At 42.7% G+C, this 139,153-nt stretch overlaps 2 protein-coding genes across 4 annotated transcripts; one reads left to right on the forward strand and one right to left on the reverse strand.

The window, feature by feature from the left end:
• Positions 1–19,114: 19,114 nt before the first annotated feature.
• Positions 19,115–38,681, forward strand: LOC145357990 (serine/threonine-protein kinase Sgk1). 2 transcript variants are annotated; one of them, XM_080211643.1, is made up of 13 exons: positions 19,115–19,229; positions 22,732–22,807; positions 23,975–24,050; positions 24,140–24,183; positions 24,867–24,924; positions 25,105–25,188; positions 25,627–25,758; positions 27,066–27,178; positions 29,018–29,141; positions 29,815–29,910; positions 31,610–31,765; positions 33,681–33,770; positions 37,236–38,681. In XM_080211643.1, exons 1-13 carry the CDS (start codon positions 19,118–19,120, stop codon positions 37,404–37,406), a joined length of 1,332 nt encoding a protein of 443 aa, XP_080067769.1. In that variant the 5' UTR covers positions 19,115–19,117; the 3' UTR covers positions 37,407–38,681. The 2 variants fall into 2 exon arrangements, with proteins under 2 accessions (XP_080067769.1, XP_080067770.1); XM_080211644.1 differs by lacking the exon at positions 19,115–19,229 and adding an exon at positions 22,047–22,252.
• A 19,329-nt stretch (positions 38,682–58,010) lies between these two features.
• LOC145358016 (protein phosphatase EYA3-like) lies at positions 58,011–117,307 on the reverse strand. Of its 2 annotated transcripts, XM_080211703.1 has the most exons (19): positions 117,062–117,307; positions 94,668–94,775; positions 93,748–93,797; positions 91,987–92,102; positions 91,210–91,287; positions 83,152–83,218; positions 80,657–80,793; positions 79,926–80,048; positions 79,153–79,247; positions 78,842–79,022; positions 76,012–76,151; positions 70,696–70,779; positions 69,400–69,489; positions 68,717–68,775; positions 67,280–67,440; positions 67,059–67,173; positions 66,346–66,467; positions 62,424–62,524; positions 58,011–58,560 (listed from the first exon to the last, which is right to left on the reverse strand). In XM_080211703.1, the coding sequence occupies exons 2-19, from the start codon at positions 94,698–94,700 to the stop codon at positions 58,480–58,482; spliced, it is 1,833 nt and encodes a 610-aa protein (XP_080067829.1). In that variant the 5' UTR covers positions 94,701–94,775; positions 117,062–117,307; the 3' UTR covers positions 58,011–58,479. The 2 variants fall into 2 exon arrangements, with proteins under 2 accessions (XP_080067829.1, XP_080067830.1); XM_080211704.1 differs by lacking the exon at positions 91,210–91,287.
• Between the last annotated feature and the right edge of the window lie 21,846 nt (positions 117,308–139,153).

Below are 139,153 nucleotides of genomic sequence, written 5' to 3' on the forward strand. Positions count from 1 at the left end.
CAGTGTGATCTATTATTAGCTCCTGTGACCGTCTCATTTCCCAAACCCTCCTCAACATCAGTCGGCTTATCCTCATTCTCAGAGCGTTCACTGATTTTCCTGTACTTGGGTGTGATGTGAACACTTCAGAGGTAATTTAACTGGTCAGTGTGCTACTGTGTTTATTAGCAAACACTTACTGAAAATCCCATGTTTACTGTCTGGAAATGCAGTTGAATTTGGAAACATGCACTGTTGGGTGATGAGGCTCCCTGCCCGGAGGAGAGAATCGTTAAACTCCTTTCAAACAAATCAAAATCTGTAAATGGCTTTTAAAAAATCTCAAGCTGCAAACTTTAGGATTGCACATTTATCACATGATTGCTTTAAGACTGGCATGCGAGAAAGAGCAAGTAAAAACAGAGTTGTATGACTCACAATCTGCCCCTCTACCTCAGGAGAAAACATGCACAGAGCTGCAATACTTTAATTGTATTCAGAGCATAGGGAGAACGTTCGACAGTCACAAGAATAAGATTATAAAGTGTTCCAGTGCTTGCCTGAACCCTGTTTAAACTCAAGTTCCACAAGTAAATGGTAAAGACTGGGTGGCATGGACAAATTGGGCCAAAGGGCCTGTTCCCATGCTATATAGAATCATTGAATCCCTACAGTGCAGAAGGAGGCCATTCGGCCCATCGAGTCTGCACCGACCACAATCTCACCCAGGCCCCATTCCCATGACCCCACGCATTTAGCCTAGGTAGTGCCCCTGACATTAAGGCGCAATTTAACATGGCCAATCCACCTACCCCGCGCATCTTTGGACAGTGGGGCGAAACCGGAGCACCTGAAGGAAACCCACACAGACACGGGGAGAATGTGCAAACTCCTCACCCAAGCCAGGAATCGAACCTGGTCCCTGGATGCTAATCACTGTGCTACCATGCTGCCCATCCTCTAAACCTCTATGACTCTATGGGCCTGATTTTATTATTGTATTGTGCCCGTTTTCGGGCACGAAAATGTGGTAAAGTTGGGTGTGAGGCCATGAGCGTGATCCGCGCCCGCGTCCATGCAGATGGCCACTTCACTGAGACCCGGGAATGGCTGCAATGCAATTCACGCCTAAACAGGGTCAACGGTGATTTAGATGTATTTGCACGCATTTCAATTGAATTAATGAACTGCCAGCCCAAATTTATCAGCGTTTCCCCCTTTACCACATCGTTCACCAATCTGGAATTGCGCCGTAATGGAGTTGCTGAATGAAGGTCTGTTTCGGGCGCCCCAACTGCTGAAGAGGTGAGTTCAGATCTTGCAACAGGCTCTCTGACTCACATCGGTGGTGGGGGGGGGGGGAGGTGGGTGCAGGGAGGGAGGCGGGTCAGATCATTCTCTGGGGTGGGCGGGGGGAGGAGGGAAGTGGGTAAGATGGATCACTGGTGGTGGGGGGGAGGGGGGAGGGAGGATCGCTCACTGGTGGGATGGGGAGGAGGTGGGGGGGGGGGGTGCCAGATGGATCTCTGGTTGGGGGAGGGAGGAGGGAGGGGGTCCGCTGCCACTCTGCAGGTGATCAGTTGATGGGGGGGGAGCGCAGGGTGTCACGATTGATCTGGGCAATGTGTAAGGGTGGGTGGATAAGGTGGACAGTGATGTCTGTGGGGGTGAGCGATGTCTGTGGGGACCATTTTCCCGTTTTTCATTCCCGGGCCGCTTTATCCGCTTTCTGCGGCTTGGGAGCAATCTGACATGGACGCGCTTTTTCAAGTTTTTTTTCCTTACTGCGCACGCGCAGTTCAGAGCTCCCATCGTTTCGGGTGCGCTAAGCCCCGTTCCACAGCACAATTCAGAGTCGGTTTTTTTCAGGCTGAGTGCATACGGTAGCGCCTGAGAACAGATTTCCAAGTTAGATTTGAATTGTGCCGAGATTCAGCGCTTAGAATGAAAATGGTAAAATCAGCGCCTATGAGCGAACTGTAATACACCACTAGCCTAGTAACAACTGTCACAATCTGAGATATTGCTAGTGGTGTACAGATGGCAGCTGATTTGTGCACAGCAAGCTCCCACTACCTGGGTAAAATCCAAAGCGTGATAACATTTGCAACACAGTGTCAGTAACTCATTCAACTCTGCAAAAACAAACATGTTATAAATGAATAAGAGATGTACTAAAAAAACTGCACTTTGCTTCCAATGAAGTGAGAACTATAAAAGCAGAGTTGGTCACAGTTTATGATGATAATTGACTGAGCATTCACACTGCTCATTGCAAAGTAGAGTTTAAAGTTTATTTATTAGTCACACGTAAGGCTTATATTAACACTGCAATGAAGTTACTGTGAAATTCCCATAGTCGTCACACTCTGGCGCCTGTTCGGGGTCAATGCACCTAACCAAATGTCTAGAAGATGCACAATCTCAGGATCTGCCAACACTTTGTCAGATAAAATCTGTGAGGTTCTTTTTTTCTCCTCTTTAGGTTCCCCGTTTAAAGGTGTAGTCCCCTTTGGACTGTACCTTTTCAGAAATCATCACCCGTGTAAATGTTACTTCAGCCTTTACCAATGCTTCATTAGTCTCGCAAAGCAGCGATAAGACAGGAAGCTTGTCGGTTAATAGATATCAGTTTAAGTTACAGCAGCAAGAGTCTGGTAAATGTTCTATCCTTGGTTGCTGCTAATTGAAAAGTGAGGAGGCTGCCAGTGTGATCTATTATTAGCTCCTGTGACCGTCTCATTTCCCAAACCCTCCTCAACAACAGTCGGCTTATCCTTATTCTCAGAGCGTTCACTGATTTTCCTGTACTTGGGTGTGAACCAACAAGGGTTGGTTCAATGTCCCACTTCAAAGGTGGCACCTCTGACAGTGCAGCATACCCTCAGTTCCGCACTGGGATGCCACGTCAGATTTCGAACACACCTGGAGGGGAAATGTCGGGTGGAATTCTCCGGCCTCCTGCCAGTGGGAGGTGGCACATTGTTTGCTAGCAGCAGGATTCCCTGGTCCCGCCATTGTCAATGGGGATTTCCGTTGACGTCACCCCAGCGGGCACTGCCAGCAGGACCAGAGAATCCTGCTTGCGTGAACGGCCGGAGAAGTCTGGCCATTATCTTTGGAAATCCAGCTAGGATATGGCCCTTGAGTTACACTGCTACTTTAACATTGCTGTGCACTCAAAATCTCATCATGCCAAAGTGTTTGTGCTGGCAGACGTAATTGTTTACATAGCATCTTTTGGAGGAAGTCTTGTGACGCAGTGGGTGGTATCCCTGGCTCTGAGGAGCTTTAGTTTCAAGACCCAACCCCAGGACCTGATGGCCAAGGAAAGTGTGCTTATAATGGGTTGAGAATTCATCTGCAAATCCTTCTAACACACCCCAGTGGGAGAAATGGGTAAGAATGGGGGAAATTCCTGGAAAGAATGTTGGAGCCTCCACCAACATTATCCATAGCTCCAGACTACAACATCCTTGGAAAAGTACATATTACCACAGCCACCTGCGCTCCCCGAGTGAACTGTAATTCACCTGTACCGTAGTATCACCTGTCACAATCTGAAATAGAGTCTTGAGTCAGAGAGGTTTACAGTATGGAAACAGGCCCTTCAGCCCAACTTGTCCATGCTGCCCTTTTTTTTTACTGCTAAGCTAGTCCCAATTGCCCTCTGTTTGGCCCACATTCCTCAATATCCATCTTTCCCATGTAATTGTTGCCTAAGGTGTACAGGTGGCCATTGATTTGTGCACAGCAAGCTCCCACAATCAGCAGTGTGTTTCTTTTAGTGATACTGGTTGAGGGATAAGCATTGGCCAGGACACGGAGGAGAACTCGGCAGCACAGTGACCTGGGATCACCTACGTCCGCCTGAGAAATCGAGGGTTGGTTCAATATCCCACTTCAAAGGTAGCACCTCTGGCAGTGCAGCATTCCCTCAGTTCCGCGCTGGGATGCCATGTCAGATTTTGAACACACCTCTTTGGAAAATGATAAGATTACATGCGAGAGAGTAACAATTGGCAGAACTAGCTTAAAATGCTCAAACCGCTTCTAGACTAAATTAAACCCTGTCTTGGAATGAAAAGAAATGGTGTGTAGAATTTTGACTTTGTTCATTACTGGATTAGGAAGGAGCTCAGTGGAATTGTCAAGGGCTCCAGGCTGGCCTCACCATGGGGCTACACCATAATAGTACAGCGTCTCAACACTGTTATTGTGGGTGGATGGGAAAAGAAACTGAATCAAAAATAACAGAACGAGTTCAAATGTCAGTTTAAGTTTTTAGATTTGAAATGCAAGGCCTGTAACTGGGTCAAACTATTTTCTCGATGCCTGCACACAGGAATCTCTAATTTATGGATTGAAATTCACCTTTATAATATTTTTACAAAATAGCTAACATGCTTGAATAAAATGTTTCATTTTACTATTTAACCAAAGGTTATGCCACTGAGTTAATGAGTGTTAAAATAGCCGACAGAGGAACCTCAGCTGAGAACGTATACCGTCTTAGTAAAGCTAAAGGAACTTTTAATCCCAAATGTATTGTGATTCCTTGATGTAGTTTTGGCACGGTGGCACAGCAGTTAGCACTGTTACCTCACAGTGAAAGGGACCCGGGTGTAATTCTGGCCTCAGGTGACTGTGTGGAGTTTGCACATTCTCCCCGTGTCTGCATGGGTTTCCTCCAGATGCTCCGCTTTCCTCCCACAGTCAAAGATGCACGGATTAGGTGGATTGGCCATGCTAAATTGACCCTTTGTGTCAGGGATACTAGCAGGGTTAATGTGTGGGGTTATGGGGGATAGGGCCTGGGTGGGATTGTTGTCTGTGCAGATTCGATGGGCCAAATGGCCTCCTTCTGCCCTGTAGAGATTCTATGATTTTATTTGTTTGCATTTATCATTTCTTGTTTAAATCCTGTTCAGTTCAAACCTCAGCATGTCTACTTATGTGTGCAGATACAGGGATATAAATAGGTATCTGGCAGTGAGTGAAGGGCAGTGAATTTGTTCCAGGGCTCCGTTAACATTTTGCAGTTCACAATTTCCCCCGAAACTTTGAAAGCAGCTTTCCATTTATTGCAAAATGTTTCTTCAGAATCTGTCTGATTCTACTTGGAGAGTGAGAGAGGGGAGAAAAGAACTTGCATTTATAGGCTGCTGTTCAAAGATTTTTACAATGAAGGTAGTACTTGTGTAATGTCAGAGACACAGCAGCCAATTGAAACTGTGAGGATAATTTTGGTTTGCTATGACTGTGTAAAGGGGGTAATATTGAATCTGCTGCTTGTTATATATCTTTTGGGATTTTCAATACCATTGAGGTTTTACCCCAATCAATAATGCTTAAAGTCAAAATTCCCCACCCATAAAAACCCTACAGTGCAGAAGAAGGCCATTCGGCCCATTGAGTCTGCACCGATCCCATCCCAGGCCCTATCCCTACACATTTACCCACTAATCCCTCGAACCTAGGCATCCCAGGACACTAAGGGGCAATATAGCATGGCCAATCAACTATACCTGCACATCTTTGGAGCGTGGGAGGAAACCCATGCTGACACGGGGAGAATATGCAAACTCCACACAGACAGTGACCCAAGCCAGGAACCGAACCCAACTCCCTGGAGCTGTGAGGAAGCCATGCTAACCTCCGTGCCAGCATGCCGCCCCACTTCCATTCTTTTCGAGACATGGGCTTAATTCAGTTTACAATCCTGTTTAGTTATTAAGGCTAATAGGCAGTCTCTGTATGAGTTGCATGTCCAGTCTGTGCCTTTGACAAACAGTAAGTAAAAACTGGGATCACTGCAAACAGAGAGTGGAGGAGGCAGATTTTTTGGACTGCGTTAGAGGAGAAATATTTCTCCTCAGCACCTTTGGGCTGGGAACTTCCAGACAGCCCTTTCATTGATATTATTAATGATTCAGTGACATCTGATGTGAACATCACTTGAGCCAGGCACTGCAGGGATTATGGGAGATGTACTGCAATTGGCTGGTAGAAAGTGGCGGGGGAGGGGAGGGGAACATTTCCGCTCCTGCTTCTCGGAATTGTGAATATGCAGGCATCAGGTGGAGAAATTGAACTCAACTACTGCAACCACTGTCAATCAACTGTATTTCTGAGTAAACCAGTTGAAGATGGGCAAGATTCCTAATGTCTATGTGCCATATCCAGCAAGGCTCATAACATGATTAAGTAACCTGGTCCCAGGCCTGTCCTTGTCCCCCATGCAGACACTATAGTTAAAAAAGCCCATCAATGCCTCTACTTTCTCAGAAGACTAAGGATATTTGGCATGTCAGCTATGACTCTCACCAACTTTTACAGATGCACCACAGAAAGCATTCTTTCTGGTTGTATCACAGCTTGGTATGGGTTCCTGCTCTGCCCAAGATCACAAGGAACTACAAAAGGTCATGAATGTAGCCCAATCCATCTCGCAAACCAGCCTCCCATCCATTGACTCTGTCTACACTTCCCACTGCCTCAGCAAAGCAGCCAATATAATTAAGGATCCCACGCACCCCGAACATTCTCTCTTCCAACTTCTTCTGTCGGTAAAATATACAAAAGTCTGAGGTCGTGTACCAACCGACTCAAAAACAGCTTCTTCCCTGTTGCTGTCAGGCTTTTGAATGGACTTACCTTGTATTAAGCTGATCTTTCTCTACACCCTAGGTATGACTGTAACACTACATTCTGCACTATCATATTTCCTTCTCTGTGAATGGTATGCTTTGTCAGTATAGCACACAAGAGACAATACTTTTCACTGTATGAAAATACATGTGACAATAATAAATCAAATCAAATCAAATTCAAAGACTATATAATGTGAATATTTATGTGTGAGGGTGTATGCTGCATTGAACATAAGAACATAAGAAATAGGGGCAGGAGTGGCCATCTAGCCCCTCGAGCCTGCCCCACCATTCAATAACATCATGGCTGATCTAAAGTGGCTCAGTTCCACATTCCCGCTTTCTCCCCATAACCTTTAATCCCCTTGCCTACCAAAAACCTATCTACCCACGTCTTAAATATATTTAGTGAGGCAGCCTCCACCACTTCAACGGGCAGAGAATTCCGGAGATTCACCACCCTTTGAGTGAAGAAGTTCCTCCTCAATTCCGTTCTAAACCGCCCCCCGCTCTTATCTTGAGGCTGTGCCCTCTAGTCCTGCTGTCCTTTCTGAGCGGGAAGAACCTCTCAACCTCTACCCTATCCATCCCTTTCATCATCTTATACGTCTCAATAAGATCCCCCCTCATCCTTCTAAACTCCAACGAGTACAAGCCCAGTCTATTCAGCCTCTCTTCATAGTTCAACCCCCTCAACTCCGGAATCAGCCCAGTAAACCTCCTCTGCATTCCCTCCAAGGCCAAAATATCCTTGCGTGAGTACGGCGACCAAAACTGCACACAGTACTCCAGCTGCGGCCTCACCAGTGCCCTGTACAGTTGAGCTTCACTAATTAATATTCAAATATTTTCCAATACAGATAAGGAAGCAATTTCTCGGCATCCTGATCAGAATCCCTGCCAGAAATGTTTCCGGTTCTGCAGACCAATTTGAACAGACTGAAATTGTTCCAAATGTTTCTATGTTCTTACCATAAAGACAGCGCATTAACCAGGAACTGCGGCTAGTTCCCGTTTTTAATGCCCTTACAGAAATATCCAGCTTCACTGTCCCTATTTTCTGGAGGGCGAGGTGTGTGAAATGGCTATTGTGAAGCACCTGCCTCAGTTGGAAAAACAGCCACTAAACCAGCCTGAACAGATCAATGTGGGTGGTCTGTTAGAGATGAACAGTGCATCATTTTTTGAGCTGTGGAGACAGAGTGTAGAAAATTTACAACAACATTTATGCATGAAGATCACAGAAGATACCAACTCAAGAACAGTTTCTTCCCTGCTGCCGTCAGACTTTTGAGTGGACCCACCTCGCACTAAGTTGATCTTTCTCTACACCTTAGCTATGATCGTAACACTACATTCTGCACCCTCTTCTTTCCTTCTCTATGAACAGTATGCTATGTCTGTATAGCACGCAAGAAACAATACTTTTCACTGTATGCTAATACATGTGACAATAATAAATCAAACCAAATCAAAAGACAGCGTAGGGGCTCAATGAAAGTGCTCAGCATGGAGCAGCGAGGCAGACTCAGAAGACTTGGGTGGCTGTTACACTGGAGAGCGATATAAAACCACACCGCATTTCAAACGCTGGAAAAAGATACATTTTAAAGTTTATTAGTGTCCCAAGTAGGCTGACTTTAACACCACAATGACGTTACAGTGAAAATCCCCTAGTCACCACACTCCGGTGCCTATTTGGGGATGAATTTAGTATGGTTAATGCACCTAACCAGCATGTCTTTCGGACTGTGAGAGGAAACTGGACAACCCAGAGGAAACCCATGCAGGCATGGGGAGAATGTGCAGACTCCACACAGACAGTGACCCAAACTGGGAATCGAACTGGGGTCCCTGACGCTGTGAGGCAGCAGGGCTAAGCACTGTGCCAACGTGCTGCCCCATGTCACATGCATATGTGAGAAATGAGAGTCAGTGTGATCAGTTTAATCATTCATTGAGGCAATCTAGAAACATTACAGGTGCCAAATAGATTTACTCGACCATATTATATAATTATTCTAAATCAAACCAGTAAATGACTGAAAATGCAACACAGGAGAAAGTGATGCTCTGTGTGAAGAACTAATACAGCAAAATTAAAACACAAAACAGAAAGAATTAACTCAAACACTAGAGTCTGACTATAAATAATTCATTCATTCAACACTAATTAGAATGCAATCAGCCCTCAAATATCCTCACTAACATTTTTGTAAACCAGGTAGTTTATGTTTAAATAAGTTATACACAAATTCATAAAGGGCGGCACGGTGGCACAGTTGTTAGCACTGCTGCCTCAGTGCCTTGGACCCAGGTTCGATTCCTGGCCTCGGGTGACTGTCTGTGTTTGCACGTTCTCTCCATGTCTGCATGGGTTTCCTCCGGGTGCTCCAGTTTCCTCCCACAGCCTGAACGATGTGCTGGTTAGCTGCATCAACCCAGAGTGTGGCGACTAGGGGAATTTCAGAGTAACTTCATTGCAGTGTTAATGTAAGGCTTACTTGTGACTGATAAATAAACTTTAACTTTAAAAGAATAGAGCCAACATTTTGAGTCTGGATAACCCTTCGTCAGAGCTGATGAAGCTCTGACAAAGGGTCATTCAGACTAAAAAGGTTAGCTCTGTTTCCTCTCTCCATAGATGCTGTCAGACTTGCTGAAATTTTCCAACATTTTCAGTTTCCAATTTTTGTCTCCTGGTTCCACGTGAGTTCTCAAACACACCTTCTCAATTGTGGCTGGTTCCTAGCCTGCTCTCCACACCAGATGATGCCAACATGGAGCTCCCCCATTCCCTTGAAGATGTCTTAATCGGGAACAATAGAAAAGCCATCCATTGCCAGATTTTTCAAACATCCCTTGGGGAATTGGATGTTGACCCCCAAATTTCTATCTCAAATGCCTTCCTCCCTGTTGAGTGCTGCTTTAATGCTGCCTCTACAGTAAACACTGTAACATGAGGGGCTGCAAAGTGAATGTATGTAAACTTGCTCAATCCCTCAATAATCCCATCCAATATTACCGGGTCTTCACTTTGGGATCAGTGGTAAAAATGGTGTTAACGCTAACTGATTAAACTACTGCTCACTAACACAAACTTTGTTCATTTCTTGGCTTTACTGCACAGAATAAATGTCTTGTTCTGTTTAAATATTTACTGATTGGAGGCAATTTACTGTTCAGCCAAGATTAATAATTGACATAAATTGCAGAGTATGTAGCTATTTTAAAGGCACACTGCCTTCACGAAATACATTTGTAAAAGACACCAGGCATTGTTTTCACACAGATAATTTGCATTTTTGATGTGTTTGCTTTTACAGCATCAGATTGCTTACATAGTTAGTTGAAGATGGTTCACGCAATAAAAACAAGATTTTTGCTATTTTTGCCTTTCTTATCTGTACATGCTGATGCTAGGGTACAGTTTAAAGTTTGGTCTATTGTTCGACTAAATACTTGCTGATTTGTATCTTAATACCATTGATTCTACGGCTGGGATTCTCCGTGCCTGTCAGTGGTGGGGCCCATCGCGAGCGAGAACGGAAATTTGGCTTTCCAGCTAGAATTCAGAAAAGCCCAGCCATGCGGCTCACTTTCATCTTATTAATGGAATATTAGCAGGATAATAAAGGAACACAGTCGGCATGGACACGTTGGGCCAGTGGGCCTGTTCCCTTGCTGTATATCGCGATCACTGTATGAATGAGAATGGAAGATTTGAGCCTGTATCCCTCAACATGAACGAGAATCCAGTCATCACACTTCCGAAACTTTCAATGGACACCCAGCTTGGTGCTTCTTGGTGAGATAGAGAATCTGGTGAACTGGTGCAGCAACAATAATCTCTTCCTCAATGTCAACAAAATGAAGGTGATTGTCGTTGACTTCAGAAGGCATAAAGGAGAACATGCCCCTGTCCATATCAATGGGGATGAAGTAGCAAGGGTCAAGAGCTTCAAGTTCTTAGGTGTCCAGATCACCAACAACCTGTCCTGGATCCCCCCCTACCCCCATGCTGACACTATAGTTAAGAAAGCCCCATCAACGCCTCTACTTTCTCAGACAATTAAGGAAATTTGGCACATCAGCTACGACACTCACCAACTTTTACAGATGCACCTTAAAAAGCATTCTGTCTGGTTGTATCACAGTTTGGTATGGCTCCTGCTCTGACCAAGACCGCAAGAAACTACATGAATGTAGCCCAATCCATCATGCAAAACAGCCTCCAATCCATTGACTCTGTCTACACCTTCCATTGCCTTGGCAAAGCAGCCAGCATAGTTAAAGACCCCACACACTCTTGACATTCTCTCTTCCACCTTCAGAAGTCTGAGATCACGAACAAACCAACTCAAGAACAGTTTCTTCCTTGTCACTGTCAAACTTTTGAATGGATCTACCTTGCATTAAGCTGATCTTTCTCTACACCCTAGCTATGACTGTAATACTATATTCTGCACTCTCTCCTTTCCTTCTCCCCTATGTACTCTATGAATGGTATGCTTTATCTGTATAGCATGCAAGAAACAATACTTTTCACTGTATCCCAATACATGTGACAATAATAAATCAAATCAAATCAAATTCTTGTGGGATGGCTCTCAGATTTTAACCATCCCTCGTGTGAAATAATTACTGATGTCACTTCATCACATCATCACAACATTGTATCCTTACTGCTCTGGGCTGTTTCACAAGTGGAATCATGTTATCTTCACTTACCCTGTTTGATCCTTTAATCGTGTTGAACACCTCAATTAGATCTGACTTTAATCATCTTCATTCGAGGGAACACAAGCTCCGTTCATGAAACCTGATCTCATCGTTTAACTCCTTTTACATTAGTAGCATTCTAGTGAATTTATGCTGCACCCTCTCCAAGACCAATTTATCCATCCTGAGTCCCACAACTTTCAGCATTCATAACTCGCATGTAAACATCAACTGGCAAGTTATTCAGTACCTATTACTCTGTCTCTGTCGCTCTGTTCCTGTCTCTGTTATTCTGTCTTTATTGCTCTGTCTCTGTTACTCTGTCTCATTGCCCTGTCTCTGTTACTCCGTCTCATTGCTCTGTCTCAATTGCTCTGTTTCTGTTACTCTGTCTCTGTCTCTGTTGCTCTGTCTCTATTGCTCTGTCTCTGTTACTCTGTCTCTGTTGCTCTGTCTCTGTTGCTGTGTCTGTTACCCTGTCTCTGTTACTCTATCTCCAGGACTTCTTGGCTAATGATCATTCTGAGCTCACTTTAATTCAAGGAGATCTGGGAAGCAAGCGGGAGTAGCACCTCTGGGTGTTCTTCATCTTTAATAACCCCTGGACATTGAGACTGGTTACCTGGAAACATCAAAAGATTCACAGCATGGGAGGAGTCCATTCAACCCATCACGCTCATGTCAGCCGAAACAGGTTATCCAGTCTTCCAGTTCTTGTTGTGTAGCCTTGTCGACTGCAGCACTTCAACTGCATGTCCAGGTACTTTTTAAACATGATGAGAGTTTCTCCCTCTGTCACTATTTCAGGTAGTGAATTCTAGCTCCTTCAACACCAGCTTTCAGAAAGAATTACTCCCCAGCTCTCCTCTAATTTGCTATCATTGCTTTAAATCTTTGTCCTTGCTGTGGTTCTGGAGTCACGTGTAGGGCAGACTGGGAAAGGACGGCAGATTTCCTTCCCTAAAACACATTAGCGAACCAGATAGGTTTTTATGACAATCGGCAATAGTTTCATGGTCATCAATAGACTTTTAATTCCAGCTTTTATTCAAATTTCACCATTTGCCGCCCTGCTTTGAAATGGAACACTGGAGTTTTCCTTAGTGCCCAGGCCAATAATTATCCCTCAAACAATATCACTAAATCAGATCATATGGTCAGTGCCACCCTGCTGTTCACATGATCTTGCTGTGTGCAAATTGGCTGCTACATTGTTTTACATGACAACAATGACTACACTGCAAGACTATTTTGTTGGTTGTAAATTGCTTTGGCACGCCCTGAGATTGCCAAAGGTGCTATAAAAAGCAAGTCATTGTTCCTCATTCTTTAAATATACCTTGAACTGACAGCTGTTTGTAAGTGAAACTAGACTTAAGTTGCTGCGTCAACTGCACTATAGAATTACAAATAGGCTAAGTCACCACGAAAACACCAATTTAGTATAAGCCAGTTACGTGAGCTCAAGTGAGAAGAGTCACTGAAATGAGAAATTGTGAAGTGTGGGGACATTTGCCTCATTTCCCCGTTTCCAACCTCCTTGACTCTGTCACGTCCTGGTGGGGCTGATTTTCATTTTGAGTGCTACTCTGACGGGCAATGGGCCGGCCAGATGTCAGTATGGGACCGTCTGGATTTTGGCAATGTGTCCTAATGAGAATGCAGGAATTGGGAATACTGTAATATAATGGTTATCCTACTGGACCAGTAATTCAAAATCCTGGATGAATGACCTGAATATATGGGTTAAAATCCCATTTGGGAAATTTAAGTACAGTTGATAGAGTAAATCTGGAATAAAAGGTTAGATTCATTAACAGTGACCATGTCATTGCCGGATTGTTGTGAAAGCCAATTTGGGTCACTAATGCTCTTTAGGGAAGGAAATCTGCCGTCCTTACACAGTCTAATCTATGTGTGACTACAACAGTGCGACCCAGTTAATGACCCAGCTAGCCCTAACTCTTAAATGATGGCCTTGGCAGTGATGCCCAGAAGATGTGAATGAATATAAAAATAAAGTTCAACATGAAGTGGTCAATCTAGAGGAGGGAAACAAAAGAGGTAAAAGGGAATGTGAAGGGCCTGCAGCAGCAATGTTAAGGGGAAGGATTTTGGCACCAGGATCAGAAGGGAGCAACTGAAGTGGCAAATTCATCAAAGAATCATAGAAACCCTACAGTGCAGAAGGAGGCCATTCAGTCCACCAACGACAATCCCACCCAGTTCCTATCCCCATAACCCACTTATCCTGCTAATCCCCCTGATACTAAGGGTCAATTTGGCATGGCCAATCCACCTAACCCACACATCTTTGGACTGTGAAAAGAAAGCAGAGCATCTGGATGAAACCCACGCAGACACGGGGAGAACGTGCAAACTCCACACAGTCACCCGAGGCCGGAATTGAACCCTGGTCCCTGTCGCTAAGGCAGCAGTGCTAACCACTGTGGTCACAAACCATTCACCCCACATATTTACCCTGCTAATCCCTCTTAACTATGCATCCCGGGACACTAAGGAACAAATGAGCATGGCCAATGCACCTAACCTGCACATCTTTGGAGTTATTTGACTTTGAAAACTCAATGCCTCAAAAGACCAAAACGCTTTCCAAAACTCCACTCAAGCTTTCCCTGAGAGCAGTTATGCACCTTTTATAAGCAGCCCTGGAAAACACTACCTCCCTGGCTTTTATCAGCCAGGCTAACTTAGCAGAGATCACAAATTGTAGAGTCATGGGTTTGTGGTCGGTGCAGACTCGATGGGCCGAAGGGCCTCTTTCTGCACTGTAGGGTCCTATGATTCTATGAATCCACCTAACCCGCACATCTTTGGAGTGTGGGAGGAAACTGGAGCACCCGGGGGAAACCCACACAGACACGGGGAGAATATACAAATTCTGCACAGAGACCCGAGGCTGGAATTGAACATGGGTCCCTGTGCTGTGAGACAGCAGTGCTAACCACTGTGCTGCCCCTATGTATTTTTAATACATCATCATTGGCTATTTTTAAGACATAGAGAAGGTGCACTAATATAGCGTCTTTCATGTATCTGGAGTAGGAATTAGACCCAAAATCTCTGTTTCAGAACAAAAGTTCTACTTTCTGAGCCATATGACCCAGAAAATATTCTTCTCTTCACTCGGGTTGATTTTTTTTTCCCTTATCTAAGCCACTTGTTTAATTGCTTTTGTACTGGGAGCTCTCCATATGTTGCCTGCACAAGTTTACAGTGATATCAAAGATTGCCGATAGCAATGTAAACTTGTAGACTCGCTACAGAACTCTCTCACCTAACAGCACTGTCAATGTACTTTCATAACATGGATTGTAGCAGTTCAAGAAGACACCTCAGCACCACCTTCTCAGCCTTGTCAACAACACCCACTTCCCAAGAATGATAATGGCAGGGAGCTGGGTTTATGTCTTAATTAGATCCTAGTTATCAGTTTTACAAACCACAGGCGACTAGGGGATTTTTACAGTGACTTCATTATAGTGTTAATATAAGCCTACTTGTGACTAATAAATAAACTTTTAGACTTTAAACTTAGAACCACATTACTTCCTTCACTGTCATTGGGTCAAAATTCCAACAGCCACTTTCTGGCGCCTGTTCGGGTACACTGGGGGAGAATTTAGCATGGCCAGTGCACCAAACCAGTACATCTTTGGGACTGTGGGAGAAAACCGGAGCACCCAGAGGAAACCCACGCAGACAGGAGGAGAACGTGCAGACTCTGCGCAGACAGTGACCCAAGCCTGGAATCAAACCTGGGTCCCTGGCGCTGTGAAGCAGCAGCGCTAACCACTGTGCCGCGGTGCTGCCCAACCAGCGTGGTGTGCGTCTTAGAAGCGGAACTTGCAAGCGCTGGTTTCTCATGCATCTGCTGCCCTTGTCCTTCGAGGTGCTAGAAATTTGGAAGGTGCTGTTGAAGAAGCTTGGTGTGGTTCCTGCAGTGAAACTTGTGGTGCTGCCATTGTGTGTCAATGGTGAAGGAGGAGAATGTTGCAGATGGTGGATGAGATACCGATAAAATGGACAGCTTAGATTTAAAAATAAAAATGATAAAATCCACTCTACACTTCAGCTCCTGCAGTGCTCCCCAGTTGTTACGGGGTTTCCCACTGCTGATGGCCAATAGCATTTCCTGTTTTTGTCTCTCAATAGCTTAATTGGTTTGGTTAGATTTGTGCATCATCCTGGTTTCTTTGGAAAATGCAAGGGATTTCCATTTGCTGAAATTGAGGTTAATCAAGGTAAAGACAGATGAAGGGGATGTACTTTCAATGTGAGATATACCCTCTCCTCCCCCATCTCCCAACCCCTGACCCAGAGAACTCCCATCTCCTGCAGGCCCCAAGCACTCCCTCCACTCCCCGCTTCTATAATCACCCCACGCTGCTAAAACTCAACTCCCACAGCCTAACAATCGCTAGCACTGCTCTTTTAAATTTACTGACGGGTCTAGACTGGCTCCGATCTCTGAAGAAATACCCCGATCTGGCAGTGATCCAGAGGACCCCAACACCCCGGCCACTGGCTCATCCGCAACCACGATCCCATGGTCTGGATATCCAGCAACTGGTGAAGCCAAACTGCAGCACAACAGTGACCCGGAACACCTGATCACGCAGACCCATCTACCGACGCAGGAACCACAAGCAAATCAACAAATTCTCCATCCATGCACCGATCAGAGTGAAGAGCCTTATTGGACACCCTTAAGACCACAAACCACTCTCACCGTCTCCCAGGCTCGAAACAAAGCAGACACTCCGTGCAGCGTGGAAAATGTGTAGGCCTGCAGGTGAGAGTGAAACAACTCAACCCCAAGGCTCCCCGCTCCCTAGTTGTTTACTCCTTGCAAATGTCCAATTTCTGGAAAACAAGCTAGAAGAACTTAAAGTCAGGCTCATTTTCCAAAGAGAACTGAGGGACTGCTGTGTACGCTGTTTCTCAGAGATGTGGCTCACTTCTGCTTCACCAAACTGTGCCCTACAACCAGAGGGCTTCTCAATCCAATGAATGAATCAGACAGTGGCCTCAGGCAAGGCTAAGGGAGGTGGGTTCTGCTTCCTTATCAACGCCTCGTGGTGCCTAGTCGTAGCAACATTGGCAACTTTCTGCTCCCCAGACCTAGAATATCTGCCGCTAAAATCCCGCCCCTACCTCCTTCCTCAGGAGTTCGTCTCTGTCATCCTGATGGCAGTTTACATCCCACCCCATGCAGACATGAAGATTGCACTGGATGAAATATACACCATTACAGATAGCCTAGAGACGAAACATCCTGAGGCCTTGTTCATCATGGCTGGGAGGCTGGAATTGATTTGTACCCTGACCAGCCTTTCAAAGCACTTCATGACGATGGATGCCTTCAATCAGGCCAAGCTCAAGAGCGTATTACCAAGTTACCACCAACACGTCTCCTATTCATCAGAGGCCCAAACATTCTAGACCACAAATATCAAATGTGCCAACTGCTCTATCGCCTGTCCACACTTTAGCAAACCAGACCACAAGGCTGTGCTCCTGCACCTGTTTACAAGCAAAAACTGAAGCAGGAGAATCCATCAAAGAAAGTTGTGCAATATTGGGCTGAGGAATTGGATGATCTCCTAGGGGACTGCTGGGAGTCAGGAGACTGGTAAGTATTTAAAAACTCTGCGACCAGCTACTACATTAACGAACTTCATCAGTAAGTGTTTAGAAAACTGTGTGCCAAAGTAGCAAGTCCGTGTGTTTCCCAAGTGGAAACCATGGATGAATAGGGATATCCACTGCTTGCTGAAGTCTAGATCTGAGACATTCAAGTCAGGCGATCCTGACCCATACAAGAAAGCCAGATACGATTTAAGAAGATCCATCAAAGATGCCAAAAGATAGTACCGGGCCATGCTGGAGTCCCAGGCTAGTCACATCGACCCCCGCTGACTCTGGCAAGGCGAAGGTATGTAAATTCGCCAGCTCCAACGTACCCCTCCTAATGTGCTCAATGCATTCTATGTCCATTTTGAGCAAGAGGTCAGTGAGAGCACATCCCCCACCCTGGAAGCCTAGGATGAACCTCAGATACAGGTTCATCCTGTCAGGTGTCAGAGCTCAAAGGTCAACCCACGGAAAGTGACTGGCCCAGATGGGGTACCTAGACGAACACTCAGATCCTCTATGGATCAGCTGGCGAGAGTATTCGCAGATATTTTCAACATCTCTTTACTCCAATCTAGGGTCCCTATCTGCTTCAAGAAGATGACCATCATTCCCGTACCAAAGAAAAGCCAAGCAGTGTGCTTTAATGACTATTGTCCGGTGGCTCTGACATCCATCGTTATGGAGTGCTTTGAAAGGCTAGTCATGGCACAAATTAATTCTAGCCTCCCAGGCTGCATTGATTCATTATAGTTCAGCTTCTGCCACAACTGGTCCACAGCAGACCCATTTCCCTTGCCCTGCACTCAACCCTGGAATACCTAGATAACAAAGATTCCTATTTATTGGCTACACTCAGCCTTCAACACCAAAATTCCTAAGAAACTCATCTCCAAACTCGGTGGCCGAGGGCTCGGATCCTCCCTCTGCGACTGGATCCTGAACTTCCTAATCCACAGACTACAATCAGTAAAGATAGGCAACAACACTCCAGGATCATCCTCAACACCGATGCCCCACAAGGCTGAGTTCTCAGCCTCGTACTATACTCTTTATACATTTATGACTGTGGCCAAGTTCCCCTCCAACTCAATTTTCAAGTCTGCTGCGACACCACTGTAGTGAGTCAGATCTCAAACAATGATGGGACAGAGTACGGGAATGAAATGAGAATCTGCTGAACTGGTGCGGCAAAAATATCTCCCTTAATGTCAACAAAAGGAAGGAGATTGTCAGCGACTTCAGGAAGTGTAGTGGAGAGCATGCCCCTGTCTACATTATTGGGGACAAAATAGAAATGGTCGTGAGCTTCAAGTTTTTAGGTGTCCAGATCATCAACAGCCTGTCCTGGTCCCTCCATGCCAACACTATAATTAAGAAAGCTTACTAACACCTCTACTTTCTCAGGAGACTAAGGAAATTTGGCATGTCAGTTATGGCTCTCAACAACTTTTACAGATGCACCATAGAAAGCATTCTTTCTGGTTGTATCACAGCTTAGTATGGCTCCTGTACTGCGCAACACTGCAAGAAACTACAAAAGGTCATGAATGTAGCCTGATCCATCACGCAAACCAGCCTCCCATCCATTGACTCTGTCTACACTTCCCTCTGCCTCGGTAAAGCAGCCAGTGTAATTGAGGACCCCACACACTCCGGGCATTCTCTCTTCCATCTTCTTCCTTCGGGAAAAAAGATACAAATGTCTAAGGTCACGTACCGACCAACTCTCTTCCCTGCTGCTGTCAGACTTTCGAATGGACCTACCTTGCATTAAGTTGATCTTTCTCTACACCCTAACTATGACTGTAACACTACATTCTGCACTCTCTCATTTCCTTCTCTATGAACGGTATGCTTTGTCTGTATAGTGCGCATGAAACGATACTTTTTCACTGTGTATTAATACATGTGACAATAATAAATCAAGTCAGAACTGAAGGAAGGTAGAAATTTGCCGGTAAGTCTGACAAAAGAATCGACCAGGCTTCTCTATTTTTCCAATTTCATCCTCAACCTCCATATTGCAACACGGGAAGAGACACCTCCAATTAGCTATTCAATGCTAATAGCATGGGGCTGCCGGCAGTGCATTCAACAGAGCGATGTGTGCCTTGCATAAGACCAAGATGCAGGAAGTAACGCGGGGACACTGCAGCGGGATCCGTCTGAAAGAAGCAAGCATGAAAACAGCGAGTGCAAAAACATCATTCATTGGTGAGAAATTGTTACTTTAGACTGAGAATTGCAGGGTTGCAGGAAGAAACTCGGCGCTGATAAAAGGAGGGAGGGGGGAAATTAAAAAATGGCTGGTCAGCCGCCACAAATCATTCCAGGCAGAATAATTAAAAGGAAAATCATTTCTGGGATTCTCTGCGGATTGCTGGTGATTTATTGAGCGAATGTGGTACAAGTTCTGAGAGAGCAAGGTCTGATTAAACTCATTTTTGTATTTGAGTTAAAATATGCAGCAGGTTTTGTGTCGGTGCTGTTAAACTGGGCGAATTTTCTTTTGTGTGAAAATTCAAATTTACGAATAAAGAACAGGCGATGCAGAGACTGGCTCCTGATCTCAATGTTCTTCCGGCTGAGCTAAGATTTGACCTTCAGTGCGGAGTTCTTCGGGGTTTTTTTTTGTAATTAAATTACTCAAGCCCTCAGTAAATTTCCAGATGCCTGACGAGAAACCACTGCCAGCGCAGATATGAACTTTGCCCGCAAGTTTTGGAGTTGCGAAATGTAATACCTAAGATCACTGGCTTTTTTTTGTCATATTTTATTGTCAGGAGGCAGTCAGTACCTCCCTCCCAACCGGGTCTCGTCAAACAGACGAATTAATCCAAAGAAAGTAAACCTCCTTCTAGGAGCTGCAGAGATATAGACCACACACACACACACACACAGAGGAGATACAGGTCCACGCTGCACCATTTGCTCCCCTCCCCCCACGGCCGAAATGGGGAGTCTGCTTGTTCTGACATGCAGCATTACACCGGTAGGCAGTGTCTGTAATCTTAGCAAAACCGCAACGCTAACTGGATGCTATTACAGAGCATCTGATTTCAGCAACCTTAACTTCCCCGCGAATGAAAGCAGTTGTGGGGACCCCCTATCAAACCTGGGGGGAGCTGCACTCAGTACTAACAAAATCCCCTGCCCCTATTACATTTGATCTGATTTATTATTGTCTCATGTGTTAGTATACAGTGAAAAGTATTGTTTCTTGCGCGCTACACAGACAAAGCATACCATTCATAGAGAAGGAAATGAGAGGATGCAGAATGTCCTGTTATGGTCAATATTAATTTGTGTTCCTTGCCGGTTTTTTCCCCCCCCCTATTGGCATAGACCACGCAGCTGCTTTCAAATTAATTCAATTCCTTTGCTTCAGAAACATGTCTTCAAGTAGATTATAAACCAAGCCCCAAGCCCTGCTTTTTTTCGGGGGGTGGTTTGAAGCCACAGGATGTGACTCACTTTGAAAGGTTTCTAGCTGCTCAAAGAGAAAACACAGCTCCCTAATCCATGCCTGGAAAATGGGCGCACCGGGGCCTGATCTGCCTCCCACGTTTTGCTTGATGTGGGCAGCTCTGTAGAAAGATTGCGAGGAAAGAGCATAGAATAAACCTAGGGTAAAGAGTAAGATTAAAGGCAGAATACTGTGGATGCTGGATTCTGAAACAAAAACATCAAATGCTCCAAAGTCTCAGCTGGTCTGACAGCATCTGTGGAGAGAGGCGGGAGCCAATGTCTCGAGATGAGATGACCCTTCGTCAGAGCTGCAGCATTTCCAACATTTTCTGTTTTTTATGCCAAGGCGGGCCGTGCTGGAAAGAACAGCTGCTGAGCCTTTTGAGGCTTCCATCGAAATGGTCCCAGCATTTTCTGATTTTGCTCCAGATTCGCAGCGTCCAGTATTTTGCTTTTACCTTTGTCAAACTCACATTCTGCTAAAACCTGCAAACGCTGGGAATCTGAGACAGAAACAGGTAATGCTAGAAAATCTCAACAGGTCTGCCAGTCTTCGCAGTCATGATGTGGGTATGCTGGCGTTGGACTGGTGTAAACACAGTAAAAAGTCTGACAACACCAGGTTTTAGTCCAACCGATTTATTTGATAATAGACTCACATATGCTCTGTCTGAGGCCAGAACTCTCCATTCACCTGATGAAGGGGCTAACCCCGAAAGCTTGTGAGTCTATTATCAAATAAATCGGTTGGACTAAAACCTGCTGTTGTCAGACTTTTTACTGAGTCTTCGCAGTGGCAGAGTGGTTAGCGCCGCTGCCTGCCAGTGCCAGGGAGCCGGGTTCAATTCTGACCATTGTCTGTGTGGAGTTTGCACATTCTCCCCGTGTCCACGTGGGTTTTCTCCAGGTGCTCTGGTTTCCTGCCACAGTCTTTATGATGTGCGGGTTAGGTGGATTGGTCATGCAAAATTGCCCCTTAATATCAGGGGGACCAGCAGGTGAAATATTGTGGGGTTATCGGGATAATGCCTGGGTGGGATTGTTGTTGGTGCAGGCTGGATGGGCCGAGTGGCCCATTCTGCGATTTGTAGAGAGAGAGAGAGAATAGAGCCAACGTTTCAAGTCAGGATGACAAAGAATCGGTTGGATATCTGGCTGCTAGGCATTATTTTGCATGCACAGAATTGCAAAACGAGAATAAATACCCCGCTCTCAGGGCTGAGTGCGGTGGTTTCTCTCCCCGGGATGAGATGGTAGCTGTTCCCGGGGTGAGATGCTCTCCCTTGCTGGTTGTCCTCAGTCCAGCAGCCGCAGCTCTGGCCGTTTGATTGACATTTCCCAGGGCAGCCATTCGAATGCGGTGTTTCCAATCGCAATGAGCAGCCAATCGTCCGCGGCTACTGGGCGGGGTTTCCCCCCTGCCGCCTCCCCGCCCCCTGCGTCACACACACGGTTGCCAGAGTAACGATTGTGACGCATCTCAAGGGGGCGGGAGGGGAAGGGGCGCGCTCTGCGCCGGGGTATAAGAAGGGCGCTCTGGGCAAGGTGCGGTGTTCAGTCGGATGATCCCAGGTTGCAGGAGCCTGGCACCAGTCTGAAAGGGATTAATTCCGGACAAGACACCATCACATCCCTTTCCGTCCCAATCCAATCCATTCCATTCCAACCGGCTTGCTTGCTCCTGTGGATAGATACTAACATGGCTCTGACTGAAACCGCAAGCGATTTCACCTATTCCAAAATGAGAGGCATCGTTGTATTTCTAACTGGTATGTTACACGAGCATGCGGTATCTAAATAAAGGTGTCAGTGACACGGGGGTCTGGCAACACTTGGCCCTTGTCTACGCTGGGTTTAATCACCCAATCATAAAATGACAGAATGGACCCACTTCCAAGTTTCAATGAGCAAGAGGGCTACAGTGAAAGATGAGGTGGAAATGTCCCAAGACAGTTCCTGTCTCTTGCTTTATGATTTGGGAATTCATTTTTTAACCATACGGCTAAAGTCTAAAACTGCATTTCGCCGTGACTTGACTGGAATGTGTTGTCCATCCTCCCGGGTTGTGGATGGAACATGATTTGACAGATTTACTTGCGTAACATTCCTTCCCTCTCTACTAAACTCTATAGGATGGAAACTAAATGATAAACTGAAGCCACCCTGTTGAGGTTAATGGTTTTTGACATATTTGGAAAGATATGAGTTGTTTCAAATCGGATTTAATGAATATTTTTATTTTTTCCAGCTTTTATAAAGCAACGTAAAATTGGCTTGAATGACTTTATACAGAAGTTGGTCTCTAACCCACAGATTTGCCAGCAGTAAGTGGTTTTATTTATTCGAATTTCAGTACATTGTTAAGCATGCTTCTGATACATTTGCTTGCTGTTCATTGTTCAGACCTGGTTGAGGGTAGTACTTGATGCAAGGGTGGTTGGTGTTTTGTATGAGGCATTATATCGAGGCCCTGTTCAGGCAAGCATGAAAGGTAACAAAGTGGTTAGTACTGCTGTCTCACAGTGCCAGGGACCTGGGTTCAATTCTGGCCTTGGGTCACTGTCTGTGTGGAGTTTACACAGTCTCCCTGTGTCTGTGTGGGTTTTCTCCAGGTGCTCAGATTTCCTCCCACAGTCTGAAGACGTGCTGGTTAGGTGCATTGGGCATGGTAAATTCTCCCTCAGTGTACCCAAACAGGTGCTGGAGTGTGGCAACTAGGGGATTCTGACCAGTGACTTTATTGCAGTGTTAATGTAAGCTGACTTGTAATTTAGTTATGGCACTTGGCACTTTTTTTTTGAAGTAAGAAGCCTCACAACACCAGGCTAAGGTCCACCAGGTTTATTTGGTAGCAAAAGCCACTAGCTTTCGGAACCTTTTGCTACCAAATAAACCTGTTGGACTCTAACCTGGTGTTGTGAGACTTCTTACTGTGCAGTCCAATGCTGACATCTCCATATCGTGACTTTTGTGAAGATCAGGGAAGTGTTTCCTGGCAAACATCTATCCCTCTGTCAACTTTGCAGCAAATTATCTGGTCATTATCACTCCACTTTGTTTGTGGGAATTTTGTGTGCAAATTAGCCCCTTTGCCTGCACTTCAAATGACTTCATTGGCTACAAGCACTTTGCAACGTCTTGATGTTGTGATAATTGCAAGAGGAGTGCATTTTTTTTCCTTTTTAATCTTGTAGCACAAAATCAAACTGAGAGAAAGTATTAATCAAATTAACAAGCTTAGAGCTGTCAACCATGCTTAATGGAATGTTTCTTTTGGCCAAATTGGATCAAGGAGACTAAAGGTTGAGAAATAGCACCACCCCGAGGTGGTTATTTTAAATTGGTCCAGACAGTCAAATTTGTTGAAGTGTCATTCAAGTGAAGGCCACTTGTTTTGCCTTTGGTACAAATGTATTTTGGATAGTTGGTGCTTAATTGTCAACTGTTTCTGTTTTAGATTAAAATAAAATAAGTACTCGTCTATTTTGCAGCCCAGATGTCCGTGTTTTCTTACAAATTGACCAAAACCAACCAAATGAAGCAGAAGCCTATTGTAATTCTGATAGAGTGAGTATCTACCTTGAGTTTAAAATAACTTCACATTTCCATGACATCTGAATTGCAAATCTAACAATCTGCACTTTATTTTGCTGCAGTCAAGCCTTGGTTCAGAAGAATTTGACCTTTCTATGCCTTATAGGTAAGAATAATATTTTGTACATGTGTAAGAAATCTTGTTCGTTAATTTGACTTGGTTCAGTTAGTAAATATTTCCACAAGGATCAGCAAGTGATGCTGATTTCACGTCCAATTCCTGGACTTGAGCTCGTAATTTAGACTGGCAGTATCGAAGGAATGCAGCATTGTCAGAGGAGTGCTAGGGATAGGTAAAATCTCAATTCCTGTTTTAAGGATTCAGAAAGACATTAATAATCGGAGATAATTTAGAGACAGAATGGAAGTTTATTTAGTGTTGTTACTGTATCCCTCAGTACCATCATGGGGGCACAATGGTTAGTGTTGCTATCTCTCAGCGCCAGTGACTCGGGTTCGATTCCTGGCTTGGGTCTGTGTGGAGTCTGCATGTTCTCCCCATGTCTGCATGGGTTTCCTCTGGGTGCTCTGGTTTCCTCCCACAGTCTGAAAGACGTGCTTGGTTAGATGGATTGGCCATGCTAACTTTTTCCTCAGCATACTGGAGTGTGGCGACTAGGAGATTTTCACAGTAACTTCATTGCAATGTTAATATAAGCCTACTTGTGACATTAACAAAAAGCCAGTTAATGTTGAGATTTATTGCTGTTATTAGGGGATTTTGTCAACATAGTGATTCTATTATAAGAAAGGGTACAACTCTAATGTTATATTTTCTTCTATATACAGTGTGAAGCCTTCAGATTTTGACTACCTTCGAATAATTGGAAAAGGCAGCTTTGGAAAGGTTAGTGTAAGATTTTGAATAGTAAACAGGACAATGTCAACAGATACAGTTGATAAGAACCATTGGTGTTAATTTGCTGAACTTCAATCATTTGAGTTTACAATTAACAATTGACAGATTTAAAGCATTATCATTTCTGTATCAACTGCAATTTGAGAATCTGAATATCGTTGATTCCAGGTACTTCTTGCCAAGCACAAAGAAACTGAGAAATATTTTGCAGTAAAAGTTTTGCAGAAGAAGATGATTCTGAAGAAGAAAGAGGTGAGCTTTGCAATTTCATAATTAGAAAGAGGTAGGAGCGGAGCAGCAGGTAAACATGAGGTGGTGATGGGGAATTTGTGATAGTAATTACTCCGCAGTTTTAGAATGAGTCAATGTTGGAGCAGCACAGAATGGATGGATGAAACTTCTTTCCTGCTTAGTTGCTCCGTTTTGATACAATGTTAGCTACAGTAGCAAGGTCTCTGAACTTGAGGGCAACAAAGTTATTGTTTCATGTCCCCTGGTGGCTATTGAAAGAATGGCAGAGATCTGACACCCTTGGGTATGGCTGGCATCCTTGTGTGGAAAGTTCCACTGTTAAGCAGTGCTACTGAGATGAGCAGAAACCTTGCTCGTTCTACTGAAGGCCCCAAGCATCAGTTGGAATTGTATTTACTGTTTCTCTACCTGACTAAATGTGTGTTTCATTTTCTTCAGCAAAAACATATCATGGCTGAGCGAAGTGTTCTCCTGAAAAATATGAAGCACCCTTTCTTAGTAGGGCTCCACTACTCCTTTCAGACTACAGACAAACTCTACTTTGTCCTGGACTATGTGAATGGAGGTGAAGTAAGTAGTCTTTATAACAGTCATTCACATTAACTTTAATACAGTCAAAAGAATCCTTAATATCCCATTCCTTTTATTGCCTGAGAATTTGAGGAATAAAGCCGATGACAGCTACATTATGAAGTGATGGATAAAGTCCCAGGTTCTGATAACATACTAACTTGGTCCAGGCCATTGGTTGGAATACTCCAAAACAGAAAATGTTGGTGAAAATCTCAGCAGATCTAACAGCATCTGTGGGGGAGAGAATAGAGCCAACATTTCAAGTCTAGATGACCCTTCGTCTAGCTCTGATGATGAAGGGTCATCTAGGTTCACAACGATGGCTCTATTCTGTCCCCCCACAGATGCTATTAGCCCTGCTGAGATTTTCCAGTGTTTTCTGTTTTTTTTGTTTCAGATTCCAGCATCCACAGCATTTTGCTTTTATCCTAGTTGGAATACTCCAATTGGTCTCATTGCCCAGCTCTCTAACTGTTCTTCACTAACTCCTTCTTGCGCATTTCTGAGAATTTCCTGCAGCCAGATTTTAGGTTGCTGCAGTCCCCTGTTGTGAATGGATATGTGACCCAATGACTAAAGTAGAATCTATCAATGTAAAGACCTGCATCAATGGTTTTGGCACTAGTTGCTGTGAGATTACTATGTTAGATGTGACGCAGTTTACACTATCTAAACTAGACAATATCCAGTTACATGTCCAATTCTTTAACTTAATTTGAAAATCAACTTATCAAACCATTTCAAAATGGTTCTTTTTTAGTCAGTGAATATTCAGTATCTTTCAAACATATGCCTTGTGCTCCTGTTGAGTATTGCATAGTTTTGATGAGAAAATTCGCTTTGTCCCCTGTCTCTGAGCAGATTTTAGTAGACAGGCCCAATATTTGTAACACCATTCCATTAGGAAGGGGAAAACCTTCATTTGGAAGTAAACATTTTGTAAGTCTGGGTAACATCAGGTTATCCCCAGGACTATCCTATTGCTTGGGGTCACATGTGGGTTGGTTATTTTGGCACTACTGGTAACCTTTTTAAGACAGAAGAGGTAAGGGAAACCAATAGGATAAGAAATTTGGGAATGCCTGTTGGATTTTGAATCTTCACTTGAATGTTGTAATCCCAATGCAATTAGATATGTGTATAATCCTGATGGACAGGAATGGACATTCCTGATGGACTACATGGTTGCAGTGACATGAATCATGACCCATTCAAGGTCCCGTATTTGTTTTTGGCTACTTTGATTACAATCATGGTAAATGTTTAGAAGATTAACCTTTACTTTGTGTTTTTCTTTTCCCCAGCTATTTTACCACCTTCAGCGTGAGCATGTGTTCCTGGAGCCCAGAGCAAGGTTCTACGCGGCGGAAATTGCCAGTGCACTTGGCTACCTTCACTCCCTGCACATTGTTTACAGGTGTGTGTGACTCGAACCAGCCAAACACTCAGATCAGTTCACACAATGAAAGGTTCAATAGTCTCACTGTTCCTATTGAGTAACTGTACATCCACAATGAATGAAGCTTGTGATTGCTTTGCTATAAGGAACAGCTAATCCAAAAATACACAATTTTGAAGGAACAGGTAGAGCACATTATACAACAGAAAAGAGCTGACATACAAATCTTAGAATCAGTTCTTAAAGCATGAGTTGAAAGGCTTCAGTTTCGAATTTCTGTTGGTGACTTGTGGATCACAAGGTAGAGTTGGATGAACTCATTCAGCTAATATTTCATCAGTTCAGTATGGATCTATAGTGCCCCTTTTTAAAATTATTGTCACAAGTAGGCTGACATTAACACTGTAATGAAGTTATTGTGAAAATCTCCTAGTTGCCTCACTCTGGCACCTGTTTTGGGTACACTACAGGAGAATGTAGCACAGCCAATCCACCAGTACATCTTTTAAAGTAAAATATATTTATTAGTCACAAATGTGGCTTATATTAACACTGCAATGAAATTACTGTAAAATTCCCCAAATCATCACAATCTGGCACGTGTTCGGGTCAAGGCATCTAACCAGCATGTCTTTCGGACTGTGGGAGGAAACCAGAGCAGTCAGAGGAAACCCACGTTGACAAGGGGAGAACATGCAAACTCCACACAGACAGTGACCCAAGTTGGGAATCAAACCCGGGTCCCTGGAACTGTGAGGCGGCAGTGCTAACCACTGTGCCACCCCATGTGTCCTCAGACCTTTGTATCTTTTTCCCAACGGAAGAAGATAGAAGAAAGTGTGTCTGGTGTGTATGGGGCCCTTAATTATGCTTTTCTGAGGCAGTGGGAAGTGTAGGCAAGAGTCATTGGATGGAAGGTTGGTTTGAGTGATGGATTGGGCTTTGTTCGTAACCCTTTGTGATGTTGGACAGAGCAGGAGCCATACCAAGCTATATGATGCACCATAGAAAGCTGTATCTGTAAAAGTTGGTGAGAGTCATAGCTGACATACCAAATTTCCTTAGTCTTCTGAGAAAGTAAGAGTTGTTGGTGGGCTTTCTTGACTATAGTGTTAGCATGGAAAGACCAGGACAGGTGGTTGGTGATCTGGATACCGAAAAACCTGAAGATCTTGACCATTTCTACTTTGTCCCCATTGATTTAGACAGAGGCATGTTCTCCACTATGCTTCCTGAAATTGACTATCTCCTTTGTTTTGTTGACATTGGGGAGAGATTATTGTTGTCACACCAGTTCAGCAGATTCTCTATCTCTTCCTTGTTCTCTGTCTTGTCATTGTTTGAGATCCGACCCACTTTGGTATCATCAGCAAACCTGAAAATTGAGTTGGAGGGGAATTTGGCCACAGTCGTAGGTGTGTAAGGAGCACAGTAAGGGGCTGAGGACACAGCCTTGTGGGGCTCTGGTGTTGAGAATGATTGTGGAGGTGTTGTTGCCTATCCTTACAGATTTGCGGTCTGTGGGTTAGGAAGTTCAGGATCCAGTCAGAGAGAAGGTGAGCCCCAGGCCACGGAGTTTGGAGATGCGTTTTGTAGGAATTATGGTGTTGAAGGCGGAGCTATAGTCAATAAATAGGAGTCTGACATAGGTGTCTGTTATCTAGGTGTGGGTCATTTCAAATAACTTTACCCAAAGTGCTGAATAAATGAGGGTTGTTTTATTCCTCTGCTATTCTGAGCTTAGTTCTTATTCCCTCCTTCGTCACTGGCCTTACACGTGTCAGCTTTCCTACATTAATTGTATCTCGTTATAAAGCATTGTAAGTTACTAACCGTATTCTTTTTGTTAAAATGCAGAGACTTGAAGCCTGAAAATATCCTCCTGGATTCTCAGGGCCACATTGTGCTAACAGACTTTGGCTTGTGCAAAGAAGGAGTGGAACCAAATGGAACTACCTCCACGTTCTGTGGGACCCCAGAGGTAAGTGGCAGAGCCTCCTTCCGATGGTGTGGATACAGTATTGCTGATGACTTGTTGCATTACATGCCAAAGATACCAGCTATGTACAGGCACCTGTGAAAAAGACGCCTTTGTAAATGATGCAACTGGAGTCTCCCTGTGCATCGTGTATTACAGAATTGGATATCTGTTTTCAGTAGAACTTGAGTCGTTTTTAATTGAATGGCATGATGATTAGCACTGCTGCTGCACAGTGCCAGGGACCCAGGTTCGATTCCCATCTTGGGTCACTGTCTGTGCAGAGTCTGCACGTTCTTCCCATGTCTACACAGATTTCTTCTGGTTGCTCCGGTTTCCTCCCACAGATGTGCTGGTTAGGTGCATTAGCAATGCTAAATTCTGCTCAGTCAGGTGCCAGAGTGTGGCAACTAGGGGATTTTCACAGTAACTTCATTGCTATGTTAATGTAAGCCTACTTATGACACTAATAAATAAACTTTAACTAGTATTGAAAAATCAGGAACCACCAGTATGTGTTGCAAACTCATCCACTATCTGTGGTGTCAGGGCATGGGGCAATGATCAGATAGATTTCTATCTTTCCTGAATGAAAAAGACGTTTGATGAATCATGTAATGTAAGTGCAGCTCACAGCATCTTGCAAATTATTCTAATAGAAATGTTTGTCTTTCAGTATTTGGCTCCTGAAGTGTTACAGAAGCAAGCCTATGATCGAACAGTTGACTGGTGGTGCCTAGGATCTGTGCTGTATGAAATGCTGTATGGCTTGGTAGGTATCTGTTCAAATCAAACATCTTAAGTCGAAGGTCAGATGGACTCTGATATATTTACCATGCACTGTAAAAGATCTCACTTCATAATCCTGAATTCCAAGCAGAGAGAGGTGCTTTGGTTAGTGGGTAACTCTCGTCTTCAAGTCCAGTGGATGGGCTTAAGCCCCACTCCAAAGACAGGAGCTGGTAATCTCAGCTGGCAAATTGCCGGAATTTAGAGTCAGGCTCTGGTTAATACCATCTTTCAGATGGGAAGGTAAACCATGGGCCTTTTCAGGTGGATATAAGTTGCCACAGCACCATGGAGAGTAACCAAGGCAGCTTCCCACGTGTGGAGTGCTTCCTGTTTGGGCTGCAACCAAGTCCTTGATGTTGGGGGTGGGCCAGTTGCACTCAGGAGAAGCATGCGGCCCAGCTGGAAACCAATCCGGTGTTGAGAACTGGGACTGAAGTGTTTAGTCTCTTTGCCTCCTGAATCAAGAGTGAGAATGCTCCCACTCTTTTCGCAGGTTTGCAGTCCTGATGTTTGGAATTTTGAGTCCCTTGGTGTTTAAAAATAGATGTTTTCCAACTTGTACTGAATAGGTAAAATGTACCAAAATATTTTGCAAGAGAGCTAAATGGTTGAGTGACTAAACAAATTGGTTCTTGGGAAGTCTTTGGGAAGGTGGTAGTAGGCAGGGAGGTCTGTGGCGAGCGATCGGATCTAGTGTGGTGGTGACTAAAGTCTGCAACCACTGAAGTAACAAAGAAACATAGACGAGAGTACATAGAAACACTACAGTGCCAAAGGAGGCCATTCGGCCCATTGCGTCTACACCAACAGCAATCCCACCCAGAAAAGTGAACGCTGGAGTGTTGGATATACCAAGGCCACAGTGTTTTAAAGTTGATGTTATAAGGAGGAAAGGTTAGACAGGCTAGACTTGTATCCACTGGAGATTAGAAGCACAAAAGGAGACTTGATTGAAACGTGGAACATCCTGAGGGGAATTGACAGGGTGGATGTGGAAAAGGTGCTTTATCTCTGGGGGAATCTAGAGCTCGGGGTCACTGTTTTAAACAGAGCCCCTTATTTTAAGACCAGGATGAGGAGGAGAAATCTCTGAGGATCTGTGAGTCTTTGGAACTCTCTTCCTCAAAGTGGTGGCAGCAGAGTCCTTGAAGGCAAAGGGGGCTAGAATCTTGATGAGTAAGGGGGTAAAAGGTTATTGGGGATAGGCAGGAATATGGAGTTAAGACAACAAACAGATCAGCCATGAGCTTATTGAATTGTGGAGCAGGTTCTGGAACTTTCCGACCATTGTCACTGGCAGGATCTTCAGTCCCACTGATCTTCCCCCATCCCACAGAGGCGCGTTCAACAGGAAACCCTGTTGGCAACAGCAGGACCAAAAGATTCTGCTGCCAGCCAATGGCAGGCCCTCTCTGCTGCCACGGGTTGTGTGGGGGAAATCCCGCCTGTGGAACACAGCGGCCAATCCCAGCTCTTCATTCATACAAGACTACAGGCAGAATAACTGCACCTCCTTAGATTTTATATAACTATATTGGGAAAATAAAGTATATAATGTTTTTGGGCAGGCAAAGTAAAAAATGATGCTCATGTTTTTATCTTGAGGCTTTGGTTTCAACCCGAAGCTGATTGTGAATCTGTGTGCCGACCGGGTTCTAAACCAATCCTTTCTGTCACAGCCCCCGTTTTATAACCGGAACACAGCGGAAATGTACAACAACATCCTGCACAAGCCACTGCAGCTCAAACCCAATGTTTCAAATTCTGCCCAAGAACTCTTACAGGGGCTGCTTCAAAAAGACCGAGTCCAGCGACTGGGGGCCAAGAATGACTTTGTAAGTATATTGAAGGCTGAATTCTGTCTGTTAAACTTTAATGTCACACCATTTCACGGTGGCACAGTGATTAGCACTGTTGCCTTACAGTGCTAGGGACCTGGGTTCAATTCCCGGCTTCGGGTCACTGTCTGTGTGGAGTTTGCACATTCTCCTCATGTCTGCATGGGTTTCCTCTGGGTGCTCTGGTTTCCTCCCACAGTGTGAGAGATATGCAGGTTAGGTGGATTGGCTATGCTAAATTCTCTCCCTCAGTGTACCCGAACAAGTGCCAGAATGTGACGACTAGGGGATTTTCACAGTAACTTCATTGCAGTGTTAATGTAAGCCTACTTATGACAGTAATAAATAAACTTTTTTAAAACTAAAAAATTTCAATAGACCATTCTAATACAAGGCAACATTCACTGTAACACTGGTTACTCTGCGCTAACATGTCTCTGTCCTGTTGACAGAAATGTTATTCAGTTGTATTCCCCAGTATGTTTGGTTGTTTATTCAAATTCAGTAACAATTCTTAAGCCCTTTTTAAGCCATCCCTTGCTCTTCTTCTGGACTGGAGATTCTATTGCATGTTGATTGAATTCTGTTTATTTATGCCCTGCTCCCCTAATGAGGGAAGGGCTGTGGATGTTGTCTACGTGGATTTTAGTAAGGTATTCATGGCAGGCTAGTGCGAAAGATAAATCTCTCAGGATCAGGGGTGAATCAGCCAAATGGATTCCAAACTGGCTTGGCCATAGAAGGCAGAGGGTAGGGCTGGAAGGGTGTTTTTCTGAATGGAGGCCTGTAACTAGTGGTATTTTGCAGGGATCAGTGCTGAGACCTCTGCTGTTTGTAGTGTAGATAAATGACTTGGAAGAAAATGCAGCTGGCCTGATCAGCAAGTTTGCGGACGATAGGTAGAGATGAAGATTGTCAGAGAGCACAGCAGGATATAAATAGACTGGAAAATTGAGTGTAAAGAAATGGCAGATGGAATTTAACCCAGACAAATGCAAGGTGATGCATTTTGGTAGATCCAATCCAGATGGGAGCTATAAAATAAAAGGCAGAACCATTAGGAGCATAGACTCACACACAGATCTGGGAGTTCAGGTCCGCAAATCCTTAAATGGCAGCATAGTTGGAAAAGGTGGTGAAGAAAGCATATGGCATACTTGCCTTCGTCAGGCAGGGCATTGAGTACAAAAGTTGGCAAATTGTTAGTTATATGAAACATTGGTTAGGTCATGTTTGGAATACCTTGTCCAGTTCTGGTCACTACACTACCAGAATGACATGGAGGCTTTGGAGAGAGTACAGAAAAGATTTACCAGGATGTCCCCTGGTATAGAGGATATTAGCCATGAGGAGAGATTGAATAAACTGGGATTGTTCTGAGGACGATCTGATAGAAGCTCATAAAATTGAAGGGTACTGATAGGGTGAACAGTTGGAAGTCTTTTCCCAGGGCAGAAATGACAATTACAAATGGGGAGAAGTTCAAGGTGGGGGGGAAAGGTTCATTGGAAATGTACGGGGGGAGTTTTTTTTACATGGAGGGTGTGAGTAGAATGCACTACCAAGTGAGACGGTTGAGGCAGATACGTTAGCAACATTTAAGACTTATCTGGATAGACACATGAACAGATAGGGAATAGAGGGATACAAGCAGTTGGTCTAGTTAGGACAACGGGATCAGCACAGGCTTGGTGGGCCAAAGGGCCTGTTCCTCTGCTGTATTGTACTTTGTTCCTGAAGACATTGTCGAGGGCAACTAATTGTGAGTAGAGGATGAAGTTGAGAGCTATTTGGCCATTTGGGGCATCACACAACCAACTACAACTGCCCAGCTACTGACTGGATAAACCAAGTTATTGGCTGTTAACATGCATCTTGTGACCATCCCTTTTGTTTTCCTTCTCTTCCACAGTTGGAGCTGAAGTTTCATTCATTCTTTTTACCAATTAACTGGGATGACCTCATGGCTAAGAAAATCTCTCCTCCGTTTGTTCCAACTGTGGTGAGTAGAATTTCCACAATTTTGGTAAATATGTTGACCTGGATAATCCTCTGCTTTTGGAAAACAGCATTTCAAAGAATTCTTCTTGCAGCACTTTGCTTCACAACGCTCTTCTCCAGCATCTGAATATTGTAAAGGATTAAAAAAAAACACCCCTTGAAATGGTGAATACAAGCTTGGACCAAAAGTTCACTTCTTCATTACACTGTTCTCTCTCCCACAATAAACTGCTTAATTTTTACATTGGAACACTCCCTGTGTTCCCATCTTGACCCTAGACTCTGATCCACTCGTAGATTTTATTGTGCTGTTCACAAGGGGCTGGCAATTGGAATGTGGCTGTTGCTGTGTCCAATACATTTTTACCCGTTTTCTCTCTCAGAAATGTGAAGCTGTTACCAGCTCTCTCCAACATGGCTCTTTATGCCTGAGCTTCAGTGTTGACATGGTATTTCACTGGGGGTGGGAGAGGTAGACATTGAAGGGAGCAGGACTGCTGGCCAGGTCTAACCCAATACCGGCCAGCATAATTTCAGCCAAAGGGCCTGCAGAATTTTTAATTAATTACCTTGTTAATTTTATTTGACAATTTTAAAAGACCTCAGCTGATGTCAGGCAGTTTAAAATCAGCTGCTTGCACCTGATTACCTTGGCACTTGCATCACTAATGATTAGAGCAAGTTGTTTAGTGAGACTTTATTTCTAATAAGCGTATTCAATGGCTTTTTATTTTGGTTGCATTGCATGCAACATGGTTGCTGTTAGTTCATGATATTAGTGTTTTATTTTTCTGATGCGCAAGGGAGGTTCTGATAAGATGCAATTCATTGCGTAACCTAATTTCCCAGAAGTGCTGTACAGTAGTGAGCTTACTCCTGTTATCACCGTGACTGGTGCAAATTGAAATGTGATAATGAAGGGCGTCACCAGTGATATTTGAATATCCTTTGGAAAAAAAAACGCTTGCACTTGGTTCCAGGTATTGGGTGGAACGTAGGAATTAGGAGCAGAAGAAGCCAGTTCGGTGCATGGTCCCCGCTACTTAAAACTGCAGTTTAAAAATGAAGCTGAGCGGCATTGTCCATTTGTATTAATACCGATTTTAATGTTGCTAGTTGTAGCATTTTAAATGCTCAATTTTATTTGGGGCAGAGTGAATTTCACCAGAAATGAGGGGCATAGATCAGCTAGATAGTCAATATCTTTTCCCAAAGGTAGGAGTCTAAAATTATATGGCATAGATTTAAGGTGAGAGGGGAGAGATACAAAAGGGTCCAGAGGGGCAATTTTTTTTCAGAGGATGGTGTGTGTCTGGAACAAGCTGCCAGAGGTGGTAGTAGAGGTGGGTACAAGTTTGTCTTTTAAAAAGCATTTAGATAGTTACATGGGTAAGATGGGTATAGAGGGACATGGGCCAAATGCGAACAATTGGGACTAGGTTAATGGTTTAAAAAACGAGGTGGCGTGGACAAGTTGGGGTGAAGGGCCTGTTTCCATGCTGTAAACCTCTGACTCAAATCAACCCTGTGGGATTGTGGATTTAATCAGGAAAATTTCTGCTTTAATACAACGAAAAAAATTAAATTTAAAACTAAAATTTAAACTGGTGAAAATATATTTACTAACCAAGAAATGCAATGAGCAATTCTCACACTGATTTATAACCAGAGGGTGGAATCTTCCAGCCGTGCTCGCCCCAAAACCAGAAAATCCCACCAGAGGTCGGGGGACCTTTTGCATGATCCACGTTCCACCCGCTACAATTCCCTTGGCAGGAGGGATGGGAAGATTCTGCAGAGTATTTAACAATGGCTTTTGGGTGAAAATGGAGAAGGCTGACAGCTGACTTTAAACATCTTGTTCTAATTTCATGCTAGGTACATGATATTCCATGAGTGCTGTAATGAATGAAATCCTTGGGTTTTTTTTTGTTAAAGCACTAAAGGTTCTGTGGTTTTGAATAGCAATTTAATTGATTTATTCCAGCCAAAATAGTCGTGTTGCACTTATTTATTGCACAGTTAGTTTAAACAATCACTTTATTGGTCAAGGAATTCTGACAATGTCAAGATGATTAATGAAAGAATCATTTTTTTGTGACGATTGCCAGTACTTTAATCTTTTCTAGTTTTGGTATCTACATTCATTGAGCACTGACACTGACCTTCAATTAGTGGACAAATTGCATTCTTGTGAACACATCCACCATCAAATGATATGGAACGTACCAGGGATGCATTCCAGAAATGCAGTGGATATTTTCAGTGCACTTTTTATATTGCTCAATGCCAAAAGAACAGTTTCTGTCAGTACAGTCCAACAAAGCATCTCCTGCTAAACCAAATCTAATATCCAACTTCAAGCCGAGTTTGGTGGGAGGGGTATTTAATTGGGGGGGGAAACGGGTGCTCGGTGGATCCCCTGCTCCACTTTAAGTCCATGACGTGGAGGCTCATGGGTGACCTTTGTGAGTTTTGACAAAGAGTCATCTGGATTTAAAATGTGAGCTGTTTTCTCTCCTTGGAGATGCTGCCAGACCTGCTGAGATTTTGCAGCATTTTCTCTTCTTTTGGTTTCAGATTCCAGCATCCCCAGTAATTTATGTTAATGGGTGACCTTCCTGCCCCACCACTAGTTGGAACCTGTACGTGGACAATTAATGCCCACAACGACTCGTCCTGCTGTTGCTGGTGTTCACTGTGGTGGGCAGGAGCACTTGACCTGCTTGAAGCCTGAAATGTAAACTCCATTGGGCTTGCTTGCAGGCAACCTGTTGGAGGTCCCTTGGAGGCCCACTCAGTTTCTGATTGGGAAGATTTGGTGGAAGGGGGGGTGGGCAAGTGACCTACAGAGAGCCCTTGCCATCCATCACCTGTGGCCTGGATCTCAGCACCAACAGCAGCCACTGACTTTAAGGCTGATGTTGAAAAGTTGCTGGCCTCTGGCTGGCAGCTCTTAGAAGGTAGGACTTAATCCCTGGAAGCCCTGCTGTTGCCCTGTTATAAGTACCTGATTGGCATTTGATGTGGCAGGCATTCCCAATATGAGGCTCCTGCCAGCTCTCCAGCCAGTGGGCAGGATTTCCATTGCCTGCATTAAATTCCACCCGATATCTGGGTTAATTCTACCCTGACAGTGCCCTGGATTCTTGTGCTCAATCATGAAAGTGTTCTCTCTTAATTCTGTATCCTTGGTATCAGTTGTTGGCTGGATAAATTGTCTCTTACTAGCCTATATGGATGATTTATGGTTTTAACCTGTCTCAGGTGTCTCTCTGGCCCAGATATTCATTATTTGCTCAGGAATGCTCTTCCACTCATGTTTCATTTTCTTTGGTCAACCTACAAACATCTAACCAGTTTAGACAAAACTATTTTCATTAATCTAATGACTGCAGCTATTTAAATTAAATGGTTTAATGTCAAACTTTCAAGAGCTTGAATAGTTTCTGTTAATCTTTCACAGACTGGACCCACCGATTTGCAACATTTCGACCCAGAGTTTACCCAGCAACCAGTTTCAACCTCTGTTGCGAGTTCGCCGGAAGATTTTCTGATTACTGCCAGTGCCCGAGAAGCTGCGGAAGCTTTCCTTGGATTCTCCTACGTTCCCCCTATAGATGATACCTACCTATAATAAACTAGGTGGACGATTTGACCCTGTTTTTAAATAGCAAAGAACAGATGAGGTTAAAAGCCCTCTGTGCACCTTACTGCATGAGAATTGCCCTCTCATTGGAGTCTCTTTTGCTGAAGAAAATTTTCTGTAGGAGTAAACATCATCCTATTGCTGCATTCGGTATTTGTCAACATCTTCAGTGGAAGGATCTCATCAACTTTGCTGTAATTTGACAAAAACTGTAAATTTTGTGCAGATTCACAATTTCCCTTCTGCTTGCCCAGACTATACAAAAGGAGGTTGTCCACCCAAAATATAATCACTAAGAAGCACCATCTTCAGTGACTCGTGTGGGTGATAAACTCCACCTTAGCAGCAAAGTGCAGCGAGTACTCTGAGAAAACTCAATCAAGCAGAATCACTATCTCTTTATTTTTAAATCGCGTCGTGAATTTAACAGAAAACCTGCTCCTACTTCAAGAGATTGTTTGTTTGAGTGGGAAGTGCCACTACCATTTGCCAAAGTTGTTTGTTTTTCTGGGAAAATGACATTTACCCACTCTCCAACCAATCCATAAGCTTATCCTTAATTGGCAGAAAAATGTGCTCTACATTCCACACAAGAATTGATTACTTGTTACAGATTAAGTCTTTAATGAAGTGCTTAATGACAAAGTACAATCAGGACCATTTACAACTTTACTAACAGATCTAAGACTTTTCATGTGAACGTACCTTCCTGTTTTGAGAAAGAGGCATTGAGAAAGTTGTCGGTCTTATACAGACTGAAGACCTTGTTTTCATTTCTTCTTTTAGAAGAGTAGTTCTTATTACCTGTTAATCTTTGACCTGGTGCAGAAATACTAACTGGAGTCTTCATCAAACTTAAACCAAATATTCATTCTTTAGTTTAGATGAATATTGTGAACTAAATTATTCACAATTCTTGGTTTCTCACTACACCACGCCAGTATGTGAATCCATCATTTTGAAGATTTTTGTTTTGAATCCAAGAAGCCTGGATGTAGGGCCAGCAAGAAAACAGCAAGCTGGGGGGGAAAAAAAGGGAAGGTACAATAAATCAGATTTTGGGTTGGGTTTTACAAGCCTGACACTTCTACAGAAGGAAGGACAGATTTTGGAAGGAAAGAGAAAGTGGTTAAGGAGTTCCCAGTTTTGAGTCCCTGGGATGAGTCAGAAGAGTGGGAGTTAGGGAACCTATGGATGAAGAATCAAACAGGATTGGAACAATCAAGCTCAAGATAATTAATGTCTGTGTGAGGGAGGTGGGGGGGGGGGCGGGGGGGGAGTAATGACATGATGGATGGTGGGGAACCAAGATATTAGACCATCCTTGTAGGATGTGACTGATGCTAATGCTCGTCCAGACTGCTGATGTACCACCTACTGCTGAGGTTACAGTTTGAAAGTTGGAGTATGCAGTCCCCAAAGGGTTAAATAACTGCTGTATTGATATTTCTTTCATATGTGAAAGATTCTATTTAATTTCTCTTTATTTACACATGTTGTAAACAAAAGTGGCTCCTTGGAAATATTGAGAGAGAACAGTATTTAAAATGTTATGGTACATATCCTAGACTGCAATCAATCAGTAATTTTGTTTTAATCCGAGCAGTGTAGGCAGCCAAGAGCTGCAGTTGCTCCGTAAAGCCCCACAGGCTTCAACTGTATTGCAGTGGTGTTGGATTGCTGTAATCTAATGCGGCTTTGAGTCAGCATTGTCACTAGGGCTTCTACAATATGTTAGAAGTTTAAAGTTTATGTTGTTAGTCACAAGTAAGGCTTATATGAACACGGCAATGAAGTTACTGTGAAATTCTCCCAGTCCCAACAATCTGGTGCCTGTTCAGGTCAATGCATCTCACCCAATGGCAGAAACCCACGCAGATACAGGGAGAATGTGCAAACTTCACACTGACAGTGACTCAAGCCGGGAATCGAATTCGGGTCCCTGGTGCTGTGACGCAGCAGTGCTAATCACTGTGCTGCCTAATGGTGAATATATATATATATATATATATATATATTAGTGATTATATACTGTATAAAAACACCCAGTCACTTTTGGAAAGAGCACCTTGACCAATAGAACACTGTGCTGGAATATTAGTATTAGGAACTGTTTAATTAAAATATCACAACATCTTAAAATGATGAGCTATTAATTCCATGGCCTATTAGTTCCAGCATGCTTTAAGCATGGTGATGACAGTCTGGTGTCAGAGTACCAATTAATAAGGAAGAGTTGACCAAACATCATTCACCATGAATATATGTCTGCAATTTTTAGTACAAAGCAACTCTCCGTGCTCTTAAAACAGTCCATCTGACTGAGAATCCATCAGTTAGTTTTGTGCACATGGGTTTGTGTAAGGACTCTACCAAGAACTTAATAGGGGAAAAAAATGAACTGTGCGTTATTTATGAATATGTACATATGTGAAATAGAGATCTCTAGACTGTGCATATGTATATATAAGATCAGACCATCTGTATCAGTTTCTGACTTCCAGTGGCACCGTATTTCTAATTTTAATGTAATGGTTTGTAATGGACACACTTTGACAGAACCAATAAACTGAATGCTTATTACAGCAAAGATGAACTGGTTTGTGCTGCTTGTTTTTTCTCCCGCAGGGAGGGGCTGTGTTTGGAAGGGAAGACAATTCCTGTCCTCAAGTCAAAATCTCTCCTATCCAGAGATATAGTAAGTAGTCTCACAACAGCAGGTTAAAGTCCCAACAGGTTTATTTGGTAGCACAAGCTTTGGGAGTGCTGCCCCTTCATCAGGTTGACTCACCTGATGAAGGGGCAACGCTCCGAAAGCTTGTGCTACCAAATAAACCTGTCGGGACTTTAACCTGCTGTTGTGAGACTACTTATGGTGCCTATCCCAGTCCAACACTGACAACTCCACATCGTAACTATCCAGAGACTGAAGTGGAAGCTTCCCGCTGGCTACCTGTTGGAATGATGTGGATATGCCGGCGTTGGACTGGGCTAAACACAGTAAAAAGTCTGTGATCAGTGCTCCTTCCACACACATTGTCAACCACTTCAGGACTTGAACAGCAGGTTAGGTGTAAATATTCACACTCTAATTAGTAATCTCTAAACTGTGCTTTATATGCTCTGTCTGAGGCCAGAACTCTCCATTCACCTGACGAAGGGGCTAACCCAAAAGCTTGAGTTTACTATCAAATAAATTGGTTGGACTAAAACCTGGTGTTGTCAGACTTTTTACTGTGTTTACCTGTTGGAATAACAGGACCATTCCCAGAAATGGAACCTGATTTTCTCTCTTTAAATAGGGAGTGAAGTTAGCCAAGGAAAGTCATAGCATTAGCATCCCAATTCTCCCAACCATAGGGTGGTGGAGCATCCATCCTGTCAAAGAATTAGAGATTATAGTATGGGTGACAAGGGCTCACAAGCACGTGGTTATTGAAACTACTCTCCATGAGTTCCATTCTTATCTGGAGGCACTGCAGTGAGGTGAACAGTCCCAGGGGCTGGAAGGCAAATAAGGTCTCCAAGCAAAGAGATGTGGATAGAAGTGGCCAAGGAAATCTGCATCGAGTGTGTGGTCCCCTCCAACCTGAAGACAGTACACCAGGAGGATCAAGATTCTTGGGCAGGAATACCAGGTGAGTGGCAGAGCACCTTTCAGATGCCTCACCCAGCCTCTTCCAGAATTCTGCAGAGCACTCCTCAGATGGATGCACCTCACAGCTCCAATCACTCCTATCCACCTCACATCCTCATTTCTGCAACAGCATTCACAATTGTTGCCACTCACACTATACCTCACAGTCACCTCCCTCCAAACACTAGCCATGATGAACTCTGGAGGACAGAGTGCACAATTTGAAATGAGGCAGAGATTTTTGGCTCTCCAGGAATGGGCACTGTAGCAGCAACTGGCAATACCTACTCCGCTCTGAAGGAGCACTGGCTCCAGGAAGCTGGAGGATATTAGCAGGGACCTGCCATGAGTGCCTGAAGCGTTGGTGCTCAGACACACTGAAGAAAGCCAATCCTCTGCCTGTACACCTTGCATTGGGGTCTGGTCTCCTTCGAGCTCTGCCTGTGGAGGAACATGCAGCTGAGGCGATGGTAGCTGATGCCACTATTGAAGCAATTGAGTTGATGATGTTGCTTCTACCTGCTCTTCATTGGAGGGACAGAGTGGAGCAAAATGCATGAAGTGCCTTCCAAGAACTTGGCAATCATTTGTTAAGCAGTGATACAGCATGCTCTGAGAGAACAAGTGCTACAAACAGCTATCCATAGCTACGGCTCCACACTTTTAATGATCAAAGCCTTCCCAGTCTGTCAGTTTCACTGGGCACAGTGGCACAGTGGTTAGCACTGCTGCCTCACAGCGCCAGGGACTCAGGTTTGATTCCCAGCTCAGGTCACTGTCTGTGTGGAATTTGCATGTTCTCTCCGTGTCTGCGTGGGTTTCCTCCAGGTGCTCCCGTTTCCTCCCACAGTCTGAAGGATGTGTTGGTTAGGTGCATTGGCCGTGCTAAATTCTCCTTCAGTGTACCCGAACAGGGAACTAGAGGACTTTCACAGTAACTTCATTGCAGTTGTAATGTAAGCCAATTTGTGACACTAATAAGTAAACTTAAAACTTACTGTGCTGTGGGGAAAGAGTAGGAGAGAGGGATTAATTGAACAGCTCTTTCAAAGAACTGCCACGGGCACATTGGTCTAAATGGTGCCCTCTGTTATTTGACTCCATGATCCATTCTCTTAGTGAAGAGGTTGGTGGCGCAACAACCTGTCAACTAGTCACTAGTTTAGCTTGAAAACAAATCTGTCTTGTGATCTCATAGAGTCATAGAGTTTTACAGCACAAAAAGAGGCCCTTCGGCCCATTGTGTCTGTGCCAGCAATCAAGCCTCCATCTATTCTAAACCCAATTTCCAGCACTTGATCCATAGCCTTGCATGATGTGGCGTTAACTGCTCAATGCTTCTTAAATGTTGTGGATGTTCCCGCCTCTACTGCATGGCAGTTTTCTCAGTAACAACCCTTTCTAGAGCTTTCTGATTTTATTTATTATTGTCACAAGTAGGCTTATATTAACACTGCAATAAAGTTACTGTGAAAATCCTCTAGTTGCCAAATTCCAGTACCTGTTCAGGTACACTGAGGGAGAATTTAACGTGGCCAATGCACCTAACCCACACATCTTTCAGACTGTGGGAGGAAACCGGAGCACCCTGAAGAAACCCACGCGGACACGGGGTGAACATGCAAACTCCACACAGACAGTGACCCGAGCCGGGAATCGAACCCGGGTCCCTGGGGCTGTGAGGCAGCGGCGCTAACTACTGTGCCGCCATCAGCAGGAACGTAGTTTCCTCTGATGGTGTGACCACACGGTGACGGACTGTTCACACATCCATTTGTCACTCTGCAAAGTCTGCAAGGGCTCAATGCAAACCTATAAAAATCCCACTGGGGTCAATCGATGTGCTTGCGTGTACTGAGCTAATGCCAGAGAGTCATCGAGGTTTACAGCATGGAAACAGGCCCTTCGACCCAACTTGTCCATGCCGCCCTTTTCTTCAAACCCCTAAACTAATCCCAATTGCCCACATTAATACCCATCAAACCCACGTAACTATCTAAATGCTTTTTAAAAGATAAAATCATACCTGCCTCTATCACTACCTCTGGCAGCTTGTTCCAGACACTCACCACCCTCTGTGTGAAAAAAATGCCCCTCTAGACACTTCTGTATCTCTCCCCTCTCACCTTAAACCTCTGCCCTCTAATTTTAGACTCCCCTACTTTTGGGAAAAAATATTTACTATCTCTATGTTATCCCTGTGCTGCTGAGTGTCAGCTCCTTCCCCATCTACAAGCGACCAGGTAACCTAGAGCTACCAAAATGGGGAATAAAACCTGGGCCAATTCAAGAGAAAAAGTGAACTGGAGCAGTATTCACTGGATCAGGACATAATCGGGAAAAGAAAATCTATTTGTCCACACGATGGTGCTATAACACCACAGAGAGATCGTTAAATATCCACCTTCAACCAAGACTCGTAGCTCTTGTGTGTTGTGGTTCTCTGAGCTAATTTAGTGTTGCGGATGCAATCGTCACAAGTTTTCAATCAACGTGCAGAAAAAGAAAAGTCACTGCCCAACAAAATGTCAGGAATCTGACCAGTTGTGTGGTAGTTCTTGCTGATGTTTTAACCTGCCTACTTCCTCTGCTGCACATCTCTCCAGCACTTCTGTTTTCATTCAGTTGGTGAGCAATGCTCGTCAGGGGATGAACAGATGCCGGCTTGGTTAATGGTTTCTGTCAGCTGAATAAGTCAAATTCCATTTCTATTGCGCAGCAGTGCAGGATATTTTACTGCAGTTTCAGATTCCACAGTTGGGTTGTGATTCCTGTAAGTCCACAGTATGATTGGAATCGTACTGTGCAATGCTGGCAACTGTTGTGTTAATGTGGGTGGGACAGGTCGTGCCTGGTGCATGGGGTTGGGGGTGGTCAGGTCTCATCAGGGGAATGGGGCAGGAGGGGTGCAGGGGAGAGGGTGGCGGGCACAACTCAGGTTAGGGAGAACATAAGAACATAAGAAATAGGAGCAGGAGTAGGCCATCCAGCCCTTCGAGCCTGCCCCGCCATTCAATAAGATCATGGCTGATCTGTTGTGGCTCAGTTCCACTTTCCCGCCCTCTCCCCATAACCCTTAATCCCCTCTCTTATCAAAAACCCATCAACCCGCGTCTTAAAAATATTTAGCGAGGCAGCCTCCACCACTTCAACGGGCAGAGAATTCCAGAGATTCACCACCCTTTGAGTGAAGAGAAGGAGTGAGGTGTGGGGTTCACTCAGGAAGTGGGGGGATCATTTCAAATCCAGACTGCAGGAGTTCTGTGCAGCTGGAGATCAGGAGTTGGGGGATTCCCAATGGGTGGCAAGGGGTGGGGTTGGAGTCATTGGAAGGGGGGTGCGGTGGTTGGGAATACCCTGGGGGTTGATTTGTTGGGTCAGGAGGTGTTGGGATTGTGGTGAGTCAGAGAGGTTTACAGCATGCCACCCAGTTTTTGTGTACTGTGTTTTAAACATCCACAGTGAGACCTGCATGGTCCCGTGTGGACCTCTCTCTGGATGTTTTAGTTACCCTGAAATTAGAAATGGTTTTATTTCTGCCAACATTTGGGAGTAACTATTGGTGTAAAACAAGCTGAACCAACCAAAGTTGGTGATGTGAATTGTTTTGTCAGACGGTTCCCAGCCCAGCACAATTGTCCAGGACAAATGGGCCCTTCTGGATAATTGCTACGTAAGGATATACCTGGGAAATTTGGAGGGGAATTTTCCACCACAAGTCTGATCCAAGTCTGAGTCAGAAGGTTCCAGGGCCTTGCCAGCTGCACAGAGAACACTAGAGGGCAGTGTTACAGCATAGCAACACCCAGCAGCTCATAGCAACACAACGAAACAGAGGGCAGAATAACACACATCTTCTCATTAAAATTTAGCAAGGTAGAAAATAAAGGGTTTGCAATGTCATTGTCATGTTGTTGGGACGCTACTTCACAGCACCAGGAACCTAGGTTCGGGGTCAGGGACCTAGGGCAGCACAGTGGTTAGCACTGCTGCTTCACAGCTCCAGGGATCTGGGTTCGATTCCTGGCTTGGGTCACTGTCTGTGTGGAGTTTGCACATTCTCCTCGTGTCTGCATGGGTTTCCTCCGGGTGCTCCGGTTTCCTCCCGCAATGCAAAGATGTGCGGGTGAGGTTGATTGGCCATGCTAAAATTACCCCTTAGAGTCGTGAGATGCTTAGGTTAGAGGGATTAGCAGGTAAATATGTAGGGATATGGTGGTAGGGCCTGGGTGGGATTGTGGTCAATGCAGACTCGATGGGCTGAATGGCCTCCTCTGCACTGTAGGATTTCTATGATTCCCGGCTTGGGTCACTGTCTGTGTGAAGTCTGCGTGGGTTTCCTCTGGGTGCTCTGGTTTCCTCTCTCAGTCCGAAAGACGTGCTGGGGTTCGGTGCATTGGCCATGCGAAATACTCCCCCTCAGTGTACCCGAACAGGCAACGGAGTGTAGCAACTAGGGAATTTTCACAGTAACTTCATTGCAATGTTAATGTAAGCCTACTTGAGACTAATAAATAAACTCTACTTTTCAAGAATAACATAACACCAAGCCTTGGAGAGAATTATCAGGTCAGCTGACAAAAAGTTATTAGAAATTAGGGAAGAACTTTACCAATTGGGAATCTGCTGTAAAAGGAACAAGTCACAGACATCAGACTAATAACATGATAATGTATCTAATCACACTTGATAGATTTCACAGAAAGCCTGATTAATAGCACAGCGTATTAAGAGTGACAATTAAATTCATGTTAATGCCACACACGTCCAGCAAGGTGACAAACAACTAAATAGCACCTTTGTCGAGTTAACTAATGGAGTTAACTTGGAGCCACTACGTTCCACAGCCACTCTGAAATCACAGTAAGATTCTCTATGGTTCGTTCAATAAATTTAAACCTTTTCCAAATGGACATTTTCTGTCCTTAACCATAATCCATGCACATTCCAGCTAATCAGTGAACTATATAATGCTCTCTTTGAGCAAAATTATAATATGATTCTAATGTTCTCTATGACTGTACAGCAAATAGTGACAACTAATCATCTAATTAATCAATCTGGGCAGGGGGAGTTGAGGGGGGGCAGGGTCCATCCTGGGTTGAGGGGGGGGGTCCAGCTTCAGTCAGGAAAGGGGGATAATTTAGAGTCCGAACAACAAGTTGGGGAGCTCTGTGTACTGGGGATCAGGGACTGGGAGATTCCCAATGGGAGAAAGAGGGGGATGGGGGGTGGTGTTGGAACAGGGTTGGGAATATCCTGAGGGTTGATTAGCTGGGAGTGAGGTGTTGAGATTGTGCAGAGTGTCCCATGTGGACCCTGCTCTGGATGTTTAAAATACTTACCCTGAAATCAGAAATGGCTTTATTCCCTCTATTGTTTGGGAGTAACTATCAGTTAAAACTGGCTGAACCATCCAAAGCTAGTGACTTAAATCATTTTGTCAGACGGTTCCCAGCTCAGTGCAATTGTCCAGGGCAAATGAACTCTTCTGGACAACTGCTGCGTAAGGATATACCTGGGAACTTTGGAGGGGGATTCTCCACCACATGGGGAATACATGGATTGGCGTTTGATAAGGTTCCCCATGGTAGGCTCATGAAGAAAGTAAGGAGGTGTGGGATCGAAGGAAATTTGGCCGATTGGATAAGTAGCTGGCTGTCTCATAGAAGACAGAGGGTGGTGGTGGAGAGAAAATTTTCAGACTCTGGTGACAGGTGTACCTCTGAGACACACCTGTCACCAGCTGCCATCCTGAAAAAGATCCCTTTATCCCCACTCTCTGCCTTCTGCCAATCAGCCAATCCTCTATACATGCCAGGATCTTACCCTTAACACCATGGACTCTCCACTTCTTTAACAGTCTCCTATGTGGCACCTTGTCAAAGACCTTCTGGAAATCTAAATAAGTCACATCCACTGATTCTCCTTTATCTAACTTCCTTGTTACCTCCTCAAAGAACTCTAACAGCTTCGTCAGACATGACCTCCCCTTGACAAAGCTGTGCTGACTCAGTCCAGTTTTATCAGGCACTTCCAAGTACTCCACAATCTCATCTTTAATGACAGACTCTAAAATCTTGCTAATGACCGAAGTCAGGCTATAATTTCCCATCTGCTGCCTCCCTCCCTTCTTAAACAGCGGTGTTACATTTGCTACTTTCCAGTCCTCTGGGACCCTCCCTGCCTCCAGTGATTTTTGAAAGATCACCACCAATGCCTCCACAATTTTCTCACCTATCTCTTCTAGAATCCTGGGGTGTGTTCCATACGGTCCAGATGATTATGCACCTTCATCTCTTTGTTTCCCCCGAACCTTCTCCTTAGCGATGGCCAGTACATTCACCTGTGCCCCCGGACTCTCCTGGAGCCCTGGCATCCCACTGGTATCTTCCACTGTGAAGACTGATGCAAAGTAACTATTCAGTTCCTCTGTTATTTCTTTGTTTCCTATTATTACTTCTCCAGCCTCATTTTCCAGTGGTCCAATGTCCATTTTTGCCTCTCTCTCCCTTTCATAGCTTGAAAAAAATTCTTCCAAACTTCTTTTACAATACTAGCTAGCTTACACTCATATTTTATCTTCTCCCCGCTATTGTTTTTTTAGTTGTCCTCTCCTTGCATTTAAAGGTTTCCCAATCCTCTGGCTTCCCACCACTTTGCCTTGTCACTTTGTATGCTTTTTCTTTTATGATGTCGTTGACTTCCCTCATCAGCCATGGGTGCCTCGTCCTCCCTTTGGCATGTTTCCTCCTCCTTGGGATGAATTTCTGCTGTGCCTTGTGAATAACCCCCAAAAACTTCTGCCACTGCTGTTCCACTGTCTTCCCTGCTCGGCTCCCTTTCCAATCAACTCTGGCCAGCTCCTCCCCCATGTCTTTGTAGTTACCTTTAGTTAATTGTAATACCGTTACATCTGATTCCAGCTTCTCCCTCTCAAACTGCAGGATAAATTCTATCATATTGTGGTCACTGCTCCCTTAGGGTTCCTTCAATCTTAAGTTCTCTAATCAAGTCTGCCTCATTACACATCACCAAATTCAGTACTGCCTGTCCTCGAGTATGCTCTGTCACAAGCTGCTGCAAAAAAAAATCTCTTAGACATTCCACAAACTCCTTTTCTTGGGATACACTACCGATCTGATCTTCCCAATCCAAAGGCATATTGAAGTTCCCCATGATTATTGTAATATTGCCTTTTTTATATGCCTTTTCTATCTCCTGATTTATTTTCTGCCCCACATCTTAAAGACTGCTAAGGGGCCTGTAGATAATTCCCATCAGGGTCTTACTCAACCCTGGAACACTGAAATAACAAAGACATCTATTTCAGACTCCTATATATTGACTGCAGCTCAGCCCTTAACATCACTATTCCCACAAAATTCATCAAACTCAAACTCTGTGGCCTGGGCCTTGGTTCCTCCCTCTACAACTGGATCCTGAACTTCCTAACCCACAGACCACAATCAGTAAGGATAGGCAACAACACCTCCAGGATCATCCTCAACATTGGTGCCCCACAAGGTCGTGTTCTCAGCCCCCTGCTAGACTCCTCACACACCTTTGAAGGTGTGGACAAATCCCCTCCAAATTCGGTTTTTCAAGTTTGCTGACCTCACCACTGTAATGGGTTGGATCTCCATCAATAACGAGACAAAGTACAGGAACGAGATAGAGAATCTGATGAACTGGTGCAAAGTCAATAATCTGTCCCTCAATGTCAACAAAACGGAGGAGATTGTCATCGACTTCAGAAAGTCGAAAGGAGAACATGCCCCTGTCTACATCGTAAAAAGTCTGACAACACCAGGTTTTAGTCCAACCTATTTATTTGATAATATACTCACAAGCTTTCGAGGGGACTGCCTCTTCGTCAGGTGAATTCACCTGACGAAGAGGCAGTCCCCTCGAAAGCTTGTGAGTATATTATCAAATAAATAGGTTGGACTAAAACCTGGTGTTGTCAGACTTTTTACTGTGTTTACGCCAGTCCAACGCCGGCATACCCACATCCTGTCTACATCAACAGGGTCGAAGTGGAAAGGGTCGAGAACTTCAAATTTTTTGGTGTCACCAGATCACCAGCAACCTGTCCTGGTCCCCCCATGCTGACACTACAGTTAAGAAAGCTCACTGAAGCCTTTACTTTCTCAGAAGACTAAGGATATTTGGCACATCAGCTATAACTCTCATCAACTTTTACAGATGCACCACGGAAAGCATTCTTTCTGGTTGTATCACAGCTTGGTATGGCTCCTGCTCTGCCCAAGACTGCGAGAGATTAATAAAGGTCATGAACGTAGGTCAATCCATCACGCAAACCAGTCTCCAATCCATTGATTCTGACTACACTTCCCGCTGCCTCGGAAAAGCAGCCAGTATAATTATGGACTCCACACAACCCGGACATTCTCTCTTCACCTTCTCCCATCGGGAAAAGGATACAGAAGTCTGAGGTCACCTACAAACTGACTCAAGAACAGCTTCTTCCCTGCTGCCATTAGACTTTTGAATGACCTACTTTGCAACTAGTTAATCTTTCTCTACACCCTAGCTATGACTGTAACACTACATCCTGCACTCTCTTGTTGCCTTCTCTGTGAACAGTATGCTCTGTCTGTATGGCGTGCAAGAAACAATACTTTTCACTGTATGCTAATACTTATGACAAAAGTAAGTCGAATCAGATCTCTATCCACAGAGATTCTATGCCTTCTGATCCTATATTGCTTCTTGCTATCGATTTAACTTAATTCCTTACTAACAATGGAACCCCACCCCCTTTGCCCATCTGCCTGTTCTTTCGATAGGACACATGTCCTTGGATATTTAGATGCCAGCCCTGATCCCTTTGCAGCCACGTTGCTGTGATGCCCACATCATCGTATTGGCCAATTTCAATGTGCGCAACAAGCTCATTTACCTTGTTCCATACACTGCGTGCATTTAGGTACAACGCCCTCAGCCCTGCATTGAACACCTCTCTTCTCATACTTGTCACCATTTTTGTTCTGTCTGAGGTTAGATTCATGTCACCTTCTATACTCTCCGTTCTTTGCCTGGTCTGGAAACTTTACAAGGTGCCTTACCTTGTAAAAGGCTTTCTGGAAATCCAAATAAATTATATCCACTGGCTCTCCTTTGTCTGCTTCTTTGTTACCTCCTCAAAAAATCCTAACAAATTTGTCAAACATCACCTCCCTTTGTCAAAGCCCTGTCTCAGCCTTATGATACCACGCATTTCCAAGTACTCTACAATTTGATACTTAACAACGGACTCCAACATCTTACCCATGATTGAGGTCAGGCTAATGGGCCTATAATTTGCCCGTGTCTGCCTCCCTCCCTTCTTAAATAGGGGTGTTACATTAGCCTTTTTCCAGTCGTCTGGGACCTTCCCTGACTCCAGTGATCCATGAAAGATCATCACCAACGCCTACACAAACTCCTTCAGAACCCTTGGGTGTAGTCCATCCCGTCTGGGTGATTTATCTATCTTCAGAGCTTTTAGCTTCCCTAGACCTTCTCCTTCGTGATGGCTGCAACATTTACCCCCACTTCCTGACTCTCAAAGTTCTGGCATGTTACTGGTGTCTTCCATCGTGAAGACTGATACAAAGTACCAATTCAGTTCCACTGCCATTTCTTTGTCCCTCAATACTACTTCTCCAGCCTCATTTCCCAGGCACCCAATGTCCACTCGTGCCTCTCTCTTATACAAAGAACAAAAGAACAACACAGCACGGGAAACAGGCCCTTCGGCCCAAAGAGCCCGCGCCACCATCTTAATATGTTTTTCCCCCTCCACCCTTGACCCATGCCTATACTTATGGTACCCCCATTGGAAACCAGATCTTTTATAGATCTAAAAAGGACTTGACAGAATTTACATTGTAAACACATCCACTGTGGAAAGTGAGCAAAAACATAAATAAATGTGATATTTTGTGAATTCTGAGAAATCAATTTGCACCCAATGATTGTATTGTGGAGAGTTATTATGTTTGTTGTTGAATGTCGATAAGAATTGGCACAAGATTAGGAGCAGAAATTGTAATGTGTCACTGGTCACCAAAATAATTGTTTTTTAGTTGTCATTCAGGAGTCGTTCCTTATAACAGCTTCATTTCGGACTCTCAAAAACTTGGGTGAAGGAGGAAACAAAAATGGCCAAAAAATTCAGAAAAACAAAGTTGTAAGAACATTTGTTTTCAAACTAACAATTTGTAAGAATGTGGTTTCATTAGCCTTGCTGAAACATTGTGACCAATCATGATGCACCAACAGTAGTTTTTTAAAAAATGTTTCTCAGGCAGTTGATGGGACACATTTATCACCAAAATAAACTACTGAAGGTCAACCACGCACCAGTAAAAGTGAAGCCAAGATATATCAGGATTTGGATTTAAAAGCTTGAAGAAGCAAAGTCTCAAGATAATGAAGATTTCCACACAGGAAAGTAGGCCCGAGTAAGAAACTACTTTTCAGCTTCAAGGCCAAAGTAGAAGGGGAAAACATCACAATTTTGAAAAGCAACAACAGCAGTACTAATCACACATAAGGAGGACATGTTTCCCACTGGTACCATCTATGAAATTAAACAAGAGCAACAACTGGATCCTGTAGTGAGACATCATATGTGGAGCTCAGGAAGGGGAGGGTGGAATCACAATGTTGACTCTGACCTCCCAACACCCACAGGAGACAGAGGAGCAGTTGTGTAGTCAGATACCGAAAAGGTGTGAAAAAAAGCGGGATAGTTGTGGTGGATGACTTTAACTTCCCCCACATTGATTGAGACTTCCTTAGAGTCAGGGGCTGGGATGGAGAGCAATTTATCATGAGTCCAGGACAGCTTTTTGATTCATTATGTTGACAATCAAACAAGGAAGGAGGCCACAATATATTTGGTTTTGGGGAATGAGCTAGGCCATTGATGTTTCAGCAGGGAAGCATTTTGAGCTTAGCGAACATAATTCCATAAGCTTTCTGGAAGTCATGGATAAGGACAAAAGTAGGCCTCGGGTGAGGGTGCTTAATTGGGTGTGGATTGTGAGTGGCTATCTGAGGGCAAATCCACATCTGGAATGTGGGAGGCTTTTAAAGGCCAGTTGATTGAAATGCGAGTGGCAAGGGGAGAAATAGCTGGGGTTTTAACACATATCTTCACACCATCCTTGACCACAGGCATGGTTCCAGAGGATAGGAGAACAGCCAATGTTGTCCCCTTGTTGAAGAAAGGAAGCAGAGATAATCCAGGAAATTATAGGCCAGTGAGCCTGACTTCAGAGATGGGAAAACTTTTGGAGAAGATACTGGGAGACAGGATATATGCACATTTGGAGGAAAATAGACTAGTTAGTGACAGGTAACATGGTCTTGTACAGGGAAGGTCACATCTCACCAATTTGATTGAGTATTTTTAAGAGGTGACAAAGATGAGGGAAGAGCTGTGAATCTAGTTTATATGGACTTTAGTAAGGTGTTTGACAAGGTCCCACATAGCAGACTGGTACAGAAACTAAAATCACATGGAATTCGGGGTGGACTGGCTAGATGGAAACAGAACTGGTTTGGTTGTAGAAATGATGTGGGTATGCCAGCGTTGGACTGGCGTAAACACAGTAAAAAGTCTGACAACACCAGGTTTTAGTCCAACCTATTTATTTAATAAATAGGTTGGACTAAAACCTGGTGTTGTCAGACTTTTTACTTGGTTGTAGAAGTCAGAGGACAGCAATAGAAGGGTGTTTTTCTGAATGGAGATCTGTAACAAATGGTGTTCCACAGGGATCAGTGATGGGACCTCTGTTGTTTGTAGTATATATAAATGATCTGAAGGAAAATGTGAATAGTCTCATTCGTAATTTTGTGGATGACATGAAGATTGGTGGAGTTGCTGGTAGTGCTGAGGGTTGTCAGAGGACCAAACAGGATATAGATAGATTGGAGATTCGGGCACAGAAATGGCAGATGGAGTTTAATCCAGACAAATGCGAGGCAATACATTTTGGAGGATCAAATTTAGGTGTGAATTATACTGTAAATGGCAGAACATTAACAGACGTATCTGGACGTGCAGGTCCATAGTTCCCCAAAAATAGCAACACAGGTGGCCAAGGTGATTAAGACACATGGCATGCTTGCCTTCATGAGCTGGAACATTGAGTACAAGAGTTGGAGAATCATGTTGTGGCTACATAAAACCACATTTGGAGTATTGAAGACATCACAGAAGGATGTGGAGGCTTTGATGAGAGTGCAAAGAAGGTTCACCAAGATGTTGCCTGGTCTCGAGGGTATTGACTATGAGGAGAGTTTGAATAAACTAGAATTGTTTTCACTGGAAAGACAGAGGCTGAGAGGAGACTTGATTGAGGTCTACAAAATTATGAGGCGTATAGACACGGTGGATAATCAGAGGCTTTTTCCAAAGGTGAAAGTGTCAATTACAATGGGGCACAGGTTCGAGGTGAGAGGGAGGATGTTTATGGGTGATGTGCAGGGGATGTTTCTCATGCAGAGTGGCGGGTGCCTGTAAGGCGCTGTCAGAGCAGGTGGTGGAAGCAGGCACAGTAGCAACATTTAAGAGGCATCTGGATAGGTATAAGAATAAGGGGGGTATGGAGGGATACGGACCAAATAAGAGAAGTTTAGTTAGGGCATCATGATCAGCACAGGCTTGGAGGTCCAAAGGGCCTCTCCCTGTGCTGTACTTCTCTTTGTTCTTTATCAGCAGTTTCATGTTATAGCCATTCTCAACTATCAATACACACAGGCTCCAAAAGTAGCAAGTTCACAGTAACAACTGCATTGCAATGATGGCCTCCTGTTATTGCTGCTAGTTCATCAGCAATCCAGAGACACAGGATACTGCTCTGGGGACCTGGGTTTCAATCCTACCATGACAAATGGTGAAATTTAATTCCAGCTTTTTGTTGAATTCAAAAGTCTAAGGATGATAATCATGAAACCATTATCAATTGTCATAAAAACCCATCTGGTACACTGATATCCTTTAGGAAGGAAGATCTGCTTTCCTTACCTGGCCTAGTCTATATGTGCCTCCAGACCCACAGCGATATGGTTGATTCTTAAAATGCCACTCAGTTCAAGAGCCACCAGGAACTGGCAATAAATGCTGATTTAATGAGCAACAGCTACATCCCCTGAAAGAATTAAAAAATGTCACAATGTCAGAGGTCACAAATAGGTAGAGACAAATAGATACTCTGTCCTTTGCAGCTATTCTCCAGTACTCCTTGTTCAACTGGAGGCAGTCAGCAAGGGCTCAAAACCAACAGATATAGGAAAATACAAGAGTTATGGTGCTAAGAATAACATACCCACAGACACTGCAAAACAGTATAAAACAAATTCACCATTAGACAAATTAGTTATTCTTTGTGGAGAAAATAGTGCTTCCGTTGTCTAAGACCCTCAAGATCTGGATAATTAGGTCATTTTCTGATTACTGTAGCTGACCTGCTGCTCATTATTACTGAGAGCTACATAGCGACATCTCTATGTGTACTTTGTGGAAGAGGATATGGTCTTTATTAAAGGCTGGAGCTGTGATCCCCATAGTACAAATGTAGAGTGCTGACCTTCCCTGCTGCAGGTAATACATCACAGATGATTGACTGTCCCAGCAGACCTTCACGTACCCAATGGCATATCTCAGTCATGGTTCTCTGCCATTAGCCTCCACCTGCACGGCTCCTTCACCACCTCCAGGTTGTTGGCTCTGGTGAAATATCACTGCCATGTGCTGCTGTATAGCACCCACATTCAATTTCCTTCATGGTGGTATACTCAATGCTCACTACATTTGCCACCAGGGGTGTGTGAGTGCATGTGTAAGAGAGGGAAACATTTAAAAATATATCAATTTATTGCTTTGACATCGCTTTATTTTTGCTGTCATTTCCTTCTTTCACACCCAACATTCTTTGAAATTCATGTATCTTAGCAAAATCTACTCATTGGCTCGAGTGAGGGAAAACAAGCCCCCTCATGCAAAAAGGGTGGACAGCCCTGATATATAGGCACAAATGACTCATAAGGAAGTGGGTAAACATATTGTGGGCTAATTAATTGAGAAGAGAAATACATAGGCAGCAAGTTTGGAGACATCATTAGCAGATGTGGAAGAGTCAATTACTAGGGGGCATAGGTTTAAGGTGCAAAGAGCAAGGTTTAAAGGAGATGTACGAGGCAGATTTTTTACACAGAGTAGGGAATGCCTGGAACTCGTTGCCAGGGGAGGTGGTGGAAGCAGATACGGTAGTGACTTTTAAGGGGCGTCTTGGCAAATATACAATTAGGATGGGAATAGAGGGATATAGTTTCCGGAAGGGTAGGGGGTTTTAGTTAAGTCGAGCAGCATGGTCGGTGCAGGCTTGGAGGGCTGAAGGTCTTTTCCTGGGTGCAATTTTCTTTGTTCTTTGTTCAGGCGCTCAAAGGCAAAAGTGAAACCAAGCCTGAATCACATGTTACATTTCCATTCCAGTGGTGTCATGCTGCTTTGCTTGAAAGGCATATTGCAACAGAGACAAGTAGCCAAGAAGGAAAAAGCAGGGGAGACAAAAGAAACAAATAGTTAGAGGAAAGAGAGAGCCCTGTGGAAAGGAAAATGGCAGTCAACCTCGGGCCAACATTATTAATTTGTGTCAGCTGCAGAAGGGACTGCTGCTCAAGGGTCAGCCTTTACAGCTACATGTTCAAATTATTGGTGACATACACCCTAGTTGCAGTGCATCGTTTTCCCCTGGCAGACAGATGGTTGCTGATATAAATGAGGGAAAAAAACTTCAGTTTCTTGCACATCTACAGTTAGGGCTCCTTTTCACAGCAGAAAGTTTCAGGCTAATTCATTCAAAACATACACTGCAATTTCAACTCTTTTGAAATGAAAGATTTATCTCTATTTTATCCCTACAGGCCTTTGTTGCATTATGCTTTGGAGTAAGGAATCAAACCATCATCTCAATTTATCATCACTGAAATGCGAAGTACAGAATGGCTAGAAGTGGCATAGGGACCAGGAAAACAATCATACAGAACAGTACATGCCAATCTCCACTAAGATTATTAAAGAAATCTTTTTTTTTTGCTTTTAACACAAACAGATTAAAAAACTTGATTTTCTACTTTGAGTCTAGCAATAGAACCATACAATAAATGATATATAATGTGGAATTTAATAAGATGAGTTTGCACAATGCAAATAGATTTTAATGATGTCACTGGTGACCACACCTTTAGTTGCCTCGGCCCTCAGCTCAACCACATTGTTGAGAGTCTGGGGTCACATGTAGGCCGGACCAGGTAACGATGGCAGATTTGTGACATTAATAAACCAGATGGGTTTTTTTTAAATAATTGGTTTCACGGTCATCACTAGACTTTTAATGCTAGATTTTTTTTATTGAATTCAAACTTCATCATCTGCTGTGGCGGGATTCAAACCCAGGTCCCGAGAGGATTACCCTGGGTCACTCGATTACTAGTCCAATGACAATACCTCCAGCCTCCTCTCAAGTGCTTCTCCAATATTTTTTGGTTGAACTATCACTTTTAAAATGCGTTCCAAACACCCATTTAAATGATTTAAAAATATTCCTGCGCAAGTGTTTATGTAAAGTGGTGTAATAATGTTTTTAAGAAAACAGATGTTGACTTTAAGATATCAGTGAAATGATAACTGTTACTGGGAGATATCAAGGAGCCAGGCCACTTTTGTTAACAATAGGAAGTGTTTGATATTTGTAGTGTTTAATATTTGCAAACACTCTTGATGTAAGCACAATGGATATTAAGTAGATTTCAGAAAGGAAGAATGCACAAACACAATCCAATAATTACAAAACAGAATGGTGCTAACTGATCAGACTCGAGTGAATTATGGCAGGGAGATTATTTTGTTTGTCAAAATGTCATGATGCCAAGTGTTCTGAAATTGTGATTTTTCTATAAGTAATTTTTTTTTGTTAACAGAGGTAAAATGGTCTTCATAATTAGGCGAGGGATGGCTTGTTCTCAGCTGCAGTAATGATCACAAAGGCCAAGGAGTTATTTATAAAGAATCTAGTTTGGCCACAGCAGCATGCACTGAAAACAAACCACTCTTCTTAGACAAGGTATTCCACTCAAATTTCATGGAAAAGAGTTGCAGTCTAACTTGTCATTTAATATTTGTGGCATTGTACTGGACCCAATTTATCCTCAACTTGTGTTGCAGTTAATTTGAAAGATAAAATGTACAGACTGCACACTGCATCAGATAAACAGGCAATTCATTTTCAAAACTTCATTTAGAATCCACAGTTTGGAATAAATAAAGTTTGCAAATATTTTGAACAAACAGCAGTAGGCACAGCCAACTGTGGATCTTCCGTCTCTTTATTCATTCAGAGATGAATTAATACACATTATCAGCATCTCAAATATCCAAATTGCTCAAGTCTGATATTTTCTAAGGGGCGGTTGACTATAAAAAGAGTGATGGCAAAGTCCACTTGTAGTATTGTAAAAATACGTCTAAATAACAATCCGAGTGGAGCTGCTAACGGGAAATCGCTAATGTAGCGATTCCGTCGGTGACAAAAGAAATAGAAAGAAGCAATTTAACATCTGAGGGACAGAGGAGGAGAAGATCAGCACATCATCTCTTTCCTCTGCCACCATCTAGTGTTCAACTGAAATGGTTCACACTGCTGTGTTTGCGGCTCAGTCTGGTACCGAGTGGCACTGCATCTCCTTGGGAACATTCAGAATTGGTATACAACCAGAGAAAGGTATTTATTTAAAACTACACAAAATTACACTTAAAAAGACTCCCAGCTGAAATGAAGATCTGTTGGAAACAAAAAGATATAGATAAAACTGCGCCTTTATATTCATCAAATAAATCTCCAATGCATTTCTGCAGCTGAGCTTCCCAGTAAAACATTGTTGCCTCCGGGTTGGTCTGTAGAGAGCGCTGAAGTACAGATATCCATGAACATTTATACAGTAAGTTTCCAAAGAATGTTTTGCACAAAGCCTCAATATTAATGCCAGCAGAGGTTTCAGTGCATTTGACATGGAGCAGATACTTGCTCGACTATAGTCCAGAACAGGATTGTTTCTTCCTTTAAACATCCACTTCAACATTTTGATTCTGTGAATAGGTTTTTTTTAAAACATGACAATTTAACCTTCTCGAATTCCAGTAGAGTGTGTGTATTTAGATGTATCTGTGTTTGTTTTTAAGTTAATGCTGGGCGTTAACAAGCAGATTATTCACACAGTTCGACTGCCAATAGTCCCAACTGGTTTGTCCTGGGTTAAACAAGAATCACTATGAACAAAATTAGTGGTCCATCCTCAAACAGGGTGCAAGGCGTCTGTTGCAGCTTCTTGCTCCTTCCCAGTTGCTCACAGGTAGTCCAATTCCAAAGCTTGATACAATGACACCAGATCACCATTATTCAATATTCTCCAAAATGGCATATTGTGCTGGAATTAAGAGGATACACATAATGAAGCATAAGTAACAGGTAAACCTTAGTCAAACTCCACAAGACAATTGTAGTAAACTGTTTGAAATAAAGATTACAAATAGAAAAGGGGTACTTCGTGTGAATTAGTTTATTTTTGCTCCATCCCTCCCTTCTCTCATCCATTTGAAAACTGCATTTTGCTAATGCAGACCTGAAAACAGAACCCGTTGCACTTAAAAGTAAAAGTTTATTTATTAGTCACAAGTAAGGCTTACATTAACACTGCAATGAAGTTGCTGTGAAATTCCCCTAATCACCACACTTCGGCACCTGTTTGGGTCGATGCACCTAACCAGCACGTCTTTCAGAATGTGGGAGGAAACCGGAGCACCCAGAGGAAACCCACACAGACATGGGGAGAACGTGCAAACTCCACTCAGACAGTGACCCAAGCCAGGAATCAAACCTGGCTCTCTGACGTTGTGAAGCAGCAGTGCTAACCACTGTACTACCATGCTGCCCATTTGCATCCTTAAGTGAAGGCCAGTAGATGATGATCAACCTTCAGAGACAGAACTTAACATGTCCTGAAGAAACATTACATTTTAACCTGGAAAATTATTCATCAGGTTTATAAAAATGAGATTCAGAAAGGTTAGCTAGCAGCAAATTCCAGAAAAATTAGATGCAACTGTATGAACTTTGCTGTGGCTAAAGATTTCGCACAGTGCATGCCAGTTGATATCCTTCAAAGGCAGATCAAAAAAATTAACCCACCAAGACTGATCTGTCAATGATTGTGCATCAGTTGTAGCATGATGTTGGTAAGATGTACACCTCACACATTGAGAAATTCAAGGGTAAAGTGGATTTTAATTTCAATAATCATTGCTGATCATGATTGTTGAAAATATAAGATGCAGGAAGCCCCAAAGCCAATATTCCACACAGTATATAACACAGTAACAAAGCAGGTATTCAGTTGTATGCAAGGAATAGAATATAATTTTCTGAATATGGCTCTACAGAAATCCCCCAGCCAGTTAGTAAGAAACTCAAGGCAAGGCATCTCTGTAATTCACTCAATGTTACCGCCTCGTTTTAAAACATCCAGTACAGTATGTACAAAATGTGTTTCAAACTCAGTGGAAGTAGGTGATATGCAGCAACCTGAAATGAGCACAGAGAACTGCAAGATTACATGAAAACAACTGGTGTCTTTAACTTTTCAGCAGCTTTATTCATTGAAGATTCACAGAATCCCAACAGTGTAGGAGGAGACCATTCAACCCTTCAAATCTGCACCGAACACAATCCCACGCAGGTTCTATTCCTTTAGCCCCACATATTTACCCTGCTAATCGCCTGACAATAGGGTCACTAGTACAGCCAATCAACCTAACCCACATATCTTGGCACAGTGGGAGGAAACCGGAGCACGTGCAGGAAACCCACGTAGACACAGGGAGAACGTGCAAACTCCACACAATCAGTGACCCAAACCAGGAATCGAACATGGGTCACTAGTGCTGTGAGGCAGCAATGCTAACCTTATCACTCCCATTTATTCCAATGGGATTCTTCTGTGGAACTGTATTATGACCAAATAACCTGTTTCAATGTTGTAAATATCAACAAAAGGAAATTTAAGCAATGATCGCTGAAGGATAGGTATGGGAAGGTTTATTCTTTCGTACGTATTGTTTGAACCTTTATGACCTACTCTGAATCAGGAATCCTGGCTTTCTCCTCACTACGTGGAGATGCTGGCATTGGGCTGGGGGTAAACACTAAGTAGTCTCACAACACCAGGTTAGAGTCCAACAGTTTAGATTTTAACCTGGTGTTGTGAGACTTCTTACTGTGTTTCTCCTCACTAGCATTTTAAAAAAATTTACAAGTTTTGTTTGTGGGCTCTTGCTGTGTGAAAACTAGTTACTGGATTTACCTGCAATACTTTGAAGTACCCTTGTGACATCCAGAGATCATTTTCTTTTTTCATTTACTGATGGTCCAGAAAATGACCTAATCTTTAGCTTTACTTTTTAAAAAAAAATCATGTGGAGATGCTTGCGTTGGACTGCGGTTGGCACAGTAAGAAGCTCAACACCAGGTTAAAGTCAATAGAGTAATTTGGTAGCACGAGCTTTCGGAGCATTCACCTGATGAAGGAACAGTGCTCCAAAAGCTCGTGCTACCAAATAAATCTGCTAGACTTTAAAAAATCATGACAAGAAACACTGCCATCCTGTTTTTGAAGAAATGCTTCTTTGGGGATGTTGTATCTCAGGGAACAGAATGTCTTAAACAGAGAACATTTCAGTTCGCAGCTCACATTGTTAGTATGCATGCAAACTGACAAGAACTCAGCAATTAATAAAAACCAAAGTAGGCAGAAACAGTTTATTCAGACCAATGGGAATGATTAGCACTGTTTCAGGAGTCAGGTACCTGCAATCTGGTGGTAGTGTTCAACACACACATATTTGCATACCAAGCCAGGGTTGTTTGGGGGAAGTTACTCAAAGCAAATTTTGGCAGAAATTCAAAAACAGCAAATGAGCAAAAGTGAAATTGGGACCTTCAAACAATATATATTTCAAATGCATTTTGCATACAAGTGGATTTAACTCTAAAATGGGTGTTGTCCTGAATGCAGGGTGTCGAAATTTGCTGATGACACCAAGATTGGGGGAAAGGCAAATTGTGCGGAGGGTGTGGAGAGTCTGCAGAAGGATCTAGATAGGCTGGGCGAATGGGCCAGGAAATGGCAAATGGAATTTAATGTTGGCAAGTGTGAGGTGGTCCACTTTGGTAGGAAGAATGGTAGGAAGGACTATTACTTACGTGGCGAAAAACTGCAGCAGGCGACGGTGCAGAGGGACCTCGGGGTCCTTGTGCATGAGTCGCAAAAACCCAGCCTGCAGGTGCAGCAGGTGGTCAGGAAGGCGAATGGGATGCTGGCCTTCATAGCGAGGGGGATTGAATATAAAAGTAGGGAGGTCTTGCTGCAGCTGTATAGGGCATTGGTGAGGCCGCAGCTGGAGTACTGTGTGCAGTTTTGGGCGCCGCACCTGCGCACGGATATTTTGGCCTTGGAGGGAGTGCAGAGGAGGTTTACTAGGCTGATACCGGAGTTGAGGGGGTTGAGCTATGAGGAGAGGCTGAATAAACTAGGCTTGTACTCGTTAGAGTTTAGAAGAATGAGGGGAGATCTCATTGAGACGTATAAGATGATGAATGGGATGGATAGGATAGAGGTGGAGAGACTCTTCCCGCTCAAAAAAGACAGTAGGACTAGGGGGCACAGCCTCAAGATAAAGGGGGGGCGGTTTAGAACGGAGTTGAGGAGGAACTTCTTCACTCAAAGGGTGGTGAATCTCTGGAATTCTCTGCCCGTTGAAGTGGTGGAGGCTGCCTCGCTAAATATTTTTAAGAAGCGGGTTGATGGGTTTTTGATAAGAGAGGGGATTAAGGGTTATGGGGAGAGGGCGGGAAAGTGGAACTGAGCCACGACAGATCAGCCATGATCTTATTGAATGGCGGGGCAGGCTCGAAGGGCCAGATGGCCTACTCCTGCTCCTATTTCTTATGTTCTTATGTTCAACCTCATGTGAAAGTATGAATAGGATGCAACCATCACCAAAGTACTTACATTGACAGAAATCCCATTCCACAACCAGATAAAACACACACTACAATACTTTCAAACAATCATTGCTGCATCCGAACCCCAATCAGCTATTCCATTCTCTCCTGATTTTTTGACAATTATTCCTTTATTTGCATTGTTACAACTGTATCTGCTGCTTTCATATCAAACCTTTGGCAAATGTGCAGGATTTATATTCACTACAAAACATTCCAAGTTGAGCTTACCTGTTTAGCTGCATACTCCTCATCACGACCATCCCCAATCACTACATATGTAACTTTCTTCCCAAACCTGGACACAATGCGCTCAAAACAGCTTTCTTTGCCTGGAAGAAACAAATACATCTTATCCATTTACTGCCCAGCCACAGGCTTCATGAATTTCTTCTACCTGCCCTTCAAAACCAACTGCTTCAAGTAAATTTTCCATCCAATAACAGTTTGCACTGAAGAAGCTTTGCTGAAATGACTCACAGGAGCAACATGGAGTGAGGCAATGTTCTTGTGGTTAAGGTATTAAATCAAGGCTCCACCCATCTGTTCAGATTCTTCTTAATTCATTTGGGGTAATTGGCTGGGCCAGCAATTATTGCCTATCCCTAACTGTCCTCCATTTCAGAGGGCATTTGAGAGTCAACCACACGGTTGTGGATCTGGGGTCACATGTAGGCCAGACCAGGTAAGAATGACAGATTACACGGAGGTATAATTCAATATATGAACCAAACCTCAAGTCAAAACCTGTTCACAATTGTGGTCAGTGCTGGGACAATGCTCAATGTGCACCATATGTATCATTATTAACATGCCCTACAAATGGCATGTGAACCAATGCAGGTGCTGCGTATTATAGACATTTGGGCTTTCTATAACTCAAGACAGCAGCACATGCAACTTGGAGTCATACACCAAACTGTGCAAGCCCATGTGAACTTGACTGGCACGATGGTAAAACTGTTAAAATGGTAGAATTGTTAATTGACTTCCCCAGCTCAGCAAGTATAAGGCTATAGCAGATACCCGCAGCAGTTTTGAGCATGAAATTGTGAGCATTAAGAGGCATTTTAAGACTGACCAAACTCAGTTACTGACAGAATTCAGCAGCTATCCAAGATATCCAATAGTCTAATTCATGGCCCAAATGTGAACTGAGTGGTTCATGTTTGGGCTGTCCTATGCAATTCACTTTGATGGACTATTTGTTATTGACAATTATAATGAGGTTATATGCAAGTCCGTACAAAATACACTCTTGTTAGTCAGCAGTCGCTTATCCGTGCTAGGATTTCTTTGAATGAACTTGACCAATTTATTCAAAATTCTGAGTTTTGAGCAACAACAAAAACTCGAGGTAATAAGCCGTGGATAACGAAGGAGGTGAAGGAAAGTGTTAAATTAAAAGCGGAGGAATTTAGAGTAGCTAAGAGTAGTGGGCAAGAAGAGGATTGGGAGAGGTTTAAATGTCAACAAAGATTGACAAAGAAGTTGATAAAGGAGGGTAGGAGAAACTATGAAGCTGGGCTAGCGCTTAATATAAAAAAGGATAGCAAGAGTTTTTATAAATATATAAAAAGGAAGAGGCTGGCTAGGGTGAATGTTGGTCCTTTAGAGGATGAGAAAGGGGACCTAGTGGTAGGGGATGGGGATATGGCTAAGGTATTGAATAACTTTTTTGTTTCTGTCTTCACGGAGGAGGACGTGAATAATTTGCCGGGTGTTAGCGATGGAAAGGTGGTAGGACTGGAGGGTCTTAATGACATTACTGTTACTAGAGAGGCGGTGCTCGACAGACTGGAGGGGCTGATTGTGGACAAGTCCCCAGGACCGGATGGAGTGCACCCGAGGGTTCTGAAAGAAATGGCGGAGGTTATAGTGGATGCATTGGTGGTTATTTTCCAGACATCGCTGGATTCCGGGGAAGTGCCGGAAGATTGGAAAACGGCTAATGTTACGCCGTTGTTTAAGAAGGGTGCCAGGCAAAAGGCGGGGAATTATAGGCCGGTTAGTTTAACGTCTGTGGTAGGTAAAATGTTAGAATCCGTCATTAAGGAGGAAATTGCGAGGCATCTTGAAGGGAATTGCTCGATAGAGCAGACGCAGCACGGTTTCATTAAAGGGAAGTCGTGTCTGACAAATTTACTGGAGTTCTATGAGGATGTGTCTAGGGCGGTGGATAGAGGAGAGCCGGTGGATGTGGTCTTTCTGGATTTTCAGAAGGCGTTTGACAAAGTACCTCATAAGAGGTTATTGCAAAAGGTCAGGGGACTTGGAGTTGGGGGTAGGGTGTTAGCGTGGATAGAGGATTGGTTGTCAAATAGGAGGCAGAGAGTGGGGGTCAACGGGTGCTATTCGGATTGGCGGATGGTGACTAGTGGAGTGCCCCAGGGGTCGGTGCTGGGGCCTCAGCTTTTTACCATTTATATAGATGATCTGGAGGAGGGAACCGAGTGTAGGGTGTCGAAATTTGCGGATGACACCAAGATTGGGGGAACGGCAAATTGTGCGGAGGGTATGGAGAGCCTGCAGAAGGATCTAGATAGGCTGGGCGAATGGGCCAGGAAATGGCAAATGGAATTTAATGTTGGCAAGTGCGAGGTGGTCCACTTTGGTAGGAAGAATGGTAGGAAGGACTATTACTTACGGGGTGAAAAACTGCAGCAGGCGATGGTGCAGAGGGACCTCGGGGTCCTTGTGCATGAGTCGCAAAAACCCAGCCTGCAGGTGCAGCAGGTGGTCAGGAAGGCGAATGGGATGCTGGCCTTCATAGCGAAGGGGATTGAATATAAAAGTAGGGAGGTCTTGCTGCAGCTGTATAGGGCATTGGTGAGGCCGCAGCTGGAGTACTGTGTGCAGTTTTGGGCGCCGCACCTGCGCAAAGATATTTTGGCCTTGGAGGGAGTGCAGAGGAGGTTTACTAGGCTGATACCAGAGTTGAGGGGGTTGAGCTATGAGGAGAGGCTGAATAAACTAGGCTTGTACTCGTTGGAGTTTAGAAGAATGAGGGGAGATCTCATTGAGACGTATAAGATGATGAATGGGATGGATAGGATAGAGGTGGAGAGACTCTTCCCGCTCAAAAAAGACAGTAGGACTAGGGGGCACAGCCTCAAGATAAAGGGGGGGCATTTTAGAACGGAGTTGAGGAGGAACTTCTTCACTCAAAGGGTGGTGAATCTCTGGAATTCTCTACCCGTTGAAGTGGTGGAGGCTGCCTCGCTAAATATTTTCAAGAAGCGGGTTGATGGGTTTTTGATAAGAGAGGGGATTAAGGGTTATGGGGAGAGGGCCGGAAAGTGGAACTGAGCCACGACAGATCAGCCATGATCTTATTGAATGGCGGGGCAGGCTCGAAGGGCCAGATGGCCTACTCCTGCTCCTATTTCTTATGTTCTTATGCCAACAGCATCTAGAAGATCAGAATTACTCAATGAAAAGTTCACTAAGTCAGTCACACTCTGGAACATAACACTAGTTGTTGGGATAACAATTAACTATAAAAGGACTCATTCTAGAACAAAGAATAAAGTCCAATTATATAATGGGTGCTGAAAATATTGGGTCATATATTACTAATACAGGAGTCACTAACAATAGGACAGGTTACTGGAAGCCAGAAAAAGGCCCACACAAGCTGATGCTCCACACTGATACACAGTGATGGCAGCATGCATCATCTGTATGATGCATTGCAGGAACTTACCAACGCTTCCAAACACATAAACACTACAATCTAGAAGGACAAGGGCAGGAGACACATGGGAAGACCATCAGCTGTTGATAATTATTTTCCCACCTCCCAACAATAAGCCAAGTAAATACAGAAAAATTGGGTGTTTCTAAGTCTCTACCTAAGTTGTGATTAGTTGCAAGAATCTGCTCAACAGCCCAGTGTGACTACCACAACAATGACACCCTTAAAATGTTCTACATATCGAAGCCACTTGGAAGCATGATCTGAGTTTCCACCAGAATAAAATCACAAGACAACATCAATTCCAATTTATATTATCAGGGTTACTTTGCAACACAATTTGTGAAGTTTGACAAAGATTATATAACCAGTCGTGCCAGTGGAGTTGAATTTAATTATCTGTCAGAAACCATCCAAAGACAATAACTGTCAAATAAAACAAACAAAATCCCTTACCTATTTTTGTGGCACTGTAAATGTTTTCAATAGGGAAAATTTCACCTAGTCCATACAGCAACACTTTAGCCAGAGCTGGAACGAGTTGTGTTGTGGTGACAAGGATGTTAACACAGTTCCTTCTGGAATAAAATAAAGGGCTTCAACTAGTCTTTATTTCTCTAAACATACATTACCCTCTTTTCCTTTTCTTTTGAATCTTTTTGGTGATCATCAAGCTGAAGTCAGTCATTTTGGCTGCCAGCTTCAACATCTTGTACAATTTAGAACTTGTTCACTTGCATGTCATCAATCCCTATGCTCATCCTAAGCAAGGTCATGAGTACTTTAACACGAGCTCTTTTGTACAGAGGGTCAACCACCTACAATAAACTAGATTGAAAGCTTCAAATTAATCTCACGTAGAAACAGTAGACAGATTTCAGTTACTTTTTCCACTCAAAATAATGGATGGAAAATTATATGCAGCACATGCACAAATTCCCAATCTGCATTTCTGGCAGGCAAGGGTTCCCAAGTATGCAATGGCAGCAAATTATAATTTCAGTTTATTCCTTAAACACGTTTCCAAACAGTTTACTCAAATCAGAATGAGCTTTTAGTTGAATACCAAATCACTGTTCAGATGGAGAAAGCAGCAGAAGGATGTAATAAACAGTCAACAAAATTGCAAAACCTGAAGTTTTATGTCCACTGTGAATCAGTTTGGCTACCTTGACTGAATCAGCAGTAATGATTTCAACGCAGTTGCTAGCCAGGAATCAGTTAAAACTTCAACATCGGCTCTTAACTGCTGTAAGGAATCCCTTTTGGCCGGGTTGAGTAACTCTGTTGAAACAATAGAGTGACACTTGTTCACTTTTCTTTACCAATGATTATTGCAGATTGAAGAAATAATTTGAGGCAGCTACTCAAACTGTTCGAAGAAATTTACCTCCGACATTTGTACTGTACGTGTTGTACATTTCTTTCACACGTCGATATCGAAAGGCCAGCTTTCGCATCCAATCAATACCTCCCTGCACACCACCTCCTGAGGAAAGGCTCGAACCAGACACTGATCCATGAAAACCATCAGTAGCAAAGTTGTAGTTACTGAAACCAAGAAGGAAAAAATTGCTTCCTACAAGATATTGTTCAAATATAAATAAAACACTTAAATTAATCAAAGTTTACACAAAGTTATGCAACAGGTGTCGGCCAGTCTCCTAAGCTGTTTTTAAGTCATCCATGGAACATGGGTGTCGCTGGCTGGCCAGCCAGCAATTATTGCCCATTATTCGTTGCCTGAGAGTCATCCACATTGCTGTGGCTCTGGAGTCACACGTAAGCCAGACCAGATAAGGACAGCAGATTTCCTTGCTAAAGGGCATTAGCGAACCAGATGGGTTTTTCCAATAATCAACAATGGTTTCATGGTCAAGTGTAGATTATTAATTCCAGATTTTTTTTTATTGAATTCAAATTCCAATATCTGCCGCAGCAGGATTCGAATCCGGGTTCCCAGAGTATTAGCTGAGTTTCTGGATTAATAGTCCAGTGATACAATCACTCGGCCATCACCATCCCAGTTGAGTCTGTTCTGTCAGTCTTTTAGATCATGGCTCATCCTTATCTCAACTTCATCGATCTAAGTTAGTTCCATAACTCTTAATGCTCTTACTTATCAAGCAATGCCAGATTTGACATTTTTACTTGACCCCCAGCCTCTGGAGCTTCTTCCAGAGAGACGAGTTCTAAATTTCCACTAACCTTTTTGTGAAGAGATTTAAGATTGAAGTAAAAGAAAAAGGGGGAAAATGTGAACAAGCAGTCTCAGATGGTCATCAATTTCAACGATCACATTACATACAAACTTAGGAATTAGGAATAGGAGTAGACTGCTTGCCCCCTCAAACCCACTCCGTCATTCAGTAAGATCAAAGCTGATATGATTGTAAACTCAATCCCACACTCCTACCTCCCTCTGATAACCTTAAAACATACAAAAGCTTTGCTTTCACCACCTTTTGAGGAAGACAGTTCCAAAGACTCTCAACTCTACCAAAAAAATTCTCATCAGCTGTCTTAAAGTAATGACCCTTTATATTAGGTTCTCCCACGAAAGGAAATATCCTTACCACATCAACACTGTCAAGACCTCTCAGGATCTTAAATGTTTCAATCAGGTCGCCTTTAGCTTTTTTGAGCTCCAGTGAATACAAGCCTGGCCTGTCTAACCTTCTTACATGAGACACCCTGACCAATCCAGATATGAGTTTAGTCAACCTTCTGAACTGCTTCCAATGCATTTACATTCTTCCTTTAATAAAGAGACCAACATGACATTCTGTCATAGCACATCATTAAACTGAAATATAAAATAGATTACGTTAAATCCTGTCCATTGTCATCAGCTGCAACATCTTCCACATGAACCTGATCACACTCCTGTAGAATAAAGACAAAAATCATGAACATGGAATTATGCAGCAATATCAAACTTAGACTTGTAATCGCCTCATTAACATAAGAAGCCAAACACTGAGACAATCACATGGATCCTATGCCATTTAGCACCGTAATCCATGAGATTCTGTACATACTTTCCTACTATGCAAATTACTCTCGCTAGTTTGTAAATTGGACTAAGAACTGGATTGCAGAAATAGACGAAAAAACTAGACTAAGAAATTACTGCTCAGAGTTGAATTATCTATAATACAATGTTTATAGATAGTCAAAACATCTTAGCCTTCCTATCAGTCAAAAGTACGGACAAGGTCTTGTTTTGAAATGACAATATCAGTGTTCATTCTCTATTTGCCATGAACAGCACAACCGGAATAATCAAGATACTTAAAAGCCTGCACTAATCCATCATTTAGCATTCTGTAACAGAAGGTGTTGGTACAAAATAGATCTGTAGCATTTTTCCCAAATGATTTTTCCCCTGTGCTTCATTCATCAAATGATTCCACTTCTAACGGTTACACTTGACTTCAAAATTTACATGGAGACTTGAAGGAAATCTTTCAACGTAGTAGTATTTAGTCATCAATCAATATTCATTACCTCCAAGTCATTGAAGAACAAGTGCGTGTCAGCAAGATCAAAAATCATTTCCTCCATGCGTAGTCCTAATGTCAATGCTGATGTTGGGTCCTGCAGAGTAATCACATCAGTCATCAGAGGCATCACACACAACACGTAAAACATGGCCCAGTCATATTTGAGAGAAGATTTTAAAAAAAGATAATTACAAATTTGAGTGCAGCAATAAGCAGTAGGGATAATCGGTGCACTCCAGGCAGCTTGTGTGCCTCTGGAGTGTAATGGGAAGTCACAGAAAGGAAAAATGAGAAGTCAAAGTTCCTTTTCCTGACCAGTGTCCAGTGACTCTTGAACAGGGATGGATTTATCTATAATGTCTGCTACAATATCCATTACCAAAATCACACCAATGTGCTATCGAGGATTACATGTGGAAAATGAAAGGTCCCAGCTTTCCAAATAGGACAGTCAATCTTTCAGTAATACATGCCAATCATTCAAGAAGAAAATATGAGCAGGCATTAAAAAGAAACTTCATTGTGGTAACAAACAGACAAACTGTAAAACTATAAACAGTATCAGGAATATTTTGTGAGGCCATGATGTTTAAATGTGGCACACCAGGTACGTAAGAAGCAATGATACCTGTTATAATCTGCAACTGTCTCTCTCCTCCTCAGTGCAATTTTAATATGAACTAAGTGGTTGTGGATCTGCCTGCACCCAGTCTAAAAAAACTGTAGGTTGTCAGTAATCCGCAGCTCTGTTGTTATTAGTTAAGCTCAGCTGTATAGTTCAGCTTTGAGATTCTAAATTAAGCGAGCTGGAGACCAGGGCGTTTACTAATTTCATCACAATTCCATCACCTTCTGTTTAAGAATGAGAAATTGATGACCATTGTAGAATTTGCAGATCACAATCTGTCAATATGTTGGAACAAAGAGAAAGGCATATTACAAGGTATTATTTAACTTAATTGATTTTGTAAACATTGATGCGGCTTTAGGAATGGAAGATATTATTAATGTGGCTTTCTTTAGCAACTGAAGGCAGAGCGACCCCAAGAGGACTTCAAGTGAACCAGCAGTCAATTTTCCTTTCTATAAAAAGGTTTCTCCTGAAGCCAAAGCATTTTTCTGTTAATAGAGTCACTTTATCTGCAACTTCCAACAAATGCTTAGTAGACATTATACATAAAACCTGCAAGTACAATAGACTTCTCAAAACTAATACATTGCAAACCTATTTTAGTATTGTTCTACCTGCTATACTTTGCTATTAAATCAGTTTACATGAAGACTTTTAGCCATTTCTTACCTTTCCAAATTTTTGTGCATATGACCCAGTAAGTAGTGAATGAAATATGATAATGGTTTCATCCAAATCCCACACAAACACTCGCTGTAAAAGGAACACAGGAAAGAATATTACACACAAGTGATAAGTTGCCATCCAAAATCTTCTGAAGCCAAGTATGAAATAACATGTGTTTCTTGAACTATTTCCTTACATTCAATAAAGGCCCTAAACTCAAAGTTCTTGTAGACTTCGAGTGTGTGATCAACAGGGTTCCATTCCTAGTAATTTTACACCAAAATGACATACAGCAGTTCAAGACACAGAAGGATGATCGCAAAAATCCACTATCAGCCCAAACAGCAGTACTTGTACTTCTTTTAAGGTGCAAGGGGCAAGGTTTAGATAGATGAATGAGACATTTTTTACAGAGCGTCGTGGGTGCCTGGAATCTGCTGCCAGGGAAGGTGGTGGAAGCAGATACAGTAGTGGCTTTTAAGGTGCATCTTGACAAATACATGAATAGGATGGGAATAGATGGTCCCCAGAAGGGTAGGGGCTTTTAGATAAGTTGGGCAGCATGGTTGGTGCAGGCTTGGACAGCCAAAGGGCTTGTTCGTGTGCTGTAGTTTTCTTTGTTCTGAGTTAGAAGCTGTAGGTTCATGGTCAGCTCAAGGAGGTTAGGGTATAATGCAAGAGTAGCTACACTATCAGAAGTGCAATCTTTCTCAAGGAAAAACTTCCTGTTCTGCTATCCTTCAACTACACAGCAATATTTGAAGAGAAATAAGAGGTTGATGTTCACAGGTCTTGCAGCACAGAAGTCGACCATTCAGCCCATTTTGTGTCGGCTTTTTGAAAGATTTATCCAATTAGTTACTCACAATGGTTCCAATTTTTGTTTGCAAAATATTATCCAATTAAGTAGAGTTTGCTTTCACTGTACTTTCAGACAGTGCATTCCAAACCAGCCCAGTGCTAACCAACTTCCTTCAACTGGACCCAACCATCAGACAAATTATTTGTTGAGATCTTACATAGAAACATAGAAAATAGAAGCAGGAGAAGGTCATTCGGCCCTTTGAGCATGCTCTGCCATTGAAAGCCATGATTGATCCTTTAACTCAGCATCATTCTCCTGTGCTTTCCTCTTATCCCTTGACACGGAATTTAGAAATCTATTTCCTTTTTTAATATGTTCAGTGACTTGGCCTATAGTCTTCTGTGGTAGAGTATTCCACAGGCTCATCATTCTTCATCTCAATCCTAAATGGCCTAACCCATGTCCCTAATGTGTTACCTCCTGTTCTAGGCACCAACCCCACAGCCAGAGGAAACAACATTCCTGCATCCAGTCCATTCAGCCCTGTCAGAATTTTATGTTTCAATGAGATCTCCTCTCTTTCTTCTAAATTCCAGTAAATATATGCCCAGTCAATGTTGCCATCCCAGAAATCAGTCTGGTTAGCCTTTGTTACACTCCCTGTATTACAAGTACATCCTTTCTGAGACAAGGAGACCAAAACTGCATACAGTACTCCAGGCATGCTCTCACCAAGGTCTGCACAGCTGAAGAAAGATAGCCTGGCTTCTGGACTCAAATCCTCTTGCAATGCAGAAGACTGGTTAGCACTGCTGCCTCAGTGCCAGGGGCCTGGGTTCAATTCCTGGCTTGGGTCACTGTCTGTGTGGGTTTCCCCCAGTTTCTTCCCACAGACCAAAGATGCTTGGGTTAGGTAGATTGGCCATGCTAAATATCCCCCTTAGCGTCAGGGGCTACAGTAAATGCATCAGGTTATGGGAATAGGGCCTACGTGAGACCGTGGTCAGTGCAGACTCTCTGGGTCAAATGGCTTCATTCTACACGTGGGATTCTATGATTCTAGACATCTTGCATTCCAATCTACTTACTGTGCCTGCATGCTTGCTTTCAGTGCATGAGGACACCAGCTCCGCTTGTATGTCAACATTTTCCAATCTATCACCATTCAAATAATACTCTGCCATTCTGTTTCTCTGTTCGAAGTGGAGAACTTCACATTTATCCACATTATACTGCATCTGCCATGTATTTGCACACTCACTCAACTTTAAGGGGAGGCTGTGGTATAGTGATATTGTCACTGGACTGGCAAATCAAAGAGACCCAAGGCATTTCTCTGAGGACTTGGGTTCTAAACACACCATAGCAGGCAGTAAAATCTGAATTCAATGAAAATCTGGAATTAAAAGTTTAATGACGACCAATTGGGAACTAGCATTGTACCAGAAACAGTTACGTATGAAAATTACTTCAGTAATGTTGACAGAAAGAGAAGATAAACTTTGTCAAAAAAGTCCCACTGTCAATTACTACAAAAACCCATCTAGTTCACTAACGTCCTTTAGGGAAAGAAATCTGCCATCTTTACATGGTCCAGCCGACATGCGACTCCAGATCCATAGCAGTGCAATGGCCTATCAAACCAGGTCAGTTCAAGGGCAATTAGGATTGGAAAATAAATGCTGGCTCAGCCAGCAACATCCACCTCCCGCAAATTGTGATGAAAGTAGGCATTTAAGAGTGGTGAATGGGGCATATTTGGAACTGGAATAGTCAATAAGCTAAAAAGTAAAGTTGTTTCCTTTCATTTTAAAGATTGTTCAACTGATAATATTAAAGCTGTTTCATTTGATAGCGTTATATTTAAGCTGTGTTATTTAACAAAGTTGATTTAACTACAAAAAATCCATATTTTGCCAATGAAATCATTCCTTGGGAGAAATATCTTATCCTCACATCTATGATAAAAATGGGTTTAGTCTGGCTTTCCAATGCAATTTGGAATGCTGGTCCAATACCCAAACAAAAATGAATAAATAAAAAAACCTGTTTAAATCACCTTGAAGCCTCTTAACATCCTCCTCACCACTCACATTCCCACCAAATTCCATGTCATCAGCAAACTTGGAAATATTACTTTTGGTTCCCTCATCCAAATCATTGATGTATGTAGGGATTAGCTGGGGCCCCACACACTGATCCCTGCAGAAGCCTCTAGTCGCCATCTGCTTTGTAAAAAAGTTTGCTCATTTGTCCACACAGTTAGTCAATTTATTGTGTTTTTAGATGCGTAAGAAGTGGGAGTCTAAATGTCAATCTTCCTTTTTAAACTGTAAAATTACAGAAGCCAAACTACTACTTATTTCTGTAAATTGTCTCCATGATCAATCGTGCTGTACTTTTTCAAGTGCCCAAATGGCAAATGGTGATGGCTAGTATGCACATAGACTGTTCCAGTGTCAGAAGAAATGAACCTGGGTAAATATTTCCTCCTTCCTATCTTGAAGATTCTGAGGCTAATTGCAGCTTTATCATCAAATCCTTGCTCTGCTTCGTTGCAAAAGCACAACCCACATCTCCTCAAATAAGTGATCTTTCTGCCACTTGTTTAGAAGACAAATATGGCTGCAAATTCGCAACTAGCAATGTGCCAGAAACAGCGACATACAAAACTGCTTCAGCCATGTTAACACAAAGAGCACCTTACCATGCATCTTTGACACTCTCTATAAAGACTGACAGGTCTTCATTAAGAATACCTCATCCAACAGACCACAGTTGACAGCGCAAGAGCAAAATGCCAGCTCACCTATTCAACCTGTGAAGTTTGACAATGCCCGGTTGCCTTTTGACTCAGAAGAGAAGGCTGCTATTGAAATTTAGTGTACTTATAACTTTCCTGTTCATTGTGGGTTCAGATTTTATTCATTTGGATTTAGTATTTAAATAGATCATAATTTACAATATTATTCTTTATTGTAATACAATATAAATTGTCATAAATATTTATTTTTCCCCTCTAAGTGTTTTTCTCTTTAATATATTGCTCAGTGTACACTGATCTCTCCAACCTTGAAATCCTCAGCGAAACAGATATCTTTTGCACATCTTCAATACAGTAACAAATGATTCACTCCATCAGCCAGGTTACTTATTAGTTTGAATTTTATGCACTATCCACACACATTAGCTTTAAATTGGCTGCATATCACACAGTATAAAGTGGAAATCAAGATGAAAACCGCTCGTGTTTTGAAGTATGCCAGTAAAAGCCCACAGTTATGATTTCAATTTTGAATGGTTTACTAAAGAGGGGGAAATATTTTTATAAAAACGTGGAAGAGCATTTTAAGTTTTCATGCAAAGGTCTTTGCAAAATCTTAATACTGAAGGAATATGCAGCCTCTTTATGTTGTAATGTTGTGCATTTACCACATTCACAATACTTTCCCTAAATTGGTTATTTTAAATAATTATTAAAGAACAGTAGAAACTAGAGACAGTTCTGACTGAGCACAGACGAAGACGTCTGGAATTCTCCCATCGGAACCATGGCGGGTACGAGTGGGGAATCTAGCAAGAACCATAAAGTTGGAAAGCTAGAGGATCAACTTCCCGCTGGCTGGTGGCACGAACATCATTTACATTCATTGGTATCTCACGAATGCACATTAAAAACAGCTGGTCACCGGCATCCTGTCAGGACTTCCAATTTTGCATCACGCCTGTGTGAAATTACATTGATCTAGAACCTGACTGCTAAAAAGAAATGCACAAAGTGGTCCTCAGTTTGCAAGACTTCAAGCTGATTGCAACAAGCCTTTCTGCCATGTTCCTGAGCTGCTCCTGATGCGCTGTACTCTGCCAGGACAGACCAGTTCCTGCCCTCCACTGCCATGCCAAGCTGTCTTAATGGATGGAACTGTTCTACTGGACCTATTCACCCTCCTGTGTCACCGACTGGGATCTGTACTGCACCTGCAGCTGAGGGTAGAGGTGTCTCCTTCCCACTGAAACCACACACCATTGTTTAACAATGATGCCAAGCCCTTCAAAACTGCTAACTGACAACAGGCAGACAAATCATCTGCAGTCCATTAGGAGATTCGGAGGGCAACTTGCCTGTGCATTATTAATGAGATCCCAAGGGCAGAATTTCACCAATTGGCCAGTGGGAATGGTGCCACTGGAGCAGTCCACCACTACAATAAGACTCAAAAGGGAGAATTCCGCCTTCACCTATAGCCTTTAGTCGTATAGATCTGGAGTATTGTAAAAAGACCAGCACTGTCAAATTTTTTCATCTTGCACTCATCATTCCCTTTACAATTTAGTATTCTTGCAAATTGTCTTGATGAGTACAAAATGAAAAACTTCAACAGCACATCTCTATTTTCAGCAACACTCAACTTCATGAATGTGAAATAACACACAGCAACACTGTGAAAACAAATAGCTTGCCACTTCTACCCCTGTCATCGTACATGAAAATTTTTGTCATAAGTGAAATGTACCTCCAGTTCATTATCAGGTGCTGGTGAGGAACAATTCTTCTTTCCTTTCCCCCTGGATTTCCCACTGGGAATTTTACGAGATCGCTCCTCAAGCTCCTTAACTATTGTGGGTGACAGACTTTGAACTGCACCAGAATCTCCTAAAAAGAAAATTAAGCCAGTAGTTTTGAGAGTCAATGTGGCATTTTAACACATTCCATTTCCTTAAAAACACCAACATTTTTATACTGCAAAATCTCATGTCCTGTATTTTAATGATTTTCTCTTCAATCCAGGTTTAGTTGATTCTCTTTAAAATTGATAAGTGGACATTTCACTTCTTTCAAACTTTACAATAGCATTTCCTTTCAACAGCTTTGCACTACTGTCCTTTTCCAGTAGATCGAAACACAAATCCTACATCATTTTATACCAGATTTTGGTTGTTTGCAGGTTCCACAGTTCATTCATCAGTTCTCTTCAGCCTCAATAAAATAATACAACACCAGCAAGATTCGGGCAATGAACAAGAATCTGAGGACATTTGCTATCTCAACAAAAGTGCAGCTATTAGTTTGGAAAACATCCTGTTTTCTCAGTTCTTTTCTCCACTTTTGGTTATTTATGTCTGATACCACAGGTTTTACAGCACATCAGCACCACAATGAAACAAATTGCTTTGGCTGCAAAATCACCAAAACAATATAGGAGAAGATAAAGACCATAGGACATAGGAGCAGAATTCAGCCACTTGGCCCATCAAGTCTGCTCTGCCATTCAATCATGGCTGTTACCTTTCTCATCCCCATTCCCCTGCCTTTTCCCCATAGCCCCTGATACCCTTATTAATCAAGAACCTATCTCTGCATTAAGACACTCAATGGCCTGTCCTCCACAGCCTTCTGCAGCAAAAAGTTCCTCAGATTCACCACTCTCTGGCTGAAGAAATTCCTCCTCATCTCTGATTTAAAGGATTGACCCTTTAGCCTGAGATTGTGCCGTCTGCTTCCAGTTTTAAACAAGAAGAACAGCCACTCCCACATGATGGCGACACTGCATCGAAACAAAAAGGCTGCCTGATACAATTTGGCTCTCTTCCAAGTATTCAATATAAATTAGCATTTTCAAATGTGCTCCCTACAAAAGCTATAAGTTTACAATATACAGTGAGCATGTGTGGTACGTGTCAAAAATCTACCTTTTATGGTAAAATTTATGTAGGATGACATTACATCCATCTTCTGATGGTGGGAAATTAAATCTTGTTGGAGATTACACAGTTTCAATTCTGGTTTAAGTAAACAATTTCTTAGCGTGACCCAACAGCCTCAGCTGGAGTATAGCATCCAGACACTGCACTTTAGGAAAGATGCAAAGAGAATGCAGAGAAGATTCATCAGAATGATCCCAGGGATACGCCTCATCCACACGTTCCTCACTGTCCACTGTGCATGTAATGTTCTCAAAGAATTCCACCAAATTAGTCAAATATGATCTACCCTTCATGAACACTTGCTACATCCTTCCAACGGGACAATTTATACCCAGATGTCTCGCTATTTCTGCCTTGATGATAGATTCAAGCATTTTCCCTAGTATAGAATTTAAGCTAACTGGCCTATAGCTACCTGCCTTTATCTCTTTTTTTAAATAGTGGTGTCACATTTGATTCCAGGGATGACAAGCTTCAGTTACGAAGATAGATTGGAGAAGTTGGGAATGCTTTCCTTGGAGAAAAGAAAGCTGACAGAAGATTTGACAGAGGTTTTCAAAATCATGAACTGGTTCTTGATTCTTTCATGTGTCAAAGGAGAAACCATTCTGACACATGAAAGGATCGAGAACAAGATTTAAAGAAATTGTCAAAAGAAACAAAAACATCTTTCCCTCACATTAAATGGTTAATGTCGAGAATGCGCTGCCTGAGTGTGTGATGGAGACAAGTTCAATTGAAGTATTCAAGCGGGAATTAGACTGCTGTCTGAAAAGGAAGAATGGACAGGGTTACAGGGAGAAGGCAGGAGAATGGAACTCAGTGAATTGCTCATTCAGAGAGCTGACACAGACTCAACAGGCCCACTGGCCTCTTTCTTCACTGTAACAATTCTGTCAAATTAGACTTTGATCTCTGCCCATAGGGAACTATTTGCGTGGCAACCATGTCAGTGCACTGCTCTCCTTGCTTCAAATACCCAACAAAGAAAGGCTTCATTTTATATAATAATAACTAACGTCCTCTCACAGTAGTCCCTAAAGTTACATTCCTTGTAAAAATCCAAATTGCACATTTTGTTTTTCTGCTGAAAGTTGAGTCCAGAGATGCATACACATGGCATGCACCAAAATTCTCCATATGATGCATGTGCATCTCCAAACCTGGCTACTGTTAGGGAAACAATAGGAATTAGACGCTTTCTTTCCCCCAAGTTTGGGAGGAAAATAATTCTTTCAAAAGTTTACTACTCTCAAGGCCAAAAAGCCAGGAATCAATTGATAGATATTCGTTGGTGTTTAACAGGAATTTTATTTCTAAAGGAAGGATAAGACTTCTGAAGCAAAGAAAAATCAGATCTTATAGTAAATGAAGTGTTCTTCTGGGTTGCAACAGCACCTTTCTTTGGGAAAGCCAAGCATGTTGAATACTTACTTATTTACCTTAGCATCAGTCTGATACTCAACATCTTCCTTAACCAGCCCCAGATAATTAGTAAAGAAAATGCTAAAATCTGCGCAAAGTCAACATCCCTTCAACATGTTCCAGCACATTATGTATAAAGCATTTCATTATACAACAATACTGCAGATTTTTAACAGACCAACTCCTGAACAGAACTGTACTAAAGTGTATTACCAGATTGGAAACCCTGGTTTGCTGGACTGGGAACCTCTGCTTGTATTTTCTGCATCTGGTAAGTGACAGTTGTTGAGGTGCTGCTGGCAGGTAAAGAGTTTGGCGTTGTGGTTCCATAATTTGAATTTGGAAAATACGGCACATACTGACTTTGCCCAAGAGATTGGTATGTAGGATAATCCTATGGAAATAGCATGGATAGAAACAAGGATAGAAGTAATAACGTTATTTATATAAAATAGATAGAAGTAATAATATTATTTAAATTAAGTATTTTCAAAATACGACAGCTACAAATACACATTACCTACCTGATTCGAACTGCTCGGGCTTGCAGCACTGGTGACAACAATAGCAGCAGCAGCAGCGCTGCCAGAGTAACTACCAGCTCTGGGGAAACTGGTGCCTGAGAAAAATAAAATTCAATGCATTTTCAGAAAAGACAAGTATAAATACTTCAATACATCTCCAGTAACTGCTGAAACCATAAAAAAGAAAATATAGAATTGGTATAAATAATTAGGATAACTCTATACAGTAAATACAGCTAATAAATAATTCTCAATATTGCAAGACATACAACAAAATCCACATGTCCACCACTCACCTCCCCATAAATACTTCTGCACGAAAGGTAGGGGGTTGGGGAACACATTAGCAAATGTTTGGGAGTTCTGATATTGTGGTTTGAAGGGAATGAGAGATCAAGGAAGAAGAAATGGAGATAGTGGCAAGAGAGAGAAGGCATGACTGGTTTATGGGAAGCTGAAGGCGTCTGACAAAGACCAGAGTCACCAACAACAACTGCAGAAAAAGACATTTACCTCATCGAGGCAGAAGTTAATGACTGTTTTACTGCTATATATGACAATTTTCAATGTAAACCTTGCTCCCAATTGCACTGTACGAGTTTTATTAAAATATAACAATGCTGTGCAACATTGTGCCCCTCAGTAATAATGCATGAAACAAGATTTTCAATTTATAAACCTCCACCTCCAACCACCTTGAGGGAGGGGAGGGGAAGAGAGGGAGAGGAGGAGGAGGAGGTGGGTTAACACTGAGGCCTGTGTTATACATTTACCTTGAACTGGATATGCATAATGTGCTGGACTGGTCTGGTTTGCACTAAACCCTGTATTATAACTGAGGTATCCAGGCTGACTGGGTGATCCATCTTCTGTTTTCACACCAGGCCACAATGCACCTGAGATTAAAATAGCAACTGTTGATTAATGCTACTTTTACTGAACCAGATTATCAAAAGGAATCAACAAAATACATGAGTGGAAGCATTTGATGTGAACCAAATCTCCCTTGAGCTATTATTAATGAGACTGTTCTGAAAATCGTGACAGAAATCGCTTCAAGGTTTCAATCTACTGGATCCCAGTTATTATTTCTATGCTACCTTTTCAGACAAGACTAATAAAGTGGCCAAAGTTTCAGATGACCACAGTCTGCTCTCCGCTTTGAATGGTAGTGATTTAACCTGAGGATCACCACCGCACTTCAGACAAGGGACAAGGTTTAGAGGCAGACCTTCATGAATAACCTCAGTTGGTACTGGCATTGTACCACACTGTTTGGCGTCACTTTGCGTCAGCAACCAGCAGCCCAGGCAACTAAGCTTAAACCACTCCACCGTTCCATCCCCACCAAAAGGCCAATGTTACATAAATCAATCTGAAAGAAACCCTCTTCAAAGCATCATCCAAAATTCTTTGAACGACTTCACGTACAAGATGGGATGAGGGGCATTCATGCCAACAGTGCTGTACCCATTCTGTGAAGAGAGGTGCAGAATAAGCTTACCGAAGGGAGGTAGTCCATAAGGCTGACTTGGTTGCGAATATGTCGTATAAGATGCTGATTGTTGCACAGTTGGGTATCGAGTCTGCCCTGAATAAGAAGCTTGCACTATTGGTGGAGAAAAAAGGTGTGGATATGGCCTAAAAAAGTTAAAAACTGATTAGTCTGAAGCATCTTTAAACCATAACTGATCAGTGTGAAATAAATTAAAAGGGCTCAAATGCTTCTCACAAAAAATGTGGAAATCATCTAGTACACAGAACATAGAAAAACTACAGCACAAACAGGCCCTTCCGCCCACAAGTTGTGCCGAACATATCCCTACCTACTAGGCTTATCTATAACCCTCTATCTTACTAAGTCCCATGTACTCACCTAGAAGTCTCTTAAAAGACTCTATCGAAGCCACCTCCACCACCACCGCCGGCAACCGATTCCATGCACCGACCACCCTCTGAGTGAAAAACTTACCCCTGACATCTCCTCTGTACCTACTCTCCAGCACCCTAAACCGTTGTCCTCTTGTGGCAGCCATTTCAGCCCTGGGAAAAAGCCTCTGAGAGTCCACTCAATCAATACCTCTCAACATCTTATACATCTCTATCAGGTCGCCTCTCATCCTTCGTCTCTCTAAGGAGAAACGACCGAGCTCTCTCAACCTATCCTCATAAAGCATGCCACCTAATCCAGGCAACATCCTTGTAAATCTCCTCTGCACCCTTTCTATGGCTTCCACATCCTTCCTGTAATGAGGCGACCAGAACTGAGCACAGTACTCCAAGTGGGGTCTGACCAGGGTCTTATACAGCATTATCTCCCGACTCCTAATCTCAATTCCTTAATTGGTGAAGTACATCAATACACAATTCACCGGTACACCATACGCCTTATTAACCACATACTCCACCTGTGAAGCTGATTTGAGAGTCCTATGAACCTGGACCCCAAGATCCTTCTAATCTTCCACACTGCTAAGAGTCTTACCCTTAATATTATATTCCGTCATCCCATTTGACCTGCCAAAATGAACCACCACACACTTGTCTGGGTTGAAGTCCATCTGTCACTTCTCCGCCCAGTCTTGCATCCTGTCTCGTTGCAACTTCTGACATCCCTCCAAACTATCCACAACACCTCCAACCTTGTGTCATTTGGTAAACTTACCAACCCATCCCTCCACTTCCTCATCCAGGTCATTTATAAAAATCACGAAGAGCAAGGGTCCCAGAACAGATCCCTGGGACACTCCACTGGTGACAGACCTCCATGCAGAACAAGACCCATCTACAACCACTCTCTCCCTTCTGTGGGCAAGCCAGTTCCGAATCCACAAAGCAATGTCCCCTTGGATCCCATGCCCCCTCACTTTCTCAATAATTCCCAAACTGATATGTTGCAATTATTTCTGATTCAACAGTCAGAAGAAAAACTGGATTACTACAACAACTGAGCCAATGGACCAATAATGAATTTAATTCTCATCAGTGAAGAAACAAAATTATCTGAAATGTTTTAACACTTGTAGTGATTACACAATTGCGTAAGCTCGGTAAAATACTGGAACCAGTATTGGTAACTGACACCAGGCATATTCACAAAATGAAACCCTCCCATCAGTACTTAGGGGTTCAACTAACTGGCAAGAACATGGAAAATGGAAACATGCATAAAAATAAATCTCCCCATTAATGTATGAACGGTATAAAAGGTTAACAATCCAATTTTTCAGAATTTGTACAATCAAGTCATTGGGAAAAAGCACACAGAAAATACACTTAAGCTTAAAATGCCCAAGAAAAAACTGCCCTCCCCATTTCACAATAAAAGTGCAGATGTAAAGGAGGCAATCGAGTGAAATGTAAAATCCTTCACTTAAAAATAAAAACTTTCTGTAAATTCATAAAAGCTGTAAAATTGAGAGCAGCAAGCAAGTTCAAAGAATTATTTCTCACTCAGAGGATCTGATTAGTCTAATTTCCCATTCCTAATTGTGACAAATTTACTGCACCCATGTCCAATCACTATAGAATCCTCCTGACGGACCCCAGGACCCCACTTTTTTTTTTAAGTGAGCTGCATGCCCATCGAATCTCAGCTCCTCATTGGGTTTATAATCAATATACACCCATCCGGACAAGTTGTCTACTACAGCAAAGGACTTGTGTATGTGGCATGAAAATCATAACTACGGAAAACATCAAAAATTTTTCATCCAAAGAGTGTCATTCTCATGAAATAAGTTAACAAGGAAAGGCCTTGGAAGTTGACAGAATGAATGGATTTGGGAGACAACGTGAAAGGAGGGATTGAGAAATATGGCAAAAAGGCAACTAAAATGGTTTGATTTATGAAAAATACTGGCTTTTTCCAATGGCTTTTGCACTATCTGGAAAAAAATTGTGTGTTTTGTGTGTCCATGGTCAAAAAGTCACGTTTGGTCAAATTAAGAAAACCATACCAACTTAAAGCCAACATTACTCATTTAAATTGAAACTTACTTTGTAGGAAACATTAGCAAGTTATCTTGATTTGGCACACGTGGACTATAACCTGTGCAGGTTATAACTGTAAAAAGAAAAAGGAGATATTTAAATTGCCTAGAACCCACATTAGAAAGTTGTTACCTCCTTGTCCAACTTTGTTCAGATTAAAATTGTTAATGTACAAAGTCTTTGCTTTCATAAAGCAAGACCACCAGGATGTTATCAAACTTTTTAAATGCAGCATGAAATGCATTCAACAGGTGATGCTTAATCTCAAACACAAAGCAGTTCAAACTATCAATTAATATTTTTAATGCAACCTATCCAAAAGTGTTTTCCAAAAACTTATGATAAGAATGATCTCAAAAAGAACCTCTTTTGCTCCAATGGGAAAAAAAAAGTCACAGATTCTGAACTCAAGTGCAGAGCATGAGTATTGCTGGAGAGGAAATCCTATTAAAAATGAATTAAAATGTGTCTACAGCAATGCACACAATGTCTGTAATAAAATTGGGGTGCTGGAGATGATGTGACCAGATCACTGATGCAAGGCTGCAGAAAAATCAGGACTAGGAATTAAACATTTGCAAGATATAATGTGATTAGAAAAGATCCAGTAGGAAAGTGGAGAGGTGATGTTACTGTTCTTATTCAGAATAAATAATCCAGAGGCTATTGCCCTCAAGGTCCTGATTAATTTAGAATGTAGTGTGAACTTCTTCTCTGTCCTCCCTACGTTGTTTACTCCAACACGGAGCATGACAACTAGATTTACCCTCTCCCTTTCCAAGTTCCACTCCAGTCACTGATGTGGATACAGAATTTTAAAGGTTACAGGGATAAGACAGAAACAAGAAGCAACAGTAGGCAATTCAGCCCTTAAAACCTGCTCTACCATTCATTTCAATCATGGCTGATCATCAAATTCAATATTCTGATTTCCCTTTCCCCCATATATCCCTTGATGCCTTTAGCCCCAAGGGCTAGATCTAATTATTTCTTGAAACCAGACAACGGTTTGATCTCAACTGCTTTCTGTGGTAGTGAATTCCACACATTCACCATCCTCTGGAGGAAGAAATTTTTCCTCAACTCAGTTCTAAAAGGTTTACCCTTTATCCTCAAACTATGACCCCCAGTTCTGGACTTCGCCACCATTGGGAACATTCAAACCCTATTAGAATTTTTAAAGTTTCTATGAAATCCCGTCTCATTCTTCTAAATTCCAGTGAATATAATCCTAAATGACTTAGTCTCTCCTCAAACGATGGACGTGTCATCTGACAAAATCAACTTGGTAAACCTTCTCTGCACTCCCTCAATAGCAAGGGATTCCTTCCTCAGATAAGATCTCCAAAACTGCGCACAATACTCCAGGTGTGGCCTCACCAATGCACTAACAATTCAGCAAAACATCTTTATTAGTATACTGAAATCCTTTCGCTATGAAGGCCACATACCATTCGTCTTCCTTACTACTTGCTGCACAGGCATGCTTACTTTCAGTGACTGATGCACAAGGACATCACAGTCTCTCACAATCTACACCCATTCAAATAATAATGTCTTCCTATTATTGCTACCAAAATGGATAATCTCACATTTATCCACATTATATTGCACATGCCCATGCACTCAGCCTGTCCAAATCATGCTGAAGCATCTTTGCAATCTCCTCAGCTCACCCTTCCACCCAACTTTATATCATCTGCAAATTTGGAGATAATACAGCCAGTTCCCTCTTCAAATCATTAATGTATAACGTGGACAATAAATTATCAATGCCACAGCCGGGCAAAGATAGAAGCAGCGAGGTTGTTTCCACTGGCAGGTGAAACTAAAACTAGGGGGCATGGCTCAAAAATTTGGGACCGAGTTAAGGAGGAATTTTTTCACTCAAAGGGTTTTGAATCTGAAGAATTCCCTGCCCAGTGAAGCAGTTAAGGTTACCTCATTGAATGTTTTTAAGGCAAGGATAGACAAATTTTTGAACAGTAAAGGAAGTAAGGTTAACGGACAGTGGCTGGGTAAACGGAATGGAGTCCACGCAAAGATCAGCCATGATCTTATTAAATGGCGGAGCAGACTCGAAGGGCCAGGTTGCCTAGTCCTGCTCCTAGCTCTTTTGTTCTTATGAAATGTTGGGATTCTGGGCTTTCTACATAGATTGCAAATAGTGCCTTTCCTAAAGGAATTCCACTTCAATTATTTGACAGGAAAATTGGATTCCTTTGACATCATTTGAAGGTTGAAGTGGCATTCACCAGAATACCTACTTGGTTTGAATTTCCACACAGAAGAAACTAACACATTTTGACAAGGGTTTGAACAAGATTATTCTGACCCATTGAGCCACAAGCAGAGATGCCCCAGGTTCCATCTCATGGCCTAAACTTGGGTGTAACAGGCACAATTAAAATTTGCAGATGGCAGAAAATTTGAAGTATCATGAACTCTGATGCAGATAGTGGTAGATTTCAGCAGGACATAGACAGACTGGAGGAGTGGAAGGACACAGAGATGATAAAATATAACTCAGAAGATCGTGAAGTGATACTTCTTTGGAGGAAGAACAAAAAGAGAGCACAGAAATAAGAGGAGGATAAGACCATATAGCCCATCAAGTCTACTCCAACATTCAACAATATCATAATCGATTTTGGGCTTCAACTTCACATTTCCACCCACTCTCCATAGGTCAAAATTCCAAGTACCAAAAATCTATCTCAGCCTTAAATGAATCTAATGATGGCACATCTACAACCCTCTCGGGTAGAGAATTCAAAAGAATTATAATGCTTTCAGTGAGGAAACTGATCACCCTTTTATCCTGAAACAGGCAATAGAAACTCAGAACTTCTAAAGGAAAGCAGGAACAGAGAGACCAGAGATATGTGTGCACAAATCACTGAAGGTGACAGAGCAGTTGCAGATGTGGTCATGAAGATATTTGGGATTCTGGGCTTTCCAAATAAAGGTATCGCGTACAATGATTATAAAAGCAAGTCATGATGAACCTATAGAAAATGTTGGTTTGGTCTCAACAGAAATCTTATGTATAATTTTGTACGCCACGCTAAAGGATGGATGCAAAGACTTGAGAGGATGCAGCAAAGATTTAAAAGAATGGTTCCAGGATAGATTGGAGAAGCTAAGGTCACAGTCCTTGGAGATGATTGAGCTGTGATCTGATGGAGGTGTTAAAAATTATGAGGGATCTGGATAGAGCAAATAGAGAAAAATATTCTCAGTGGCAGAAGGGCCAGAATGAGAGGACACAGATATAAGGTGACTTGGTAAAAGAAGCAACGGTGACAAAGAGAAATATTATATACAGTAAGTGGTTAGGATCAGAAATCCACTTTGTCGGAGTGCATATGCAATTGTGATTTTCAAAAGAGATACGTAAACACCTAAAGAAAATAACTTGCTCGGTGATGAGGCAAAGAGCAGGACAGTGGAAGCAGCAGAATTGTTGCTGTATAAAGTCAGCAAATACATAATGTGGAATGGTTTCTATCTGTGCTATAACCATATATGAATCCAATCAAACACTGTTTTCCAAGAAAATTGAATATAGCCAAGGCACTATAGTGTCAGTAATTTGGCTTCCTTGGGTTCAAGAAATGGAAGAAGGGGAGTTATCCAACTGGATATTGGATTCTGTATCAGTACAAATACATTCCTGCTGTACATGTGTTTGCTAGGCAGGATCAAAATCAGACTCAGCTCTAAACTTCTGTAGTTAAATACTCATAGTCAAGGTGCACAATTCTTGCGCACTACACAGACAAAGCATTCCGTTCATAGAGAAGAAAAGGAGAGAGTGCAGAATATAGTGTTACAGTCACAGCTAGGGTGCAGAGAAAAATTAACTTAATGCGAGGTAGGTCCACTCAAAAGTCTGATGGCAGCAGGGAAGAAGCTGTTCTTGAGTCAGCTGGTATATGACCTGAGTTTTGTACCTTTCACCCTGATGGAAGAAAGAGGGAGAGAATGCCCAGGGCGCGTGGGGTCCTTAATTATGCTGGCTGCTTTTCTGAGGCAGCGAGAAGTGTGGATAGTGTCAATGGATAGGAAACTGGTTTGAGACTGGGCTTCATTCACGACCCTTTGTAGTTTCTTGTGGTCTCGGACAGAGAAGACATATCAAGCTGTGATACAAGCAGAAAGAATGCTTTCTAAGGTGCATCTGTAAAAGTTGGAGAGAGTTATAGCGGACATGCCAAATTTCCTTAATCTCCTGAGAAAGTAGGTGTTGTTGGTGGCTTTCTTAATTATAGCATCCGCATGGAGGGACCAGGTCAGATTACTGGGGATCTGGACACCTAAAAGCTTGAAGCTCTCAACCATTTCTTCTTTGTCTCCACTGACGTAGACAGGGGCATGCCCTCCACTCTGCTTCCTGAAGTTGATAACTATCTCCATTTTGTTGACCTTGAAGGAGAAATTGTTGCACCAGTTCACCAGATTCACTAGCTCTTTCCAGTATTATGTCTTCATTGTTTGAGATCCAACCCACAACGGTGGTGTCATCAGCAAACTTGAAAATTGAGTTGATGGGGTATTTGGCATATAGTCAGAGATGTATAAGGAGTATAGCAAGGAGCTGAGGACACAGCCTTGCAGAGCACCAGTATTGGGGATGAGCGTGGAGGTGGTGTTGCCCATTCCTTATTGACTGGTCTTCAGTTAGGAAGTCTAGGATCCAGTTGAAGAGGGAGGAGCTGAGTCCCAGGCAACAAAGTTTGCAGATGTGTTTTGTAGGGATAATGGTGTTGAAGGCTGAGCTGTAGCCAATAAGTGTCTGACATAGGTGTGCTTGTTATCGGTGTCCAGGATTGAGTGTAGGGCCAGGGAGATGGCATCTGCTGTGGACCAGTTGCGGCGGTAGGCAAACTGTGGTGGATCCAAGCAGTCTGGGAGGCAGGAATCGATTTGTGCCAATGACTAACCTTTCGAAGCATTTCATAGTGATGGATGTCAGAGGCATCACATGATAGTCATTAAGGCACGCTGCATGGCTTTGTTTTGGCACCACGATGATGGCTGTTTTCTTGAAATAGGTAAGGACCTTAAATTAGTGTAAAGAGGTTGAAGATGTCTGCAAATATCCCTGCCAGCTGGTCCGCGCAGGATCTGAATGCTCGTCTGGGCACCCCATCGCTTTCCGTGGGTTGACTTTTAAGAAAACTACTCTGGTGTCAACAATGATGACTTTGGATACAGGTTCATACAAGGCTTCTGGGTTGGAGGGCACGCTCTCGCTGACTTCTTGCTCAAAACGGGTATAGAATGCATTGAGTGCATCAGAGCTGGCAATTTTACCTGCTATCATCTTGTAGCCTGTTATGTCTTGCAGACCTTACCATGGTTGGCAGGAGTCTACATGGCTAACCTGGCATTCTGGCTTGGTCCGGTACTGTCTTTTGGCATCTCTGATGGATCTCCATCGATTAGATCTGGCTTTCTTGTATCGGTCAGGGTCGCTTGGACTTGGACTTCAGCAGGCAGTGGATATCCTGTTCATCATGGCCACTGGTTGGGAAACACGCAGATTTGCTTCTTCAGTAAGTGCGTAGAAGACTGTGCCAAGGAAGCCAGTAAGATCTGATTTACCAAAGTGTGGGCAGGCGATAGAGTGGTGGCATTTTTGATATTTGTGTAGAGCAAAGAACAGCACAGCACAGGGACAGGCCTTTTGTTCCTCCAAACCTGCACCAATCACATTGTCCTATCTAGACCAACTGCCTCTAATCCCCATCTCTTCATGATTGTTGCTGCCTCAACCACCTCACTTCGCAGTGTATTCCAGGCTCCTACCACCCTCTGTGCAAAAAACTTCCCCCGCACATCTCCACTGAACCTTCTCCCACCCCCCCGCCCCAGCTTGAACTTATACCCCTTGTAACTGTCATTTCTACCCTGAGAAAAAGCCTCCAACTGTTCACCCTATCTATACCCCTCTTAATTTTATAAACTTCTATCAGGTCGCCCCTCAGCCTCCGTCTTTCCAGGGAGAACAATCCCACTTTGTTCAATCTCTCTTCATAGCTAATACTCTCCATACCAGGCAACACCCTGGTAAATCTTTTCTGTACACTCTCCAAAGCCTCCACGTCCTTCTGATAGTGTGGTGACCAGAATCGGACACAGTATTCCAAATGTGGCCTAGCCAAGGTTTTATAAAACTGTCACATAATTTGCCAACCTTTATACTCAATGCCACGTCCAATGAAGGCAATATGCCATATGCTTTCTTCACCACTTTTTCCACCAGTGCTGCCATTTTTAAGGATCTGTGGACTTGCATGCCCAGATCGCCCTGTGTGACTATGCTCCTGATGGTTCTGCCATTTATTTTATACCTTCACCTGAACTGAATCTACCAAAATGCTTCATCTCGCATTTGTCCAGATTAAACTGCATCTACCATTTCTCCACCCAATTTTCCAGCCTATCGATATCTTGCTCTATTCTCTGACAATCTTCATCACTATCTGCAATTCCAGCAATCTTAGTATCATCACGGAATACTACAGTGCAGAAGAGCCTCTTCAGCCCATCGAGTCTGCAGGGATGCATGAAAGGCCTTGACTTGCCCACCTAATCCCACTTGCCAGCACTCGGCCCATAGCCTTGAATGTTATGGCATGCCAAGTACTCATCCAGGTACTTGTTAAAGGATGTGATTCATCCCGCCTCCACCACCCTCCCAGGCAGTGCATTCCAGACCATCACCACGCTCCGGATAAAAGATTTTTCCTCAAATTCCCCCTAAACCTCCCATCCCTCGCATTTAACTTGTGTCCCCTCATAATTGACCCTTCAAATAAGGGGAACAGTTGCTCCCTATCCACACCCCTCTATTTTGAGCAACTCACTCAGGTTGCCCCTCAGTTGGCTCTGCTCCAGAGAAAACAACCCTAGCCTATCCAACCTCTCTTTATAACTTAAATGGTCATCTCCTCAGCACCCTCTTCGGTTCATTCACACCCTTCCTATAATGTAGCGACCAGAGCTGCACACAGTACTCCAGCTGTGGCCTCACCAAAGTTCTGTACAACTCCATCATGACTTCTCTGCTTTTGTAATCTATACCCTGATTGATAAAGGCAAGCGTGCCATATGCCTTTTTCACCACCCTATTAATCTAACTTTCTGCCTTCAGAGATTTATTGGCAAACACACCAAGTCCCTTTGTTCTTTGGAACTTCCTAGTGTCAAACCTTTCATAGTATACTTCCTTTTCAAATTACTCCTTCCAAAGTCTATCACCACAAACTTGCTAATCAGGCCAGCTACGTTTTCTCCCAAGTAATTTATATAGAGGTCCCAGCACTGATTTCTGCAGAACACCATTAGTTACAAACCTCCATTCAGAAAAACACCCTTCCACCGCTACCCTCTTCTACGGCCAAGCCAGTTCCGAATCCATCTAGCTAGTTCACCCCTGGTGCCATGTAATTTAATCTTTGCAACAACCTGCCATGAGGAACCTTGTCAAATGCTTTACTAAAGTTCAAGTAGAGAACATCCACGGCCCTTCATCAATCATTTTTGTCATTTTCTCATAAAATTCAATTAAATTCGTGAGATATGACCTCCCCCGTACAAACCATGCTATCTGCTGCTAATGAGACCATTCAGTTTCAAATGTGTATACATCCTATCTCTAAGAATCTTCTCCAACAATTTCACTATCACTGGCATCAAGCTCACTGTAGCAGATGTCTGGGATGTTTGGGCCTCTGGTGGAAGAGATGCTTGGTGGTATCTTGGTAGAATGCTCTTAACCATGGCTCTTCAACGAAGGGCTACACGTGACCAGTGTAAATAGAGTTGTACCAAATCAAGGAGTGAACACTTTGGTGGGGAAAATAAATGGTGAGGAAATAAAATCCCTATTGTAAAGCATTTGGAACTAGCCAATCTTAATTTCAAGGATCTGCAGAAGATTGAGGGCAATTATCTCCTCCGGGTCCAATCCTTAAACAGTTTTAACCTCTTTTGCAAACTACATATTTTAAACAACTAACTGCAAAGCTGTGACATGCACTGGTAAGATTTTACCTGAACCTGGATATACATCAACAGATCTGTTCCCTCTGGGAGTTTCAGATTCACTGCTTTGAACCACTTCATTTTTAACTATGTGAAGAACAAAGATTTAAAAATAAAGACAGGGTCAAAGGAATGGACACATCACTCATCCTGACACATAAAAGCCACTGTTCTCGAATGGAGAAATAATTCACATACAATGTAATTGTATACCATGGTGAATAATGAGGAAGGAGACAGGTAGGTTTAATAAAAACGCAAGGGAGTTGGAATTCAGCAAAAAAAAGAAATAAAAAGTGCAAGAACTAATAAAGCCAAAAAGCTTTGATAAATCCATTATATTAGCAGTAAGAAAGTGGCAAAATTGAAATTAGTTTCATTAAAGTTGGCTGTAGGTGAAACAGTAATGATCAATGAAAGAAATGGCAGGTTTTGAAAACAGGATGAGAATTCCTGAAGATGTTAACCAGGATGATGCCCAAAGTGGAGGGAATCAATGTAGAAAAAAAAGTAAAGTGTGCAAATTATCAGTTCAGTTTGTAGTGTGTGGTCTGGCCATTCAGACCAGAAGATGAAAGTTCAAATCTCAGAGCTAGCCAGTTACAGCCAGGTTAACAATCAGTGCCTTCAATGTCTGGGTTAAAAGATGCAACAGATGGAGGAAAAAGATATCTGGCATGACTTCCACTCCCAGTCATCCTCAGTGGAATTGGATGAATGGATTTTGGACTCCAAAGCAGTCAATTAGGCACCTGATACTTAGAAGTAACCATAAGCTTGACTCACCTTCTGCTTCATTCAGCACTGTTAGGTTACTCGTCAGACTGCCAGGCTCAGACTTTTGCACATCATTTCTATTTGTGTGACTCTGCAGTCTGATTAAGTTCTGCAGTTCTCCAGTCCTGGGGGAATAGAAAGAAAAAAATATAAGTTTTAAATCCTTTCAAACACTGTCATTGTGCAACCATAAAATTTGAAATGATTAAGGTATGGTTGATGAAGCTTCTCTCTATTCACTATTTCTGAAGAACTACTTCTGGTCCATTCTATCTGATGTCCAATCAGAAAGAGGATGACATAACCAACAGAATTCCTCCAACACCCCCAAGCTAAGTTTTACCAGGGGCAGAGCCTAGGCATTTGTGAATAGCTTCCCCTCTTTGCTCATTGAAATCTGGGTGAAAATTGAAAAAGATGAACATTGGCTTTTAATGCTAAAAACAAACTCTGCTAAAAACTAACTCAACAGTTTGTAGTGCTGGATTGGGAGAAGGAACGTTAAGTTGTTGATAACAATGCACAAACATGGGCGCTTCTTTGAATCACTAGGCCAAAGGGCTGTTTGAATCTTCAGAGGCGACGTCTACACAACATTCAATTTTAATGTTTTTATGAAACAGTTTGGCAGTTTTTGCCCATTTTGGCCACACTGCATGTTCTTAATGCACTTCTCTCCATTGGTCCACACTGCTTCTGACAATTCTAGCCTGCACACAACTGGCTTTTAAAAACTGACATACACAAATTAGAATTGTATCATTGCACACAAAGGTCTAACAGTTTACCTAAATCACTTAGTGACTGCATTCAGATCCCTTATGTTTTGCATAAATCACATCCATTTGAAATGCTCTGGCTTAGTCTCTCTTTTCCATAGCACACCCATTTCTTCCATTGCATTATATCCACCGGATGGTGCTCTGGGTTTATTGGTATAAAGCCCCTTTATTTGAATGAACACCAATGCTCCCACTCTTCCATTCTCCATCAAATATAGGACTCAATTGCCTTCCTAGACAAATGGCTTAACATGATGCTAGCCACTGCCATCCAACACACCCAAACCCTACTGGATATTTGTCCAATATTAAGTGCTTGCTAGTTTGTGGTGCTCACTGGGTTACTTGTGGAATGATCCTTGGATCCCAATGCCAACTTTTCTGCTGTATTAAAAGGTTATGTTTATTTGAACAGGCAAAGTCTTTTCCTTACAACCCAGCTAGCTCTGTTGTTAGATACTGAGGCTCTTAATCCCAGGGTTATGATTTCATGCCACATATTTGATGATATTTTTCTTAAATATTTTAAGAAATGCGGAAAAACAATCCACCTGTCATTCCTAGGCATATAGGATTCACTGCTAGAATAAGTATTTGGAAACAGTATCACTTTATATGATAATTTGAAAGCCTTTACCTTAAATAAAGCTGTCAAGGGTGAATAAAGATTCAAATCAAAATCCATCACAATCAAATTTTGAACACTGAAGAAAAGATACATTATAGAATGGACACTTACAAAGCAAACGCATTTACATTTTTCCACTTATACTGCACTGCTCACATGTGGGATGTGCTCTCTCTCTCATCTTGTGACAAATAAATGCAACCTTAAAACTACTATTTATTAATACATTAATAAGTTAATATACAATCTGGAAATCACTTGAGCTGGGAGAAGACAAGCTACAAACTTTCAAATGCAGTATTAAGAATTCAATCAGCACATAAGGAATTAAAAATTTCAAATACATAAACGTCTACAAACCTTAATCCTTGTTCATCCGTGGGATCTAACTCATGACGTGATTTCTTCACCTGTAAAAGATATTAACAACTATTTCTTCATGAAAAAAACACAGTTGCACAAAATTTAAATGAACAATGTAATGAATATTAAGACTTGGGAGGGATCCCTTTACAGTTTGTTCAATGAAATAACTAATATATCCAGCTAGTTAATCATCTCTTTTGCATACAATTAAGAATACAGCTGTAAAATTCAAATCTTGAGAAACTTAGTCATCCCTTTTCACTTCCCCAGCAAGAAGATGGTGCAGAAGAACACACAATTCAGGGTCAATTGACACCTTGGGAGCTGGATCCTTATCTACAGTAACTGGGATTAACAGTTATAACTATATCAACAGTTCAAATTTCAGGCAGGAAGGCAGAGTGCAGGAGGAAATGCTGCCGGCGTGAAGGGGGGAGTGCTAGGATGGATGCAAGAATATTCAGAGCATTATTAAAAAGGTGGTTCGAGAAGCAAAGGATAACCTAGGAGGGAGCATAACCACAAGCAATACACATAAATAAAATAGTTTCCCAACAGTGGAACAGAAGAAGAGGGCGGGGAGGGGGCGGCAAGGCAGTAGGGGGGAGGGAGCAAAAGGGCAGCAAGGCTGAGGGGGGATAAGAAGAGCGAGCAGCAGAGGAGAGGGAGAATGGTGAGGCGGCAACAGAGCACAACTGTGGGAGCAGGAAAAAGAGAGGGGCTGGAACAATTGTCCAACATCGTCACTCCAGAAATAGAACTGAATTTACAAGATTGCTCACTGATTATCAGAATAAATGATTGAAATAAAAATAAAATACAAATTGCCTCACTGAAAACCAAGGTTTAATATAACACAATGAAAATCTAGTAACATCATAGCTTTAGTAAGAAGTGAGCATCACATAACCTACAGGGCGTTCCTGAGTGTCCTTTGGATCTTCCATTGAAGTCGCGTGTCCTGGTGTTCGCTCGTTTTGCGATATTGTACAATGATGCTTCCTCTTCCAAGGCTGTTATGCCTGAAAAATTTGCACAGACTTATATACCCTGATCACACAGAATTGTTTGATGTCAATACTCTCAAACTGTTGGTTTATTTCAAAGTGACATGTGAGGCCTAATTTACAGAAAAGCTCACCCTGAACTGCATCAAACGAAAATACTAAATGCAGGTGTACAGTTGATCCTCAACTGATCAACTATCTGGGTCAAAAGAACAAGATGTTCAATAATCAAAGGCACCATGTGAAATAATCTGGAAAACTGCCATGTGCAGAGCTAATTTTCTAATTCATTCCAGATTCTTCCCTCAGATTTGAGGTAAGTTCACATGGTTTGCCACATGAATTAAGTAAACAACAGAAAATAAATTCTCTTCTGAATACATGTGAGCTGCAAGTAAGGTGGCCAGAAAACCTGACTGAATCTACATCGTAAGCATATCCACTGTCGAAGTAGGGCAAAAACAAGTGTCATATATCATTTGGTTGATTTTAAACTTTGACGCAAAATATCCCCAGCAAGGATGAAACCATGATTATCACTTCTCGGCTTTTTGGCTAGGTGTTGGATCAGGCCAAGATGGGGTGTAATGCCTTATCATGTCAGCTTGGATCTTGTTTGTCTCTCTTGTGGGGACCATGAAAACTTGAATTTGGCATTTGGGCAAACAAGGAATGGATTGGTGTTTGCCTAGTATATTCTCAGTAATTGCTTTATAACTTTAAGGATGTTGTAAAAAATATTTTAAAATGCCCAGCAAATATTGCCAATCACACCCAGAGCTGTTGCTTCTGAAGTTCTGAGTACCAGCTGTCCAAATGAAAATATTACACCACTACAGGATTTTTGAAAACTATTTTTGCTGTATTCTAGCAACATGTAAAAGGGCCAATATTGATAGAAAAATTCAGATGTTTGTTGACAGAAAAGTCTGATGAGTTCAAGGTGCCCAGTCATTCCTCCTACAAACTCTCTTCAAAAATCCAAGATGTAAACAATAAAGTTTTGGGCAAGGAGAAAAGAAAGTTACATATACCTGAAGATGGTTTTATAAAGTAGAAAATATTATATAAGAGACATCATAAGACAGAGGAACAGACGTCAGTCTTTTTTTTAAATTGCTTCTTGGTCTTTTGACTAAGATCAGGTGTCTGATCAAGCCCAAAATGGAGTGCAATGCCTTATCTTCTCAGCTTGGATCTTGTTTGTCTCTTGTGGGGACCATGGATTGGATTCAATTAAATTTTGAATTTGATTTTTGGAGAAAGCAAGGAATTGATTCTATTTTGCCCAGTCCATTCTGAGCATTTGCTTTGTAACTTTTAAGGATGGAGTCAAAGAAAAAAAAATGTCAATCGCGTCTGCTCTGCCATTCAACAAACATGAAGGCAGGTAAAAATCTCCGGTTCCAATGCACCCCTCACCCTTGACCTCAATACATTCCACACCTGTTTTGAGCAGCAGGTCAGTGAGAGCACGCCCTCCATCCCAGAAGCCTCAGATGAACCTGTATCCAAGGTCACCATTGCCAACGTCAGAGCAGCCTTCTCGAAAGTCAACCCATGGAAAGCAGCTGACTCAGATGGGATACCAGGACGAGCACTCAGGTCCTGCACACACCAGCTGGCAGGGGTATTCACAGACATCTTCAACTTCATTTTACACCAATCTGAGATCACTACCTGTTTCAAGAAGATGATCATCATCCCAATACCAAAGAAAAGCCGGGCAGAGTGCCTTAATGACTATCGTCCGGTGGCTCGGACATCCATCACTATGAAAGGCTTCAAAAGGTTATTCATGGCACAAATCAATTCCTGCCTTGCAGACTGCCTGAATCCATTAAAGTTTGTCTATCGCAACAACAGATCCACAGCAGATGCCCTACACTCAACCCTGGAACACCTGGATAACAAAAGACACCCTGCCAGACTCGTATTTATTGACTACAGCTCAGCCTTCAACACGATTATCAAAACACATTTCCAAACTCTTCGGGCTTAGGGCTCAGCTCCTCCCTCTGCGACTGGATCCTAGACTTCCTAACCCACAGACTGCAATCAGTAAGGACAGGTAGTGATGCCCCCACCACGATTATCCTCAACACCGGTGCCCTATACAGCTGTGTCCTCAGCCCCTTACAATACTTCTTTTACACTAATGACCGTGTGCCCAAATTCCTATGCAACTCTATTTTCAAGTTTGCTGATGACACCACTGCAATATACCAGATCTCAAGCAAGTTGAGACGGAGTACAGGAAAGACAAAGAATCTGGTGAAATAGTGTGGTGACAATAATCTCTCCCTCAACGTCAAAGGAGATAGTAATTGTCTTCAGGAAACATAGTGGAGGACGTGCCTCAGTCCTCATCAATGGAACAAAGTGAAAATGATCAAGAGCTTCAAGTTTCCAGGTGTCCAGATCACCTGTCCTGGTCCCTCTACACCAAGTTAAGAAAGCCCACCAACGCTTTTACTTTGTCAGGAGGCTAAGGAAATTTGGCATGTCGCCTATGACTCTCACCAATTTTTACAAACGCATATTAGAAAGAATCCTTTCCAGATGTATCACAACTTGGTATGGCTCCTGCTCTGACCAAGTCCGCAAGAAACTACAAATTGTTGCGAATGTAGCCCAGTCCATTGTGTAAATCAGCCTCCCATTCATTGACTGTCTACACTTCCCATTGCCTCAGGTACACAGCCAGCATAATCAAGGACCCCGTGCACTCCCGACGTACTCTCTTCTACTTTCCTTGGCCAGGAAAAATATATAAAAGTCTGAGATCACATACCAACCAACTCAAAAACAGCTTCTTCCCTGCTGCCACCAAACGTTTTAATAGACCCACTATATATTAAGTTGATATTTCTCTGCACTTTAGAAATGGTACAGAGAAGTATTATAGAATCTTGAAAGACTGTAAACATTATATTCGGCATCCTCTCCTTTCCTTATCCACCATTTACTCTAAGAACAGTATGCTTTGTTTCTACAGCATGCAAGAAACAATATCTTTCACTGTATACTAATACATGTGACAACAATAAATCAAATGAGAACAAAAACCTAGTATGTCACAGCTCTCCAAAATTCACTATTCTTCAAGATATGGGTTCCTCCACCGGCATTCAGCTAAACAACCTTCCAACTCTCCCTCAAAAGCTTATTAATAACTTAAACCCCAATACACATGGGTAGAATTTCAAAATTTGCAGATAATATGAACTTGGAAGCACTGTGAACTTTTAGAAGGATCACGGACAAGTTCAAAACATCAGACAAATTGGTGGAATGTGGCGGCGGGGGAGGGAGAAATTCGTGGCAGATGAAATTCAATTGGGAGACATGGAAATTGATTCACTTTGGCAGGAAGAACACAGATTTTAGTGTGTATGTAATTAGCTGACCTTACTGTGCATGCAAGTTAGATGACCTCAATCAGGGCAGAAGGTTCATCATTTAAGCCAAGGCCCCTTTGAAGAAAATAGATGAATGTCCACATGGGCCACACAAAGCTGACTCAGCCTCAAAGTTCCACAGTTTAGCATATTATCATGTATCCGACTCAATGTCAGATACATCACTAAATAAAAGAAAATAAAACTGATCGAAAGCTTTTGATAGTTTTGTCAAAAAAACACAAATCAAATGATAGTCATTAATTTTGTCATCAAAATAACTGCTGCTCGGTAAATTCAGCAGAATATACATGAATTCTCAGAAATGACACCATATTAGGTTTACTAGGCTGATACCGGAGTTGAGGGGGTTGAACTATGAGGAGAGGCTGAATAAACTAGGCTAGTACTCGTTAGAGTTTAGAAGAATGAGGGGAGATCTCACTGAGACATATAAGATGATGAATGGGATGGATAGGATAGAGGTGGAGAGACTCTTCCTGCTCAGAAAGGACAGTAGGACTAGGAGGCACAGCCTCAAGATAAAGGGGGGGCGGTTTAGAACGGAGTTGAGGAGGAACTTCACTCAAAGGGTGGTGAATCTCTGGAATTCTCTGCCCGTTGAAGTGGTGGAGGCTGCCTTGCTAAATATTTTTAAGACGCGGGTTGATGGGTTTTTGATAAGCGAGGGGATTAAGGGTTATGGGGAGAGGGCGGGAATGTGGAACTGAGCCACGACAGATCAGCCATGATCTTATTGAATGGCGGGGCAGGCTCGAAGGGCTAGATGGCCTACTCCTGCTCCTATTTCTTATGTTCTTAAATCGCTTTGTCAAGATAATACCATTGCACCAATAATTAAACATAATACAAACTGGAAACACCCATTTCAAGTTAACTGCACCTATTATCTCAGTGATCCATATTATTTAGGGTTCAGCGCTCTGCAGGACTCCTGTGTTAAGACCTTGGTCAGAATCTCCAACGCATTTTGTGAAGTTAGCCTCGACCTTAAGTTTTACATTTGATTTTGACATTGGCGTTTCACTCCAGGTACGATTCAAGTAGCAGACCAGGAAGATTTTATCAAACAAAATTTATTTAAGAACACAGTTAGATATGACAAAAATTAGCATAATTTCTACCAATTACAAGACTTAAACATGACACAGTACAACTCTTAACAGCTAGCTATCCTTGTTGTTCTAATGTCAAGCAATGTCCCACGACAGACAACCTTCCTCAGCATTAGTTAGCACAAAAACAAGTCTGCTAATGTGATGCTGGATTTCTAGCTTTTTAACACCTCTGCATGGCAAACCTGACTGCAGTTTCCAGGGAAGGATATATCCTGCAAACAGCGCAACCTCAGAGGTAAATCAAGTCTCTGACAGCTCCGTTAAATAGCCACCCAAACAACAGTATGTCCAACTCGAGAGGGGGAGAAACACTGCTGTCTCTCTGCTTCAAACAGCTTCTGAAAGTAAAACTAGACTTATCTGCGAAAACAACTGGCCAATTGTAAGCAACGGCATAGCACAAAACCTAAAGCATAACAAGTGATAGGTAGGAAGTGTAGGTGATTCTGAAGAGGTTACTGACTGCACAATTTCATGTATCTCATCCAGGAAGAAGAGCATATATTGGTAGATCTTGGATGCTGTGATTATGACTATGTTCAAGGAGGGAAACCAATCTGATTGCAGTAATTACAATGGAGTCTCCCCATGAGGAAGATCATTGTAAGGATCTGTTTTTTTCCCCTCAGTGACTGTGGAACTCCTCCCAGAGTCACAATGCACTTTTCACCCATCAAGAAACACTACAGACGTGTTAGTTACTGCACACAGCAAATTCAAGAAAAGTGCAAGGAACGGCACCAACCACTGTAAATAGTCTTTGTCTTGTAGATGGCAGATGTGTTCAGAGAAGCAAGAATTTCAAACATACATGGAAATTTAAGTAATGGATTCAAACATCAAAAAAGTATTGTATTTACTGCTTCCTCCATAGATAATTTTTAAAACAAGGATAAATCTGTTCATGTTTTGCTTTTTATAGCAACAAAATAACATTGTCCTGTTATAACTAACCCAATTTCATTTTGAGTTTGAGTGTCTGCTTTCGGCCAGTGGCCACGTGATTGCAGTTGGACACGTGCAAACAGTAGTCAGCACCCTGTTATTTTTAGTGAGACAGTGAGCATGAGAGAAAGAGGTGAGAGAGAGAGAAAAAAAGTGTGTGTGTGAAAGAGGGGGATCGAGTGTGTGAGAGCGTATGTGAGAATGTGAAAGTGAGAGAGTGCGAAAGAGAGAGAGTAAGAGAGGGGGGAGGAAAGAAAGAGAAAGAGAGTGTACGTGACAGAGTGCGTGTGATGTTTTCAGTTACTTACTAGATGCCGTTTTTAAAATTATATCTGTTTTGCAGGCACTGTACTCCAGATTATCATTACTTCATGTAAAAAAAATTAATGTTTACTCCACGATTTTGTTAGAGCTTGCTTTTGCGCCACCAGGTTTGATGGTACCATGCCTTTAAGAAATGTATGGTAATAATGTTTCTCTGCAGGATGTTTTAGCACTCCCTGGAATTTGTTGGCACCATATTGTCAGCAGACAGTGTCCTTCATTGTTACTAAAGCAATGTAATTGACATCATGTTGACTTTAACCTGAACTAACGTAGTGTTCTATTGTTTGTGTTCCCCTGGGATGGCAGAGTAAAGCTTGAGGGTGACTGACAAGTTAGGTCATGGTCTGACTTGTCAATCACCCCCAAATCAAGCTCTAATTCCTCACTAAATGAGCTAGGAAGTCTTTGAGATGCTCACTTAACCATGGTCAAGTTGCTGATATGCCAGACAAGCTCATACAAACATACAAATTAGGAACAGGATTAGGCCACTCAGCCCCACAAGCCTGGTCCTAGATTCTCCTACAAGAGGAAACATCCACTCCACATCTACCCTGTCAGTATCCCATAAGGTTTTAATCAAGTCACCTTACTCTGCTAAATTCTAGTGGATACAAACCTAACCTCTCCAATCTTTCCTCACAAGACAACCTGCCTATTTGTGGAATTAGTATAGGAAGCCTCTGACCTACTTCTAATGTATTTATAATTCTCCTTATCCCTCTATTCCCTGCATATTTATGTCTTTACCTAAAATCCCTTAATGCCCCCATCTTTTTTGCCTCCACCACCCCTGGCAGGACGTTCCAGACACCTATTCACACACTGTAATAATGCTTGCCCCTCACATCTCCTTAGAACTTTCCCCTCTCGTCTTAAGTGCACGCCCCCTAGTTTTAAACATTTCAGTTCTGGGAAAATGATTCTCACTGTCAACCCTTTCTATGCCCCTCATAATTTTATAGACTTCTATCAGGTCCCCCTTCAGGCTTTGCTGTCCCGAGAAAACAACCCTAGTTCATCCAGCCTCTCCTCATAGCTCATACCCTCTAATCCCGGCAGCATCCTGGTAAACCTCTCCTGCACTCTCCTCAGAGCCTCCATATCTTTCCTGTAATATGGTGATGAGAATTGAATGCAATACTCTAAGCTGCATAATGGCATCCTGATTCTTGTACTCAATGCCAGGACTAATAAAGGCAAGCACTCCATACGCCTTCTTTACCCTATCTACTTGTGTGGCCACTTTCAGGGTGCCTGAACCCCAAGATTGCTCAGTACATCAATGCTGCTTAAGGTCCTACCAATAAGTGTATACTTACCCTTAACATTTGATCTCCCAAAGTGCAGTACCTCACATTTGTCCGGATTAAACTCCATCTGTCAATTCTCCATCCATATCAGCAGCTGATCTATATCGCACTGTATCCTTTGACAACCTTCTACATTGTCCACAACTCCACTAATCTTTGTGTCATCTGCAAACTTATTAACCCACCAATCTACATTTTCATCCAAGTCATTTATATATATCTCAAACGGTCGAAGTCCCAATACAGATCCATGTGGAACACCACTAGTCACGGACCTCCAGCCAGAAAAGCACCCTTCCACCAATATTCTCTGACTTCTATGGGCAAGCCAATTCTGAATCCAAGCAACCAAGTCACCTTGGATCTCATGGATCTTAATCTTCTGGAAGAGCCTACATTGAGATACCTTATAGAATCTTTATAAGACCCTCGTCAGGCCTCATTTAGAGTATTGTGCGCAGTTCTGGTCGCCTCACTATAGGAAAGATGTAGAAGCTATTGAGAGGGTACAGAGGAGATTTACAAGGATGTTGCCTGGACTGGGAGGCATGCCTTATGAAGTTAGGTTGAGGGAGCTGGGACTCTTTTCCCTGGAGAGACGAAGGTTGAGAGGCGACCTGATAGAAGTTTACAAAATGTTGAGAGGAATAGATAGGGTGGACTCTCAGAGGCTATTTCCCCAGGTTGAAATGGTTGCTACGAGAGGACACAGATTTAAGGTGCGGGGAGGGAGGTTCAGAAGTGATGTTAGGGGTAAGTTTTTCACTCAGAGGGTGGTGAGTGAATGGAATCGGCTGCCGTCAGTGGTGGTGGAGGCGAACTCGCTGGGGTCTTTTAAAAGACTTCTGGATGAGTATATGGGGTTTAATGAGATTGAGGGTTATAGATAGGTCTGTAGGTTGGTAGGTGTTGATGTGATCGGCACAACTCGTGGGCCGAAGGGCCTGTTTGTGCTGTAGTGTTCTATGTTCTAATCATAGAACCCCTACAGTACAGAAGGAGGCCATTTGGCCCATCGAGTCATACCAACCACAATCCACCCAGGCCCTAACCCCCTAAACCCATATATTTATCATGCCAGTCCCCTACTAAGTATACAGTGAAAATTATTGTTTCTTGTCTATACAGACAAAGCATACTATATATAGAGAAGGAAAGGAGAGAGTGCAGAATGTAGTCTTACACTCATAGCTAGGATGTAGACAAAGGTCAACTAAATACGAGGTAGGTCCATTCAAAAGTCTGATAGCAGCAGGGAAGAAGCTGTTCTTGAGTTGGTTGGTATGTGTCCTCAGACTTTCGTATCTTTTTCCCGACAGGTGGTGGTGGAAGAGAGAATGTCCAGAATGCGTGGGGTCCTTAATTATGCTGGCTGTTTTTCCGAGGCAGCAGGAAGTATAGACAGAGTCAATGGATGGAAGGCTGGTTCAAAATGTTGGTTTCATTCTCGCTTCACAGATGCCGCCAGATCTGCCAAGACCCTTCAGCACTTTCTGCCTTTGTTTCAGATTCCTGTCCAAAGCTTTACTAATATCCATGTGCACAACATCCACTGCTGTACCCTTATCGATCGTCTTCAACACATCCTTGAAAAAAAAATCAAGTTAGTAAGACATGACCTGCCTTGCACAAAGCCATGCTGACTTTCCCTAATTCGGCAATGCTTTTCCAAATGTGTGTAAATCCTAACCCTAAGAATTCTCTACAATACGTTCCCAAACACCGGTGTGAGACTTAGTACTCTATAATTTCATGGAATTTAGGATTTGGTCAATACCACTGCCCAAGTGATGGTAATTTTCCTGAGTTCTTCCCTCCTTTCCATTTTCTGAACTAGTTATTTCTGGGATATTACTTGTGTTCTCTATAATGAAGACTGATGCAAAATACCTTCTTCAATTCATCCACCATAACTCTACTCTCCATTATCAATTACCCAGAAGCATTTTCTATAAGACCAATGTGCTCACTTTGTGAACTCTTATTTGTATATCTATTTAAACACTTCGGAGGCAATTCTTTCAAAAACAAAATGGTGTGAATTATTAAATAGATAGAAGTACCCAACTATAAATTTCATCCAACACAAGTAACCAGCAGCCTGTGATGACAAACTGTTAGGTTATTATGGACTCCAATAAAAAAAAGTTAGATCAATCATAATACTTTCCACATTAAAAGTTGCAGAATACAAGATATTAAGAACAGAAGGAATTCCACAACCACAGATCCAGAAACAAAACTGACTGATCGCCTTAAATGGGTGACCCCCCTCGTTTTTAGATCAGAAATTAGAAGACATTTTCTAAGAGGGTCGAGTGTCTTTGGAACTCCCTGCTTCTACGACTTTTTGAGGAAGAGTCTTTGAATATTTTAAGGCAGAAGTAAACAGATTCTTGATAAAGAAAGGGTGTGGGGGGGGGGGGGTGGAGTGAAAGGTCATCAGGGTAGAACATAGAACATAACAGCGCAGAACAGGCCCTTCGGCCCACGATGTTGCGCCGACCAGTTAAAAAAAAACAACAATGACCCACTAACCTAAACCAATCCCTTTTCGTCCATAAACCTATCCACAGACCTCTTAAACGCCCCCAAACTAGGCGCATTTACAACTGCAGCAGGCAGGGCATTCCAATCCCTCACCACCCTCTGGGTAAAGAACCTACCCCTGACATCTGTCCTATAACTACCCCCCCTTAGTTTAAAGCCATGCCCCCTCGTGCTAGATTTTTCCATCAGAGGAAAAAGGCTATCACTATCCACCCTATCTAAACCTCTAATCATCTTATATGTTTCAATAAGATCCCCTCTTAGCCGCCTTCTTTCCAGCGAAAACAACCCCAAATCCCTCAGCCTCTCCTCATAGGATCTCCCCTCCATACCAGGCAACATCCTGGTAAACCTCCTCTGCACCCTCTCCAAAGCCTCCACATCCTTCCTGTAATGTGGGGACCAGAACTGCACACAATACTCCAAGTGCGGCCGCACCAGAGTTGTGTACAGTTGCAACATAACGCTACGACTCCTAAATTCAATCCCCCTACCAATAAACGCCAAGACACTGTATGCCTTCTTAACAACCTTATCTACTTGATTCCCAACTTTCAGGGATCTATGTACACATACACCTAGATCCCTCTGCTCCTCCACACTATTCAAAGTCTTCCCGTTAGCCCTATACTCAACACATCTGTTATTCCTACCAAAGTGAATTACCTCACATTTCTCTGCATTAAACTCCATCTGCCACCTCTCAGCCCAGCTCTGCAACCTGTCTAAGTCTTCCTGCAAACTATGACACCCTTCCTCACTATCTACCACACCTCCGACTTTGGTGTCATCAGCAAATTTACTGATCCACCCAACTATACCCTCATCCAGATCATTAATAAAAATCACAAACAGCAGTGGCCCCAACACAGATCCCTGAGGCACACCACTTGTAACCGAACTCCATGATGAATATTTACCGTCAACCACTACCCTCTGTCTCCTATCCGCTAGCCAATTCCTAATCCAGTTCCCTAGATCACCCCCAATCCCATACATCTGCATTTTGTGCAGAAGCCTACCATGGTGAACCTTATCAAACGCCTTACTAAAATCCATATACACCACGTCCACTGCCTTACCCCCATCCACCTCTTTGGTCACTTTCTCAAAAAACTCAATAAGGTTAGTAAGGCACGACCTACCCGCCACAAAACCATGCTGACTATCTCCAATCAACTCACTACTCTCCAAATAACTATAAATCCTATCCCTAATAATTTTTTCCAAAACCTTGCCCACAACAGAAGTGAGACTCACCGGTCTGTAATTCCCGGGGAAGTCTCTGTTCCCCTTCTTAAACAATGGGACAACATTCGCTAACCTCCAATCATCTGGTACTATACCAGAGGCCAACGACGACCTGAAGATCAGAGCCAGAGGCTCTGCAATCACTTCTCTTGCCTCCCAGAGAATCCTGGGGTAAATCCCATCCGGACCAGGGGGCTTATCTATTTTCAGACCCTCCAGAATATCCAGCACATCCTCCTTATCAACTGTAACACTGTCAATTCTACTCCCCTGCAACCCAGTGTCCTCCTCAGCTATATCCATGTCCCCCTGCGTGAACACCGAAGAGAAATATTGGTTCAATGCTTCACCAATCTCCTCCGGTTCCACACATAACTTCCCTCTGCCGTCTATAACTGGCCCTAACCTTGCCCTAACCAACCTTCTGTTCTTGACATACCTATAGAACGCCTTAGGATTCTCCTTAACCCTATCAGCCAAAGTCTTCTCATGTCCTCTTTTAGCCCTTCTTAGCTCGCTCTTCAACTCCCTCCTAGCCAATCTAAAGCTCTCTAGTGCACTATCCGAGTGCTCACGTCTCATCCGAACATAAGCCTCCTTTTTCTTTTTAACCAACGAATCAACTTTTTTGGTGCACCACGGTTCCCTAGCCTTACCAATTCCACCTTGCCTGACAGGGACATACCACACACTCGCAGTAGCTGCTCCTTGAAAAAACTCCACATTTCGGACGTTCCCAATCCCTGTAATCTCCTAGTCCAACCTATGTTTCCTAATTCTCTCCTAATAGCCTCATAATTACCCTTCCCCCAGCTAAAACCACTGGCCCGAGGTTCATGCCTATCCCTTTCCATCACTAAGGTGAACGTAACCGAATTGTGGTCACTATCACCAAAATGCACACCAACTTCCAAATCCAACACCTGATCTGGCTCATTTCCCAACACCAAATCCAATATAGCCTCACCTCTAGTTGGCCTATCTACATACTGAGTGAAAAAACCTTCCTGCACACTTTGCACAAAAACTGACCCCTCTAACGAGCTGGAGCTATAACAATTCCAATCAATATTAGTAAAGTTAAAATCCCCCATAACAATTACCCTATTACTTTCACTCCTAACCAGGATCGTCTCTGCAATCCTTTCCTCAACCTCTCTAGAACTTTTAGGAGGTCTATAAAAGACTCCCAACAGGGTGACCTCTCCTCTCCTATTTCTAATCTCCGCCCATACTACCCCAACAGACAAGTCCTCATCAAACCTCCTCTCTGACACTGTGATACAATCCCTGACCAATAATGCTACCCCTCCCCCCCTTCTACCTCCTTCTCTACTTCGACTAAAACATTTAAACCCTGGGACCTGCAGCATCCATTCCTGCCCCTGCTCTATCCATGTCTCTGAAATGGCCACAACATCGAAGTCCCAGGTACTGATCCACGCTGCAAGTTCACCCACTTTATTGCGAATACTCCTCGCATTGAAGTATACACATTTCAAACCCTGCTCCACCCCACCCCTGCGATGCCATGCATTGCAGTCCCCATCCATGCACCCCTCACTTTCAACCCCTCTACTCAGGATCCCTCCCCCCCCTCCGAATCAGTTTAAACTTCCCTGCATAGCCCTAGCAAACTTACCCCCCAGGATATTGGTCCCCTTCTGATTCAGGTGTAGACCATCCCTCTTATAGAGGTCCCACCTTCCCCAGAACGAGCCCCAATTGCTTAAGTACCTGAACCCCTCCCTCCTGCACCATCCTCTCAGCCACAAGTTCAAACTTTCCCTTTCTCTATTCCTCTCTAAACTATCTCGTGGCACAGGCAAGAGTCCGGAGATAACCACTCTATCAGTCTTGGCCTTTAGTTTCCACCCCAACTCCATAAATCTCTGCTTAATATCCCCTTCCCTTAACCTCCCTATGTCATGTGTAGGCAGGAATGTGGAGTTGAGGTTGCAATCAGATCAGCCATGATCTTATTGAATGGCGGAATAGGCTTGATGGGCCAAGTGGTCTACTCCAACTCCGATTTAAATGATATTTTCATTCCTATTCAAGCAATACTGAGGCAGACAGAATAACATCACCAGCTACAACTGAGGTCAGGTCACACACCATAGATAAAGACTATAGAATCATTTGTGTAGTTATCGTTTAATACCACAACAGACAGTATTATCCATTAAGTCACAGATAACCATACAGATGCTGTTTCCACCCACCCCCCCCCCCCACCCCTCAATGCCCATTCATTGACAGCACCATTAAAATCTGCTATTTCTAGTACCCAGAAAGACCAGAACACCACATGCAAGAAAACACCAGCACCTGCAAGTTCCCCTCCAAGCCACACATCAGACTGACTTGGAAATAAATCACTGTTTCTTAATTGTTGCTGGGTCAAAATCCTTCCTTATGGCACTGTGGGTACATCTAAAGCCCACAGATTAAAATGGTTCTGAAACCAAAAGAGAAAATGCTGGAAAATCTCAGCAGGTCCAGCAGCATCTGTAAGGAGAGAAAAGAGCTGACGTTTCAAGTCCAGACGACCCTTTGTTGAAGCTTTGTCCTGCTGGTCTTCCACAGTTCTTCGAACTTTCGACAGATCATCCATTCCCTCTCATCTTCACTGTTTGATCGCCAGTCATGCACAATAGTTGTACTATTTCCTTTAATGTGTCTTAATTCCATCCCAACGGATTCAATCTTAACACAATCTCATATGAAATAGGAGTGGGGGTAGGCCATGAGCCCTTAAACCTGCTCTATCATTCAATAAGATCATAGCTGATTGAACTGTAACCTCAAGCCCACATTCCTGCCTATCCCTGAAAACATTTAAAAGTGCTTCGAAAGGTTAGTCATGACACAAATCCATTCCAGCGTCCCAGATTGCCTGGATCCACTTTACTCCATTTCTTGACTGTAGCTTAGCCTTCAACATCATAATTCCTACAAAACTCATGTCCAAACTCTGGCCTGGGGCTTGGCTCCTTCCTCTGTGACTAGATCCTAGACTTCCTAACCGAGGCCGCAGTCAGTAAGGATAGGCGACAACACCTCCTCCATGATCATCCTCAACACTGGTGCCCCACAAGGCTGTGTCCTCCGCCCCTTACTATATTCCTTATACACCTATGACTGTGCAGCTGAATTCCCCTCCAACTCAATTTTCAAGTTTACTGATGACACCACCATTGTGGGTCGATCTCAAACAATGATGAGATGGAGTACAGCAAAAAGATAGACAATCTCTCTCTCAAAGTCAACAAAATGAAGAAGATAGTCATCAACTTCAGGAAGCATAGTGCAAGATGTGCCCCTGTCTACATCATCAGGAACGAAGGGGAAATAGTCAAGATCCTCAAGTTTCTAGGTTTTCAGATCACCAACAACCTTGCCTTGTCCCTCCAAGCTGATGCTAGTTATGAAAGCCCATCAACACCTCTACTTTCTCAGAAGCCTAAGGAAATTTGGCATGTCCACTACGACTCTCACTAACTTCTACAGATACACCAAAGAAAGCACTCTTTCTGGTTGTATCATAGCTTGGTATGGCTCCTGCTCTGTCCAAGACTGCAAGAAACTACAAAATGTTGTGAATGAAGCCAGTCCATCACGCAAACCAGCCTCCCATCTATTGACTCTGTCTGCACTTCCCGCAGCCTTGGAAAAGCCAGCATAATCAAGCATCCCATGCACCCTGGACCTACTCTCTTCCATCAAGAAAAAGACACAAAAGTCTGAGGTCATGTACCAACTGACTCAAGAATAGCTTTTTCCCTACTGCCATCAGCCATTTGAATAGACCTACCTTGCATTAAGTTGATCATTTTCAACTCCTTCCTTATGACAGTAACTACATTCTGCACCCTCTCCTTTACTTTTCTATGAATGGTATGCTTTGTATGGCACAATAGACAAAACTTTTCACTGTATGCTAATACATGACAGTAATAAATCAAATTAACTCAAAAACTTATCATTCCCTTGTTAATCAAAAATCTATCTAGCTCTGCCTTAAAGTTATTCAAAGGCTCTGCTTTCACTGCCTTTTGAGGTGTACAATTCCAAAGACTCCTGACTCTCAGAAAAGATTTTTCTGCATTTCTCTTAAATGGACAAGCCTTACTTTTAAACCATGGCTCCTAGTTCCAAGTTCTCCCACTAGTGAAATCATCCTCTCCATATCCATTCTTTCACCCCTTGTCATCGATCCTCACATTTTAGTGTCATGAATACCTCCTTTTCTTGATCCCTATATCTCTTGAAACGCAATAACCAGTGTAGTAAAAATCCATGTAGTCAATTCAATTTTCTATTAAATAGGTAAAGACAGCACCAGATTACATTAGCAAATAAAGCAACTAACTGACATATAACCCATGTCTGTAACTAAAGCACAGATAATCATTGGAACATAGCTAACCTAACTCCAGACTGGCTGAAGGCCTACATGATCTGACTATAAAAAGACAGCAGGAAGAAAAATAGTCAATTACACAGCTGAAGAATTATTCAACCCAAATTAAAGATAACATTCATTGTGCCTTTTCATCCTTACAGAAAGGATATTAAGCACGTGTCCAAATCTAAACCAAGTTATTCTAGTTCCTCCAAAGCACTGTGTTGCCAGTTTTACTTCCTCAGGACTGTAGATGGATGCAATTAGCACCCTGTACCTCTTCCACATTTGAGTTTCACTGTTTTGTTTTTTTAAATACTACTTTGTAAATCAACAGTTATCCTATTTAATTGATCCATTTTGTCCCCTCGAATGCTGTAATACATTAAGACTGAAACAAAGCCCTGAATATCTCTGTGATTCATATTGGTCCAACCTATTCTTTAGCTATCCTTTTATTTACTAATAGAATCCTAATAGAAATAGAGGTTTACAGCATGGAGATAGGCCCTTTGGCCCAACTTGTCCATGACACTTTTTTTCTAAAGCCCCTAAGCTAATCCCAATTGCCTGCATTTGCCCATTTTCTCTATACCCATTTTACCCATGTAACTGTCTAAATGCTTTTTAAAAGACAAAATTGTACCCGCCTCTACCACCACCCCTGGCAGCTTGTTCTAGACACTCCCCACCCTCAGTGAAAAATTGCCTCTTTGGACCCTTTTGTATCTCTCCCCCTCACCTTAAACCTATGCCCTCTAGTTTTAGACTCCCCTACCTTTGGGAGATGTGGAACCTTTTTAATGTAGTTACAGTCATAAGGAAGGAGTTGAAAATGATCAACTTAATGCAAGGTAGGTCCATTCAAAGGGCTGATGGCAGTAGGGAAAAAGCTGTTCTTGAGTCGGTTTTCTCAATGTTGTCCTGATTAGCAACTCAAATGACATTCACTATGAATTCTTAGTCCCTCAGACATTGCTGAGCTGAGGTAACCAATCAACCATATCCTAGAATATAACATCTCTAATGATGCCACCAGGATTGAAAAATATAGTGCTAGGTTCATATAATGCATGGCCAAAAAGATACTGCCATCATTTTTTACTAGTGGCGGGTATAATTGCACTGTTATAGCTTTATTGCTATTGCCACCTGCACCAAGACTCCACCTCTACCCACAAGCATGAACCTGGTCATAAGAGACATTCTGCTGTTTGCTTCCCAGTGTCATCAGTGCCACAATTCTGTAGGTACAACATTGCTTTCAGTCAATAATATTCTCCTGAGATGTAAATACTACACAACTGGTTGCTGCAAACTTCCCTTCAGAAACCAGCTGGCTTCCCAAACACTGCATTAATCACCAAGCCAACTGCCACACTTGTAAAGCATTATTTGGAAGAGGTAGTATTTTTCTTGAAGTCTAGAATCAGAGGGAAAGGCGATCCAAGTAGCTGAAAATACAATTAGGTTGAGACCACACGTAACTTATGGAAAAAATTAAAGCTGAGACAAAGGTGTGGTTGCACCAACTGCTTGAATCAAGTCATGAATCAGCTGTATACCAGTAGGGATTAAAAGAACACAAATATTAAGACAAACATGACTGAAGAAAATTATGGAATATCTGATGGATAACAATTTAATTCCGAGAAAGAATTTCTTACAAGCTGCAAGTGTGGCAGCATGCCACGCAAACACACAAAGGAAAATAATATTCTCTCATTGCCAAAGTATCTTGGACAAATTTCAACTGAAGCTGATGGCCAAGAAGTGCTGGTGCATTAACAATTCATGCTCTTGAAAGTCCGGAAAGAGTCAATTTGGTTTGGAAATGCAGTCTATAGTTGTCACATTGTTCTGAAACTGTTCAATAGCATGATACTCATAGCTCCTTAATGTCTTAAATAAGATGTTAAAGTCCACCTTTCATATATACGACTCAAACACGAGCAACAAGCAGCTGACCTTAAAAGTACACAATGCTTATGGATACACTATGCATGGATCTGTCACTTACAGCATGATTTAATGAACCCTAAGGTTACGAACAGTCAGCCTGATGAAAGAAAATATTTGCCAGCAAGTGTGACCCTGAACTGCCCAAACCTCAACAATTTAACTTGCCTTCTCATTCCACTCTGACATTTCCATTTACAAATTCCAGTACCTTAACTCTTCTGGGCATTGTACAGTCCTTACTGTTGTTTCCTCTCATCAGAGAATCTAGACTAGAGATCATCGTTTAAAAATAGGGGGTCCCTCATTTAAGATGGAGATGAGAATTTTTTTCTGAGGGTTGAATGTCTTTGAAACACTTCCTCAAAAGCTAGTGCAAGCAGAGACTTTGAATATTTTTTTCAAGGCAGAGCTAGATAGATTCTTAGTTAAGAAGAGGGTGAAAGGTTATCAGGGCAGATAGGAATGTGGGATTGAGGTTACCAGCAGATCAGCCATGATCTTATTGAATGTTAGGGCAGACTCTAAGGGCTGAGTGACCTACCCCTAATTTGTACATTCATACATTTTCAGCTCCCCTATCTCTCCATTTTCTCATTTTTTGTTTATTTGGGCCACTTTATTTGCTCATTTGTTTCATGTTGCCATACCAAAAACCCCTTAGTGTCATGAGTATTAGCAGGGTAAATACATGGGGTTACAGGGATAAGGTCTGAGTGGGATTGTTGTCAGCGCAGGTACGATAGACCGAATGGCCTCTTTGGTAGTGTAGAGATCATATGAACAACATCCTTCATATCATCTAACAGTTCAACTAATGCAGTAACTCCATCTCTATCATGAGAAAACCTGTTGTTTTGTCATTTTCCCTTTTAATCAAATGCTCACCTGAGTTTTAGTTTTCAGTTCTAATGAAGGATATTCACCCAAAATGTTAACAAAAGAAACAGAAGTAGGCCATACCACCCCTCTGGCCTGTTCTGCCAGTCATTGAGATCAAGGTTGATCTAATCTGAACCTCAACCCCACCTTCTGGCTAACTCTTGTCTCTCCTGCTTTGCTGATTAGACATACCACTGTTTATCGACATTTCCTGTTTTTAATTCTACCAACAGAACTTTTGATTATTTGAGACACCAGAAACAATGCAACATATCAGGAGATAAATTTACAACAAATTGGCCCTTTGGCAATTATCTACCATACAGTGCAGAGAATTGACCAGGTACATCCTGTACAGAAAACAGAGCAAATCCAATCGGGGCAATTACATCCCCATCAGTCTATTTTCAGTCATCAGTAAAGTGATGGAAGGGGTCATCAACGGCGCTATCAAGTGACACTTACTCAACAATAACCTGCCCGTTGATGCTCAGTTTGGATTCCACCAGGGTCACAGCTCATGACCGCATTGCAGTCTTCGTTCAAACATGGACAAAAGAGCTGAACACCATAGGTGACATCAAAGCAGCATCTGATAAGGTTTGGCATCAATGAGCCCGAGCAAAATTAGAGTCAATGGAAATCAGAGGAAAATCCTCTGCCAGTTGGGAGTCATATTTCTCACTAAGGAAAATGGTTGTGGTGGTTGGAGGTCAATCATCTCACCTCCAGGACATCACTGCAGTGCCCTAGGCCCATCCTCAGCTGTTTCATCAACGACCTTCCTTTCATAATAAAGTCGGAAGACGAGATGTTCGCTGATGACTGCACAATGTTCAGTACCATTTATACCTTCTCAGATACTGAAACAGTCCATGTTCACATGCAGCAAGACTAGGACTTGGGCTGACAAGTGGGAAGCAACATTTGCACCACACAAGTGCCAGGCAATGACAATCTCCAACAAGAGAGAATCTAACCATCACTCCTTGACACTTAATGATATTACTACCACTAAATTCCCTGCTCTCAAGATCCTGGGAGTTCCACGACCCAAAATTGAACTGGACTACCATACAAATACTATGGCTATCAGAGCAAGTCAAAGATTAGGAATCCTGCGTCGAGCAAGTCGCCTCCTGACTTCACAAAGCCTGTCCACCATTTACCAAAACACAAAGTAATAGAATACTCTCCCCACTTACCTGAACAAGTGCAGTTCCTGCAACACTCAAGAAACTCGATACCATCCAGGACAAAGCAGCCCGCTTGATTGTTTGTGGAAGGAGTGGCATTCAATCCCTCCATCACCAATGAACAGTGGCAGCGGTGTGTAACATCGATAAGATGCACTGCAGGAAATCACCAGGATTCCTTAGGCAGCACTTTCCAAATCCACAACCACCAACTAGAAGGACAAGAGCGAGGATACCTGGGAACAGCACCAACTGGTAGCTCCCCTTCAAACCACTCACCATGCTGACTTGGAAATACACCGCCATTCCTTCACTGTCACTGCAGCAAAATCCTTAGACCCCCTTCCTAACAGCACTGTGGGTGTACATACATCTCAGTGACTACAGTGGTTCAAGGTAGCCCACCACCACCTTCGGAAGAGCAACTAGGGATGGGCAATAAATGCTGGTCCAGCCAGCAATGCTAACATCCCACAAATGAAGACAAATTATAGTGCAGAAGTTATTTAATGGAACCAAAACACTAATAGTAGATAATAAATTACCAGTTGTGATAAAGACACATTCAACTAAAAAAAAGACAAACAAATTCAACTGGGTAACACTGAAGCCATAACCGGGGGGGGCGGGGGGGGAAGAGAGAGAGAGGAGGAAGAAACTGCTAATATTGAACATCTGTTGAAATACAAGAATTCTGGAAATACATATTGGTGTTTCAATATCTAAAAAAAGATGGTGGTTTCCAACCCTACCACAGGATAATTACACAGCGGTTTTAAAGGGACTAATAATTCAGAAGCCCACGCTAATCACCCAAAAACATGACTCAAATTATATAACAGTTGCAGAATTTAAGTTCAATATAATTAAACAAATGCCAATTTTTATTTCACCTACATTTATTTATCCTTTCAGTTACATTAATACCATACCATCTGCTAGTATCAGTAATGGTGACCACGTAACCAACATTGTTGTAAAAACTCAACTGGTTAACTAATTTCATTTAGGAAAGAAAATCTGCCAGTCTTACCCAGCATGACCTAAATGTGACTCCAAACCCATAGCAATGTGGCTGATTCTTAATTGCTCTCTGAAGTGACCTATAAAGCCACTTAATTGTACTCAACAAGGTAGGTCTCACCAGTTGTGTGGCTGCATTAAGCTGTGCATAGACCCTTGGTACGCAAGCACCAAGTGTCACTATATACTGAGGTTCTACCTATCCCCAATGTTGCGAAGGATAGGTCTGGCCAAGCTGCTGTGGAACGCTCCAACTGACTGGACTGCACCATAGCACCTGTCCTTCATAGAAAAGTTTATGCAGAAAAACACCTTTGATCACGAGTTCATCAGGCAGTGGTATGCATCCTAGAAGCCCTATAGGAAAAGATGTTGGTGGATCCTGTCCAATGGTTCCCTGAGCAGATTGTCAGCATCATCTGACAGAATGCTTCATCACCAGAATGGCCTCCTCCTTTTCATATCTTTCCTACATGCCCAGAGTTTCATCCTATTTGCATGTTACAATTGAGGTGACCATGGTGGGGAAGACACAGTTGTCCACCTCCTTGCTCCTTTGCAAAGAAAGTCTGGAGAGAGATGAACTATTTTTTGTTAAGGTTCATCCCATGCAGCTCTGTGCTCTATGGGTTGTTCCCAGGAACACACTCCAAGACAAACATCAGATGTTGCTAGAGGATCAACTTGGTGAAAGGTGCTCTTTGGTCTGCACGGAACTTGTCTGTATTCCAGTACAAGAAGTTGTCCCCGACCAAGTGTTGCAGACTGGCACATTCCAAAGCCCAGGACCACGTGCTGAGGGATGTACTATAGCCTGGGGCAGCTGCTGCAGAAGCGCAATGGGGGAAGTCACTGCAAAATCTTTTAACCACGGTGAACCAAGAGGAGCAAAACCTCTCCAAGCAAATGACTCACTGGATGCATAGAGTGAATATTACATGTATTTCTGTTCTACTGAAGCATCTGAGTGCAACTTGTTCTATGTAGATAATCTTTAAAGTAACTTTGCAACATTTGTAAGACCATTGTGAAATGTTTCCTTTACTGCAGTGAAGCATCTCAGACTGTTGCTTGATACTGTAAGAAACCTAAATATTACTGCTTTTTGCATGATGGCCATTTTAGAATGTTGGTAATGTTCTTGCAAATTTCTTATAAGGTATATTTTTGGAAAAGGCAGGCAGGTCCTAACCACCTTCAAATGCAATTAGGAACACTAGCCTTGCTATCATCATCCACATCATATGAATGAAAAAGAGTTGTCCCAACAATTTACTATTGTTTTCAAAGTTTATTTCTTAGTGTCACAAGTAAGTTTACATGAACACTGCAATGAAGTTACTGCGAAATCTAGTCACCACACTCCAGCACCTATTTGGGTACACCGAGGGAGAATTTAGCATGGCCAATGCACCTAACCAGTATGTCTTTCAGACTGTGATCGGAAACCAGAGCACCCGGAGGAAACCCACACAGACACAGGGAGAACATGTAGACTCCACGCAGACAGAGATCCAAGCTGGGAATCAACCCTGGAGTCCCTGGCGCGTGAGGCAGCAGCCAACCACGCCAATATCAAGTTAGACACATTTGTTAACACTGGGACAAAAACTGCAATGTCTTCAATCAATTCTACTTACTAAATATACACAAGATTTGAACACTTTAATAAACTGAACTTGTACTTTCTAAGTTTGAGTTACAATTAACGCAACTTCATGTTGCAATATTGACACTGAAACATTTGAACGTGAAACTTAATATCTAAAGTGTATGTTCATCCTAAGCGATGGACTGCCAGAGTTAACTTTCAGTGCGGCTCACTGTACATAGGGACACTATTTAGCAGGAAGCGTCACTTGCGAGCTTAAGCGCATGCGCGGCCGCTATTGTCAGCAGATACTCACTATTTGGCAAAGGACATTCGGGGCCTGCGTCCTTGCTGCCCCATCGAGCCCGCTTCCCTCAGAGCGCGCACAACAACAATAAAATAACAAACCGCATCAACCGTTTGACACGGAAAGAAGCCAGGGCGATCAGCTACAAAGGGGGTTTCGAATTGGAGGGCGAGAATCCGCAAGCTGCCGTGCCCCTCAGCTCCAGCCGCATCCCGCCTCTGCGGTCGCTACCACACAACGGCCGCCATTGCAGCGTCGCACTGCACCCTGGGACTTCCGCCGCCTCCCCATGCGTCACGTGGGCCGAGCTGCCCTCCTTCCCGCCACCAGGAGGGTTGCAACTTTCAGAATGGGAACCTACTGGAGACAGTGAAGTTGTATCAATACCAGCAGTTCCAATGTTGTCAAAGCAACACAATGCCCCCTTTTTAGAGAAGTGCAATAGTTCAGAACTATTAACTGTAAAATAGAAAAAAAACTTTTATAGTTAAATATTATTTCATCATTTTCAAATCCCTCCTTGAACTTGCCAGTCCATTTCTAGGTGTCCAAATGGCCAACAACCTGTCCTGGTCCCCCCACATTGATGCTACCATTAAGAAAGCCCACCAACTTTCTCAGGAGGCTAAGGAAATTTGGCACGTCCGCTACACTCTCAGCAACTTCTACAGCTGCATCATAGAAAGCATTCTTTCTGGTTGTATCACAGCCTTGTATGGCTCCTGCTCTGCCCAAGACTGCAAGAAACTACAAAGGGTGGTAAGAAAGACCAGTCCATCACTCAAGCCAGCCTCCCATCCATTGACTCTGTCTACACCTCCCGCTGTTTCAGGAAAGCAGCCAGCATAATCAAGGAACACCTGACATTTTTTCCATCTTCTTCCATCAGGAAAAAGGTACGAAAGTCTGAAGTCACACACCAACCGACTCAAAAACAGCTTTCTCCCTGCTGCCATCAGACTTTTGAACGGACCTACCTCATATTAAGTTGACTTTCTTTACATGCTAGCTGTGAGTGTAATACTACATTCTGCACCTTCTCCTTTTCTTCTCAATGTATGGTTTGCTTTGTCTTTAGCACACATGAAACAATACTTTTCACTGTATACCAATACATGTGACAGTAAATCAAATCAAAATCGGTAATTATAAAATCCTTACAGTGCAGGAGGTCATTTGTCCCATCCACAATCAAATATGCACCATCTCTCTCTGTAATCCATGCTCTATCCCCATAACCCCACAAATTTACCCCGCTAATCCCCCTAGCCTGAGCATCTTTGGACTGTGGGAGAAAACTGGAGCAATCGAAGAAAACCCACATGGGCACGGAGAGAACATACAACCTCCACACTCACCCAAATCTGAACTCAGATTCTTGGCACTGTTAGGCAGCTATGCTAACCACTGTGCCATCCTCTCATCCAACCTCACAAACCTCTGAGATATTTGCACTCATCTAATTCTGGCCTTCTGCAAATCCTCAATTTCATTTGCTTCACCATTTGTAACTTTGTTATCAGTTGCCTAGGCCTCAAGTTCTGGAATTCCCTCCCTGGACTCCTCTCTACCTCACTGTCCTTCCTTAAGACACTTATTAAAACCTACCTATTTGGATAATCTTTTGGTCATTTGACTTATTATCTCTTTATGTGTTTTGGTGTCATTGTTGCAGAAGCCCTCAAACATACCAGTGGGCTTTCATCCAGGGCTATCCAGACATGAATAAGGCCATGGAAAGCAATACAGGCAGCCTGAGACACTAACGCATAAGCAACACTCAGAAGTGTTATAACTGTGCATGGAGAGGGCCAAAGATAGGACTGACTAGCAGGGAGTAAGTGTTTGGAGTCACTGAAGATCAATATATGATCAAAAAGAATGAAATGTTGAGATTGAAATATGAACTGCATGGCAATAATTTGCACTTTTAAAACAACAAAACAACTTACATTTACATTGCATCTTTTATATAATAAAATGCCCCAAATGTTTCAGAGAAGTATTATAAAGTAAAGTACCAAAGTACACAAGGAGATGTCAGGGCTGATGGACAAAAAGTTGGTCAAAGAGATAGTTTTAAAGAGTGCCTTGATGGAGGAAAGTGAGATGGAGCAGAGAAGTTTAAGAAAAGAATTCCAGAGTTTAGTGCCTAGGCTGCTGAAGAGCTATGCCAACTGTGGAGCAACTAAATTGGGATGTTTGATTTGTTATTGTCATATGTGTTAGTATGCAGTGAAAAGTACTATTTCTTGTGCACAATATAAACATAAGAACATAAGAAATAGGAGCAGGAGTAGGCCATCTAGCCCTTCGAGCCTGCCCCGCCATTCAATAAGATCATGGCTGATCTGTCGCGGCTCAGTTCCACCTTCCCGCCCTCTCCCCATAACCCTTAATCCCCTCTCTTATCAAAAACCCATCAACCCGCGTCTTAAAAATATTTAGCGAGGCAGCCTCCACCACTTCAACGGGCAGAGAATTCCAGAGATTCACCACCCTTTGAGTGAAGAAGTTCCTCCTCAACTCCGTTCTAAACCGCCCCCCCTTTATCTTGAGGCTGTGCCCCCTAGTCCTACTGTCTTTTTTGAGCGGGAAGAGTCTCTCCACCTCTGTCCTATCCATCCCATTCATCATCTTATACGTCTCAATGAGATCTCCCCTCATTCTTCTAAACTCTAACGAGTACAAGCCTAGTTTATTCAGCCTCTCCTCATAGCCATTCATAGAATATACAAAGGAGAAGGAAAGAAGAGGGTTCCAAATAAAGTGTTGCAGTTACAGATAAGGTGAAGAGAAAGATCAGGTTAATATATGATAGTCCATTCAGAAGTCTGTTGGCAGCAGGGAAGAAGCTGTCCTTGAGTTGCTTGTATGTGTTCTCAGACTTCTGTATCTTTTACCTGATGGAAGAAGGTGGAAGGCGTATGTCCATAGGTTCCTTGATTGTGCTGGCTGCTTTTCCGAAGCACTGGGAAGTGTATGGATGGGAGACTGGTTTGCGTGATGGATTGGGCTACATTCACAACCCTTTCTTGCAGTCTTGGTCAGAGCAGGAGCCATAGAAAGCATCCAGAAAGGATGCTTTCTATGGTACATCTGTAAAAAATTAGTGACAATCGTAGCAGACATGATGAATTTCCTTAACTTTCTGAGAAAGTAGAGGCATTGGTGGCTTTCTCAGCTTACCGTTGGTAGGGAGGGACCAGCACAGTAAGAAGTCTCACAATATTAGTACAACACAAGCTTTCCAACTCAAAGACTTGCATTCCAACCATTATTTTGCAAATTGAGTTTGTGTCTTCATATGTCCTGTTTGTGGACAGAACTCCCAGTCATCTGATGAAGGAGCAGTGCTCTGAAAGCTTGTGGCTTATGCTACCAAATAAACCTGTTGGACTTTAACCTGGTGTTGTGAGACTTCTTACTGTGCTTACTCCAGTCCAACGCTGGCATCTCCACATCATGAAGGGACCAGGACAGATTGTTAGTGATCTGAACATCCAGAAACATGAAGCTCTTGATCATTACAACTTCATCACTGTTGGTGTAGACAGGGGCATGTCCATCTTTCCTGTGCTCCATTTAAGACTTTTTAAAGACTTTTTAAAGCCCGATTGATTTACAGAAAGTAATCAAGAGTAACTGCCAGAATTGGCAGATAAATTGCAGTTAGAATTAACCATAGTGGTGAGGAAAGCAGACATTGTTGAGGTAATAGCACACCATTTGAGATTGGAAGGGACACAATAAAAAGTTTATTTGTTATTAGTCACAAGTAAGGCTTACATTAACACCACAATGAAGTCACTGTGAAATTCCCCTAGCCACCACACTCAGGCGCCTGTTCGGGTGCATTGAGGGAGAACTTAGCACAGCCAATGCACCCAACCAGCACATCTTTCAGTTTGTGGGTGGATCTGGATTTCCTCTGGAGCACTAGAGGAAACCCACACAGACACAGGGAGAATGTGCAAACTCCACACAGACAGTGACCCAAGCCAGGAATTGGACCCAGATCCCTAGCATTGTGAAGCAGAAGTGCTAACCACTGTGCCACCATGCCTCCCCTAAAGAATATTGATCTCCACAGGGTGAACCAATTGAGGTAGCTAGGATTCAGTTGTAAATGACGAATCTTGATCATGAAAAAGAACTGAAAGAGAGAGAAAGGGGGAAAGAGAGCAGGAACGGGAGGCAAGGGCATGAGAGAAAGGGAACAGTGGCTGAAAAGGCTGGAATTTGCAAAAACTGGCCTGAGATGCTGAGGAAAATTCTGATGATAAAACATCTACCTCCATTGGATAGATGTTTAAATTTGTACAAACCTTCCCAAAGTTTGAGGAAAGGGATGTAGAGACATCTTTTAATTTCATTTTAAAGATCTTCAAGTTTCTGGGTGTTCAGATCATCAGCAATCTGTCCTAGTCCCTCCATGCCAACACTGAAGTTGAAAAAGCTAAGCAAATGAAGTGGTCAAAAGAAATCTGGACATTGCACCTACAGAGGAGTACAGGCAGAAATTTTGAGACATAAGAAAATAGCCTGGGCTATTGAATTTGAGAGGGTAAAGCAGAGTAAAGCTTCGAATATAGTTGCTAAAGGTAGATGCATTGTATGAAGCAAATATCAGGCATCACTGAAAATAACAAAATTAAATCTACATATGAATGATATCAAAGTAATTAAAAGGATGTGGAAAGGTACTTATCTTATTAACCATAAACTCAACCATTTCTAGCTCTTTGGCCTTCAATGCTGAGTGCCCAGTTCTGATGTAGGTGGCTGCTGGTTGTCGAATAAGATATGAGCTGTCAGGTTTGGGATCACGCTTTACATCTTGTGCAAATGGGGAAGGAAGTCTGAAAGTTACATTACTGCTGAGAAAGGTTAAAACCGAATGAAAAACAAAATAATTCACACTCAAAACTGTGTGGATGCAGGTGTTTTCAGACAGCCACAGAACAAACACATCAAGAAGGAAAAAAAGGTTTGCAAGTGTTGGAGCTTTTATATAACTCTCATTATACACTAGCTGAAAGAACTGTCCACAACTATTCATCTCCTTGACATCTGGAAAGCAGCTGTTATGTTCTCAGGAGCCAATTGTAATTCTAAGCTGCTTTTGTGGAAAGCCTCCCAGAAGGAGATTTCATTTGGACAATGTGCTCGCAACTTGCCGCTATTGCAGTGTTTTCTCCCAGAGTTTCATCACTGACTGACAGGTCAGACCGGCGAAACCACCCAGGGGGAGAACTGTGGAAGATGCCTAATGATTGGACCCTGGCTGCCAGATGAAGCACGGCTGATAAACATAAACACTAGGGTGCCTCAGGAAAGCAATTCATCATTTCAGGTCTGTTGCTGACAGTTATTCAAACACTTTTAGATCATATGAATTGATAATAATAATAAAACTAGCATTCCACAATTATGCCTGCGAAGCTAAAGGAGCTGTTCTGTTTTGTAAAATTGTTCTGCTGAATCGAGAATGTCTGTCATTGGTGAATTGGACTGTCATCATTTTCGTAACCGTGTTTTTGAACATTTTTATTAATAAATTTAACAATTTTTCAGGAAGTAAGTATTTCTTGTAATGATCATGGGATTTCAGAGGAAATGTGGGGCCCATACACACTGGAAATTGAATAGTGAAGTCCCAACTGATCATTAGTCTAATGGGTCTCTTCTGATTATGAGCCCAACCTTCTTAAAGAAAGAATTATAGAATCCTTACAGTGCAGAAGGAGGTCATTCGGTCCATCGAACCTATTCCACTCTACCTCTGTAACCCCAAGGATTTATCTTGCTAATCCCCCTGATACTAATGGGCAATTTAGCATGGCCAATCTACCTAATCTGCACATCCTTGGACTTTGAATTGACGTGGCCCCTAAGAAAGTATTTGATCTGCCTTCACAGAGACGGGAGAAGTTGACTCCCTGATTCCGGCTGAGTGGAAACTGTTGTACTCATGTTTGGGGCAGATGAGGAAGTAGGTGGGGCACTTAGTGTCACAATAAGCAAGCTGGAAAACTGGCTGCTGAATGCAAGGTTAGCAAAGCCTGGAGAATGTGAAGTCAGGGATGGAATACTCATGGATAAGGCCTCAGTGGAAAGCAGTGAGTTGAGCTGCAGCACTTAGAGCAGAGGCCAGAAAGGGAGATGAGCCAGACTTGGAGCACGCACAATTACTTGGGAGGCTGCAGAACAGATATCGTTCTTCAATTCATGAGTGGATCCAAGGTCCAGGAGAAAGATGAGACAGGAAGAGTGAGTAAATATACATGCAAGAGAATAAGTAGAATGGTACCCCAAAGATGAGCTGGGGAATCTCTCTAGGGAATTGCCCATGTAAATATTTATCTGGCAATTACGCTCTCCTCCTGCACTTTGCAATCCCCCCATCCACTCTGACACACCCACTGCTCCAACCTCCTCCTCTGTTCCAACATCCTTTTCTGCTCCAAAACCCCCTCTGCTCCAATGACCCATCTGCCCCAATCTCCCTCTGCTCTGACACCCCCTCTACCCCGCCTCCCACTCTGACTCCCCCTCCCACACCTCCCGCTTAGAACCCTCACCCATATTCTGCGCCTACCCACCCCGTTCTATCACACTCACCCTCTCACCCTGTACTGACCCCTCTGCTCCAACGACCCTGCTCTGACTCCCCCTCCCCCTTTGTCCCGTCCCCTTTCCCCCCACTCTGACCCTCCTCCCCCTGTTCAGGCAACCCAATCGCCCCTCACCTCTTGTCCTCCGCTCTGAACCCCCAGCTCTGGCCTCCTCCCCCTGCTCTGACACGCCACTCCTATTCTCCTCTGCTCTGAACCCCCAGCTCTAACCAGTCTCGTTCCTCTCCTCCCCCACTCCTGCACACCCCCTCCTGCTCACCCTGCTCCCCTCCCTCTCTTATTCTGACCACCCAGCTTATCCCTCCCCCTCTGACCCTCTCCCTCCCTGTTCTGACCCCCTTCCCCCTCTGCTGTGCCCACCCTTCCCCTGAACACCCTACCTTCCCCCCACAACTACCCCCCAGCCACCCTGACCATCCTCACCCCTCCCTGACCACCCCTCACCCCTCTCCCTCGCTCTGACCATCCCATGTCTTGGAATGAATGTTTTTTGGCAGCATTAGTAACGAAAGAGAAAATTAAATTCACCCACTGATATATGCAAAGTTCTGCTGATTGGGTGAAAGAATTGGCCAATGCAGAAATACAATGAAGCAATTAGAAATGGGTGCAGCTGAGACACTCCTTTACATACTTCTCAATTTAAATGTCAAAATAACATGGAGAAGAAATTAAACCAGAAACAAAATAACCAGAACAGCAGAGTGTAAATGAACCAAGGTGGGATTGTGGCTTCCTAGGTTAAGGTGCCATAGTCCCAGACAACGATGGGTTGAGAAGGCGGGGCCTTCATGAATAACCTCAGCCGGTACAGGAATGGACTACTGCCTCACCAACCAGCTGTCACTATGTTCAGCCCTTGAGATTGGTCCAAAGTTGACTTTTGTTCAGGTCAGTGAGTCATAGAGTCATAAAGTTTGACAAGGGGAGGTCTCCCCGAAAACAGGCCAACTGGTCATCATTACACTTCCGTTTGTGAAGTTTAATGTGTATAAATTGGCCGCTGTGTTACCCACTTTACAACTATGACTTGGAAAGTGCTTCATTGACTGTAGAGCGCGTTGAGGTGTCCAGTGAACAGAAGAACATAAGAACATAAGAAATAGGAGAAGGAGTAGGCCATCTAGCCCTTCGAGCCTGCCCCGCCATTCAATAAGATCATGGCTGATCTGAAGTGGCTCAGTTCCACTTTCCCGCTTTCTCCCCAAAACCCTTAATTCCCCTGTCTACCAAAAACCTATCTACCCGTGTCTTAAATATATTTAGCGAGGTAGCCTCCACCACTTCAACGGGCAGAGAATTCCAGAGATTCGCCACCCTTTGAGTGAAGAAGTTCCTCCTCAACTCTGTTCTAAACTGCACCCGCCCCCCCAGCCTTATCTTAAGGCTGTGCCCTCTAGTCCTGCTTTTCTTTTCTGAGCAGGAAGAATCCCTCTACCTCTACCCTATCCATCCCTTTCATTATCTTATACGTCTCATCCTTCTAAACTCCAACGAGTACAGACCCAGTGGTGATGAAAGGTGCTGTATAGATGGGCCAGGATTTTCCATTATGTCCTGTGCCAGGGTGGGAACCAGAAAGGTTTCCCGCTGTAGAACCTGGTTGGAATTTGCATTGAATCTCGATGTGGGTTAATTAATTATGGGGTACTGCATAATGGGGCAGATGAGATGACATGTGCTCCACTGTGGAAGGAGGAGACAGCCCAACGATCCCAGGGATGTCTGATCCCAGATCCAGCGAAGCTTCCTTCAATGTGCTACTTGGGGTAGCGCGGTGGCACAGTGGTTGGTACTGCTGCCTCACAGCGCCATGGACCCGGGTTCAATTCCCAGTTTCAGTCACTGTCTGTGCGGAATCTGCACATTCTCCCTGTGAGAATGTGTGTGAGCTTCCTCTGGGTTTCCGATTTCTTCCCACAGTCCAAAGACGTGCTGATTAGGAGAATTGGCCATGCTAAATTCTCCCTCCATGTACCCGAACAGGCGCTGGAGTGTGGCGAGTAGAGGATTTTCACAGTAACTTCATTGCAGTGTTAATGTGAGCCTACTTGTGATACTAATAAATAAACTTTACTTTTTTTTGATGAGGTGGAAGCCAAGAGGGGTGTTACTGGCACCAAGATGGAGGAAGCTAAGTGTGTGATCAGTCCTGCATGGGAGGAAGTCATCGAGGTTTACACCATAGAAACAGCACTCACCTCATGGAACTGCAGGGAGCTCGTGGGGCTCTGTGGTAAAGGCACCAACTGGGAGAGAGGGAACTTGGCACTTCAACCTCCTTCAAAGACATCCCTGGGACTTAAACCCTGAGGGTGTCTGACTCTTCAGAATCCCCCTTGCCCCTGTGACCTCTTCAACTTTGTCCTCTATGACCATAGAGAGGGCAGCTGCCCTCCTGCAGGACAGCCAAAGTAACTGGGGCCTGCCAGGCCTCTGACCTTTAGAGGACAGCTGCCAAGGTTGTGCAAGGCAACAGGGCAGAGAGGTCAGTGGGCTGTCTCCTACACTCCAGGGAAAATGTCCCAGTCTATCCAGCCTCTCCTTAAAACTCAAACCATCAAGCCCCACTAGCATCCTAGTAAATCTTTCCAACTCTCTTTTTAGTTTAATAATATCCTTTCAAGTCATTGGGGACATTTAGAGGAAGAAAATGAATGATTAAGAAGCTAGCGTTTCACATCCAGTTGCATTGACACACTATAATTTTGTTAATTTTCTTAGTTTTGTAGAGTGCACATGCACTTTAATGAGATCTGATGTGGCTTACCTGCCATTTAGTCATAGAATCATAGAATGCTACAGTGCAGAAAGAGTCCATTCGGCCCAGCAAGTCTGCACTGACCACAATCCCACCTTGGCCCAATCCCACTAACATCATGCATTTATCCCAGATAGTCCCCCTGACATAAAGAGGGAATTTAGCATGGCCGATCCACCCAACCCACACATCTTTGGACACACAGTGGTTAGGCCTGTGAGGCGGCTCCCCCTATCTTCAAGGAAACACCCCAGGCTTTGTCAAAGTCTGCCAGAATCATGCATGAACAGGGAGGCAGGGATCTTAGCTTGGATCATGAGCAAGAAACTTCCCTTTGATGCAGAGCCTTTGCTCTTCACACACTCAACCATTGAAATGCCCCAGCATTGCCAGTACTACATGCTGCTCCCTTCAGTTGTCCAGTGGAGCTGACCAGTTGCTCCACCCACTCCCAAAGACCCTACTCTCAAGCAGCGCCTTGAGATCTCCACCTTAAGGCTCTAGGTAGCCATGGTATGTGTGACTTTTCAGATTGAGTCAAACACCTTCCAATCTCCCCTTGTAACTTACACCCTCCCCACCCATAACCGTTCAGCCTCTTGTAGTGACCTTTGACCTTCCCACAGTCTCCCCACAACCCTCCCTCATCCTGCCAACCCCTAGAATCCAGGTTTATTTCCACGTCCCTTCCAACAACCATTAGCAGCTTTCACATGTCATTGCTAGACTCTCAGACTCCCACCCTACTGGTTCCCACTGCCCCCTTTAACCCACTGAAAGGGTTAATAATCACACAAGTTTAAAAACCACATTGATGACTATGAAAAGCAAAAGTCTTCTGATAAGGGCCTTCACGGACAGGCTCCAAGGTCGTTAATCTGGGCAAAACTCGTTTAATCAGACAATGAGAAAGGGAGTGATCCACAAGCTGGACAATGATAATTTGTCTTCTTGACTACCTTCTCCACCTCTGTTGCTACTTTCAGTGACTTTCAGTACATCCGGATCCCTCTGACTATCAATATCCTTAAGAGTTCTGCCATTTACTGTATATTTCCTGTCTGTATTAGACCCTCCAAAATGCATTACCTCATATTTGTCTGGATTAAACTCCATCTGTCATCTCTCTGCCCAAATGTCCAACCGATCTATATCCTGCTGTATCCTCTGATGGTCCTCATTGCTATCTGCAAATCCACCAATCTTTGTGTCATCCGCAAACTTACTAATCAAACCAGTTACACTTCCCTCCAAACCATTTATATATATTACAAACAGCAAAGGTCCCAGCACTGATCCCTGAGGAACGTCACTAGTCACAGTCCTCCATTCAGAAACACACCCTTCCCCTGTTACCCTCTGTCTTCTATGACCGAGCAAGTTTTGTATCCACATCGCCAGCTCACCTCTGATCCCAAGCGACTTCATCTTCTGCATCAGTCTGCCATGGGGAACCTTGTCAAAGAGCTTACTGAAGTCCATGTAGACAAAATCCACTGCCCTATCTTCATTAATCATCTTTGTCACTTCCTCAAAAAATTTGATCAAGTTAGTGAGACACAACCTCCCCTTAACAAAACCATGTTGCCTCTCACTAATACGTCCACTTATTTCCAAGCGACAATAAATCCTGTCTCAAAATATCATTTCCAGTAATTTCCCTACCACTGGTGTAAGATTCACTGGCCTGTAATTACCTGGATTATTCTTGCTACTCTTCTTAAACAAAGGAACAACATTGGCTATTCTAGTGGCGTCAGCAAACTTGAAAATTGAGTTGGAGAGGAATTTGTCCGCACGGTCATAGGTGAATAAGGATATAGTAGGGGGCTGAGAACACAGCCCTGTGGGACACTGGTGTTGAGGATGATCATGGAGGAGATATTGTTGTCTATCCTTACTGTGGTCTGTGAATTAGGAAGTTCAGGATCCAGTTGCAGAAGGAGGAGCCGAGGCCTAGGCCATGGAGTTTGGAGATAAGTTTCTAGGAATAAGGATGTTGAAGGCTGAGCTGTGGTCAATAAGTAGGAGTCTGAAGTAGGTGTCTTTGTTATCTAGGTATTCCAGGGTTGAGTAAGATGCTGATGGGGGTTATGTACAGGCCCCCTAGCAGTGGTCAGGATGTGGAGCAGAAAATAAATCAGGAGATAAAAAGGTATATAACAAAGGCAATATTACAATAATTATAGGGGATTCAATACGCTGGTGGACTGGCAAAATCAGATAAGTAGTGGATCCCAAAAAAGAGAATTTGTGGAATGTCGACAAGATTTTTTTTGGAGCAGCTTCTAACAGAGCCTATTAGGGAACAGGCAGTTCTGGATTTGGGGATGTGTAATGAGGCAGATTGGATGAGAGAACTTCAGGTGAAGGAACCCTCAGGGAGCAGTGACCACAATATGATAGAATTTACCCTGCTGTTTGAGAGGGAGAAGCTGGAATCAGATGTAACGGTATTACAATTAAATAAAGGTAACTACAAAGACATGAGGGAGGAGCTGGCCAGAGTTGATTGGAAAGGGAGCCTAGCAGGGAAGACGGTGGAACAGTAATGGCAGGAGTTTTTGGGGGTTATTCCAAGGGATGAACAGAATTCATCCCAAGGAGGAGGAAACATGCTAAGGGGAGGACGAGGCATCCATGGCTGACGAGGGAAGTCGAGGACAGAATAAAAATAAAAGAAAAGCATACAAAGTGGCAAGGATGAGTGGGAAGTCAGAGGATTGGGAAGCCTTTAAAAACGAGCAAAGGACAACTAAAAAAACAATAAGAGGGGAAAAGATGGAGTATGAGTGTAAGCTAGCTTGTAAAATAAAAGAAGAGTTTTTCAGTGTATAAAAGGTAAGAGAGAGGCAAAAATAGTCATCGGACCACTGGAAAATGGGCATGGAGAAGTAATAATACGAAGCAAAGAAATGGCAGAAGAACCGATTAGTTATTTTGCATCAGTTTTCACAATGGAAGACACCAGTGGGATGCCAGAGCTCCAGGAGAATCAGGAGGCACAGGTGAGTGTAGAGTAACAGATAGTACTGAGGAAGCACTGGGGTTGCAGAAGGACTTGGACAGGTTAGGCGAGTGGGCAAAGAAGTGGCAGATGGAATACAACGTGAAAAAGTGTGAGGTTATGCATTTTGGAAGGAGGAATAGAGGCGTAGACTATTTTCTAAATGGGGAAATGCTTAGGAAATCAGAGGCATGAAGATACCTGGGAGTCCTTGTTCAAGGTTCTCTTAAGGTTAATGTGCAGGTTCAGTCAGCAGGTAGGAAGGCAAATGCAATGTTAGCATTCATGTTGAGTGGACTAGAATACAAGAGCAGGGATGTACTTCTGAGGCTGTGTAAGGCTCCGGTCAGACCCCGTTTGGAATATTGTGAGCAGTTTTGCACCCCGTATCTCAGGAAGGATGTGCTGGCCTTGTAAAGGGTCCAGAGAAAGTTCACAAGAATGATCCCTGAAAAGCTTGTCGTGTGAGGAACGGTTGAGGACTCTGCGTCTGTCCTCGGAGTTTAGAAAGATGAACAGGAATCTTATTGAAACTTACAGGATATTGGGTAGAGTGGAAGTGGAAAGAATGTTTTCACTAGTCGGAAAAACTAGAACCAGAGGGCCTATTCTCAGACTAAAGAGACGATCCTTTAAAACAGAGATGAGGAGGAACTTCTTCAGCCAGAGGATGATGAATCTGTGGAACTCTTTGCCATAGAAGGCTGTGGAGGCCAGATCAAGACAGAGATACATAGATTCTTGATTAATAAAGGGATCAGGGGTTATGGGGAAAAGGCAGGAGAATGGGGATGAGAAAAGCATCAGCCATGATTGAATGGCGAAGCAGACTCGATGGGCCGAGTGGCCTAATTCTGCCCCTATGCCTTATGGTCTTATGGTATTGAGGATAATTATTTTTTACTATTTGCTAATTGGGTATCAGTTTACCTTGATTATGTGGCAAAGCACAAGAACCTATCTCCAGTCTAGAATGAATTGGTACGTTAAATGGCTGTTTTCCTAATTAGTTTAAGTGGTGTCCTGGTTTAGAATTCTTGTTTGACCCTGAAGTTGATCTGTGGGATTAAGGATACATCTATACAAATATATTTGCTCAGGGTTGCCAAGGGCAACTTTTCTGTAAATAGTCATCATGTCAATTTGAACTAAATCAACAAGTCCAGAGAATCTGATGTCAATTTTGTGTGATCAGGGTATATAAATGTCTGAAAAATAGAACCGTGCTTCGTTGTCCAGTATCGCTAACTAAAGAGAACACCAGGACACTTGAATTTAATGGAGCACCAACAAGATTCTCGTGTATGTGATACTTCTGACTAAATCCAGAATGATTTTCATTGTGTTGTTTTAAGTCTTGCTTTTTCAGTGAGGCAATTTGTATTTTATTTTTATTTCAATCACTTAGGCTGGTAATGAGTAGGCAATCACAAGCTGATCCTAATTTGTGCTCTCTGTTCTTGCTGCGCAAGTGTGGAATGACAAAGTTTCTCAAGAGTTGAATTTTACAACCATGCTCTAAATTGTATGCAAGTAAGATGTTTAACGAGATAGATACTTCAATGAAGAAACTGTAAGAGGAATACATCCCAAGTCTTAATATTCATTACATTGTTTGTTTAAATTTTGTACAAGTGTGCTTTTCTCATGAAGAAATATCTTGTGTTAATTTCTTTTATAGGTGAAGAAATCGCGTCATGATTTAGATCCCAAGGATGAACAATGTTTAAGATTGTAGATGTTTATGAATTTGAAATATTTAATGTCTTGTGTGCTGATTGCATTTTCAATACTGCATTAGAAAGTTTGCAGCTTGTCTTCTCCCAGCCCAAGTGATCTCCAAATATGGTACCAGTTATCAACAACTTAACTTTCCTTCTCCCAATCCAGCACTGTAAACTGCTGAGTTTATTTTCAGCATTAAAAGCTAATGTCCATCTTTCTTCTTCCAATTTTCACCCAGATTTCAATGAACAAAAAGGGGAAGATATTCAGAAATGCCTAGGCCCTGCCACCTGATAAAACTTAGCGTTGGAGGAATTCTGTTGGCTATATCATCCTCTTTCTAATTGGACATCAGATAGAATGGACCAGGTGTTCTTCTTTAGAAGTTTTGAAGAGTAGGGGGTTTTAGTTCAGTCGGGCAGCTTGGACGGTGCAGGCTTGGAGGGCCGAAGGGCCTGTTCCTGTGCTGTAATTTTCTTTGATCTTACTTCTTTGTTCTTAACTAGTGAATAGAGAGAAGCTTCATTAACCATTCCTCAATTAATTATTTCAAATTTTATGTTTCGGCAGCGACAGGGTATGAAAGGAATTTAAAATTTTATTTTCCTTCCGATTCCCCCAGGACCGGAGAACTGCAAAACTTAATCAGACTGCAGAGTCACACAAATAGAAATGATGTGCAGAAGTCTGAGTCTGGCAGTTTGACGAGTAACCTAACAGTGCTGAATGAAGCAGAAAGTGAGTCAAGCTCATGGTTACTTCAAAGTGTCAGGTGCCTATTTGACTGCTCTGGCGTCCAAAATCCATTCATCCAATTCCAATGAGGATGACTGGGAGTGGAAGTCATGCCAGATATCTTTTTTCTCCATCTGTTGCATCTTTTAAACTGGGGACTGGGCGTTGGACTGAGGTCAACACAGTAAGAAGTCTGACAACACCAGGTTTAAGTCCAACCGATTTATTTGATAGTAAACGCGCAAGCTTTCAGGGTTTGCCACCTTGTCAAGTGAATGGCCATTCACTTGATGAAGGGGCAAACACTAAAAGCTTGCGAGTTTACTATCAAATAAATCGGTTGGACTTAAACCTGGTGTTGTCAGACTTCTTAGTGTCTTTTAACCCAGACATTGAAGGCACTGATTGTTAACCTGGCTGTAACTGGCTAGCTCTGAGATTTGAACTTTCACCTTCTGGTCTGAATGGCCAGACCACACACTACAAACCAAACTGATAAATTGCACACTTTCCTTTTTTTTCTACATTGATCTCCTCCACTTTGGGCATCATCCTGGTTAACATCTTCAGGAATTCTCATCCTGTTTTCAAAACCTGCCATTTCTTTCATTGATCATTACTGTCTCACCTACAGCCAACTTTAATGAAACTAATTTCAATTTTGCCACTTTCTTTCTGCTAATATAATGGATTTATCAAAGCTTTTTGGCTTTATTAGTTCTTGTACTTTTTATTCTATGATTTTTTTTGCTGAATTCCAACTCCCTTGCGTTTTTATTAAACCTACCTGTCTCCTTCCTCATTATTCACCATGGTATACAATTACATTGTATGTGAATTATTTCTCCATTCGAGAACAGTGGCTTTTATGTGTCAGGATGAGTGATGTGTCCATTCCTTTGACCCTGTCTTTATTTTTAAATCTTTGTTCTTCACATAGTTAAAAATGAAGTGGTTCAAAGCAGTGAATCTGAAACTCCCAGAGGGAACAGATCTGTTGATGTGTATCCAGGTTCAGGTAAAATCTTACCAGTGCATGTCACAGCTTTGCAGTTAGTCGTTTAAAATATGTAGTTTGCAAAAGAAGTTAAAACTATTTAAGGATTGGACCCGGAGAAGATAATTGCCCTCAATCTTCTGCAGATCCTTGAAATTAAGAATGGCTTGTCCCAAAGTCTTTTCAATAGGGATTTTACTTGCTCACCATTCAGTTCCCCACCAAAGTGTTCACTCCTTGATTGGGTACGACTCTACTTACACTGGTCACATGTAAATAGAGCCAGGAGTTGAAGAGCCAAGTTCATATGTGCACTTTGACCATTAATGTTCAACTGCAGGTGTTGCTGAGCTGACTCTGATCCTTGCTGCTGGCTCATTGGCCATGCTAAATTGTTCCTTAGTGTCCCGGGAAGTGTGGGTTAGAGGAATTAGTGAGGCAAATATGTGGGGTTATGTGGATAAGGCCTGGATGGGGTTGTTGTCGGTGCATACTCGATGGGCCAAATGGCCTCCTTCCACAATGTCAGATTTCTAACCTTCCATTGTGTGTGCACACATCATTGGATGTGACAGAGCAGGTTGCAAATATGGTCGTAACGATCTTTGGGATTCTGGCATTTCTAAATAAAGGTATCGTGTACAATGATTACAAAAGCAAGTCATGATGAACCTATAGAAAATGCTGGTTTGGCCTCAACAGGAATCTTATGTCTAATTCTGTACATCAGATTCAAGGAAGGATGCAAAGGCTTTAGAGAGGATGCAGCAAAGTTTAAAAGAATGATTCCAGGAGGATAGATTGCAGAAGCTAAGGTCACTCTCCTCGGAGAAGATTGACCTGTGATCTGATGGAGGTGTTAAAAATCATGAGGGATCTGGACAGAACAAATAGGGAAAAATATTCTCAGTGAATGGTGCTGAGTTAGAGGATCAATCATGGTTTTCAATGGCAGAGCATGCTCAAAGGGCCAAATGACCTTCTCCTGCTTCTATTTTCTATGTTTCTATGTAAGATCTCAACCAAGAATTTGTCTGATGGTTGAACATAAGAACATAAGAACATAAGAAATAGGAGCAGGAGTAGGCCATCTAGCCCTTCGAGCCTGCCCCGCCATTCAATAAGATCATGGCTGATCTGTCGTGGCTCAGTTCCACTTTCCCGCCCTCTCCCCATAACCCTTAATCCCCTCTCTTATCAAGAACCCATCAACCCGCTTCTTAAAAATATTTAGCGAGGCAGCCTCCACCACTTCAACGGGCAGAGAATTCCAGAGATTCACCACCCTTTGACTGAAGAAGTTCCTCCTCAACTCCGTTCTAAACCGCCTCCCCTTTATCTTGAGGCTGTACCCCCTAGTCCTACTGTCTTTTTTGAGCGGGAAGAGTCTCTCCACCTCTATCCTATCCATCCCATTCATCATCTTATACGTCTCAATGAGATCTCCCCTCATTCTTCTAAACTCTAACGAGTACAAGCCTAGTTTATTCAGCCTCTCCTCATAGCTCAACCCCCTCAACTCCGGCATCAGCCTAGTAAACCTCCTCTGCACTCCCTCCAAGGCCAAAATATCCTTGCGCAGGTGCGGCGCCCAAAACTGCACACAGTACTCCAGCTGCGGCCTCACCAATGCCCTATACCGCTGCAGCAAGACCTCCCTACTTTTATATTACACTTTTATATGGGTCCAGTTGAAGAAAGTTGGTTAGCACTGGGCTGGTTTGGAATGCACTGTCTGAAAGTACAGTGAAAGCAAACTCTACTTAATTGGATAATATTTTGCAAACAAAAATTGGAACCATCGTGAGTAACTAATTGGATAAATCTTTCAAAAAGCCGACACAAAATGGGCTGAATGGCCGACTTCTGTGCTGCAAGATCTGTGAACATCAACCTCTTATTTCTCTTCAAACACTGCTGCGAATTTGAAGGATAGCAGAACAGGAAGTTTTTCCTTGAGAAGGATTGCAATTCTGATATTGTATTGTATCCTAACCTGACTGTGTTCATGTCCTTGAGCTGACCGTGAATCTACAGCTTCTAACTCAGAAGTATAAATACTGCTATTTGGGCCGATAGTGGATTTTTGCGATCATCCTTCTGTGTCCTAAACTGCTGTTTGTCATTTTGGTGTAAAATTACTAGGAATGGAACCCTGTTGATCACACTGAATATAAGAAATCTAAAGGAACTTTGAGTGTAGGGTCTATGTTGAGTAGGGAAATGGTTAGAGAAACACATGCTATTTCATATTTGGCTTCAGAAAATTCTGGATGGCAACTTATCACTTGTGTGTCATATTCTTTCCTGAGTTCCTTTTACAGCGAGTGTTTGTGTGGGATTTGGATGAAACCATTATTGTATTTCATTCACTACTTACTGGGTCATAGGCACAAAAATTTGGAAAGATAGGAAATGGCTAAAAGTCTTCACGTAAACTGATTTAATAGCAAAATATAGCAGGTAGAACAATACTAAAATAAGCTTGGAATGAATTAGTTTTGAGAAGTCTATTGTACTTCCAGATTTTATGCATTATAACTATGAAGCATTTGTTTGAAATTGCAGATGAAGTGACTCTATTAACAGAAAAATGCTTCGGCTTCAGGAGAAACTTTTTTATAGAAAGAAAGATTAACTGCTGGTTCTTGGGGTTGCTCTGCCTTCAGTCAGCTAAAGGAAGCCATATCAATGATACCTTCCATTCCTAAAGGCGCATCAAGTTACATAATCAATTAAATAATACCTTGTAATCTGCTTTTCTGTTTGCTCCAACATATTGACAGATTCAGATCTGAAAATTCTACAATGGCCATCAATTTCTCATTCTTAAACAGAAATTGTTGGAATTGTGATGAAATTAGTAAACGCCCTGGTCTCCAGCTCGCTTAATTTAGACTCTCAAAGCTGAACTATACAGCTGAGCTTAACTGATAACAACAGAGCTGCGGATTACTAACAACCTACAGTTTTTTTAGACTGGGTGCAGGCAGATCCACAACCACTTAGTTCATATTAAAATTGCACTGAGGAGGAGAGAGACAGTTGCAGATTATAACAGGTATCATTGCTTTTTACGTACCTGGTGTGCCACATTTAAACATCATGGCCTCACAAAATATTCCTGATACTGTTTATAGTTTTATGATATGTCCATTTGTTACCATAACGCAGGTTTTTTTTTAAATGCCTGCTCAAGTTTTCTCCTTGAATGATTGGCATGTATTACTGAGAGATTGACTGTCCTATTTGGAAAGCTGGGACCATTCACTTTCCACGTGTAATCCTCGATAGAACATTGGTGTGATTTTGGTAATGGATATTGTAGCAGACATTGTAGATAAATCCATCCCTGTTCAAGAGTCACTGGACACTGGTCAGGAAAAGGAACTTTGACTTCTCACTTTTTATTTCTGTGTCTTCCCATTACACTCCAGAGAGACACAAGCTGCCTGGAGTGCGCTGATTATCCCTACTGCTTATTGCTGCACTCAAATTTGTAATTGTCTTTTTTTTTAAATCTTCTCTCAAATATGACTGGGCCATGTTTTACATGTTGTGTGTGATGCCTCTGATGACTGATGTGATTACTCTGCAGGACCCAACATCAGCATTGACATTAGGACTACGCATGGAGGAAATGATTTTTGATCTAGCTGACACGCACTTGTTCTTCAATGACTTGGAGGTAATGAATATTGATTAGTGACTAAACACTACTACGTTGAAAGATTTCCTTCAAGTCTCCATGTAAGTTTTGAAGTCAAATGTAACCTTTAGAAGTGGGATCATTTGATGAATGAAGTACAAAGGAAGAAAATCATTTGGGAAAAAATGCCACAAATCTATTTTGTACTAATACCTTCTATTACAGAATGCTAAATGATGAATTAGTGCTGGTTTTTAAGTATCTTGATTATTCAGGTTGTGCTGAGCAAAGACTTTGCATTTTAATGGTAGATAGAAAATGAACACTGATGGTCAATTGAAAACAAGACCTTGTCCATACTTTTGACTGATAGTCAAAATATCTTAGCCTTCCTCTCTATAAATGTCATATTTTAGATAATTCAACTCTGAAGGGTAATCTCTTAGTAGTCTGATTTTTTTCATCTGTTTCTGCAATCCAATTCTTTTAGTCCTGTTTACACACTCGCGAGAGTAATTTGCATAGTAAGGGAGTATGTACAGAATCTCATGGGTTACTGGTGCTAAATGACATAGGATCCATGTGATTGTCTCAGTGTTTGGCTTCTTATGTTAATGAGGCGATTACAAGCCTAAGTTTGATATTGCTGCATAATTCCATGTTCATGATTTTTGTCTTTATTCTACAGGAGTGTGATCAGGTTCATGTGGAAGATGTTGCAGCTGATGACAATGGACAGGATTTAATGTAATCCATTTTATATTTCAGTTTAATGATGGCAGCCAAAATGACTTCAGCTTGATGATCACGCAAAAAAATTCAAAAGAAAGGGAAAAGAGAATAATGTATGTTTAGAGAAATAAAGACTAGTTGAAGCCCTTTATTTTGTTCCAGAAGGAACTGTGTTAACATCCTTGTCACCACAACACAACTCGTTCCAGCTCTGGCTAAAGTGTTGCTGTATGGACTAGGTGAAATTTTCCCTATTGAAAACATCGACAGTGCCACAAAAATAGGTAAGGGATTTTGTTTGTTTTATTTGACAGTTATTGTCTTTGGATGGTTTCTGACAGATAATTAAATTCCACTCCACTGGCACGACTGGTTATATAATCTTTGTCAAACTTCACAAATTGTGTTGCAAAGTAACCCTGATAATATAAATTGGAATTGATGTTGTCTTGTGATTTTATTCTGATGGAAACTCAGATCATGCTTCCAAGTAACTTTGATGTGTAGAATATTTTAAGGGTGTCATTGTTGCGGTAGTCACACTGGGCTGTTGAGCAGATTCTTGCAACTAATCACAACTTAGGTAGAGACTTAGAAACCCCCACCTCTATATTTACTTGGCTTATTGTTGGGTGGTGGGAAAATAATTATCAACATGCGATGGTCTTCCCATGTGTCTCCTGCCCTTGTCCTTCTAGATTGTAGTGTTTGTGTGTTTGGAAGCGTTGGTGAGTTCCTGCAATGCATCATACAGATGATGCATGCTGCCGTCACTGTGTATCAGTGTGGAGCATCAGCTTGTGTGGGCCTTTTTCTGGCTTCCAGTAACCTGTCCTATTGTTAGTGACTCCTGCATTAGTAATATATGACCCAATATTTTCAACATCCACCATTATATAATTGGACTTTATTCTTTGTTCTAGAATGAGTTATTTTGCAGCTAATTGGCTTGTCAAAACATTTGATTATCCCAACAACTAGTGTTATGTTTCAAAGTGTGACTGACATAGTGAACTTTTCATCGAGTAATTCTGATCTCCGAGATACAGTTGAACATAAGAACATAAGAAATAGGAGCAGGAGTAGGCCATCTAGCCCTTCGAGCCTGCCCCGCCATTCAATAAGATCATGGCTGATCTGTCGTGGCTCAGTTCCACTTTCCCGCCCTCTCTCCATAACCCTTAATCCCCTCTCTTATCAAGAACCCATCAACCCGCTTCTTAAAAATATTTAGCGAGGCAGCCTCCACCACTTCAACGGGCAGAGAATTCCAGAGATTCACCACCCTTTGAGTGAAGAAGTTCCTCCTCAACTCCGTTCTAAACCGCCTCCCCTTTATCTTGAGGCTGTGCCCCCTAGTCCTACTGTCTTTTTTGAGCGGGAAGAGTCTCTCCACCTCTATCCTATCCATCCCATTCATCATCTTATACGTCTCAATGAGATCTCCCCTCATTCTTCTAAACTCTAACGAGTACAAGCCTAGTTTATTCAGCCTCTCCTCATAGCTCAATCCCCTCAACTCCGGTACCAGCCTAGTAAACCTCCTCTGCACTCCCTCCAGGGCCAAAATATCCTTGCGCAGGTGCGGCACCCAAAACTGCACACAGTACTCCAGCTGCGGCCTCACCAATGCCCTATACAGCTGCAGCAAGACCTCCCTACTTTTATATTCAATCCCCCTCGCTATGAAGGCCAGCATCCCATTTGCCTTCCTGACCACCTGCTGCACCTACAAGCTGGGTTTTTGCGACTCATGCACAAGGACCCCGAGGTCCCTCTGCACCGTCGCCTGCTGCAGTTTTTCGCCACGTAAGTAATAGTCCTTCCTACCATTATTCCTACCAAAGTGGACCACCT

Source organism: Carcharhinus amblyrhynchos, chromosome 24 (assembly GCF_965287045.1).
Source record: "Carcharhinus amblyrhynchos chromosome 24, sCarAmb.v2.hapA, whole genome shotgun sequence".
NCBI lineage: Eukaryota > Metazoa > Chordata > Chondrichthyes > Carcharhiniformes > Carcharhinidae > Carcharhinus > Carcharhinus amblyrhynchos.

Excerpts from the sequence above, each read along its gene's own strand:
- LOC145357990 (XM_080211643.1), top strand. The coding sequence starts at position 19,118 with ATGTGTGCCTTGCATAAGACCAAGATGCAGGAAGTAACGCGGGGACAC. Across the intron at positions 19,230-22,731 it reads TGCAAAAACATCATTCATTG|CTTTTATAAAGCAACGTAAA; the intron begins GTGAGAAATTGT and ends TATTTTTTCCAG. Across the intron at positions 33,771-37,235 it reads CTCCGTTTGTTCCAACTGTG|ACTGGACCCACCGATTTGCA; the intron begins GTGAGTAGAATT and ends AATCTTTCACAG.
- LOC145358016 (XM_080211703.1), bottom strand. The coding sequence starts at position 94,700 with ATGGAAGATCCAAAGGACACTCAGGAACGCCCT. Across the intron at positions 80,794-83,151 it reads TTGCTAATGTTTCCTACAAA|GCCATATCCACACCTTTTTT; the intron begins GTAAGTTTCAAT and ends TAACTTTTTTAG. Across the intron at positions 76,152-78,841 it reads AAACCAGGGTTTCCAATCTG|GAGATTCTGGTGCAGTTCAA; the intron begins GTAATACACTTT and ends TTTTCTTTTTAG.